The 144,179-nt window shown below is 37.9% G+C and overlaps 2 protein-coding genes across 2 annotated transcripts; one reads left to right on the plus strand and one right to left on the minus strand.

Moving 5' to 3' along the window:
* Positions 1-247: 247 nt before the first annotated feature.
* Positions 248-25,539, minus strand: FBXO33 (F-box protein 33). Its single transcript, XM_065906548.1, has 4 exons — positions 24,736-25,539; positions 5,404-5,514; positions 4,099-4,784; positions 248-2,307 (listed from the first exon to the last, which is right to left on the minus strand). The coding sequence occupies exons 1-4, from the start codon at positions 25,335-25,337 to the stop codon at positions 2,036-2,038; spliced, it is 1,671 nt and encodes a 556-aa protein (XP_065762620.1). The 5' UTR covers positions 25,338-25,539; the 3' UTR covers positions 248-2,035.
* Positions 25,340-49,941, plus strand: LOC136146974 (uncharacterized). The gene is made up of 6 exons (XM_065906067.1): positions 25,340-25,526; positions 25,738-25,826; positions 36,368-36,451; positions 41,690-41,753; positions 42,009-42,090; positions 46,991-49,941. The coding sequence occupies exons 1-6, from the start codon at positions 25,340-25,342 to the stop codon at positions 47,181-47,183; spliced, it is 699 nt and encodes a 232-aa protein (XP_065762139.1). The 3' UTR covers positions 47,184-49,941.
* The last annotated feature ends 94,238 nt before the right edge of the window (positions 49,942-144,179 follow it).

A 144,179-nucleotide genomic window follows, 5' to 3' on the forward strand; every position in this document is an offset into this window, starting at 1 on the left:
TAAATAATGTATTCTAAATACACATTACACTTGGATTTGGTGGTAACCAGTCTGTTTGCTTTTATGTTTATATTTTGCCACAGTGAGTTAAAAAAAAAATAAAAACTCTCCAAATTGTTCAAATTTAAGCCTTGCTATACCAGACTACCAATAGGAGCTAACGTGATTATATACATTGTTAGGATTACTGTAGTTTATTTAACGCTAAAGGTTTTCATGCTTCATGAACAAGAAAATGTTACAATGATCACATTTTAATGCTTTATTCATTGATTAAAAGAATATACATTTAACATAAACCATACAACATCAGTCATCAGGTCAAACATTCAGCTGGTTTCCTTACAGTTTCTGTCAGGAGTTATTTTATCTGATCACATTTATAAGATAAAATCTCACCACATCTGGCATTTACACACCCTGTGCCAGTGGATTCACACTACTGATGTACATAAAAAATCCGCATGGTATGTGCTCACTGGAGACAAAACAGTGCACACCTGTCAAAAGGTCATTTTAATATAAGATGGTAAAACCATTTGTAAAATACATATAAACTTTTTCCATAAATAGAATCATATCTGGACATCTGTTGCATAAATTGTGTTTCCAAAGCTTACAATAGAGCAGCCAGGTCTCAGCACTGCTGGGCACCCACGTTGGCTACTTACTTTATTATTGCAGACTGTCCTTTAACATTAAATGCACAACATTCGTACCACTTAAAACTGGGGTCAGGTGGAAGTCTCACAGAGACCACGTCTGTACCGCGGTTGCCCTGAAACAGTTAAGTCGGCTTTTAAAGCCTCTCAGATATAACAAGGTTTTAAAACATACTTCATGGAATGTTCTTCATTTATCATAGCAGCTCATACCTGTGATAGAACAAGCTTTCAGTTTTTCCTTTTTTCCTTTACATTCACTATTCACAGTGAAACAGGTGCATGGTTTTTTTTTTCTTTTTTTTTGTTTTGTGTTTTTTTTTTTTCAGAGATCTGAGGTTGCTGACTGAGCCACAGCACAGCTGTGTACCACAGGTCGAAATTCGACCTTAAATATTACAATCTAGCAGTATCTGGCTGGCCAGAGTGGGCCAGCCCCTGCCAGCATGTGGGCACTTCTTCAGTTAAGTCTATTCTTTGGCAGCTGACACGCGCGCTGACAGAGAAAAATCCAGTGACTTGTTGCTAGGGATTTCACGACTAATGTTTGTTTGCAAGCATGTGTGTTTACAACTCTGTGATTTGATGATATTTTTTTAGGAGGTTTTACCCTGGAATATTATTTCTTTCTTCCTCCACTATTTGAAATCTGGGCTAAAAAGCTAACTTGAATGTGTAATGTAATTGATGAATTAAATTATGTCAGATATAGTTAGGAAAAATCCAATAATTTGAGTATTCATGTTTATGTAAATGCATTTTAAAAAGGATTAAGCAATGTTCTAACCTACTATACAAAATTCAGAGTGGTAATTGATGATAATCGACTATTATATATGTAATGAAAGTTAAAAGTCTTGGCTTTTCTGTTAAAGATGACTCACTTGGGATCGTAGTATCCTCCCTTCTTCCATTTCAAATAAAAATCAATGAAATGCTATCAGAATGAATGAATGCAGTGCATTGCATACAAATCCATCAGGCTATGGATATATATCTATATACGTATAAAAATATTTTGGCTCCTGAGCTCTGACACACAAAGAATAAAAACATCAAAAGGCAGAGTAACTCAGTGAAAAATAGTTAGCCAGCAACCTCAGACAACCTTCGGTTGTATATTCTTAAGGTCTGGTCTGGTAACAAGTCCATTAACCGTGAAAGCCCTATACATTGTCACTTTGAACTTCTAAACCAATACCCGACTATGTTCTTTGATCAAGAAATAGAATATACACATATAATTCTATAAAGCTAATACTGATTAAACACAGCACAAAGGGGTTAATTCACACTACTGAAGAAAAAAAAAAAAAAACATAATAGGACCCTACTTGCAAATGTAACCACAGGAATCGTACATTAAAAAAAAGCTAAATGTCTTCGCTGAAGCTCTGCATCTCTCTGTAAAAATGACGATTTGGTTCAGTGAAGACACTGAGTGATTCGATGTCCATGACTGCATGCCAAGGCTGACCGAGGCCCAGGGATACCTGCTCAATAAGATTATGCACTGGATCCACATCCTGGTCGGCCAGTTCGCCTTGGTCAAAATCAATGCTTTCTTCGGTGACTTCAAGTACTTTTAGATCAGAGCCACGAAGACGAGCAATGGCTATGAGGTTGTGTGCCCACACTGTGTAACCTTAAAAATAAGCAAAAGACAAGCACTGTCATTTCCTTGTATTTTATTTTGTCTATTTTATACATCTGTCTTTTCCACAAATTTGTATCTCACCACTTTGGGGTCCTTTTCCTTTAAAAATATGCTGAGATTTGTGGAGTCTTTACCACTGCCAGGGAAGCCCCAGTAATTGTTTAGCTCAGAGGAAAAAAAAAAAAAGACTAGAAGTCTGATATTATCTCCAAGACCATCACTGCAGCCGGTGAACAGATAGGTGCTGTAACTGTATTCTGATATCAGCACATTTAGTAAAATTGAAGACATTTAAAGTATAATTTTACAGCTTTTGATTAACAATACATAGTAAGCTGGTATTTTTCATTAGTAAAAGTCATCTCCTATGGTGCTTCCCAGGTGGTGCAGTGGTAAAGAACTTGGCGTGTCAATGCAGGAGAGGCAGGTTCGATCCCTGGGTTGGGAAGATCCCCTGGAGTAGGAAATGGCAACACATTTCAGTATTCCTGCCTAGAAAATTCCATGGACAGAGAAGCCTGACAGCGTACAGTCCATGGGGTCCCAAAGAGTTGAGATGTGACGAGCACCCTGCACGTGTGTGTGTACGCGCGCGCACACACACACACACACACGCAGAGGTATCCACAGTCCAAAGTTATAAAGTGACACTTTAATAAGAGAAAAAAACTTTAGCAAATTCTCTGATGACCCAGTGGTTAGGATTCAGCTCTTTCACTGCTGGGGCCTGGGTTTGCCATCTGGTTGGGTAACTAAGATCCCAGAAGCCTCTCAGCAGAGTCAAAAAAATAAAAAGTTTTAAAAAGACTGACTTAATTTTAAATATCTTGCTATTTCTTCATCCTATTAAAAAATCCTAATTTATTAACTTCAATATTGATCTATTCTTTGCTATTACTTCCAATGACTGGCCAAATTATAAAGCAAAACTTGAAAAGTAAGATACACTCCCACACTCAAATGAAGCTAAGATGAATTTCAGAAATAATGAAACATAATAAATTTAAGTTGTTCATGCAGACTTTCTAATTTTATATTCTCTAAATGTCTTACAAGTTTCAGAAAAGAAGTAATATGTTCTTCTAAGAGGAACTCTGTCCAAATGAAAAATAGTTCACATTCAGATGAAAGGCCTGCCAGTAAGAAAAGAGCACTTCCCAAACAACAACCATCATTTTAAAAATGTTGTACAAATTAACATGTTGGTACCAAGAATCTAGAAGATGAGGCAGTGAGCATGAAAGAAATCATACTTTCTTCTTCCTTCTGTGTTATGTTTTTAAGAGGAAGAAATATATCTATTGCAGGTGAATATGTATGTTTTCTTGGATAATTTCAGTGCCATTTTTGTGAAGTACTATTAATCACATGGCAAAAGCAAAATAGTAATACGGGAGTTGGAACAAAATAGGGTAGAAATGTGTCTTTCCACTTGTAAGTGGTCTGTGTTATACATGTTATACACATGTTGATGCTTCTGCTGCTGCTAAGTCGCTCAGTCGTGTCTGACTCTGTGCGACCCCATAGACAGCAGCCCACCAGGCTCCTCCATCCCTGGGATTCTCCAGGCAAGAACACTGGAGTGGGTTGCCATTTCCTTCTCCAATGCATGCATGCATGCTAAGTTGCTTCAGTCATGTTAGAAAGTATAAAAAAATCTGCATATCAACTTGTTATAAGAGTTTTTGACAGTATACATGTCAGTGCTATCTTTTTATTGGTATAAAATGTTTTAGCTGTAATAACAAATTCAAACTATAACAAACAAAAGTCACCTACCATGAATTGCCAGAAGAGAGAGCTTTGTGCACCTCCATGCTAATAAAACCAACGGATCTTCATTTCGGTTGTCACTAAGATCTGGAAAACCAGACGTGTCAATCACATCATTCATTAATATAAAATGAGTGAGGAACTTGTCGTACTGCCTAGATATAAGATCAACAATAGCTCCTGAAACACAAGTGATATAGCTGTCAAAATGAATCCTCTCTAGTGGTATACTGGGTTTCAGAATCTTTAACATATCTTCACTCTTGATATCAAAAGCCATAATATAGACCCGAAGGCTGGTGCTCTTTCTTGACAAGGCTTTCCAATGCTCATCATTTGGCATGTTGTCCAGAGACTTGTGCATCACGGAAACATTGTGAACCAGGAGAGAAAGTCGCTGCAAAGGCACATGGTTGTTATCGGTTAAGACTCTAGCCATCTCAGCTGTAAAGTCACAGAAATCCAGGGCAAGTGAGCGCAGATTCACAAATCGCTCCAGTTCTGTTGCGGTGATAAGGGTGCTGTTACCAGAAATGTTGTTGTCCAGTAAACTCAGGTGCTCCATGGTGTTGGCAATAGAGTTTGAGAGAGATGACAGTGATGTTGGGGTTACTATTTCCAGCATAAACCCACAAGACAGCCATTTCAGTTGCCTACTATTACTCAGTATTTCTTCAAACAGTTGCTGAATTCTGTAAGGAAAACACATGCCACACAATCCTGTTAAGACTTAGCTCTAGGTGGCTCAGATGGTAAAGAATCCACCTGCAATGCAGGAGACATGGGTTTGATCCCTGGGTTGGGAAGATGTGGAGAAGGGAATGGTAACACACTCCAGTATTCTTGCCTGGGAAATCCCACGGACAGAGGAACCTGGCGGGCTACATTCCATGCAGTTGCGAAGAGTTGGACACGACTGAGCAACTGAGCACACTCATTTAACCCACAAGTAATATTATCATTAAAATTCACATGAAAATATAATACATATTACACATACATGATATGTGTACTTGAAATCCTTCGAGTGAAGGAGCATTTTATATCAGTAGAAAAGACTGATGATTTACAATTCATGTTATAGCAAAGTAAAGTAGAGAAGTTAAGTTTTAAATAGCAATAATTACACAGCAAATTCTTGTCTTAAAGATTGGAATGGTATGTATTGATCACTATTTTATTGTTAAGGCATTTCAGAGTACATGTTCTTTTCAGAAAAAAATATCATTACTCTTTGGACAGTATCTTAACATTGTTCAGAAAAATATTTTTATTATTATAGAGTCCCTTTCCATTAACTATATAACTTACTGTTTAATTTTTTTGCCATCAGGGTCCACCTTGCTGAGGTATGTATTTGACAAACTTCCTTGCTGTTGTAGAACGCTTATGTCTCCAAAAAGGCTGAACTTCTGGAGGTTCCTATAAGAAAAGTAATTTAAAATGATTGTCTAAATAATTAACATAAAAGTATAAATATTAAAAGTAAACATATGCAGAAGGGATATTCTACAGACGTTTCTACCTTAGTAACTCATTTAGAATCCAACTAAGTACTTTCAGATTGCCTTTAACAAAGTGAAAAACTTGTGATAGCATAACAAGTGAAGCATACTTGTGAAGCACAAGTAGTTCAGAACTCAAGGTTTTATTTATTAATTTTTTCCATTTATTTTTATTAGTTAGAACTCAAGGTTTTAGTAACCATGGAAAAGTCTTCTTAAAAGTTGCTGGAATTCAACTCTTTATCAGTAATACCTACCTTAAAGGTTTAGGGATGAATAAATAACAAAATGACATATGGAAGAACATTCAAGCTCTAAGTTTCATATATATATATTTTTCATATACATTTTAACTATAATATAAGATTCTCCCAAACCAGTTAGTGCATTAAATGTTCTAAGGTGGGGCACTGCTTTGGAGATATCTCTATCTCCAGGGTAAGAAATACTCTAATTAAAATCTAGAGAACCTTCTGTGGTTTTGTGATCAAACACAGAGCTTACCACTAAGATGTTAATTAAAAAAAAAAACTATGTAAAAATCTGTAAATAACTTTAGCTACAAAACACACTTTTCTAAATAGTAAAATTCTAAACACAGTAGGAGAAAGGATAAAGATTAAAAATTCCTAAATGCTAATAATAATGGTTAAACAACAAAAATTCAACTGAGTAAACTGCTTTTAAAATAGAAAGGAAGTAGAAAAATAAATTATTAGTAAATAATGCACTGTTCCAGGCAATAGTCACCCTCCTACAGGGAATTGAAGGGACTATATGGCAGATTGCCTCACTAATGCTGACCTGGTAATTCCAGGCTAACTGATTAAAGGTTACAATCCTGAGGCTGATTAAAACCACAGCTGTGCTAGGTATTAAGTCTTAGTTTGGTGACATGGGGTTTAGCATAACTGACTCCATTTTGAGTCTGCTGTTTTGTTTTTAACATAACCACTAGAGAATTACGTCTGTAACTAGAAGTTTGGGATAACTTTAATAAGAAATGTATAATCCACAAAAGTGATAGAAAGATTTAAGTAAATGAAAGATAACTTCTTAATATTATGTCATATTTTCCCAAATTAGTAACCTTAGCTTCACTAAAAAGTCTGATGATTCTAAAACTTAGCTTGAAGAATGATCATTAATTGCCAAACAATCTTGAGAAAGAAGACCAGAGCTGGAAGAATCAGGTTGCCTAACTTCAGACTATACTGCAAAGTTGTAATAATCAAAACAGCATGGTACTGGCACAAAAATGGAAATACAGATCAATTAAATAGAACAGACAGTCCAGAGATAAACACAGGCACCTATGGTGACCTAACTGATGACAAAGGAGGCAAGAATATATAATGAAGAAATGGACAGCCTCTTCAATAAGTGATGCTGGGAAAAGATGGAAATAGATAGCTACATGTAAAAGAATGAAATCAGAACATTCTCTAACACCATATACAAAAATAAACTCAAAACAGATTAAAGACCTAAACATAAGACCAAATAATATAAAACTCAAGAGGAAAACACAGGCAGAACATTCTTGGACATAAACTGCAGCAATATTTTTTGGATTCAGTTCCTAGAGTAATGGAAATAAAAATAAATGGGACTTAATTAAACTTAAAAGCTTTTTCACAGCAAAGGAAATCATAAACAAAATGAAAAGACAATTCCCAGAATGGGAGAAAATATTTGCTAATGATGTAATCCACAAGGGGTCACTTTCCAAAATATGCAAATAGCTCATACAGCTCAACATTTTCCTGAGAAGACATATAGATGGCCAAGAACACATGAAAAGATGCTCAACATTGCTAATTATTAGAAACACGCAAATCAAAACTACAACGATGTATCACCTCACACCAGTCAGAAGAGCCATCATCAAAAAATCTACAAATAATAAATGCTGGAGAAGCTCTGCAGAAAAGGGAACCCTCCTATACCTGTTGGTGGGGATGTAAATTGGTGCAACCACTATGGAGAACAGGATCGAGGTTAATTAAAAAACTAGAAAATAGAGCTACCATATGATCCAGCAATCCCACTCCTGGGCATAATGTGGAGAAAACCATACTTCCAAAATATACATGAACCCCAGTGTTCTTTGCAGTGCCATTTATAAGAGCCAAAACATGGAAGCAACCTAAATGTCTATCAACAGATGAATGGATAAAGAAGATATAGAATACATATACAATGAAATACTACTCAGCCATAAAAAAGAATACCATTTGCAGCAACATGGATGGATGTAGAGATTATCATACTAAATGAAGACAGAAAAACAAATATCATATGCTATTACTATATGTGGAATCTAATTAAAAATGATACAAATGAACTTATTTACAAAACAGAAACAGAAAAAGATTTCGAAAACAAACTTATGGTTACCAAATGGGAAATGTCAGGAGTAAGGATAAATTATCAACTTGAGATTAATAAACATACATTATTATATATAAAATAACCAATAAGGACCTATTGTATAGCACAGGGAACTCTACTCAATATTCTGCAATAACCTATGTGGGTAAAATATCTGAAAAAAAAAATAAATGTATAACTGAATCATTTTGCTGTACATCTAAAATTAACACAATATGGTAAATCAATTACACTCCAAATTTTTATTAAAAAAAACATTCCACACCCATATTACAAAAATAAATACACCCAGATCATACAAAAGTAAGGATTTATAGGCTCTTAACCTATAGAAACTGTTGGCAAAATATTTTGTTTATGTGCACTTTCTGGAGAAAGATCACTAGCTTTATCAGACAGTTCACTGTCTGTGCTGTACCTTCTATAAGCTTGGACAAATGCAAAATGATATGTGTATAGTATGATACAGGAAAGCTTCATGACCCTAGAAGTCCTCTGAGCTCCACCTAGTCATCTGTCCATTCCCTCTAGCCCTTGGCAACTACTGATATTTTAACTGTCTCTGTAGTTTTGTCTTTCCCAGAATATTATATATTGATAATAGTTGGAGTCATTCAGTATATAGCTTTTTCAGGTTGGTTTCTTTGACTTAGTTCTATGCATTTATGTTTCCTCCATGTCTTTTTCATGGCTTAATAGTCTCTTTTTCTTTCCTAGTGCTGAATATCATTTTATTGTACTCTGAATATCATTCAGATTACATCAGAAGTAATCTCCTACTTAAGGGCATCTTGGTTGTATCCAACCGTTGGCAATTATAAATGAAGCTGTTGTGATGGGTTTTGTGTGGCCAAAAAGCTTTTAACTCTTTTGGGTAGGAGCATGATTTTTAGATGATATGGTAGAAGGAAATTTAGTGTTGTAAGAAACTGCCAAACTGTCTTTCAAAGAGGCTATACCATCTTGCATTTCCACAAAGAATGAATGAGAGTTCCTGTTACTCCACATCCTCATCAGTATTTGATGTTGTCAGTATTCTGGACTTTGGTCATTCTAATAGGTGTATAGTGGTGTCCTGTTGCTTTAATTTGACATATAATGTGGAACACCTTTTCACATGCTTGTTTGCCATTTGCATATTTTCTTTGAGGAGGTTTCTATTAAAGTCTTTGGCCTACTTTTTAATAGGGTTTTTGCTTTCTTGAGTTTTAAGCACTCTTTATATATGTTGGACAAGAGCCCTTTCTTAGATGTCATTTATGAATATTTTTTCCTAGTCTGTGGCTTTCACTCCATCAACAGGGTCTTTCATAGATTGAAAATTATAATTTTAATGTAGTTCAGCTTGTCAGTGCTTCTTTTCATGGACCATCCCTTCGATGTTGTACTGAAAGAGTCAAGATCAAACCCTAGACTACGTAAATTTTCTCCCATTTTCTTGTAGACACTTTACAGCTTTGTGTTTTACACCTAAGGTCTGTGATCCTAAGTTGAGCTAATTATTGCGAAAGGAATAAAGTCTGTGTCTAGATTTTTTCCCCATGTGGATGTCCAGTTGTTCCAACACTTATTTGTTGAAAAGACTATCATTTCTCTATTATATTACCTTTGCTCCTTTTGCATTTCCCTGATGATTAGTGACGCTGAACATCTTTTCATGTGCCTGTTGGTTAACTATATTTCTTCTCTGGAAAAATATCTGTTCAGGTCCTCTGCCCACTTTATAACTGGGTTGTTTGTTTTTCTGATGTTAAGTTTTATGAATTCTTTGTATAGTTTGGATATTATCCCCCATATGGGATATCTTACTTGTGACTACCTTCTCCTACTTGGTTGGCAGCCTTTTTGTTTTGTTGGTAGTTTCCTTGACTGTGCAAAAGCTTTTTAGTTTGGTGTGGTCCCATTTGTTTAATTTAGCTTTTGTTTTCCATTTCTGAGGAAACATATCTAAAAAAAATACTGCTAAGACTGATGTCAAAGAGAATATTGCCCATGTTTTCTTCTAAAAGTTTTATGGTTTCAGGTCTTTACCAACTGAGCCACCGGGGCAGCCTGGTTTTAGGTCTTACAGTTAAATCTCTAAACTATTTTCAGCTTACTTTTGTATACATTGTGAAAAATATAGTCCTGTTTGATTCTTTTGCATGTAGCTGTCCAGTTTTCCCAATACTGAAGAGGCTGTCTTTATATAATGTCTTCCCACTGTATATTCTAGCTCCTTTGTTGTAGGTTGGTTGATCATCTAAGTGTGGGCTCATTTCTGAGTTTTCTATTTTGTTCCACTGATCTATGTATCTGTTTTTGCAATAGTACCATACTGTTTTGATTACTGTAGCTTTGTAGTGTAGTTTTAAATCAGAGTGTGTGATACTTGAAGCTTTGTTCTTTCTTAAGAAAGTCTTGGCTTTTCAGTGTCTTTTGTGTTTCCATGAAAATAACAATTATTTATTTTACTTCTGAGAAAAATATAATTGGTATTTTGATAGTAATTGCACTGAATCTGTAAATTACTTTGGATATTTTAACAACACTGGTTCTTCTTATCTATAAGCATGATATGTTTTTCTGTTTGTGTCATTTTTAATGTCTTTCATCAAAGTTTTTATAGTTTTTGGAGTACAGGTCTTTCACCTCCTGAGATTTATTCTTAGTTATTTCACTCTTTTTGATGTGGTTATGAATGGGATTGTTCTCTTAATTTCACTTATAGTTCACTGTTGGTACATAAAAAAGCAACATATTTCTACACACGAATTCTGTATTTTGCAACTTCACTGAATTCATTGATAAGTTTTAATAGGTTTTAGTGGAGTTTTAGTGTTTTTGGTATATAGTATCATGTCATCTGCAAACAGTGACAATTTTCCTTCTTTTCCAACTTGGATTTCATTTCTTTTTCTTGTCTGACTGCTATTGCTAGGACTTTGATTACACTGAACAAAAGAATTGAGAGTGGACATCCTTGTCCACTGAAATGCTTTCAGTTTTTCACCACTGAGTATGATAAGCTGAGGGCTTGTTTATATGACCTTTGTTATGCTGAGGGATGTTACTTTTATACTCACTTTGTAGGGAGTTTTTAATCATAAATGGATGTTAAATTTTGTCAAAAAGCATTTTCTGCTCTATTTAGATGATCATATGATTCAGTCTTGTTGTATCACATTGATTGATATGTGGATAGTGAACTATCTTTGCATCCGTAGGATAAATCCCAGTTTATCATGGTATATGATCCTTTTAATGTATTGCTGAATTCAGGGTGCTAATATTTTGCTGAGAATTTTGCATTTATGTTCATCAGTGATATTATTTCAGTGTAACTTTCTCTCTTTCTTTTTTGTGGTGTCATTTTCTGTTTTGGTATCAGAGTGATGCTATCCTCAGAGAATGGGTTCAGAAGTGTTCCTTTCTCTGCAACAATCTCTTTGGAATAGTTTTAGATCATAGGTGCTAACTCTTCTCTAAATGTTTGGTAGAATTCACCTATGAAGCTCTCTGGTCCTGGAATTTTGTTTATTGGCAGATTTTTAAAAAAATTACTGATTGAGTTTCATTACTAGTAATTGGTCTGTTCATATTTTGTGTTCTCTTCCTGGTTCAGTTTTGGGAGATTGCACATTTCTATGTATTTGTCCATTTCTTCTAGGTCATCTATGTTATTGATGAATCATTGTTAGTAATCTCTTATGATCCTTTCCATATCTGTGGTGTCAGCTGTAATTTCTCCTTTTTCATTTCTAATTTTGTTGATTTGGGTCCTCTCTTTTTCTTGATGAGTCTGATAAAGGTTTGTCAATTTTGTATCTCTTTCCAAAGAACTAGCTCTTAGTTTCATTGATCTTTTATATATTTATATATATATATTTTACTCTATTTATTTCTGCTCTTTTATTCTTTTTTTTTTAAACTTAAGGTTTTGTTTTTTCTTCCTTTCCTAGTTTCTTTGGGTATAAGTTTAGGTTGTTTTGAGATTTTTCTTCATGAGTCTGGTTAAAGGTTTATTCAAAACCACACATATATTATTATTCCAATTTTGTAAAAGAATGTTTCACATTTTACTAGAATTATCTCTGATGAATTTTTCCTTTAAATCAGTTTTACATAGCTTTCACCTATATAAGAGCTTAATTCACATCAAGATCATTAAAAGAATTAACAACCTGCATGTTAGTAAAATTTAACAAGTTTAAACAAGGAAACTGTCTGGATGACCCCTATTTTAGTTCCAGGTATATAATCCAGAATTCTTTCCTGCACAATATCCACAACACAATTTTGATCAAAAGGCATGAACAAAAACATACTGGGAAAACAGTTCTGTTGGTTAGAAATATTTTCTTTCATCTTAGTTCTTGAAATTAACTTAGTTCTGTTCCTATGGTAATACTAATAGGATACAACCTACTTAATAGTCCCTTTGCAAATCCTAAAATGTGTTGTAAACAAGCATAAAATCATAAGTGTTGATAATCAAGAACACATTTCTTCAACTAATTGCATTCTTTTTCAATCCTATTTTACAAAGTCATCATCCAGATCCAGACCAGTGTCAGACTGTTAAGTACTTATAATTAGAAACTGAGGCTACAGACTGCTCTCCTACTCCCTGCTCATTCAATTATCAGGTATGTTCTGTGTGTTAGTTACATGAAAAGTTATTGTGGTTAAGTTACAAAGGTACAAGTTTAGATTCTTGGCGTGGAAATAAAGGTTTTATTTTAAAAAGGCTAATTAAAAAATCAGGAGATACTAAAGAATTATTGACAATTTTGCTAAATGTATTAATGTTATTTTGGTTATATGTATATGCGTGCTCAGTCACTTCAGTCATGTCCGACTCTGTGCGACACTATGGACTGCAGCCTGCCAGGCTCCTCTGTACATGGGGATTTTCCAGGCAAGAATACTGGAGTGGGTTGCTGTGCCCGCCTTCACGGTATCTTCCCAACTCAGGATTGAACCTGCATCTCACACTTACCTGCATTGGCAGGTGGATTCTTTACCACTAGCACCACCTGGGAAGTCCTATATGTATATATATGTCCATAATTTTCAAAATTTTATGTTGAAGTGTGTAGTATAAAATGAATGACATCTATATATTGGATTTCCTTTCAAATACTTCAGTAAAGAGAAATGGTTGCTGAATACTGCTGTTTCTCTAGGACAATTAGTTTACGATTTCAAGACTATCAAGAACACAAACACTCCTTAGCTCTCAGCAGTACCGGCAACATGACTGGGGCTCACCCAGCCCCATGACCACGGTGGTAACGCTACTAGGACTTTGGTATGGAGAAGTTATGTGGCTTGGGAAGGTGGATCTAAGCTATAGGTCAAAGTCTTTTGCCTCAGGTGAGTGCCTTACTCCTTTGCCTTGAACCAAAGTTGATTTTTTGAGGTTTCTAAGAATGAGATTCTTTTTGGAAGTTATCAGCAACATCTGATGAGCAAACTGGGTTAAAGACGGCTCAAGTGTGGCCTCAGTTTCCTTCTTTTTCCTTGCTCATTTCAGAGATGTAACAGAAGAGTACACAAGACAAGTTTCTGGACAGAAAAATCGATTTAACTGACTTAGTGTTAACAGTGATAAGACCAGTGATTTGGAGCAAACGAAAGGAAGCAGCCTGTTCTACTCAAAGCAATCTATAGATTCAATGCAATCCCTATCAAGCTACCAATGGTATTTTTCAGAGAACTAGAACAAATAATTTCACAATTTGTATGGAAATACAAAAAACCTCGAATAGCCAAAGTAATCTTGAGAAAGAAGAATGGAACTGGAGGAATCAACCTGCTTGACTTCAGGCTCTACTACAAAGCCACAGTCATCAAGACAGTATGGTACTGGCACAAAGACAGAAATATAGATCAATGGAACAGAATAGAAAGCCCAGAGAGAAATCCACGAACCTATGGACACCTTATCTTCAACAAAGGAGGCAAGGATATACAATGGAAAAAAGACAACCTCTTTAACAAGTGGTGCTGGGAAAACTGGTCAACCACTTGTAAAAGAATGAAACTAGAACACTTTCTAACACCATACACAAAAATAAACTCAAAATGGATTAAAGATCTAAATGTAAGACCAGAAACTATAAAACTCCTAGAGGAGAACATAGGCAAAACACTCTCCAACATAAATCTTAGCAAGATCCTCTATGACCCACCTCCCAGAATATTGGAAATAAAAGCAAAACTAAACAAATGGGACTAATTAATGAAACTTAAAAGCTTCTGCACTATAAAGGAAACTATAAGCAAGGTGAAAAGACAGCCTTCAGAATGGGAGAAAATAATAGCAAATGAAGAAACAGACAAAGGATTAATCTCAAAAATATACAAGCAACTCCTGAAGCTCAATTCCAGAAAAATAAACGACCCAATCAAAAAATGGGCCAAAGAACTAAACAGACATTTCTCCAAAGAAGACATACAGATGGCTAACAAACACATGAAAAGACGCTCAACATCACTCATTATCAGAGAAATGCAAATCAAAACCACAATGAGGTACCATTACACGCCAGCCAGGATGGCTGCTATCCAAAAGTCTACAAGCAATAAATGCTGGAGAGGGTGTGGAGAAAAGGGAACCCTCTTACACTGTTGGTGGGAATGCAAACTAGTACAGCCACTATGGAAAACAGTGTGGAGATTTCTTAAAAAACTGGAAATAGAACTGCCATATGACCCAGCAATCCCACTTCTGGGCATACACACTGAGGAAACCAGATCTGAAAGAGACACGTGCACCCCAATGTTCATTGCAGCACTGTTTATAATAGCCAGGACATGGAAGCAACCTAGATGCCCATCAGCAGATGAATGGATAAGGAAGCTATGGTACATATACACCAGGGAATATTACTCAGCCGTTAAAAAGAATTCATTTGAATCAGTTCTAATGAGATGGATGAAACTGGAGCCCATTATACACAGTGAAGTAAGCCAGAAAGATAAAGAACATTACAGCATACTAACACATATATATGGAATTTAGAAAGATGGTAACGATAACCCTATATGCAAAACAGAAAAAGAGACACAGAAGTACAGAACAGACTTTTGAACTCTGTGGGAGAAGGTGAGGGTGGGATGTTTCGAAAGAACAGCATGTATATTATCTATGGTGAAACAGATCACCAGCCCAGGTGGGATGCATGAGACAAGTACTCGGGCCTGGTGCACTGGGAGGACCCAGAGGAGTCGGGTGGAGAGGGAGGTGGGAGGGGGGATCGGGATGGGGAATACGTGTAACTCTATGGCTGATTCATGTCAATGTATGACAAAACCCACTGAAATGTTTTGAAGTAACTAGCCTCCAACTAATAAAATTAAATTAAAAATAAATAAATAAATAAAAAGAAAGGAAGCAGCCTTATGCAGAGTACTGTGAGATTGGTGCAAAAGTAATAGCAGTTTTGCACTGTTGAACTTTGCCATTTCATAGTCCAATACATTCTTAAATAAATGTGGTTATGTTATACATTAGTTTAATGTGCATTTCTCACTTTATGTTTTTTGCTTATGACTATTTGTTGTGTATTTTATATTTATTTTAGACTAGGGACATGATATTAGACAAAAAGCATATTAGAGTAATTTTCTTATTTGAGTTTAAAATGGATCATAAAGTAGTGGAGACAATTCATGATATCAACAATGCATTTGACCCACGAACTGATAATCAACATACAGTGCAGTGGTGGTTCAAGAAGTTTTGCAAAGGAGACCAGAGCCCTGAAGATGAGGAGCATAGTGGCTGGCCATTGGAATGATGATGACCAATTGAGAGCAATCATTAAAGCTGATCCTCTTACAACTATATGAGAAGTTGTTGAAGAACTCAATGTCGACCATTCTACAGTTGTTTGGCATTTGAAGCAAACTGGTAAGGTGAAAAAGTTACATAAGCTGACTGAGTTGACTGAAAATAAAAAGAATATTGTTTTTGAAATGTCATCTTCTCTCTTTTTTTTTTACACAACAACAAGGAACCATTTCTTGATTGGATTGTGACATGTGACGAAAAGTGGATTTTGTACGACAACTGGCCAATGACCAGCTCAGTAGCTGGATGGAGAAGTTACAAAGTACTTCCCAAAGCCAAATATGTACCAAAAAAAGGTCATGGTTACTGTTTGGTGGTCGGCTGCCAGTCTGATCCCAATTGTTTTCCATGACAATGCCTGACCACATGTTGTACAACCAATGCTTTAAAAGTTGAATGAATTGGGTTATGAAGTTTTGCCTCATCTGCCAATTCACCTGACCTCTAGACAAGTGACTACCACTTCTTCCAAGTATCTCAACAACTTTTTGTAGGAAAAATGCTTCCACAACCAGCAGAAGGCAGAAAATGCTTTCCAAGAGTTCACTGAATCCCAGAAGCATGGATTTTTATGCTACAGGAATAAACAAATTTATTTCTCATTGTCAAAGACATGTTGATTTTAATGGTTCCTATTTTGATTAATAACGATGTGTTTGAGTCTAGTTATAATGATTTAAAATTCATGGCCCAAAACCACAATTATGTTTGCACCAACATAATACTTGCTGCTTCTTTTCACTTAGTCTTAGCATTCTATAGCTTATATGTGGGTCAAACTTTAGCAAATTTCAAGGAATAATGGGTTTACATGAAACAGGAAAGCGAAGGAGGAGAAAAAAATCCAAGTGATTGCAGTGAGGAAGGCCAGGAAGTTTCTGGGGAAATTTGACAAATTGATTCTGATTTATGTAAGGCCTATAGGAGCAGAGCACTGCTTAAAGAAAATCCATGCTTTCAATTTCTCAAATAAATATGGTTATGTTATACATTAGTTCCACTTGACAAAATTAAACACCAACAAAAACAACAACTATCAAAACACTCATGACACTTCACAAAACTAGAACAAATTATCCTAAAATTTTTATGGATATTAACCTAAGACAAAGGAGAGAAAAATATATTGATACAATGAAGAAAAGACAGTCTCTTCAATAAGTGGTCCTGAGCAAAATGGACAGTTACATGTAAAGTGAAGTCAGAACACTGCCTCACACCATATATAAAAACAAATCACAAATGATTTCAAAACCGAAGTATAAGACATGACACCATAAAACTTTTAGAAGGGAACATAAGCAAAACATTCTCAGACATAAACTGTAGTAATACTTTCTTAGCTATGTGTCCTAAGGCAAAAGAAATATGGCCATCATCAAAAAATCTACAAACAATAAATGCTGGAGAGGATTTGGAGAAAAGGGAATGTTCTAGCACTGTTGGAATGTAAATGGATACAGCTACTATGGAGAACAACATGGAGACTCCTTTAAAAACTAGGAATAAAACTACCATATGACTCCGCAATTCCACTACTGGGTGTATACCCTGAGAAAGCCATAACTTAAAAAAATCCATGTACCCAAATGTCCATAGAAGCACTACTTACAATAGCTAGGATATGGAAGCAGCCTAGATGTCCAGTGACAGATGGATGCATAAAGAAGATGCAGTACATATATACAATGCAGTATTACTCAGGCATAAAAAAGAACAGATTTCAATCAGTTCTAGTGAAGTGGATGAACCTAGAGCCTGTTATACAGAGTGATGACTTCCCTGGGGGCTCAGCGGCAAAAGTCTGCCTGCGATGCAGGAGATGTGGGGCCACGGGTTCAACCACTCGCTTGGGAAGATCCCCTGGAGAAGGAAATGGCAGCCTGCTCCAGCACTCTTCCCTGGGAAATCCCATGGACAGAGGAGCCTGGCGGGCTGCAGTCTATAGGATGGCAAGCGTTGGACACAACTTAGCCAGTAAACTGCTACCACCAGCATCATACAGAGTAAGTCAGACAGAGGAAAAGAAGTGTCGTATATTAATGCATATACACAGGATCTAGAAAAGTGAACTGATGAACCTATTTGCAGGGAAGGAATGGAGACCCAGGAAATGGACTTGTGCACACAGTGGGGGAAGGGCAGGGGGACGAATTAAGAAAGCAGCACCAGCATATATGAGCTACCACGTATAACACAGAGCTGTGACAAGCTGCTACATAACAGGGAGCCAGTCCGGCCTCTGCGATGACCAAGAGCGGTGGGACAGGGGACGGGAGGGAGGGGATATATGTATAATAATGGCTCATTTGCATTGCTGTATGGCAGAAACCAACACAACTTTCTAAAGCAATTTCCCCCCTATTAAAATGAAATAAAAATTACAAAGATAATCTCTGGAATGGGAGAAAATATTCATAAACGATGTGACTGACAAAGGGGATACTCTCCAAAATATACAAATAGTTCACATAACTCAACATCAGAAAAACCAATCAGGGGAAAAAATGGCCACTTATTTGTGGAATCTAAAAAATAATACAAATATACCTATATAGAAAACAGAAACAAACTCACATAGAACACAAATTTATGGCTACAAAAGCGGAAAAGGAGGATGGAGAGGGATAAATTAGGGGCATGAAATTAACAGATATAAATTATTACACATAAAATAGATAGGCAACAAAGATTTACTGTATAACACAGGCAACTATATTCAATATCTTGTAAAAACCTACAGTGGAAAATAATCTGAAAAAAAATATGTAAGTGAATCACTTTGCTGCATACCTGAAAATAATAATAATATTCTAAATAAACTATACTTCAATAAAAATTTTTTAAAAAGAAATTAAACCACCACACAACTTTTCACTGAAAAGAGTGATCTTATTTTCTTCTTAGGGTAAAAATTTCCCTATGAATCAAACAATCAACACAATTTTTGATAGCCTTATTATAAAAACCTGTACATACAGATTCAGTGCGTTAGTTTGGGCAATTCTTTGAAAACAATATTAACCACCTATGAGCTTAAGAAATACTCCCCAAGGTCTAACTGCAGAGTGCTAAAAACTCTTCATTCTTCTCTGAGATTTCTTTGGATTATTTAGTATAACCTTAAATTAGAGTTAATACAGCTAAGTCTAATTAACTATGAAAAAGGAGACTACATACAAACTTGATTATTTAAAAAGAAGCAATTATTAACGAGGTTAAGTCTTTCTCAATGATGTATAGGAGGTCACAAAATGCAATTTTTTCCTTTTCTAACCTAATAAGCTAATTTAAATCATTGCATGAAATTTTTTCAGACCAATTCTAATCTTCTTAGTCCATGTTTGATATCAAATGTGTTTGAATTTACATAATGCTTAATGGTAGCCACTAGCCACATATGGAGCACTTGAAATGTGTCTAGTACAGTAAACTAAATCTTCAATTTTATCCAAGTAATTTAAAATTTGATTAGCTATATGTGGTTATTGGTACAGCTTTAGAGATTCCACAACTAAGTCACAGGCCTATAGTTGTATTCCTTATCAACTTTCTTAGGAACCATTAACTAAAAGCAATTTTCCAGAATTTGCTTTATGAATTCACTTACTGAATTGTTGTGGCTTAGTGGCTAAGTTGTGTCTGACTCTTTGTGACCCCATGGACTGTAGCCTGCCAGGCTCTCTATGTCCATGGGATTTTCCAAGCAAGAGTATTACAGTGGGCTGCCATTTTCTTTTCCAGGAGATATTCCCGACCCAGGGACCAAACCTGCATCTCCTGCACTGGCAGGAGGATTCTTTACCACTGAGCCACCAGGGAAGCCCTCACTTATTGAATTACCATCATTCTCAAATCCCAGGGGTTATGAAATATAAAAAGATTTAAATAAGACTGACACTTAAAACTGTCATTTAACATATTATTAAAAGATAATTTTAACAGTACTAAGGAAGAAAGAAAGAAAACTGAGTGAGTTTTAAAGACAAATGGTAAAAATGGTAAAAAATGGTAAAAAAAAAAAAAAAAAAAGGTAAAAATGGTAAAAAAATTTGATTCTTCCTTTCCTCTATATCCTAGCAGCATGTCGTTTTGGCTCTACTTCCACACATATATATTCCATATCTATCCACCTTTAAAAATATCTTCTTTTCTTCCATCATACTCTAGGTTATCATCGTTTACGAGGATTATTCATTCATTATACAGTAACCAGAATGACTGCCTTAAAATGCAAATTAGATCACCTTATGCTTGTCCTTAACATTTTTTCAATAACTTTATTCTTAGAATATAGTCTAAACTTTATTTCACAAGTCCTCATAAAAAAACACCATTCCTTCCTCCTTCTACACTTAAGAGCTCACTGTGACAGTCCTCTCACCCTTCACATGGTCCTGCCTTACTTTCTTTCCTACTGTTGCAAGCAGCCAAAAATTTGGTTGGCCTAAAGCCTTGGTGCTTACTCTTTTTTCTGCTTGGAATGCTGTTTGCTCAAATCTTCGGATGGGTGACTTGTCATTCATGTAGCAGCTTAAATGTCCTTTATGGAAAAAGTTTTTCCCTCACCAATCTATCTCACGTTGCCACCTAGTCACTGTTACATAGTCCTCTTTTACTTTCACAATCGAAATAATCTTGCTTTTCCTTGTTTACTTGCTTCTGCCTATCTTTTCCTTCTGGAATGTCCAATCCATGGGAACAAGGAGTTTGTCTTCACTGCTTGGCACATAGTATACTCTCAATATTTGGAGGGGGGAAAAACACATTTTAATAATTATCATCTAAAATCAGCTATAAATTTAACAACTTGGGTGAACTCTTCCGAGGCTGCCTCTGAACTAAAATATTAAAATGGACATAACTTAATCCTTTCACTCAAAAGCTGCTCAGTCACTTCTTTTAACACAGGAAAAGTATTTTACTTTGATTACCTTTTTGTTGAGTTTTATCTCCTATCCTCTATCTTCAGTTCTCAGTCACTCGAAGAAGTTACCTATGGACTAAACAGAGCCCTAATTCCTCTCAGCAGCCCTCCAAGGAGATTAGTTTCTTCATCAGGTTAGTCTCCTTTCTGCTCAATGACCTTGAAGTTATCCCCATGGAGTCACTTTACTCAGTCCGTTTTAAAGTGAGGAGTCTGTTGGGTAAGGTATCTCTTCTCTAAAAGCAACCATCTCTTGGGCAGCAAGGACTGGTCAGAGTCCCAATATATTTTAATATACATGTTCTGCAAATGGGCTTTTGAAAACAAATAAGAAAAGTCAGCTCTCAAAAGTGAAATATTATTATTGCACGTATTTATTGCCCCGTGATGGGAAAATACTTCAAGAAAAATAAGGCTCAGGGTTGTTGATGATACCTTGAAGAATTTCCTACGTTCTTGGATAGTAATAGGAAACGTCCAAAGATTTTTTAATCTATTTTAAGATGTATTTTTAGATTGCTTTATCAGTTGCTGGGTCTTGGCATACTGATGTTGAAAAAAATACTAAGGTAAGATTCTCTGTGACTGCATGTGCCAAATCAGCAGACCACATCTAAGAATTATTGATAGTTGTTCTACTACTAGGAGGGTATATAAGCAGGCACAGTCAAAAAACTGGTCAATCTAGATAGTTAGATTTTCTTAAAACTGGAGGAAAATTGCTTTACAATGTTGTGTTAGTTTCTGCCATAAATCAATGTGAATCAGCCGTAAATATACATATGTCCCCTCCCTCTTGAACCTCACCCCCACCTCATGTAGTTAGAATTTTAACAAGAAAATCACTCTATACAAAGTCTCTCTGGCTTGCATCTTTTAGAAAAGCACTGCCCTCAATTTAGTATTTCATCCAAAAAGGCTCATGCAAAATATTTATATAGTCCAGGAAAGTATAAATCAGATGTTGACAATGTACCTATGCTTACTGATTAAGAATAAGTATTTTTAGTGACTGAGTCTATTAGCTATTATCATAAATCTTATTGTCCCTGAAGCTTCCTTTTTCCTAAGGAGTATGGAATACAGTATTTTAATAGGTAGTACTCAACTTGACAACCAGGTTAAATTCTAAAAATGCATATTTATATTTGTTGTTTTGAACTTCTAAGGACAATTTCCTATAGAAGAAATTCAGCCGATTTAACCTACAATACAGTTGAAAGTGTGATTTTTTTCTTTTTTAGTATTTTGAGTACTAATTTTTTATTTACATTCTTACTGTTGATCAAGAAGGCAGGTATCCTAGCACCCTCTGGAGAAGTGAACTCTGAAGACAGAAGACTGTCTTTTACCCTCCGAGAGGCATTTCCGTACCTCTTTGATTCTCATCAGTTGTCCCTAACACCTAAGAAATTGGTAAGGTGGCTACAGTCACTGAGAGCACATGTGCATACCCAGGAATTAAGCAAAACAAAATGTCAATTATTCTTTCAGAACAGTACCCTTGAAAAGTTCCCACAATTCAAGCTTACAGTTTTAGTTCTTTAACTCAGAGACAAGAAAATAACTGAAACACAGCAAAATGAAAGTTTGAATTGTATGAAATTCAACATAAAGGCAGGAAGCATAAAGCTTGTGACTTGGTAGGTTCATATCCTCCTCTTCTACCTATAAAATGGTAGAAATTATAAGGCAAAAGCACTGTAAAATTTACCTTGGAAATGTAAAGAACAATGTCAAATATTGATTTTTCTCATTAGTTATTAAATTTTATGGTTTTAGAAAACCAAAGAACACTAAAGCATTTGAGTCATTCTTCATTGAGCCTGAGTCTGATGTTTAAGTGATTACGAAGGAAATAAGAATAGGCTTTATCAGAGTTATCAAATAAACATCTTGGTTTAAAACATTTCCAATTTCTCTAAAGAAAACTAGTTTCACTTAAATTTTTAACATTCATATTAGTACTTCCAATATTAGTAGAGTATCTCAAAATATTTTCAAAAATAAAGCTGAGACATTTTTTCCAAATATATAAAGATTATTTAGAGGGTGGTCTTATAGACAAGTAGATTGAGATGCTAAAGAAGAGGTAGGTTCACTTTTATTTGTCAACTTTACCTCAACACACACAGCAAAAAAAATAAAAATTAATGAAAAATTAAACAACAAAGAAAAGATGTGATATATCACTATTTTGCCTATATAACCTTTACCTGTCCAACCAACCAACCAGTTAAAAGGAACTAGATAGAAACTTTGTAAAGTGGGTTCTTACTTGGACAAAAGACATGCATTTTTAAATGACTGCTCAGAACTCCTATCTAACCTCAAGAAAAATCTAACTGATACTGGCAAATTACTTAACCCTGTTATGTTTCAGTTTCCTTTCTTTAAAGAATCCATCCCACTTCTACCCTCCAATGAATCATCAGCAGTAAGTGGTCACTGACTGAATGTAACCTCTGGGTCAGGTGGGCCTCCAGCCACACATCCAACTCTGACAGAAAGTCTCCAACATGATCAAGACCAATTTATAGTCTTAAACAGCCTCTTTTGCCACATAAAATCAAAGTGAGGAAATAAAATGGCTTGGTGTGAGAAGCTAGGAAAATACACAGTACACTGGGATGATGCAGCCATGCTCTAGATACAGCTTGCAGCTAACGCTTACTTTCCACCCTTGTGATTCAAACAGAGAATTAAGAATACACATGTATCTATCTCACTTAGCATAACCAGGACCTTCACTCCATTCTGTTCAACATAATGTATTTACTGCAAAAGGAAGTACACTGCTGTCAGAGAAAAACAGTACTGTATGATAATGTGCAAATTATTTGACCCTGTTACGTTTCAGTTTCCTTTCTATAAAGCAGGGATAATAACAGCTGTCCTAACTCACAGGCTCAGCTGAAAGGATCAAATAAGATCCTGAATGTGAAACTACTTGCAAACTGCTGAACTATTACTGCTATCTAAGTTGCTCCTTTTTTGAACTTATGAACTTTCCTCTACCTCCCAGTTTAATTTTAGGCTTAGTTAGAATATCCAGATAGAGAAAATCTACGTTAATAGGATTCTGGAGAGGGCGGTAGATAAAGAATGGAAAACACTGATTAGGACGACGGGCCAGAACACAGGAAGTTAGCCCCAGAATGAAAGTCTTGATTCAAAATCAGGACAGTTTGGGCTTACCCTTTGCAGACACTGGCCAGTTCCCCCAACACACGCTAACACCAAGCTGTACTGTGCTACTTTTAGGGGAATCACTGGGGACAAGTTGAGTCTGGAGGTTCGCAAAAGGGAGGGACCTTCTAATCCTGATTATCAGCCAGTTCCCCGATCCCTTAAAAAAAAAAAAAAAAAAAAAATTCCTCCTACTCTTTGTGCCTGGCCTAGTTAAAACCATTCCCGGTAAGAAAATGGCTGTCAAAGATTTCTTTTTATGCCGGGAGAGTCTCGAACCTATGCGAAACCTGTGGCATACCTACTCCCTCCGCCACCACGAACTATTTTGATCGGAAAGGTTCAGAATAAAACAACAACAACAACAAAAAAAAAACAGATTAGTTTAGTTTCTCCCAAGACTCATTCACAGGCCTCACCCTCCAAGCTTCAGCTCTCTCATCTGTAAAATGAAGAATGACCGCGCCTGTCAACTCCATCCCACTGCTGCCGAAAGGATGAATGAGACAGTGCCTGAAGGCGCCAGGAGGGCTGTCTGATAAACACCAAGTCCATCACTGTTTATAAAGTATTAGGATGAGTCCTGTTATGCCCTCCCGCCTCAAGGAAATCGCCGGATTAGAACTGACACCCCCAGTCACTGAAAAAAGCAACGCTGAAGCGGGCGGGGCGTTTCCACACTAAATCTATTTCGAGGTGAGAGGAAGGAGGCGACCCTGCGCCCCGAGAAGTGGAGGCGGGGCGGGGGGGGGGGGGGAGGATGAATGGAGGGGCTGCCAAGTGCCTACCTGTTGTTCCGGATGCTGACTAGCACGCACAGGACCAGCTCTAAGTAGGTGCGCAGCACTTCCAGCCAACGGGTTGAGAGCTGCAGGGCTTCGACTTCTTCCCCGCCAGTCCCGGCGTCGGCGCTGCCTCCATCGCCCGGGCCGCCGCCGCCGCTCAGGTAGTTCTCCGCGGCGAATTCAACACGCAGCTCTCGCACGAACCAGCCGCACTTGCGCATGAGGAATTCGAGCCGTGGCTGCTCCGCGGGCGAGACGCGGAGGCAGATGCGGAGCTGGGGCCAGAGAGCCGGATAGAAGAGGCACTCGCGCCAGTGCGAGCAGGAGGCCGAGGCCCGGAGCCGGTCGGACGCGGACAGGAAGGAGAAGATGTGCACGATCAGCTCGCTGGGCAGCGACGCGGCGCCTGCCGCCTGCCCGCACAGAGCCATCCGGCCCCGCCGCCGGCTGCCGATCCCCGGTCGCCCCCGCAGTCCCCGGAGCAGCCCCCGCAGCCGTCGCAGCTGCTGCAGCCGCAGCCGCCGCCACCGCGCCACCCGGGCGGCCCCGGCTCGGGTTCGGGCTCCCGGTGGTCGGGGCTGCGGCACTGACAAGAACAACAACATCAATGACAAGGAAGAAGGGGGCGGAACCGTCGTGGGTCTCGGCGGAACCAAGTGCGGCACCAGTTGCGGAGAGGGGGAAAGGCCTCTGCGGGGGTGGCCTCCAGATAGCCAGCCTCTGGCCTCTCAAACTTTACTCACGCGCGTCCGAGGCCTGCGCTCTCCGCAACTTCAAAACCCTCGCTTGTACTGGTTAGGAGCCCGGAAGCGGCAGGATTTATTTTAAGGAACCGGGAGCCCTCCCCGCGCCTGGAGGCGGAGGCAGACCAGTGGTAGGAGCTGAGTTTGACGTCACCGGTGGTGGGAGGAGCCTGGGCGTGACTGGGCGCGACTTCCGGAAGAAGGGAGCGCCCGCTTGCCGGTAGGGAAGAGAGACGAGGCACGTGATTCCTGACGCACTTAGGCCGATGGGGCGGGGCGGGAAGCGCTGGTGGTGCCGGCAAATGGGCGCCCTCTCCCGTCCCTCAGAGACCACTCAGTTCAGTCAAGTCTGTACGTCGGTTAACTTGGACGCTCAGGAGGTCGAAGTAGCGTTAACTCGCGTTGGTGCGAGAGGTCCTGACGCTTTTCGTTACACGCTTCTCTGTTTCTGGGCTGAGGGCTCAGAGCCAGAGTGCTGGCTTGTGTCTTTCCTAGCCGTCCCGCCTGCCCCGAGTGTTGTGGAGAGTTTCTGAGAGAGAGCCCCTGAGAAGGGGAGCGGGCGCTTTCGCGGGCTCACTCGGAGGGGCTGGGTTAGGGAGAGGAGCCGCGCGGGCCGGGGCGGCGGAGAGGCCGGACCGAGGTGGTCAGTGGACGGCGCCACCCCTCGGTCGGACCTCGAAGTGGACCTGCGCGCACACCTGGTGTGTGGGGAAGGAATGAGGACAGCGCCACCCTTCGGATTTAGAGGGAGAGGAGAAAACAAGGCAAATGAGTTAGATCTGCGGGTTGATAATCGGCGTCTTCCCTGGCGTTCCCTGTTTTGAGGCCCTAGAAGTAAAGAAGCTGGTGGTTACGGTAAAGGTTTTCTTTAGCTTGTCTCCCCTCGCTTTGAGAGAGGGATTTTCGAAAGAGTTTCCGTTAACTTCACCACATCTTGGAAAGTAGTAAACTGGTTGTACCGGGCAGTGAAGTCAGAAGGGAATAGTTAATTTTATGTAACAATTGAGGATTGCATTAGTGAGGCTGCCGCTTCAGAGCCTTAGCTGTGATCTCGAAACAGCGTGGTTTTCTTGTAATTAACTTCACGAAACTGTTCTACAGGATATTTTTAGCTCTTTGAGGGCAAAATTCCCCATTCGTGATGCTTTGATGCCTTTTGGTGTCTTGTCTGTGATACTGAGTTGTTACCTCTGAGTTATCTGTCTTCCTTTCCGTCGCTGTAAAAACAACGACAAAACAACAACAACAAAAAATGCTTTCCTTCGTGGTAGATCACATCTCTGAACCTCTTGTCTGCAAGAGATTTTTCTATGTAATTCTTCTTATAATAATTTTATGAATGAATTAATGGGCAGTAATGGAAACAGCAATGAATTAGGAAGTTGAGACTTGGATTTAAATTTTTTATTTTTTAAATTCATTGAAATATTTTGAAGTGGACCATGGGTATATGAATCTTCCACTTGTAAGTAGTACAATATGTGTTTCTGAAAACATAATCGTATATAACAAAAATAGTGTTATCACACTTAAGGTAACTTTTGTTATCTTCAAATTTGTCTAGTTATCTCTCAAATATTCTTTATAGCCATCTTGTCCAAACCAGGATCCAATTGAAGACCACACTTGTTTTTGTTTATATTTCAAAATCTCAATCTAGATTAGTCACCCCTACTTTTTTTTTGGTTTCTCTGATTAGCTAAAGAGGAGGCATATTGACCAAGAGAATATCTTCCCTTCTGTGATTGTTTGACTACTTTGTCTTGGTGTTTAGTTTATTACTCTAGTACCTGAAGTTCTAGTAAACCTGGACATTTAATGCTAACGGCTTGATTAGGTTGGTGACATCTCCGTAAAACAAAGTGATCTGTGAGGTGTGATGTTTTCTGTCCTGCTTTCCTTCAGCCATTCACTTAATGGCCTTAATAATAATTGATAATTCTTGCCTGAATCATAATTTTATTATGGACTTCAAAATGATAATTTGTAATTTTTTCATTCCATCTACATTCATTAATTTGCATTCTTCTGTATTGGAGAAGCTTTCTGTCATAAACTGGCAGCATTTCATTACCCTGAAATATAGCTTTTATTGGAAAGTCAGAAAAAATGCTTAGTTCTTTTTCTTTTATTACCAATTTTGAAAGTTATATGGCCTCAAAGAGTGACAAATGAGTTTTTCTAGCTTTTATTTTATTTTTCTGAACATCACGTTCTTAGGATTTTTATGTTTTAAACATTCTTTTAGGTTCTCAAATTTTGATACTTCTAGAACTCCTCACAAAGAAAACTATGTAACTATTATTGTAATTTTAAACAATTCCGTGGCATTTTATTTTTAGTAGGAGGCTGAGACTGGATTTTGGTCTTTTCTACTTTTGTCAGGATCTAGCTGAGTAACATTTAAACAAGTTGTTTAACCCTTTGGGGCCTCCCTTTCTTCATTTGTCTAAGTTCTGGCAAGGCTCCCTGCAGCTCTAATGTTTTCTGACTTTAAAAAAGAAAACACCCTATTTTATTGAGATATGTTTTTCATATATAATTCATTTATTTCAAGTATGCACATTAATAATTTATATTATCAAGTGTTACAACCAACACTATAAATAGATTTTAGAACATTTTCATCTCTTTAATAAGATTCCACATGCCCATTTACCTCCACTTCTACCTCCCCACTTCTACCTCCGGGCAACCATGAATGTACTTTCCTTTTGTGTAAATTTGACTTTTCTGAACATTTGATATGAATGGATTTATACAGTGTATGATCTCTTATGTCTGTCTTCTTTGACTTAGCATAATGTTTTTGATCTTGGGTCCTTAATTAATTCTTTTTATTATTGCTGAATAGAATTTCATTTATTTATGGTTTACTCATTTACCAGTTGATTAACATTATTTGTTTGTTTATTTGTGGTCACTGTTAGTTCTGTGATTAGGGATTGAATCCCAGCACTGGTAGTGAAAGCACCAAATCCTAACCATTGGACCACCAGGGGATTCTCTGATGAACATTTAGGTTTCTAGTTTTTGGCTATTTTGAATACCATTTCTATAACTCTTCATTGGCACGTCTTTTGTGGACATATGGTCTTGTTTCTCTTGAGTAGATACCTAGAAGTGAAAATGATAGGTTGTATGATAGTTCTCTGTATAACTTTTGGAGAAACTTACAAGCTGTTTTTATAGTGACTCTGTCATTTTCCAGTCCTAACAGCAATGTATGAGGGTTGCCAGTCTCTGACTCTTTGATGGTCTGGAGATATTCTCTGATTGATTTGAGAATGATATTTTTCCTTATTCTTAGTGTTGTACTAGCAACAAACTACCCTCTCCTTGTTGTTGTTGTTTAGTCGCTAAGTTTTGTTTGACTGTTTTGCTTCTCCATGGCCTATAGCCCAGCAGACTCCTCTATCTATGAGATTCCTCAGGCAAGAATACTGGAATGGGTTTTCCTCCAAGGTATCTTCCTGACCCAGGATTAAACCTGCATCTTTGGCATTGGCAGGCGGATACCTGCCTTAGATACCACTAATAATTAGTCTTTAATTATTAGGACTCGTTTCTAAAGGAAATAAAAATACAGATAGTCTCCAAAGTAGGTGGTTCTGCTTATGATTTTTTAATTTCACAATGGTGTGAAACCGTGATGTGCATTCAGTGGAAACCTAAGTTTGATTTTTCCCAGGCTAGTAATACATGGTATGATACTCTCTCATGATGCTAGACAGTGGCAGTGAGCCACATATCCCAGTTGCATCACAATATTGAGGGTAAACAACCCAATACACTAAAAAATTTATGTTTTTCATTTTTAGAACAATGTACAATAAGTCACATGAGATAGTAAACACTTCGTTATAAAATAGGCTTGTGTTAGATGATTAGCCAACTAAATTTAAGTGTTCTAAGCATGTTTAAGGTAGCCTAGGCTAAGCTGTGATATTTGGTAGGTTAGATATATTAAATTGCTCTTGACTTATGGTATTTTCGATTTATGATGGATTTATTGGAACATAACCCCATTATAAGTCAAGAAGGACCTCTTTATCAGTCTGCTATAAAATAAAATGCTGCTTCTTAGTGTTGCTTTTGAATTTTTAGTTTCATTTAATATGAGAATCATTTAATTTTCGTATTAAATGAAGGATGGTAGGAATACTGTTATTAATAACATTAAGCTAAGACATGAATTAATAAGATATAATCATGCTCAGTTACGATTTAAAAACAGTATATTTCAGGGACTTCCCTGGTAGTCCAGTGCAAGGGGTGCTGGTTGGATAGCACCACATGCCTTGTGGCCAAAAAACCAAAACATTAAATAAAAAGAGACAATATTATAACATGTTCAATAAAGACTGGTCCACATCTTTAAAAAATTCTTTAAAAAACTACATTTCAATAATGGCATACAATTTATTTTATTAAGCCAGAATCTTTAATATTAATCCATTAAGCATGTATTGAGTATGTATATTCTTAACATGTTAAATGACTTAGGTTGTTTCTCTTGACATTTACTATACTACATAAACTATAAATTATTTTAGGGGAAACTATTTTTGAGAAAGTAACAAAATTGACTTCTTTAAAGGACAGAATGAAATCACATTTTGTGAAGTTTTAATGTTGGAATGTGTAATGTTGGATGTATAATTCAAAGTGTGGGAGGAAGTACTGACGTTATGAAGACCATAAGTACTCAGTAGTACTAAGCTTCTGGTTCCAAAAGTGGCATATTGTCACTATAGCAACTACCCATGCTCATTTGGATTTGAAACCCAGGCAACGAATAATGGATAAGAGTATAACATCAAGATGGATATGTACCCTGGTGGGGTGATATGTGTGCCTGCTGATGGTCAGGTGTTTGTCCTGTTTCTCTTGTTATGTTTATTATGATTGATTCTTCTGTAGAGTTACCTTAATTCTTGTTAATGTGATTTTTTTGGAGAAAAACATTCAATATTCTTATGTTCTTCCTTTTCTAACATGCTAAAGTTAATGCTTTTTCCAATTTGGTTATTAGGATATTAAATCTATTTTTCCTCTAACTTTCTCTGCATTGCCAAACAGTAGTTATAAAAATATAACTTTAGTGAATCATTTGAAATTTGAATACAGAAAAAAACCTGTGACACAAATTTTATTTTAATTACATTATGAAAAGATGTTCAAGGCTACCAGTAAATATGCAAGTTGGTTAAATTCAAAAATTTTTTGAAATAATTTTTTTTTTCCTGAGCAAGGTATGAGTTTCAGACACTGCTGGCTGGTAGAGATGATGTAATTTCCTTCCAGTTATCTATTAGCTACATCCATAAGTATGTAGAGGCACAGGAGCCGCCTGGGAGATTAGAACTGAGAATTTGATTCTTCCTCTCCACCCTTGTCTGAGGGATTGGAATGGTTCCTAGAGAGGTCATATTACAGGAAAAAGAAACGAAGAACTGAAGGACACTTGTCTTTAGGGTAGGAAAAGTCTGCCCTGGTATGCTGGATGCAGGACAAAAGACCAAGTCTTTTTTTTTTCCTCTGTTAATAGTTGCACCATGTTGTTGATGTCAGAACTGATCTTAACCAAGCCACTCACAAATTGGTTATGCAAGTTTGTGAACTGGAAGATCTGTATCAATGGAGAGATTGATAGCTCATATCCTAAAGGCTCATATCCTCCTGCAGTTCGGGAAACCCCAGTTCTATTCATGGGTCAGGAAGATTCCCCTGGGGAAGGGATAGGCTACCCATGCCAGTGTTTTGGGGCTTCCCTGGTGGCTCAGATGGTAAAGAATCCACCTGCAATTCGGGAGACCTGGGTTTGATCCCTGGGTTGGGAAGATTCCCTGAAGGAGGGCATGGCGACCCACTCCAGTATTCTTGCCCGGGGAATCCCCATGAACAGAGGAGCCTGGTGGGCTCCTCTGTAGCAAAGAGTCTGACATGACTGAATGACTTAAGTACAGCCCTTCCTAAAGGAGTCAGGAGCAACAAGGGAAGAATTGGGTTCTCAGCAACATAATAGGTAGTGGGGAGGACTGTGGCTTCCCAGAGGATACTTTTCCCAATGGGAAACTGGGCTCTGTGTTTCCAGGTTTACTCATTTTTCAGGAGAAACTAAAATTCTAACTTTTTAAAAGATGAAATGTCTTGATTTTCAGCTTTCAGATTAAAAATATTCTGTAGGGCAAACATAACCAGATTCAAACAAAACCAGAAATCCAGCATGATGCTGGATTACAACTTTTTAATCAAAGAACTTTCATATGTGTGGCTGGAGCCACTTTGTGTTCCAAGAGCAGGGCCTGCTAGCTAGTTCCTGTGTTTTCAGTTCCACTTCTAGAACTATTATATATATACGTGTGTGTTCATTCATTCCTTTCAGAGTTTAAAGAAAAAAGAAAAAGAGGTTTAACTTGAATGTCTTATTTTTATAGCATTACTATTTTCTTGCTTTTAATTCAAGAGATTGAATGTTTCTATAGGTACCTTTTGTAATTAAAAACCGCATGTTGCTATCTTTAATGCAAGTTTATAGAACCAATAGGTTCCTTGACTTCTAGTCAAGATCAGTAATTGACTGATTTTAGTTATCTTGGTTCCAGTTGTACAGCTTATATTGTGTATGGGCAGTATCTCACAGTTACTCCAAGGGTGCTGTCTCTAAGTAGGCATTTTAATTGGGTTCCTTTAGTTTCTTAACTAGTTTATGTAATGAGGGGATTTTTTTTTTTTTTTTTCATTTTCTTTTTTTAGAGGTACTTTAGGGAGTTTTGAGGACATCCATATGCATACATTAGAACACACCTGAGCCTTACCGGAACTAGATGTGGAACTAAAAACAGTAATTAATTGTTCCATGGAAGTGGAAGTGAAAATTGCTCAGTCATGACTCTTTGCTACCCCATGGAGACTGTACAGTCCATGCAATTCTCCCGGCCAGAATACTGGAGTGGACAGCCTTTCCCTTCTCTAGGGGATCTTCCCAACCCGGGGAATCGAATTCAGGTCTCCCACATTGTGGGTGGATTCTTTACCAGCTGAGCTACAAGGGAAGCTTAGTTGTTCCATTGAAAAGGAGAGACCTTTTCAGCAGGCTTCCTTTGCTGTTACCTTTTGCATAGGGCCCAGCTGCTAGCCCTCACTAGTTTACATGGTCTTCTAGTTCAAGTATCTGCTTTCATTTGCAAGTTTGTTCTTTGTCTCCAGTTGAAATTCATGTGAAGATCTCATTGGGTTATTTTGGAAGATATGCCACAAAAAAGTTGATCGTATTCCTCTTGATTGGCTTGCTTTAAGGTGAAGTGTCCTGCCCTAGTCCAATTAGCTGAATTTAGGAGGATGGAATAATGTGCGGAGTGCTTTAGACAGATGGATGTGGGGATTTGGGTGAAGAGAGGAAAGAACTTTGTTCAGAACAGGATGTGGGCCAGCATCTATCCGCTCATCTGCTCGATACCATGGCTCAGTAATAACCTTTGATCCAGAGATTCCTGGAACTCTATATTGAACAAAATTGGTCTAAGCTGTCAACAGATCTTTTAAATAGTTGTTGAAAAGTGTTTGGACAGTCTTTCTGCCTTTCCTTACTGCTTGAATATCCATCAGACTTCCAGGTTATATTAGTTGAGTAGCTACGAGACTCCACCATGAAGAAGTACATTCTTAATGTTCAATTATGGCAAGATTCTCATCACAGAATGTAATATGTAACTTCTGGAAAAATCTGTTAAGCCTTTTAAGTGCTGAAAAGGCGAAATGAAGTAAATATTTTCATGTCGTAAACTTTAATTGGAGTGTTGCTTTGTTCTAGGGTAAAGAAGTTTCACTTGATTTGCCAACTCTGATCAGTTTTGGAGGGTGAGGAATACTGTATTGAGATGGATTTTGGAATTTGAGATTGTTCCCTTGTGTTACTGGGCAGAGTGCCATGTTTGATTTGTGATGTCTGCCATGGTTGGAAAGAATTGTTGACCTGAATGACCTGTGTTTTATTTGTAGTTTGGGTTAATTATTGTTTAAATAATCTATTAGTGTTTGTTTTCTCTCTTCCTTTTGTTGTACATATATTTTTTGGTGGCTAGTATTCATATCAATTCTCTATATTGTGAGTAACAGCAGATCACTTAAGTCTTAAGTTTTATAAATAAATTTTTCCATATTAAGAATTTTTTATGGTGAAAGTGATGTTAAGTTAATTTCTAAATATTAAAATTTGTTAGTTCCTAACTGCATTCTCTAGGAATGTGAATTACTTCTGCACTTATACTGAATACAAAGGGGAGACTCATACTTTTGTACCACAATGAAAGTATAAGTTTCCTTTCATGTACACAGTTTTTTCCATGGTATTCAGTTTATATATAGGAATATTCTGTCATCTCTAAAATCTAGGCTTTAAGTAAGAAATTTCTAGTAGAAATTTATTACTTTTTTTCTTAGAGTAATACGTGAACATGTCAACAAAAAAATGTAGTACAACAATACTTTTGATGTAAAGCAACAGTTTCTATTCTTTGCCACTAGTTGTTAGGCCTACCCCCAGAAACAGACATTTGAACTAATTTATTGTTTGTTCGTTAGGAAACTTTATATGCTCTTACCTACACTCCTTGGTTGATTAAACACCATCTATTTCCTCCACTTTATGAAAGATGAAGATTTAGTTCAGGTACTTCCTTTTCCCTCCCCTAATTTCTACCAGTGTTTGGTAGTTAATTATAATTTTAAGTTTTTTTTGCTTGTGTGTGTATGTTGTATACACACATATAGTTACATATATATTTATTGAGGTAACATTGACTTATAACATTATAATATGTTTTAATATTGGTTTATAATATGTGTACAACATAATAATTTGGCAACTTTATGCACAGCAAAGTGCTCACCACCAAAGAAGTCTAGTTTCCATCCATCACCATACACCCTCTTTATCCATTTTGTTTTCTCCCCACTCCCTTTCCCCTCTGGTAACCACCAGTCTGTTCTCTGTATCCGTGTGTGTGTGTGTGTGTGTGTGTGTATTTTGTTTATTTTTAAAAATATTCCACATGTGAGTGAAATCATACAGTATTTGTCTTTTTCTGTCTGACTTGTTCATTTGGCATAATACCTTCAGATTCCCTCCATGTTGTACCAGATGGCAAAACTGAATCTTTGTTTAATGTCTTGGTTCTTATTAATCACCTTTTACTGCATAGCAGTCACAATCTTTTGTGTGCAAGAGAGTGAATTGTGACAGATCAGGTAACTGTTCAGCAGATATTTACTTCTTGACCAGAAGAACTTGTGAAGAAGTGACAATGCACCAGTTCTGAGCCTAGGCCTTATAAGCTATTAAATGTTTCCACTTGCCCCTCTGGGAGTTTCCAATCTTTGCCTAATAAAACAGGTCCCAGGCATCTGCTGGCCACTGTAGAGCCCTAGATAGAAACACATGGAAAAGATGTCAACTTGATCTACAGCCTGAAACAGAACTGCCCTATTTGACTTAAATAATTTATTTCTCTAAGTGAGAAATATATGCTTATTTTTGTATGTTATCGAGATTTTGTGTTTGCTTGTTTTGCCTGATAAGGATGGCAAAATTAATTTAAAAATGGGTACCTTGGAGTGGGGTGCAGCTATAACAGAAACTTCAATTACATACCATTGGCTTTGAAACTGGTTGGTGGTTAGCAAGGAAACCACTATAGGAGGCTGGGAAAATGGTGAATTGTGTTATGTAGTAGCAAAACTTTTGATAAAACTGTTGTCTGTGGTATCATGGAAGGCAGTTTAACTAATGAAGTTGCAATTTTGGACAAAGAAATTTGTTGAAAGTTGAAAGCATGTGCTAGTTGCTATTGGCCGCATAGGATAAGGTACTACAAGAATAATCCAGTCTACCACATCTGACCTCTTGGTCATAATCATTCATGTCCCTCCCATTCCAGTGACCTAGTTCTTCGTCTTAATATGCATGTGTGATGGAACATGCCAGCTGCCAGGCTTTCCTTTAGTGTGGGTGGATAGAAAGCTGACTGTCAGGCTGCTGATATTCCAAATGCCACAAAGAGGAAGGCCTGCCTCTGGGTCGCTAAAACCGAAGCTTAATTTTTCTGTTGATGTTTTTCCCTTCCTCCTTTTTTTATTTCCTTTTTTAAAAAGTGACTATTGTTAGTAAGGATGCTGTTTGCTGAAATCAGTAAACCTGAAAATTCAATGGCTTAACAAAAAAGCATTTTATTTTTTTGCTTCTTTAGTCGTCCAGTGAGGGTCTTCTCAGCAGGCAACTTTCCTTCCTGTGATTTAGTGTACTGAATTTCTTTTGTGATTCTGTTATCCTTAAAATTCTTTGTGGTTCTCTGTCTCCTAGAGGAAGGGAAGGAGAGAAAAGAGAAGACCCTTCATTGCCTGGCAGGGAAATGACCCATTATTTCTGTTTCATTCCATTGGCTAAAACTAGTCATATGGTAGTACCTAGATACAAGAGGGGTCTGAGAAGGGGTGGATTGTTTGGCTAAGCAGTTCCGTCTTAGAGATAACTCCATCTTTTAGGTTGATGGTTGACCATCTTTGCCACAAAGGACAGTTACCCCTTGTCATTTTTGGTTAGGGATAAATATTAGGCTTCCACGTATGCTTTGTGGTTAGAGGTGGAAGAAGAAGGTAGATGTGGAGTATTTGACTGGGTACAGTTTTTCTATATTCAGATCTTCTTGTCTCTGTCCTTAGCTAGTCCCTTCTTTAATAACCCTTTGAGATAGCTCCTCGGGTATCCCTGAGCCTAGACTCCGTCTGGGGTTCCAGGGGGCAGGTCGGCTTTCATCTTAGTTGCAGCTTCCTCCTATTGTCGTCGTTCTGTTTAATTTGTTAATACACTCCTGTCTGTTATTGTTTTTCAGAAATTTGTTGAAATCTCTTGCTGGCCAATGATCAAGGATCTTTCCAAGCTGAGTTTTCTTTACTGTTATACAGATGAAGTATCTGTAAGTTGTTTTTTATTTTAAATTTTAGATGTCATATGTAGTAAATATAGAATTTTCAACTAGTACATCTAACAGAATTTAAAGTATTTTTTTAACACCTGCTACTTAATGAAGATGCTTTACATCCATCATCTGAGCGCTTTTCCAGGCTCTGGAGGACATGGAAAAAGGTATAATATATAACACTGTAAGTGTAAAGTCCCTCCTCAGCCTGTCCACTCCCAGAATACTTTTTCAAAGACACTGATTGTGTCATGGTACTCCTTTAGAAGTATTTGGGGCTTTTTCTTCGCTTATCTTTCCCTCTGTAAACCCTACCTGGCTTTTAGTTCCCTCTCTCACAGTACATGCCCCTCAAGTAAGAACTATACTGTTCATTGTGTCAGCAACATGCCATGTCATTTCTTGCATCTGTGTCTTTGTACATACATGTAGTGTCTACTTTCCAGAGTTACTGTCCCTTTCATATCTGAGTTCAGCTTAAACAAATGCTGAATTCAAGTTTCAGGTTTTTTCAAATAAGTGAATATTCATTAATTTAAACCCTGGGTTCTTTTTTTTCCATTTATTTTTATTAGTTGGAGGCTAATTACTTTACAATATTGTAGTGGTTTTTATCATACGTTGACATGAATCAACCATGGATTTACATGTATTCCCCATCCCGATCCCCCCTCCTACCTCCCTCTCAACCCAAACCCTCTGGGTCTTCCCAGTGCACCAGGCCTGAGCACTTGTCTCATGCAGCCAACCTTGGCTGGTGATCTGTTTCACCCTAGATAATATACATGTTTCGATGCTGTTCTCTCGAAACATCCCACCCTACCTTCTCCCACAGAGTCCAAAAGTCTGTTCTGTACTTCTGTGTCTCTTTTTCTGTTTTGCATATAGGATTATCGTTACCATCTTTCTAAATTCCATATATATGTGTTAGTATACTGTATTGGTCTTTATCTTCCTGGCTTATTTCACGCTGTATAATGGGCTCCAGTTTCATCCATCTCATTAGAACTGATTCAAACGAATTCTTTTTAATGGCTGAGTAATATTCCATGGTGTATATGTACCACAGCTTCCTTATCCATTCGTCTGCTGATGGGCATCTAGGTTGCGTCCATGTCCTGGCTATCAAAAACAGTGCTGCGATGAACATTGGGGTGCACGTGTCTCTTTCAGATCTGGTTTCCTCGGTGTGTATGCCCAGAAGTGGGATTGCTGGGTTACATATGGCAGTTCTATTTCCAGTTTTTTAAGAAATCTCCATACTGTTCTCCATAGCGGCTGTACTAGTTTGCATTCCCACCAACAGTGTAAGAGGGTTTCCTTTTCTCCACACCCTCTCCAGCATTTATTGCTTGTAGACTTTTGGATAGCAGCCATCCTGACTGGCGTGTAACGGTACCTCGTTGTAGTTTTGATTTGCATTTCTCTGATAATGAGTGATGTTGAGCGTCTTTTCATGTGTTTGTTAGCCATCTGTATGTCTTCTTTGGAGAAATGTCTGTTTAGTTCTTTGGCCCATTTTTTGATTGGGTCATTTACTTTTCTGGAATTGAGCTGCAGGAGTTGCTTGTATATTTTTGAGATTAAACCTTTGTCTGTTTCTTCATTTGCTATTATTTTCTCCCAATCTGAGGGCTGTCTTTTCACCTTGCTTATAGTTTCCTTTGTTGTGCAAAAGCTTTTAAGCTTCATTAGGTCCCATTTGTTTTTTTTTTTGCTTTTATTTCCAATATTCTGGGAGGTGGGTCATAGAGGATCTTGCTAAGATTTATGTTGGAGAGTGTTTTGCCTATGTTCTCCTCTAGGAGTTTTATAGTTTCTGGTCTTACATTTAGATCTTTAATCCATTTTGAGTTTATTTTTGGGTATGGTGTTAGAAGGTATTCTAGTTTCATTCTTTCACAAGTGGTTGACCAGTTTTCCCAGCACCACTTGTTAAAGAGGTTGTCTTTTTTCCATTGTATATCCTTGCCTCCTTTGTCGAAGATAAGGTGTCCATAGGTTCGTGGATTTATCTCTGGGCTTTCTATTCTGTTCCATTGATCTATATTTCTGTCTTTGTGCCAGTACCATACTGTCTTGATGACTGTGGCTTTGTAGTAGAGCCTGAAGTCAGGCAGGTTGATTTCTCCAGTTCCGTTCTTCTTTCTCAAGATTACTTTGTCTATTCGAGGTTTTTTGTATTTCCATACAAATTGTGAAATTATTTGTTCTAGTTCTCTGAAAAATACCATTGGTAGCTTGATAGGGATTGCATTGAATCTATAGATTGCTTTGGGTAGTATAGTCATTTTGACAGTATTGATTCTTCCAATCCATGAACACGGTATATTTCTCCATCTGTTTGTGTCCTCTTTGATTTCTTTCATTAGTGTTTTATAGTTTTCTGTGTATAGGTCTTTTGTTTCTTTAGGTAGATGTACTCCTAAGTATTTTATTCTTTTTGTTGCAATGGTGAATGGTATTGTTTCCTTAATTTCTCTTTCTGTTTTCTCATTGTTAGTATATAGGAATGCAAGGGATTTCTGTGTGTTAATTTTATATCCTGCAACTTTGCTATATTTGTTGATTTGCTGTAGTAATTTTCTGGTAGAGTCTTTAGGGTTTTCTATGTAGAGGATCATGTCATCTGCAAACAGTGAGAGTTTCACTTCTTCTTTTCCTATCTGGATTCCTTTTACTTCTTATTCTGCTCTGATTGCTGTGGCCAAAACTTCCAAAACTATGTTGAATAGTAGTGGTGAGAGTGGGCACCCTTGTCTTGTTCCTGATTTTAGGGGAAATGCTTTCAATTTTTCACCATTGAGGATAATGTTTGCTGTGGATTTGTCATATATAGCTTTTATTATGTTGAGGTATGTTCCTTCTGTTCCTGCTTTCTGGAGAGTTTTAATCATAAATGGATGTTGAATTTTGTCAAAGGCTTTTTCTGCATCTATTGAGATAATCATATGGTTTTTATCTTTCAATTTGTTAATGTGGTGTATTACATTGATTGATTTGCGGATATTAAAAAATCCTTGCATTCCTGGGATGAAGCCCACTTGGTCATGATGTATGATTTTTTTAATATGTTGTTGGATTCTGTTTGCTAGAATTTTGTTAAGGATTTTTGCATCTATGTTCATCAGTGATATTGGCCTGTAGTTTTCTTTTTTTGTGACATCTTTGTCTGGTTTTGGAATTAGGGTGATGGTGGCCTCATAGAATGAGTTTGGAAGTTTACCTTCTTCTGCAATTTTCTGGAAGAGTTTGAGTAAGATAGGTGTTAGCTCTTCTCTAAATTTTTGGTAGAATTCAGCTGTGAAGCTATCTGGTCCTGGGCTTTTGTTTGCTGGAAGATTTCTGATTACAGTTTCGATTTCCGTGCTTGTGATGGGTCTGTTAAGATCTTCTATTTTCTTTCTGGTTCAGTTTTGGAAAGGTATACTTTTCTAAGAATTTGTCTGTTTCTTCCAAGTTGTCCATTTTATTGGCATAGAGCTGCTGGTAGTAGTCTCTTATGATCCTTTGTATTTCAGTGTTGTCTGTTGTGATCTCTCCATTTTCGTTTCTAATTTTGTTAATTTGGTTCTTCTCCCTTTGTTTCTTAATGAGTCTTGCTAACGGTTTGTCAATTTTGTTTATTTTTTTGAAAAAACCAGCTTTTAGCCTTGTTGATTTTTGCTATGGTCTCTTTAGTTTCTTTTGCATTTATTTCTGCCCTAATTTTTAAGATTTCTTTCCTTCTACTTACCCTGGGGTTCTTCATTTCTTCCTTCTCTAGTTGCTTTAGGTGTAGAGTTAGGTTATTTATTTGGCATTTTTCTTGTTTATTGAGGTAAGCCTGTAATGCTATGAACCTTCCCCTTAGCACTGCTTTTACAGTGTCACATAGGTTTTGGGTTGTTGTGTTCTCATTTTCATTCGTTTCTATGCATATTTTGATTTCTTCTATGATTTGTTGGTTATTCAGAAGCGTGTTATTTAGCCTCCATATGTTTGAATTTTTAATAGTTTTTTTCCTGTACTTGAGATCTAATCTTACTGCACTGTGGTCAGAAAAGATGACTGGAATGATTTCAATTTTTAAACCCTGAGTTCTTTAGACACATGCTGTTCAAAGTGCATTCTATAAATTCATTTCCCATTTAGGTTATTGCAGAATGTTGAGCAGAATAACTGAATCACCTTGCTAAACACCTGCAACTAACACAACATTGTTAATCAACTATGCTCCAATATAAAATAAAAATTTAAAAACAAAATGAAAAAACCCAAAGTGCAGACTGATACCAGTGTGTGAACTATTACCACTGTGCTGAAATATAAGTGTAGAAATTAAGAGTAATCTTTAGAAACTTTTCTAGGAATTTGACAGAGAAATTATATGCCTGTCAAATTTATAATAAAATTTGTTTTTTATTTTACATGTTTAAAAAATTCTGGTAATCATTTAAATTTCATTTTATAAAAGGCTTGGTCCACAAAGTAGAAAAATTTTTTAAATGGCATTTTACCATAGATTGTTCAAGAAGTATTTCTTGGGACTTCCTTAGTGGCTCGGTGGTAAAGAATCCATCTGCCAATGTAGGAGACTGTTTCAGTCCCTGGTCCTGGAAGGTCACACATGCGGCAGAGCAGCTAAGCCCATGAGTCACAACTATTGAGTCATATGCTGCCACTGCTGAAGCCTGTGCCTAGAGCCTATGCTAGTGTACTGCAACTAGAGAGTAGCCCCTAGAGAAAAAGAAAAGAAGCACTTATTTATTTTAGGCATCTTCTGGGATCTTAGTTTCCCCACCAGGGACTGAACCCAGGTCATGGCAGTGAAAGTGCTGTGGACTGCCAGGAATTTACAAGAAGCACTAATTTAGACTGCAAAGATTATGAATATTTAGCAGTGAAGAGATTAGAAGAGGATTTCACAAAGGAAATGAGATCTCTTTTTGAACGGTGACTGGGATTCGGATGTTTGTAAAGCACTGTGGCATTTCCAGCAGGAGTAATGGGATTTTGGATTACAAATCAAGGAGAGTTGTGCTATGAATAATATGATCTGCGGTGACGAGGGAGATAAGAGTCCTAGCAGAATATGTGAGACTAGTTTATAGTTTTAATCACACAAAATCCTTAAGGTGGTAAGTTTGGAACTCACAGCTGTAGTAAGGGAATTTGTACTTATTTTGGTGGAAATTGCTGCATCTGAAGAGAAGCCTTAGCATCTTACTTGAATCTGCTCTGATTATATTTCAGGATTATCATGAAGATGGCTTGAAGGTTACACAGCACTGGAGGAGTGTGATAGCCCTTTCAGTTGGTAATCTTCCTGTCATGAAAGTTGCTTGCCACCTTTACTTTTGAGTGAACACAGTAAACATCAAGGTGAAAATATCATTGAAAAAAATCTACTCTCCATACTATGTATATTTCCCTATATGTTCTGAACCTGCTTATAGCCACCTACCACAGTAGTCTGTAGTTTCTGTTTGCCAAACTATTAAAAGTCTTAGTTAAAATCATCTATTTTTTCTCCTGTTCTACCTTGACTTTCCCTTCAGCTCTTGCTTCTCAGGATTGAGATATGGAAAGATCCTTCTGTCCTTTACCACACAGTTCCTTTGTCAGGAATTCCAGGATTTCCTCCAAATTTGCAAGTATGTATTTGATTTACTCCTTAATTTCAACACTGACTGTTTCATTTTATCTTTTCCTACTTTTGTAATTAGGGTTGACTCTTTTAAAGTTTTTATTTTATTTTTTACTTGAAGTATAGTTGACATGCAATATTATCTTAGTTTTAAGTGAAAACAATGCTTTGACATTTATATACATTATGGGCTTCCCCAGTAGCTCAGACAGTAAAGAATCTGCCTGCAATGCAGGAGACCCAGGTTTGATCCCTGGGTGGGGAAGATCCCTTGGAGAAGGGAATATCAACCCATTCCAGCATTCTTGCCTGGAAAATTCCAAGGACAGAGTAACCTGGCAGGCTGCAGTCCTTGGGATCGCAAAGAGTCACACATGACTGCGTGACTAACACACATGGATTATGAATTGATTACAACTGTAAGTTTTTTAACCAAATATCACCACACATATTTATTGCAGTTATTATCAGCTGTGTTGCTTGTGTTGAACATTACATCTTGATTACTCATTTGTTTTATACCTGGAGGTTTTTTACTTCTGAATCCCCTTTACCTATTTTACCCAGCCCCCACCCAGCTCCCCTCTGGTGTCCACCAGTTTGTTACCTGTTTCTCTGACTCTGTTTCTCTCTTGTTTTCCTTTGTCTTGTTTTGTAGAGTCCATATATAAATTAAATTACTTGGTATTTGTGATTTCTCTGACTTATTTCACTTAGCATAATACTCTGTAAGTCCATCTTTGTGAAGGTTTGTCTTCCCAGTTCTAGTGCCCCAGACTAGGGAGCGTGACAAGGGGTTCAGTTGCCTTACTCTCCAGGGTTAATGTCTGCAGTTGTGATACCAGTCCTGGTTGTCGGTTGCTGCACTAGGATGTGGGTTCTGTGCCCCTCCTACCCATTTTCTTTTATATCTTTAGTTGTAGAAAATGTATTCTGCTAGTCTTTAAGTCATTTTCAGAGATAGTTATTCTATATGTAGTTCTATGTGTGTGTACGTTGGAGAAGATGAGCTTGGGATCTTCCTACTCTGTCCACCATCGTGATCTTCTAGGTCCAATCTGATAAAAATTATTTTCAATTTAAAAAACTTGTTTTAATCTTGTTCTCTATTTTCCTTTGTCAATTTTATCTTGGATCACAGCTTTTCTTCCTTGTTACTGAATTACAGTGATAGGAATTCAGAGACATGGGATTAAAAAGAATACTGATATAATCATTCCTTCTGGAGAATTAGCATTTAGCTTATAGTACATATATGAGCTGAATTAGTTTTTTTTTTTTTTTCTCGTAGTAAAATATACATAACAGATTCAGACTTAAATTGAAGAAAGTGGGGACAACCACTAGACCATTCAGGTATGACCTAAGTCAAATCCCTTATAACTATACAGTGGAAGTGAGAAATAGATATAAGGGACTAGATCTGATAGAGTGTCTGATGAACTATGGACGGAGGTTCGTGACATTGTACAGAAGACAGGGATTAAGACCATCCACAAGAAAAAGAAATGCAGAAAAGCAAAATGGCTGTCTGAGGAGGCCTTACAAATAGCTGTGAAAAGAAGAGAAGCAAAAAGCAAAGGAGAAAAGGAAAGATAGACCCATTTGAATGCAGAGTTCCAAAGAATAGCAAGGAGAGATAAGAAAGCCTTCCTCAGTGATCAATGCAAAGAAATAGAGGAAAACAATAGAATGGGAAAGGCTAGAGATCTCCTCAAGAAAATTAGAGATACCAAGGGAACATTTCATGCAAAGATGGGTTCAATAAAGGACAGAAATGGTATGACCTAACAGAAGCAGGGCTTCCCTGGAAGCTCAGAGGTTAAAGCATCTGTCTGCAATGCGGGAGACCGGCGTTCAATCCATGGGTCGGGAAGATCCCCTGGAGAAGGAAATGGCAGTCCACTCCAGCATTCTTGCCAGGAGAATCCCATGAATGGAGGAGCCTGGTGGGCTACAGTCCATGGGGTCGCAAAGAGTCGGACACGACTGAGCAACTTAACTAACAGAAGCAGAAGATGTTAAGAAGAGGTGGCAAAATACACAGAAGACCTGTACAAAAAAGATCTTCACGACCCAGATAATCACGATGGTGTGATCACTCACCTAGAGCCAGACATCCTGGAATGTGAAGTCAAGTGGGCTTTAGGAAAGATCACTACGAACAAAGCTAGTGGAGGTGATGGAATTCCAGTTGAGCTATTTCAATTCTTAAAAGATGATGCGGTGAAAGTGCTGCACTCAATATGCCAGCAAATTTGGAAAACTCAGCAGTGGCCACAGGACTGGAAAAGGTCAGTTTTCATTCCAATCCCAAAGAAAGGCAATGCCAAAGAATGCTCACGCTACTGCACAATTGCACTCATCTCACACGCTAGTAAAGTAATGCTCAAAATTCTCCAAGTCAGGCTTCAGCAATAAGTGAACCGTGAACTTCCAATGTTCAAACTGGTTTTTTTTTTTTTTCAAACTGGTTTTGGAAAGGCAGAGGAACCAGAGATCAATTTGCCAACATCTGCTGGATCATCCAAAAAGCAAGAGAGTTCCAGAAAAACATCTACTTCTGCTTTATTGACTATGCCAAAGCCTTTGACTGTGTGGATCACAATAAACTGTGGAAAATTCTTGAAGAGTTGGGAATACCAGACCACCTGACCTGCCTCCTGAGAAACCTGTATGCCGATCAGGAAGCAACAGTTAGAACTGGACATGGAATAACAGTTCAGTTCAGTTGCTCAGTTGTGTCAATCTGTGTGACCCCATGAACTGCAGTATGCCAGCCCCCCTGGTGCACCAACTCCCAGAGTTTACCCCAAATCATGTCCACTGAGTCGGTGATGCCATCCAACCATCTCATCCTCTGTTGTCCCCTTCTCCTCCAGCCCTCAGTCTTTCCCAGCATCAGGGTCTTTTCAAATGAGTCAGCTCTTCGCATCAGGTGGCCAAAGTATTGGAGTTTCAGCTTCAACATCAGTTCTACCAGAGAACACCTAGGTCTGATCTCCTTTAGGATGGACTGGTTTGATCTCCTTGCAGTCCAAGGGACTCTCAAGAATCTTCTCCAACACCCCAGTTCAAAAGCATCAGTTCTTTGGCACTCAGTTTTCTTTATAGTCCAACTCTCACATCCATACATGACCAATGGAAAAACCATAACCTTGATTAGACAGACCTTTGTTGACAAAGTAATGTCTCTGCTTTTCAATATGCTGTCTATGTTGGTCATAATTTTCTTGCAAGGAGTAAGCGTCTTTTAATTTCATGGCTGCAGTCACCACATGCAGTGATTTTGGAGCTCAGAAAAATAAAGTCAGCCACTGTTTCCACTGTTTCTCCATCTATTTGCCTCGAAGTGATGGGACCAGATGTCATGGTCTTGGTTTTCTGAATGTTGAGCTTTAAGCCAACTTTTTCACTCTCCTCTTTCACTTTCATCAAGAGGCTCTTTAGTTCTTCACTTTCTGCCATAAGGGTGGTGTCATCTGCATATCTGAGGTTATTGATATTTCTCCAGGCAATCTTGATTCTAGCTTGTGCTTCCTCCAGCCCAGTGTTTCTTATGATGTGCTCTACGTATAAATTAAGTAATGTACCTCTTTTCCTATTTGGAACCATCTGTTGTTCCATGTCCAGTTCTAACTGTTGCTTCCTGACTTGCATACAGGTTTCTCAAGAGGCGGATCAGGTGGTCTCTATTCCCATCTCTTTAAGAATTTTCCACAGTTTATTGTGATCCACACAGTCAAAGGCTTTGGCATAGTCAGTAAAGCAGAAGTAGATGTTTTTCTGGAACTCTCTTGCTTTTTGGATGATCCAGCAGATGTTAGCAATTTGATCTCTGGTTCCTCTGCCTTTTCTAAAACCAGCTTGAACATCTAGAAGTTCATGGTTCACTTATTGCTGAAGCCTGACTTGGAGAATTTTGAGCATTACTTTACTAGCGTGTGAGATGAGTGCAATTGTGCAGTAGCGTGAGCATTCTTTGGCATTGCCTTTCTTTGGGATTGGAATGAAAACTGACCTTTTCCAGTCCTGTGGCCACTGCTGAGTTTTCCAAATTTGCTGGCATGTTGAGTGCAGCACTTTCACTGCATCATCTTTAGGAATTGAAATAGGTCAACTGGAATTCGGTCACCTCCACTAGCTTTGTTTATAGTGATGCTTCCTAAGGCCCACTTGACTTCACATTCCAGGATGTCTGGCTCTAGGTGAGTGATCACACCATCGTGATTATCTGGGTCGTGAAGATCTTTTTTTTCTTTTTTTTTGTGTGTGAAAATCTTTTTTTGTACAGGTCTTCTGTGTATTCTTGCCACCTCTTCTTAACATCTTCTGCTTCTCTTTGGTCATACCATTTCTGTCCTTTATTGAACCCATCTTTGCATGAAATGTTCCCTTGGTATCTCTAATTTTCTTGAGGAGATCTCTAGCCTTTCCCATTCTATTGTTTTCCTCTATTTCTTTGCATTGATCACTGAGGAAGGCTTTCTTATCTCTCCTTGCTATTCTTTGGAACTCTGCATTCAAATGGGTCTATCTTTCCTTTTCTCCTTTGCTTTTTGCTTCTCTTCTTTTCACAGCTATTTGTAAGGCCTCCTCAGACAGCCATTTTGCTTTTCTGCATTTCTTTTTCTTGTGGATGGTCTTAATCCCTGTCTCCTGTACAGTGTCACGACCCTCTATCCATAGTTCATCAGGTACTCTGTCTATCATATCTAGTCCCTTAAATCTCTTTCTCACTTCCACTGTATAGTCATAGGGGATTTGATTTAGATCATAGGTTTGATTAGGTTTTCTCCACTTTCTTCAATTTCAGTCTGAATTTGGAACAACAGACTGGTTCCAAATAGGAAATGGAGTACGTCAAGGCTGTAAATTGTCACCCTGCTTATTTTACTTATATGCAGAGTACATCATGGAAATACTGGGCTGGATGAAGCACAAGCTGGAAGCAAGATTGCTGGGAGAAATATCAATAACCTCAGATATGCAGATGACACCACTCTTATGGCAGAATGTGAAGAACTAAAGAGCCTCTTGATGAAAGTGAAAGAGGAGAGTGAAAACGTTGGCTTAAAGCTCAACATTCAGAAAAGTTAAGATCATGGCATCTGGTTCCATCACTTCGAGGCAAATAGATGGGGAAACAGTGGAAACAGTGGCTGACTTTATTTTTTGGGCTCCACAGTCACTGCAGATGGTGACTGCCGCCATGAAATTAAAAGATGCTTACTCCTTGGAAGTAAAGTTATGACCAACCTGCTGCTGCTGCTAAGTCGCCTCAGTCATATCCGACACTGTGCGACCCCATAGACGGCAACCCACCAGGCTCCCCCGTCCCTAGGATTCTCCAGTCAAGCACACTGGAGTGGGTTGCCATTTCCTTCTCCAATGCATGAAAGTTAAAAGTGAAAGTGAAGTCGCTCAGTTGTGTCTGACTCCTAGTGACCCCATGGACTGCAGCCTACCAGGTTCCTCTGTCCATGGGATTTTCCATGCAAGAGTACTAGAGTGGGTTGCCATTGCCTTTTCCATATGATCAACCTAGACAACATTAAAAAGCAGAGACATTACTTTGTCAACAAAGTCCGTCTAGTCAAGGCTGTGGTTTTTCCAGCAGTCATGTAAGGGTATAAGAATTGGACTATAAAGAAAGCTCAGCACCAAAGAATTGATGCTTTTGATCTGTGGTGTTGGAGAAGACTCTTGAGAGTTGCTTGGACTGTAAGGATATCCAACCAGTCCATCCTGAAGGAGATCGATCCTAGGTGTTCATTGGAAGGACTGATATTGAAGCTGAAACTCCAATACTTTGGCCACCTGATGCGAAGAGCTGACTCATTTGAAAAGACCTGATGCTGGGAAAGATTGAGGGCAGGAGTAGAAGAGGACAACAGAGGATGAGATGGTTGGATGGCATCACTGACTCAATGCATATGAGTTTGTGTAAACTCTGGGAGTTGATGGACAGGGAGGCCTGGTGTGCTGCAGTTCATGGGTTGGCAGAGTCAGACATGACTGAAGTGAACTGATACATAACAAAAGTTTGTCATTAAGCTTAGAGTTCAGTGGCCTTAAGTATATCTACATTGTTGTGTGACTGTTAACCACCATCCATCTGCAGAACTTTTTTATTTTTCGAAACTAAAACTCTATACCGATTAAAAAAATTCCTTATTTCCTGTCCCTACCCTGAACTAATTATTTTAAGTTTACCTATTTTTGTATCTGTTTACCTGTTTTGCTTACTATTATTATAAATGAATATATATTGAATACTACATATATGTATGGAGCTGGGCCAGATCAGGGTGAAGTTACATTTATAAGGGAGGCTGAGCAGTTTGCCATTAGGTGGTGTCCTGGGTGACAGACTTGTATCATATTCTTGATCTTACACCTGCACTCCAGTCCGTGAAATGTGCAGAAGTACATAAGCTGTTTTTTGTTTCAGAGTTTACCAGGAAAATGCCTAATTTTACCAGTCTGACAATTCTAAGTCGATTCAACTGAAATATTGCTTTGATTTCATCTGATATCTTGAGTACTTGAATGAACATATTTACAAAATTGCTAAATGTAAAGTGAATGGTAGCTTGATTATTTTTTTAAAGCCTGGAAAAATTTATATATATATATATATATATTTTTTTTTTTTTGAGGTGTCCTTGTTTTCATTCTTTTTTTTCTTTGTTATGTTCAGGTGCACCTCTTCCTTCTCCTGCCCTGTAGGTACCTATTTCTCATGGTTTTTCCCTTTAGTCTTTTGCTTAGAAATCTCACTTTTTTCAGTTCACCGATGTCTTTGTGAGAAAGTAACTCCTAAGTCTTTATAGTTGCCACTTGAACAATATGTGTTTGAACTGTGTGGATTCACACTTATGTTGAGTTTTTTAATAATAATACACAATTTGTGACTGGTTGAATCTGCAGGTACAAAACTACAGATACCGAGGGCTGACTATAAAGTAGATGGGTTTTTGACTGGATAGAGGATTGGTACCCGTAACTCCGTGTTGTTTAAGGGTCAACTGCATTCTTAACCTGAAGTCATAGTTCTGAATCTAGAACTGTCCTGAAATTTTCTCTTATGTGATCTGGTATCACCTCAAACATATCTAATATTGGACTTAACATTTTTCCTGCCACTTTAATCCTCCTCTTTTCTCTTAAAAAAAAAAAATAGCACTGCTCTTTTTGTCAATACCTAAGTTTGACATTTAGCAGTGATTTGCTGTTTCTTTCTGAATTCAACTAGTCACCAAATCCTACCAACTGTTTCTTTTATTATGATCATTGTCACATATGACCCATTCCATTTTTATTGTACTCTAACCAATATAGGGCCTAATCAGCTGATACCTAGGTTACTGCACTTGTCCCCTACTGATAGAGTTTTTCTCTTGAGTCCCTTGTACCACTTTTTTTCCCCTATAATTCTCACATAAAAGTTTTGAATGTCTATTTTGGATTATAGTTAATTATGTCCCACTGCTGTCTTTTTAGTCTTTGTACTCCCCAGAAGCCTTGCAACAACTGAGCAACTGAACTGGAATGTTTTTAAGAATATGGTATTCTTATGAATATGGTATAATTATGTATTTTGTACAGCATTGCCATGTTCTTTCATTCATTTGCCAAATATTTATTGAGTGCTTATTATGTACCAAGGAAGTGTAGCTGCGAAGGGTATAATAATCTTACAGCAGTCAATAACCAAACAAAAACTTATGACTCTGGTGGCTTATATTCCAGTGAGGTCGTGCAATGACAAAGGAGCAAAATGCATAATGTCTTAGATGGTGATCACTGAAAAGGAGAAAAAAATAAATGAAGTGGGGAAATAGGGAGTATTGAGGGTGAAAGGTTGACATTTTGGATAAGGTCCTAGGAAGGCCCTTCTGTAAAGGTGGCATTTCAGTAAAGATTTGAAGAAAATGAGTGGAAAAAGCAGCAAATATCTGAGGAAAAGAGGTTTCCAAGCAAAGGGAGCAGCAAGTGCAAAGATCTTCAGATGCAAGCATGTCTGGCATGTTTGAATATTAGGGAAGAGTAGAGTGAGCTGGAAGATGGGTAATATTAATAGAAATCAAAGGTATATATTAGGAAGATAGGTATAAAGTGGAAAAATACAGGTTGAGTGGGGCCTTGTAGGACACAATTAGGAGTGTGTTTTTTTTTTCTCTGAATGAAATGTTTAGCCTTGGGAAGATTTTGAAGTTAACAAGTGACATGATCCTTTTTGTTAATAGAATCATTCTGGCAGCTATAATTGAAAAGAAAGAGGAAGCAGGGAGATCAGATAGGAGCTTTGACACACATCTCAGTGAGAGATCGTAGAGGCTCAGACATCAGTGATAGCAGTGGGAGTTGTGAGAGGTATTCTGGTTTGGGATGTAGTTGAAGTAGAACCAATAGAATTTTCTGGTGGGTTGGATGTGAAACATGAGGGGAAATGGTCAGTCAAGGATTATTTGAAGTTCTTTTGGCCTGAGCAGCTGAAGAATGGAGTTACTATTAACTGAGATACAGGTGCCTCTGAGAGGAGCAGGTTTGGTAGTGGGTTGGGCTTCCCTTGTGGCTCAGAGGATAAAGCGTCTGCCTGCAATGGAGGAGACCCAGGTTCGATCCCTGGGTTGGGAAGATCCCCTGGAGAAGGAAATAGCAACCCATTCCAGTATCCTTGGCTGGAGAATCCCATGACAGAGGAGCCTGGCGGGCTACAGTCCATGGGGTCACAAAGAGTTGGACACAACTGAGTGACTTCACTTTGTTAGGCGTTAAGCTCTGTACATGCTAAGTTTGTGATCCCAGCTTGACATCCAAGCAGAGCAAAACTGTCCAGGTTCAGGTGACTATGAAAGTCAAAGTCACTCAGTCATGTCCAGATATTTGCGACCCCATGGACTCTATAGTCTATGGAATTCTGCAGGCCAGAATACTGGAGTCGGTAGCCTTTCTCTTCTCCAAGGGATCTTCCCAACCCAGGGATTGAACCCAGGTCTCCCGCATTGTAGGCAGATTCTTTACCAGACCCAGGTCTCCCACACTGCAGGTGGATTCTTTACAGTTGAGCCACAAGGGAAGCCCAGGAATACTTGAGTGGGTAGCCTATCTCTTCTCCAGCAGATCTTCTTGACCCAGGAATCGAACCTGAGTCTCCTGAATTGCAGGCAGATTCTTTACCAACTGTGCTATCAGGGAAGCCCTATTAGACTGAAATTTAGGAAGCAGGTCTGGGAGTCATCAGAATTGAGATAAGGTTTAAAACTATGAGACTGAGTCATCTGGAAATGAATGTAGTAGCAAAGATTAAACTTTTTGAAATAAACTGTTTGAAATACCCTATATCTCTGCTTAGTACATACCTTGAAAGGCTCCAGGTTCTCACGCCTTTCATAGTTAGTCTTGTATAAATCTCTTCAGTCAGTCACACTGGATACTTGCTTAAGATCTCCTTTATCCTGTCACCACAGAATGATCTATTTCTTTTCCAAAAATCAGTTACTCTTTCATTTTGTGAAAGTCTGCATCTTTATTCCATTCCCCCTTTATCTTGTCTGTGTTGTGAAGTTCATTATATTTTTATACGTGTCCTTTTTTCCCCTAATAAGCTAATGAAATCTGTAGCAGGAGCCATGATTTTTTATATTTTCTACAATGATCAGAAGCCCAGATCTCCTCCTCAGGGGATATCTTTGGAGAAAGCCTTTACAAACATTAGAAGCCCGGGGGAAGCAAGGCTGTTTAGAAGCATCTGGACATTAATTTTGGTTCCTCCCATTACATAAAAAGTTGTGATTGTGATCGCCAGATATACGCTGTTGACACTATGTATAAAATAGATAACTAATGGGAACCTACTGAGAGAGTCAATTCCTAGGCAGGTTGATAAGTCTGGGGTCCCCGAGGAGGAGAGAGGGTCCTGGGGTTCTCAAGGAGGAGATAGGGGTCTGGAATTCTCAAGAAGGAAGAAGGAACAACTGTTTTTTCCCCTCTACATTCCTTAGCCTTAGTCACATAAAATGTTTTTTTCTTTAAGCCTGGAATTGATGATTACACAACAAACAACTCAGTTTAAACTGAGGATAATATAACAACAGTGTATTCTGCTTGAGGACAGTCTCTCCTTCCTGAAAACCTTCTGACTAATCTTGTTATTGTAAAGTGTTTATTATGAGACTGGGTCAGGTAGGATATTTCTTTTTTTAAGTTCTAATCCTGTTATCCCAAAATATAAATTGTGGGAGTAGGTCTGGTAAAATTTTTACACCCTTGAGACATTCTTTTGATTTATTGTAATAAGTGATTAAAAGTATATGATTCCCTTGCTAAAGACTAGCGAGTGGGGCACTCTCCACCTCCTTCCCCTGTCTAACGTCAGAAGGTTTCTCTGTCTCTTTTCACTGTAATAAAACTTCTGCCACACAAGAGCCCTGAGTGGTCAAGCCTGGTCTCTGGTCCTGAAGCTAAATCTTTGGAGATCGCGAATCTGACATCATTCACTGTAAGCTGTCACTACTCCATAGCACAGGGAGCTCTGCTCAGTGTTCTGTGCTGACTTAAATGGGAAGGAAATCCAAAAAAGAGGAGATACATGTATGTATAAAGCTGATTCACTTTGCTGTATGACAGAAGCTAACACAACATTGTAAAGCAATTATACTCCAGTAAAGATTGTTTAAAAAGTGGCCTCATTAGCAGTGAGTTTGGCTCAGGAACCAGCAGGAACCCAGATGTTTGTAATATCTTCCCATTAAAGGGCATAACTTGTTAGAGATTGTATTGCACAAAGTGCGGGTGTAAGCCCTAAGCATAAAAGAGAGTGGAACCAAGAGAACTGAGCTGGCCAGATACTGCAAGACCCCACCTTGTCCTCTCACTGCAGGCCGATGGAAGCTCTGCTGACATATGCTACATCTGTCCCTGCTTTTAGTAGCACTCTCACTGCTGAGATTTGAATCTTTGACTAAGTAAGTCAGGAGGTAAATATAAACTTAATTTGTGTGTGTTCCCTCTAATTCATAGCTGATAGCTAACGTTTAGGGTTTACTGCTCTGAACCACTCACAGTTCTAATGCTCTATTTGTATTAACTCTCTTAATCTTCAGAACATCATATGAATTAGCTATTTTCAGCCTATAGCCGTTTTTAGATAAGAAAATTGAAGAAGAAAAGACCAAGTAACTTTACTTAATAGCACTATTGACACTAAATGGAGGAATGGAGCTTGATCCCAGAAGTTTTGATCCAGAACTTTAACTGCTGAAATACTAAAAGCCAATTTTGATTATTTCTTTTTGTTTTCTATTAGATGCCTCTATAATTTATAATATGCCACTATTTTTCTTGATCCGTCAGCTAAGGCAGTAAGTGTTGATGACCTGTCATTAAAGATTAGGCTCTAGGGAATTCCCTGGTGATCCAGTCATTAGGATTCTCTTGCTTCCACTGTAGGGGAACTCTGTTTGATCCCTGGTCAGGGAACTAGATCCCACAAGCTGTGTGATGTGGCTTTAAAAAAAAAAAAATGATGAGGCTTTAGTTTATTTATACTACTCTTGTGCTACCCTACTTTCCTTCAGATTTTATATGCTTAATTGATGTTATTCCTTTGATTCTGCAGCTCCAGTATACATAAACCTCTATTTTGTGTTCCATTAATTGTTAGCAGTATCTCTTATTTTTCTTTTTATAAAGTGAGACTATTATCAGTCATATCCTTTAACCTTTTTTCTGTCTTTTAACTTCTGTTAAATATCTGTTTACTTTAAAATGATCAAAGTTGATAATATTTATATTGTATTTAAAGGAGGCTAGAATATAAATATTGTCAACTTTGATCATTTTAAAGTAGATATTTAACAGAACATTTATAATATTTAGATAAATGTAGATAATATTTATATTCTGTTTAAAGATGGTGGACTTCCCTGATAGCTTAGTTGGTGGAGAATCTGCCTGCAATGCAGGAGTCCCCAGTTCAATTCCTGGGCCAGGAAGATCTACTGGAAAAGGGATAGGCTACCCACTCCAGTATTCTTGGGCTTCACTTGTGGCTCAGCTGGTAAAGAATCACCTGCAATGTGGGAGACCTTGGTCTGGTAAAGAATCCACCTGCGGAGCAGGAGACCCTGGTTCAGTCCCTGGGTTGGGAAGATCTGGGAAGGGAAAGGCTACCCATTCCAGTATTCTGGCCTGCAGAATTCCATGGACTGTATAGTCCATGGAGTCACAAAGAGTTGGACACGACTGAGTGACTTTCACTAAAGAAGGTAGTATACACGCCAGTCAGGATGGCTGCTATCCAAAAGTCTACAAGCAATAAATGCTGGAGAGGGTGTGGAGAAAAGGAAACCCTCTTACACTGTTGGTGGGAATGCAAACTAGTACAGCCGCTATGGAGAACAGTATGGAGATTTCTTAAAAAACTGGAAATAGAACTGCCATATGTAACCCAGCAATCCCACTTCTGGGCATACACACCGAGGAAACCAGATCTGAAAGAGACACGTGCACCCCAATGTTCATCGCAGCACTGTTTTTGATAGCCAGGACATGGACGCAACCTAGATGCCCATCAGCAGATGAATGGATAAGGAAGCTGTGGTACATATACACCATGGAATATTACTCAGCCATTAAAAAGAATTCGTTTGAATCAGTTCTAATGAGATGGACGAAACTGGAGCCTATTATACAGCATGAAATAAGCCAGGAAGATAAAGACCAATACAGTATACTAACACATATATATGGAATTTAGAAAGATGGTAACGATAACCCTGTATGCAAAACAGAAAAAGAGACACAGATGTACAGAACAGACTTTTGGACTCTGTGGAAGGCGAGGGTGGGATGTTTCGAGAGAACAGCATTGAAACATGTATATTATCTAGGGTGAAACAGATCACCAGCCAAGGTTGGCTGCATGAGACAAGTGCTCAGGCCTGGTGCACTGGGAAGACCCAGAGGGTTTGGGTTGAGAGGGAGGTAGGAGGGGGGATCAGGATGGGGAATACATGTAAATCCATGGCCGATTCATGTCAATGTATGACAAAAACTACTACAATATTGTAAAGTAATTAGCCTCCAACTAGTAAAAATAAATGAAAATAAATAAATAAATAATTCTTTTTTAAAAAAAGGCAGTATAACATTATGGTTAAGAATGTAGATTTTGGAGCCAGGCCTCCTGGGTTGAAATCCAAGCTCTACCACACCTTGACTTTGTGATGTTGGCAAGTTATTTCATCTCTCTGTGCCTCACTTTCCTCAACTGTGAAAAGGGGATAATAATGATATTATTTCACAGGATTAGTGTCACGACTAACTGACTTATTATATGTAAAGTATTTAAAACAGGGCCTGGTACCTACTAAGTACTATATGAATGATTGCAATCAGTGTTATCATTATTCTGAAATCATAATTAACTGTTGCATGCTTTTAATTTATTCTAAAAGTTACAAATAGTATATCATGATTATATTTCTTTGTTTCTGGTTCTAAAATCATAATCTTAGCAATAAGGTTTTTAAGATCAAAGACAAATGGGTTATATTTTCTTGTATACCATATATTTAAAAAATTATGTGTATTTTAGTTTTATTTATAATTGGATAATGACTTTACTTTAGAGCCCTTCCCAACCCCACCAGTGTTTTGAATTATTTTTTTCCTTCTTATTGACAAAAAGAATATTTCATCATATTCTCAAAATTACCTTTTGTGTTATACTTAATTATAAAAGCTCACTTCCTTCTTGGAGATGATCCTTTCACTGTCTGTGAAAGATAAAATTGATAAATTGGACTTTATCAAAATTAACAACTTTTGCTCTATAGAAGATACTGTTAAGACAATGAAAAGTCTATTTATACCTAGGAGAAAAAGTTTGCCAATCACATATTTTTTAAAAATGTATGTCTTGAATTTATAACAAATTTTTAAAGCTCACCAGTGAAACAGTCAATCATTATAAAAATGGACAGAAGATCTGAGTAGACACTTTAAAACAAGATTTATGGATGCCAAAAACCATATGAAAAGATAGTCAACATTATTTTTCACTAGGGAAGTGAAGAGTGAAACAGTGAGGAGCTACTACACATTGATTAGAATGGTTAAAATCCAAAATTTGGGAGTACCAAATCCTGGTGCTCTCATGTGGGCTGGTAGAATGCACAAGGGTGTAGCCACTTTGGAAGACAGTTCAGCAATTTCTTATAAAATTAAACAGACTTGTCATATGACCTAGCATTGCACTCCTAGGTTTTTAGCGGGTTGATTTGAAAATGTATTTACACACAAAAACCCATGTGTGCTTTATTCACAACTGATGTCTTTTTTTCATAATCATCAAAAAAGTGGAAGCAACCAAGAAGTTCTTCAATAATAGGTGAACAGATAATCAACGGATGGTACAGCTATACAATGGGTATGAAAAGCAGGGATAACTGTAGATTAATGCAACTTCTTTTGTATATTCAACAAGTATGTAATATGAATATGAATACTCATTCAACGAGTATGTAAAACTCCAATACTTTGGCCACCTGATGTGAAGACTGACTCATTGGAAAAGACCCTGATGCTGGGGAAGATTGAAGGCAGGAGGAGAAGGGGACGGCAGAGGAGGAGATTGTTGAATGGCATTACCGACTCAATGGACAGGAGTTTGAGCGAGCTGTAAGAGTTGGTGATGGACAGTGAAGCCTGGCCTTCTGCAGTCCATGGGGTCACAAGAAGTCGGACATGACTGAGCAACTGAACTGGACTGAACTGAGTGCTACAATATGAATGCATCTTAAATGCATTTTGCTGAGTTAAAGAAGCCAAGGACTGAAAAGGCTACATACGAAATGAAACCATTCATATGGCCTTCTAGAAAGGGCAAAACTGTAGGGATGGAAATCAGATCAGTGGTTGTCAGAGGTTTGAGGAAGGGGGAGTGTTTGACTTGGGGGAGCACAGGGGGAGTTTTTAGGGTGATGAACTAAACTGTTGTGGTGGACATATGATGCTACACATTCTTTAAAATCCATAGAACTCTATAGCATAAAAAGTTAATGTATGCAAATTTAAAAAATCAACCAGGATTTTGAGGGATCCCAAAATGGAATGCAGAGTAATAAAAGAATCTAACCAGCGTTTTAAAATGTATATGACATAGTCTCATTGAAGGGGAATGGGTAAGAAAATGCTTGACGTTAATAACTTTGGAAAGGAATATTTTGACTCAGAAACTGTAAAATTAAAGACAAAAGTATACATAAACACTGTACTGTGATTGATAAAGTTGTTTTTCACAGGGGTGCAGATGACAATTCTGAAACTACAAGTGTACTGGGAATGAACGAGTGTGTAAAAGTATGGTGACTGATAGCCAGTTTTCTCACTATTGGAAAGGGAGATTGGAGATAAGCATGGGGAGATGCTACAGTGAACATAGTAGCTGACCAGTACTCCTTAGAACTGTGAAGATCATCAAAAGTAAGGTCTTTAGAAACTGTCACCAGAAAAAGGTGGGAAAACATGATCACTAAATATGATATCCTGAATGGGATCTGGAACAGAAAGGACATTAGGGAGAAATTAGTGAAATCCACGTTAAATGTGTAGTGTGAAGAAGTGAAAGTGTTGCTCAGTTATGTATAACTCTTTGCAACCCGATGGACTGTCGCCTACCAGGCTTCTCTGTCCATGGAATTCTCCAGGCAAGAATACTGGAGTGGGTTGCCATGCCCTCCTCCAGGGGATCTTCCCAACCCAGTGATCAAACCTGAGTCTTCTAAAATGTGTAGTGTAGTTAATACTGAAGTATCAGTGTTTATTCCCTAGCTGTGTCAACCATGCTCATGCTATACATAAAGTAAGATGTTAATAATATGGGAAACTGACATATAGGAACTCTCTCTACTATCTTGATAACTTTTCTATAAATCAAGCTTTAAAAGCTTGTTTAAATTAAACAAAAGTTTGTTTAAATTAAAAAACCTCAGTAAACATTTAACTTACTATGATTACATAATGCAGAACCAAATAGTTATACTGTGATTACATTTTTTTGTCTCTGTGTCCAAAATCATGACCCTAAAGAGAATATTTCTAGGATCATGGTCAAATAGAGTATTTTTTTCTACTACTACTTACATTTCTAAAAATTATATAATAGTTCAGTTTTCTTTATAGCTGAATCTTGACTTTCCTATATAGCTTTTTTCCTCTCTAGAATTTAGAATTACTGTTTTTTTCTTCTAAATGACATAAGAATAAAATACCTTCATTATATTCTCAAAATGATCTGGTTTCTCTGTCATACTCAGTTTTAAGACTCCACTTTCTTCTTGGAGACCGTTGTTTCAGAGACTTTTGTCTTAGTGTGAGATTTGTTATTCTCCAGGTCTGCCATGTGGTTGTCATTCTGGATCTTTCCTTTCTGTGTCATTGGACTAGATATTCTATTTCTTAGATCCTATGTTTTGTCTCTCACTTCATTTCACTGAACTACGTCCTTATGTCTTCAGAACATTGCTTAATAACAAATTTTAGGGTTGATTGTGTGTGAGAGTGTTTTTGCCTGATCTTTATAATTGATGGAGCTGTGGGTATAGAATTTTAAGTTCAAAGTTACAAACATTTTTTCTTCAGAACTTTGAAGGCAAAGCACATTGCCTTCAAGCATTTTGTGTTGTTACCAAGAAGCCTGATAGCTGCTTATTTCTTACCTTCCAGAAGCTTTTAAAATATTTTTCATATATTCCTTATACTAAAGAATAAGTTTCAAGAATGTATTTAAATAAGGATCTTATTTTTATTCATTTGATTGGTGTTTGGTATATAGCTTTTCAATATAAAGACTTGCATTTTAAGTTCTCTGAAAATTTCTTCTGTCATTTATTTAATTATTTCCTCCATCTGGAACTTCTGTTTGTTTATCTGACATTGAATCTTTTAGATTTATGTTCCAATTTTTATATCATTTGTTCCATATTTTCCTCTTTCCTTTTGCTGTATGTTCTAGGAAATACCTTTGCCTTTATTTTCTAGTCCTTTCAGAATGTTTTCAGCATTCTTTATAAGGATGATGAACTCTTGACTGAGGTCATGGGGGCAGTGAGCCTTGTGTGTCTTTCATCCTAGCATCAGGATAACCTAGACTTGTTCACATGACAGATGCAAGGATCTAAGTGAGGTAAGCAGAATTGGAAACACTTTTGAAGTATAGACTTTGAACTGGCTGAGAAATTAGCATTGTCACTCTCTTGGACCCTTTTGACCAAAATAAGTCATTAAACCAGCCCAGATTCAAGAAATATTTGTTAAATATTTTGTTTATATTTTTTCTTTCACTATGAAAGAGCTTTTTAGTTTGATGTAATCCCATTCTTGCTTTTGTTGCTTATGCTTTTGGTATCCTATCCATAAAATCATGGTCACATCCAATATCAAGGAGCTTTTACCCTATGTTTTCTTCTAGGACTTGGATAGTTTCAGGTTTTAAGTTTAGCATCCTTTTTTGTCATTAGACCACTTGCCTCTAAAATGAATGTTGCAGTTCTGTAAGGTGTCTTATAGACGTTTTGCAGAAAATTTGGAGAATCTAATATGTATAATGGAGAGTGGCCTTTATAGCTGGTCACCAGTGTCATATTTTGCAGTGTTCTCTTCTTTCCCCCTAACTCCTATCTAGATCACTACCCAGACACAATTGCCTTTATTTATTTATTTATTTTTTGCATGTGTCTCCTTTTGGCAATAGCCAAATACATTTGCTCAAATATTGAGCAATTTTGAGAATATTACACAAGTTTCTAATCTACTTGTCCAAATGGTACCTGTTGTAGATACAAGACCTTCCAGTGTTTTCTGAACAAAGGAAAATTACCTTGACTTATTTTCTTTTCAATAGAAAAGAAAATTTTTTTTTTTTTGTGAAGTCATTTGGGTGCATTGAGGTTTCTCTGGGAACAATTTTGGGATAAAGAAACTACTGCATAATCAAAAGAACATAAATATTTCTGCTGCCAAACTGTCTATAAGATTTTACCTTAAGATTTTTCTTTGCAAAGGGCTATTAAGTAGAGCTACTAAAATAAATAATTAAAAGATAATGTATGTTTCAAGGTAGGCCACAGTAACAAGTTGATAAATAGGACTTTGGACTGAGTTCTCAAAGCTGAGAACAGAGCACATTAGTACCTGTAGGTTTTAGAGCAGGTTACTACCTAATCTGTGTAGAGCTTGTTATGGCCACAGTTCTTGCTGGGGAGGCAATTATAGGCAGTCCTTGCAGATGGTGGCTCAGTACACTGCCACGGGACTTGTCCAGCTCATCAGCAGCTGACTGGTGATGGTTGGACTCAGTGCTCCATCCCTCCAGCTGTAGCCAGCCAGGGCCTACGAGATGCTGCCTTGAAGGCATTGCCGGCATAAGGGAAATGGTCATTTGAGGGTCAGTGAAACTTGTTTTTTTAAAAAAAAAAAAAACCCAAAACTTTGGTTTTTAAAAAACAAAAAACTTTGTTTTTTTTTTAAAGAAAATTTAAGCAGAAGTTACAGTGATATAAGCAGTTAGTTATAAGAGCAAGGAAATGCAAGTAAATAACTGAATCGTATCAGTGTTGAAATAATAAAAAAGAGATCCACCAACTCCTGCTAGAGCTGCCTGAATCTAAATCTTAAAAAAATGTTTTTTTCATCTGATCAGGTTCTCTTTAAGTTTCATATAAGCTTGTTTTCAAGCATAAGTGAGATTTAGGCTACTAGAAGTAATGCTCATGTTTTGGCAGTTTATAGGAGACATTATTTTCTCCCTCCTTCTCCATATATACCTACTTATCTGAGTGGCCCCAGTTGTTGCACTAGAGATTCTATTTGAAATTTCCACTGTAATTCTTGTCCACTTGAGCTATAAGAACTGACAGCATCTCCAGTTGTCATCATGACTCCTTTAGGCATAGAAAGCACAGTTAAGATTTTGTATCTGTTAGGAAAGGAAGGCTTGGTAAGATAGTGTTTATTTTACAGAGTAATAATCTTTTATCTGAATGTTGTTCTCAATTCTGTTCCAGAAAGTGTCACTGGCGAATAAAAACTTCACTTCTTTTAAAAACGAAAAAACTTCTTCTAAAGAGAAAACATATAATAGGGAGTCAGGATCCCATAGAGAGTTCATGCTATTGGTTTCTAGTGGTCTTGAAATAAGAGATTTGCCTGTGGTTATATAGAAATGTAGTAGGTGAAACTGGAGAGAGAGAAGAGAGGGGAGGGAAAGGGAAAGAGACGGAGAGGGAGGGAGAGCAGAAGAGAGGAGAGAGGATCTGAGAGAATACAGTCTTCTTTTCCAGGTTTATGCTTTTCCTACCATGAAGCTGAGAGAATAATCTGACCTGTATTAACAACCGCAGGCCCTCCCTGAGTTTCTGAAGATTTTTCTGGAGAGAAATTGTGCTGAAATTTTCATGATCGCTACCACCTCTGAGTGTCAAGTAGATACTGGGGAAAACTTCCTCTATCCCCAAGGTAAAGGTGGGGTGTGTAAATTAGAAATAACAGAATGTGCAGGGAACCCCAGCCTGACCTTTTCTTGATTTTCTTCCTGGTAGATTTTCCCTCAGATACCACTGAAGTGACACCTTCTGACAACCTCTCTGTGACAGTACCTCTTGGACTTCTTTCTTACTATTGGCTCTCATCATAGGGGCCTGCCTTTAGCGGTTGTAGTTCTTTAGAGTCCCCAATAATTCCCAGCTGCAGCTGTTCCCCGTGGTAGTGTCACACCTGATTTGACCCTAGGCCTCTTGCTTACTCCTATAGCAACATCATATGTTCTCAGCCTTGCTTTTAGCCTCAACTCTAATTCCTTCCTTCCTGCTCTCCTACCTAAATGGATTTATTCATACTAATACAGTGGTTTCCCAAATATAACCCACTGTTTGATACCTGCTCCTCTTCATGTCAGCCCCCATGTGCCTCCTTTGTGCTCCTCATCTGTCCTTTACAGCATCTATCATAGCATCTGTAGTTCTTTGTTGTTTATGTCTCCTTTGGATGGAGCAGAAATGAATTATCCCCACCAAGCCCTGCATAAAGTGCAAATATTGTTCTTTTAAGCCACTAAATTTGGGGGTAATTTGTTTTGCAGTCATAGAAACTGAGTTAGATTTTGGTATTTGGAAGTGGGGTGCCATGTGACAGAAACCTCAAAATTTAGTGGTGACTGAAGCTAAACTAGACAGGACTAGACAATGGGCAGGAGGTGGGAGGACATTGAAGAGATTGTTCAGTTCAGTTCAGTCGCTCAGTCATGTCCGACTCTTTGCGACCCCATAAACGGCAGCATGCCAGGCCTCCCTGTCCATCACCAACTCCCAGAGTTTACTCAAACTCATGTCCGTCGAGTCGGTGATGCCATCCAGACATCTCATCCTCTGTCATCCCTTTCTCCTCCCGCCCCCAATCCCTCTCAGCATCAGGGTCTTTTCCAATGAGTCAGCTCTTTGCATGAGGTGGCCAAAGTATTGGAGTTTCGCTTCAGCGTCAGTCCTTCCAGTGAACACCCAGGACTGATCTCCTTTAGGATGGACTGGTTGGATCTCCTTGCTGTCCAAGGGACTCTCAAGAGTCTTCTCCAACACCACAGTTCAAAAGCATCAATTTTTCGGTGCTTGACTTTCTTCACAGTCCAACTCTCACATCCATACATGACCACTGGAAAACCATAGCCTCGACTAGATGGACCTTTGTTGGCAAAGTAATGTCTCTGCTTTTTAATACACTGTCTAAGTTGGTCATGGCTTTCCTTCCAAGGAGTAAGCGTCTTTTAATTTCATGGCTGCAATCACCATCTGCAGTGATTTTGGAGCCCCAAAAAATAAAGTCTGATGCTGTTTCCACTGTCTCCCCGTCTATTTTCCATGAGGTGATGGGACCAGATGCCATGATCTTAGTTTTCTGAATGTTGAGCTTTAAGCCAACTTTTTCACTCTCCTCTTTCACTTTCATCAAGAGGCTTTTTAGTTCCTCTTCACTTTCTGCCATAAGGGTGGTATCATCTGCATATCTGAGGTTATTGATATTTCTCCCAGCAGTCTTGATTCCAGCTTGTGCTTCTTCCAGCCCAGCGTTTCTCATGATGCACTTTACATATTTAAATAAGAAGAGATTGTTAGTGAAATCCTAATGGTCAAGGAGGATTTCAGTGAAGGTTTAAAGGAAAGTGAGAAAGTATCATTGGGAGCAGGAGAAAAGATCCTTGTTAAGCAATAGCAGAAAGTTTAGCAACGTTGTCACTTATGGTAATGTGGAAAAGAGAAAATGGTTATAATGAATCGCACAAATTCAAAGGTATTGTCTGGCTGTTTCTTGCTACTTATAGTAAACTTGACAGGAGGAAGTGCTGTGGTGTGACGGCTTGTATCCCTCAAAATTCATATGCTGATGCCCAGTGTGATGGTATTAGGAAATGGGGAGGTGCTTAGGGAAGTACTTAAGTTCGAATGGTGGAGCCCTCATGAATAGGATTAGTGCTTTTATAAAAGGGACCATGCAGAGCTCCCTAGCCCTTTCCACCATGAGATAACACAGTGAGAAGGTGACAATCTGCCACTCGGAATGCTCTGGCCTTCACCAGAACCTAACCTTTCTGGCACACTGATCTTGGACTTCCAGCCTCCACAACTGTGAGAAATTAATTTTTGTGATTTATAAGCCACCAAGCCTCTGTCATTTCATTAATAGTAGTCCAGTTAGGCTAAGAGAGAGAATTTAAGGAAAGAATTGTTAAATATAAAGGAACCAGAACTTACTGAGTCTGAAAATAAAACTCTCTTTTCTAGTTTCTCCAGGTGGCAGAAAATTTTCAAATTAAGAAAAATCTTATGGAAAGAGGTTAAATATAGAGTATTGTGATTTACTCTAGATTCACATGGTTTAACTATGAAACCAAGGGAGTGATTGTGACATTTTTTGATAAGGTCTCAGGAGATTTAATGTTATGCCTCACCAAGGCAAGTAGTTCATCTTGAGGATATACCATGCCTCACACATCTTTACTAAATGAAAATGTCCTCTAAGAATTTTAAGAGAATTGCTTCTCAGGATACCTAGAGGAAGCTCAAGGACATATACTGAAATTTATGAGTGTGATTTTTGTCTGATGGAGTGGATTATAAATTGATTCACAAGAAATCTACACAGTTAAAAGAATTTATTTTTTAGAGCAGTTTTAGGTTCACAACAAAGTTCAGCAGAGAGCACCGAGAATTCCCACATGTCCCTTGTCCTTCTTGTACACCTGAGTAGCACCTTTGGTAAAATCAATGAACCTGAACATGGATGCATCATCACCCCTGGTGTATAGTTTGCAGAAGGTTTCACTCTTGGTGTATATTCTATGTTGTTATTCAGTTGCAAATTGTGTCCTACTCTCTGCAATCCCATGAACTGACATATATCCACTATTAGAGCCCTTAAAAATCCTCTGTGCTTTGTCTTTTCACCTACCCTACCCCAATCCCTTGTTGTTCAGTCACCAAGTCATGTCTGACACTTGACCCCATGAATTGCAGCCTCCTAGGCTTCTCTGTCCATCTCTATTGCCCTCAGTTTACCCAGACTCATGTCCACTGAGACAGTGATGCCATCCAACCATCTCATCCCCTGTCACCCTCTTCTCATCTTACCCTCAGTTTTTCCCAGCATCAGGGTCTTTTCCAATGAGTCAGCTCTTTGCATCAGGTGGCCAAAGTATTGAAGCTTCAGTTTCAGCATCAGTCCTTCCAATGAGTATTTAGGGTTGATGTCCTTTAGGATTGACTAGTTTGATCTCCCTGCTGTTCAAGGAACTCTCAAAGGTCTTCTCTAGCACCACAGTTTGAAACTGTCAATTCTTCAGCATTCAGCCTTCTGTATGGTCCAACTCTCACATCCATCCATACATGACTACTGGAAAATAGCTTTGACTCTAGCTTTGACTATATGGACCTTTGTCGGCAAAGTGATGTCTCTGCTTTTTAATACACTGCCTAGGTTTGTCATAGCTATTCTTTCAAGGAGTAGGCATCTTTTAATTTCATGGCTGCAGTCATCATCCGCATTGATTTTGGAGCCCAAGAAATTAAGATCTGTCACTGTTTTCACATTTTCCCCATCTTATTTGCCGTGAAGTGCTATCATCTGCATATGTGAGGTTGTTGATATTTCTCCGAGCAGTTTTGATTCCAGCTTGTGATTCATCCAGCCCAACATTTCACGTGATGTACTCTGCATATAAGTTAAATAAGCAGGGTGACAATATACAGCCTTGATGTACTCCTTTCCCAATTTTGAAGCTGAAGCTGAATGATTCTATGAAGATCTATAAGACCTCTTAGAACTAAAATCAAAAAAAGATTTCTTTTCATGATAGGGGACTGGAATGCAAAAGTAGGAAGTCAAGAGATACCTTACATCAAGGTAAGTTTGACCTTGGAGTACAAAATGAAGCAGGGCATAGGCTAACAGAGTTTTGCCAAGAGAACACACTGATCATAGCAAATACCCTCTTCCAGTAACACAAGAGACTATGCACATGAACATCACCAGATGGTCAGTACTGAAATCAAATTGATTAAATTCATTTCAGTTGCTCAGTCATGTACGACTCTTTGCGACCCCATGGACTGCAGCACACCAGGCCTCCCTGTCCATCACCAGTTATCAGAGTTTACTCAAACTCATGTCCATTGAGTCAGTGATGCCATCCAACCATCTCATCCTCTGTCGTCCCCTTCTCCTCTGCCTTCAATCTTTCCCAGCATCAGGGTCTTTTCAAATGAGTCAGTTCTTCTCATCAGGTGGCCAAAGTATTGGAGTTTCAGCTTCAACATCAGTCCTACCAATGAATATTCAGGACTGATTTCCTTTAGGATGGACTGGTTGGATCTCTTTGAAGTTCAAAGGACTCTCAAGAGTCTTGTCCAACACCACAGTTCAAAAGCATCAATTCCTCAGCACTCAGCTTGCTTTATAGTCCAGCTGTCACACCCTTACATGACTATTGGAAAAACCATAGCTTTGACTAGACGGGCTTTGTTGGCAAAGTAATGTCTCTGCTTTTTAATATGCTGTCTAAGTTGGTCATAACTTTTCTTCCAAGGAGCAAGTGTCTTTTAATTTCATGGCTCCAGTCACCATCTGCATTGATTTTGGAGCCCCCCAAAATAAAGTCTGTCACTGTTTCCACTGTTTCCCCATCTATTTGCCATGAGGTGATGGGACCGGATGCCATGATCTTAGTTTTCTGAATGTTGAGCTGTAAGCCAACTTTTTGACTCTCCTCTTTCACTTTCATCAAGAGGCTCTTTAGTTCTTTGCTTTCTGCCATAAAGGCGGTGTCATCTGCATATCTGAGGTTATTGATATTTCTCCCTGCAATCTTGATGCCAGCTTGTGCTTCCTCCAGCCCAGTGTTTCTCATGATGTACTCTGCATAGGAGTTAAATAAGCAGGGTGACAATATACAGCCTTGACGTACTCCTTTTCCTGTTTGGAACCAGTCCGTTGTTCCATGTCCAGTTTTAACTGTTGCTTCTGACCTGCATACAGATTTCTCAAGAGGCAGATCAGTGGTCTGGGATTCCCAGACCACTTTCAGAATTTTCCACAGTTTGTTGTGATCCACACAGTCAAAGGCTTTGACCTAATCAATAAGACAGAAGTAGATGTTTTTCTGGAACCCTCTTGCTTTTTCAATGATCCAACAGATGTTGGCAATTGGATCTCTGGCTTCTCTGCCTTTTCTAAAGCCAGCTTGAACATCTGGAAGTTCATGGTTCACATGAACTTGCTGAAGCCTGACTTGGAGAATTTTGAGTATTAGTTTACTAGCGTGTGAGATGAGTGCAGTTGTGCGGTAGTTTGAACATTCTTTGGCATTGCCTTTCTTTGGGATTGGAATGAAAACTGACCTTTTCCAGTCCTGTGGTCACTGCTGAGTTTTCCAAATTTGCTGGCATATTGAGTGCAGCACTTTCACAGCATCATCTTTTAGGATTTGAAATAGCTCAACTGGAATTCCATCACTTCCACTAGCTTTGTTCGTAGTGATGCTTCCTAAGGCCCACTTGACTTCACATTCCAGGATGTCTAGCTCTAGGTGAGTGATCATGCCATCGTGAATATCTGGGTCGTGAAGATCTTTTTTGTATAGTTCTGTGTATTCTTGCCACCTCTTCTTAATATCTTCTTCTGTTAGGTTCATACCATTCCTGTCCTTTATTGAGCCCATCTTTGCATGAAATGTTCCCTTGGTATCTCTAATTTTCTTAAAGAGATTTCTCATCTTTCCCATTCAATTGTTTTCCTCTGTTTCTTTGCACTTAGGTCAATAAGTACTAGGGTAGTTTTTTTAATATAGTCTTAGTAGCTGAGATAATTAGAATGGTTTATCATTTTGGGTTTATTTTTTATTATTTTTTTCCCATTTATTTTTATTAGTTGGGGGCTAATTACTTTACAATATTGTAGTCGTTTTTGCCATACATTGACATGAATCAGCCATGGATTTACATGTGTTCCCCATCCTGAATCCCCCTCCCACCTCCCTCCCCGTCCCATCCCTTTGGGTCATCCCAGTGCATCAGCCCCGAGCATTTGTCTCATGCATCCAACCTGGACTGGCGATCTGTTTCACACTTGATAATATACATGTTTCGATGCTGTTCTCTCAGATCATCCCACCCTCGCCTCCCATAGAGTCCAAAAGCCTCTTCTATACCTCTGTGTCTCTTTTTCTGTCTTGCATATAGGGTTATCGTTACCATCTTTCTAAATTCCATATATATGCGTTAGTATACTGTATTGGTGTTTATCTTTCTGGCTTACTTCACTCTGTATAATGGGCTCCAGTTTTATCCATCTCATTAGAACTGATTCAGATGTATTCTTTTTAATGAGTGGGTAATATTCCATTGTGTATATTTACCACAGCTTTCTTATCCATTCGTCAGATGTATTCTTTTTAATGGCTGGGTAATATTCCATTGTGTATATTTACCACAACTTTCTTATCCATTCGTTTGCTGATGGTGGGTTTTTTTTTTAAAATTAAGTTCTTGTAATAAAGTTATTCTGGCTTCATGAAATGAATTGAATCACATTTCATCTTTCTGTTTGATATGAAATAATTTAAATAATATTGTAATTATTTGTTACTAAAAGTTAGGTAGACTAAGGTTTAAAGATTTTTTGGATATATTATTATTATCTAAAATAATAGTCACCTTTCCAATCCCTTCTTTGGTAATTAGTCCAGTTGGTTTTCTACTTGGTTTTCTCTGGTTTATTTGTATTTTCTAGGAAATCACACATTTCTTCTATGTCTTGTCTTGCTAATATTTGTTTTGTCTTAACATTTTTAAGCAGGATCATAAATGGTGTGTGGGTTTGTATGTGTGCGTATGTATCTTGTTTGTTAGTCTTTAAAACAGCATCTTTTGGAATTATTAACTCTTCTACTATTTTGCTGTATCATAGATTATATCTGGTATCTTTCTCTATTCACTCCTCAAATTTTCTTTTAGTTAACTTTGTGCTTTTTAAAAAAATACTTAGGATAAACATGTTTCTGAACTTGTGCTCATTTGTCTTCATAATGAAAGGATTTAGGGACATCAATTTTTATCTAATTATGGCTTTTTCTGTGGTCTGTAAATTTTTATGTAGTTACTTTTTCATTAATTTCTAAAGTGTTTGTGGGCTTCCCAAGTGGCGCTAGTGGATAAAGAACCTGCTTGCCAATGCAGAAGACGCAAGAGACACAAATTCTATCCCTAAGTCAGGAAGATCCTCTGGAGGAAGAAATAGCAATCTACTCCAGTATTCTTACCTGGAGAATACCATGGACATAGGAACCTAATGGGCTACACTCCCTGGGATCGCAGAGAGTTGGACAGACTGAAGTGACTTAGCATGCATGCAATCATGAGTGTTTATGATTTTTCTCCTTGATCAGGAGTTAATTTTCAAGTCGTTAAGGTATTTCAAACATTTAAAAATTATTTCATATATTATTAAATTATGATCAGTGACTGTGACTTGTAATATATTTACTTTTAAGTATTTCTTATGATTTGCTTTGTGGACTTTATTGCACCTTTAGTATTTCTTCAAGGAATGCTTTCTTAGTTTGCCAAATAGGTAGGCTGAGAATTTTCTAAATCTTTCAGTTCTAGTTCCTTTTTGCTTAAGAATTCCATCTTCAAATCATTTCTTTCTTTTCACATCTTGCCATAAGTAGTCAGGAGGAGCCAGGCCACTCCTTCAGTATTTTGCATAGAGATATCCTCAGCTAAATATCCAATTTAATTACTTGCAAGTTCTACCTTCCATAGAACACTAGAACATGAAGTCAGTTCAGTCAAGTTCCTTGCCACTTTATAATAAGGATCACTTTTTCTCCAGTTTCCAATGACATGTTGCTCATTTCCATCTGAGACCTCATCATAATGACCTTTGTAAGTCCATACTTCTACCAACATTCTCCTCAGGGTTACTTAAATATTCTCTAAGAAGACTGAGGTTTTCTCTCCTCTCTTTTCTTTCTGAACCCTTAGCATAAATATCCTTAATGCTCATATTTCTAGTGTGTACCTCTAAACTCTTCCAGCTGCTACCAGTAAACCAGTTGCAAAGTCACTTCCACTTTTTAAGTTATTTGTTATGGCAACATCCCACTCTCAGTACCAAAATCTGTAGCAGCAGGTTCTCCAGAGAAACAGAACTTCCAGGACCTGAGGAATCTCGTGATCTGCTCTCTGTAAACTGGAGACCTGAGATTTGCAGTGGTGTAATCCAATCTGAGCCTAAAGGCCTGAGAACCAGAGGAGCCAGTGAGATAAATTCTGCTTCAAGGGCAGAAGATGAGATGAGATGTCTCAGCTCAGTTAAGCTGGGAAAAAGAAGCAAATATGTCCTTCCTCCACCTTTTGTTCCATATAAGCCCTCAACAGGTTGGATGGTGCCCATCCACAACTGGACAAGGCATTCCAGTGTGTCTATCAATTCAAATGCTAATCTCATCTAGAAACACCCTCATAGACCCCAGAAATAGTGTTTAATGTGAGTACCTCTTGGCCAATCAAGTTTATGCATAAAATTAACCACCACACATATAAACATAGGGAAAAAAAAATCACTGAAATTAAACTTTAGAAGATGAATTTAAGGAGAGTCACTCTGGAGATCAACCCAAATTAGTGGATTGGAAAAATCAAGAGGAAGAATATCTAAAAACTAAGAACAAATTCATACAGAGAAATAAATTACAACAAAAGCATTCAGAGGTTGATTTTCCACATACCATTTCTGTGGACATTATTGGAGCCTGTGCATCATCAAAATACTGGTGTAAATCAAGACAGAAGAAAACAAAATTGAGGGAACAGGATCCAACATAAAAGAGAGACAAAGGAATTTACTTGAGTGGGTAAAGAGACACATCAAATGATAGCTTTTCAGCAGGCCTGAGAATGAATCTATCTAGATTGTAACAGGTTAGGAAGCTCAAGGAGAGACTTCTTCAAGAAGATGAAATTAATAGAATACCCAGTGGGTTTGACTATTGGGAAGAGATTTACACAAGCTTTGGAGAATATGGGAGGAAAAATTAATGTTATAGAAAAGTAAAAAAAAAAATCTTAATTAGAGATGATAATCATAGTAAACATGATTGAGCTATCATAGTATTTGCATGGTCAACATAAACAATATTAATCTAAACAACAGATATGGGTCCTGTAGTGTTATCCTGTGGTATTGGTACCACAGACCTTTAGAAGGGCTGGCTAGGGGAGTTGTGTGAGGGAGAGACTCGGAGAAAATGGATATTGATTTATCATAACTTTATAAGATTTTGGAAGAATGTGGGAACCCAAGTGTGTGTGTGGGAGCGGGGTGAGAATGGTGGTTATATGTGAAAGAGCTAAATTCTCATCTTCTGTATTAATAATAGATATTATCAGTAGATAGTAATGCTAGTAACTGATAGTAAGAACATAAGACTGTAAACATATTATTTAGAGATTGGGGATAAATACTGGAAACCAACAGGAAGAATTGAAAGCAGTTGCTTTCCAGGATGAGAAATGTGAAATGTGTGGAATTGTGAAGTGAACTCAGAGTCGCTCAATTGTGTCTGACTCTTTGCAACCTGATAGACAGTAGCCTGCCAGGCTCCTCTGTCCATGGAATTCTCATGGGTTGTCATTCCCTTCTCCAGGGGATCTTCTCAACCCAGTGATTGAACCCAGGTCTCCTGCATTGCAGGCAGATTCTTTACCGTCTGAGCCATCAGGAAAGCCCCTGAAATGTGTGGGGCCTAATGATTTTCATAACAAGTCTTATAAAATTTTAAATGATGCACATGTGTGACTTTGCCAAAAATACCTCCCTGCCAACCCTAGATTAAAAACAAAATGGAAAAACAAAAGAAGACATAAACTTAAGATTCAGGAGATATAAGGAGGAGTTCTACAAGGTTAAAAAAAAAAGAGAAAATTGTAAGAACTCATATTAGAAAGAAGATCTGCATTTTGAGGAATACCCTATTCCTTCCACTCAGTCCAAATTTCAGTTAGCATTGATGAGGAAAACTAATAGATGTATTCCTATACATTTTTTAAGTTTCAGGGATAACAAAATCTTGCTGGGTTCCAGAAAGAAAAAAAAAAGTTACTTGTGAAGGAAAAAAAAATGATAGACTGAATTTCCTGCATCGAACTTTGGAGACTAGAAGATGGTAGGATAATGTCACTGAACTAGTGATAGAATTACATCTGGTAAATCCTATACTGGGCTAAGTTATCAGTCACCTGGCAGGGAGGGAGAGATGTGCAGATGTTTGAGGAGTCAAATATTAGAGAAGTCTTGAGAAAATACACTAACCAACAAAAGGATTTGAACAGTGACTATGGGAAATGAAAAATAAGAGAGGAAATGGTGCTAAGTAATGAAGTCAATATACCCATGGTCCAGTTTTAGTGGTTAGAGGCCAACTTAGAAAATGTTTACTATAAGCTCTAAAGAAGTATTCTTTTTTCTCAACCTTTCAGCTCGAAAATTTTCAAAATAAAATCTGAAAGACTTTTACCTAGATTAACCAGTTTCTCTTGTAGTAGAGTGCTTCTGATTCTTTAGAAATGGCTGATTCTAGGGCAGGAAAAATAAGTGAGCCTGCATTTTTTTTTTTAACACAACAAAGAAATGTGTCACGATAAAAGGGCAGAGAGTGCATACAAAAGATTTATTGGTGAGTGCCTTTTGAAAAACCACCTGTCAGAGAGTGAACAAAGTGGGATTGGAAGAGGAGGGAGTTCAGTTGTGGTGCATTTCATCTTCTGCACTGTGAGCTCCAGACCTGATATGGTCCAGCTCTGACTGTCGTATTTGTCCATTTGTTGTCAAAATTAGACAAAGGAGTATGAAGAGATAGATCCCTTTCATATATGCCTATCATATGACAAACGTATTGTCATCTGGCGATAAAAAATACCCTGCACTTTTGTGACAGAAGCCCTACCTCTTTCTGATGACCAAGATCAATTACTCCTGCCAGATTTGTTTCTTGGCTCAAGGTACTTGGAGTGACCAGGCGACAGTTGTAACTTAAAGTTTACTGGGCTCTGTCCCTTGGTGAGAACAGGACTTCCAGATTCATAGAACCTAGTGTTGCAGGGAAAGGAAATAAAATTTCTAAATAGGCCCTGGGACTGAGGCGGCCATTCCTGCTTCCTCCAAGAAACAAGGAAGAACCCTTGTTTCTTGCCTATGTGTATGTTACTTCTTACAGATGCTGTAGCATAATGTTTACTGATTTAGGAAGGCATAACTACAAGCCAGAGGAGGGTGTCCTGTCTTCACATGGTATCATCACCTCAACCATGCCTTCAGAATGCTCCTCAAGCATTTCAGATCACTGTCTCAGATTGGCAGCTTCTGAAGGTTATGGTATGTAATAGGACTAGTGGACCGAGCAGTCTGTATTGACATCTCCTTTGCTTTAGTACATCTGTTTGGTCAGTAGCAAAGTTCTGTAGGATATAAAGTGAACCAGAAACATTGTTAAATCTCAGGTACTGGTGTTAAGTCTCTGTCTTCCTTCCTTGTTCCATTTTATTTTTAATTTAAGTGTGGGAGTTTATTTTTGGCAAAGTCATAAATGTGAGCCATTTAGAACTTTGTAATTCACAAGCTCACATTTATACTTGTGGTCAGGAAAGGTAAATCCATACCTGTAATAAGTGTTGATTCTGGTCAAGGTGAATCACTGCCCCTTTCAGAGTGTAAAAGGGTCCAATGTAATCAGTTTACTCTGATGGTCTCCTGGGGGAAATGTTCTATACTGGGGGTTCAGCTTTGGTCTCTTTCAGATTAGATAATCTGTTTTAGCACTTAGCTAGATCAGCCTTGCTGAGAGGGAGCCCAGCCTATTGGGCCCATGCATAATCTCTGTTTCTGCCACCCTGGCAGCTTAGCCCATTATGCTAGCACTGAGGTGGTCAGTGACATGCTGGATGATGTCAACTGGTTAGTATTCTGTCTACTTGGTTGTCTAGTGCCTCTTCCTTGGTGGAGTCCTTTCTGACGGGTGTTAATATGTGATACAAAGATTCTCACATTTTATGTCCATTCCCACAGGACTATCCTCATGCCCTTTTCCAGGAAAACCAGTCAAGAGACTTCAATCTTTTAGATGAAACTAAAGATTTCCTGAGCTAGCAGAGTGGCAGAGACTATAAATAAACATTATATCTGAACAGTATTTCAGGTTAGGCTTGTGATACTTTAGAGACTCCCAAAATTTTCAATCTGATTAATTAGGAGGATCAGAAATTCATCTTAACTGAGGCAAGGGATTTAGGAAAAAGTTGGTCTGTAGGTGAGACAGATCCATTATATTTATTTATTTATTGGAGGATACTTGCTTTACAGTGTTTTTAGTTTCTGCTGTACAGCAGCAGGAATCGGCTGTAAGCGTCCATGTACCCCCTCCCTCAGGAGCCTCCCTCCCACCCCTGTCCTGCCCCTCTAGGTCATTATGGAGCACCAAGCTGTGTTATATGTGGCAGTGTGTTTATGTCAGTGCCACTCTCTTAATTCATTCTACCTTCCCCTTCCCCTGCTGTGTCCACAAGTCTGTTCTCTACATCTGTGTCTCTGTTCCTGGTCTGGAACTCAAGAGAGAGGTCAGAATTAGAGACACACACATAGCCATGTCATAAGGCTACCCATTTCAAAACTCAGAACTGCAGGAAAAAGTTTATTTGCTATCACTTCTCTTATTTGTCCTCTACAAATCTCATTTGCTGGTTATTGGGGGATTGGTAGTATGAGGGAACAAGTAACAGTAACAAAAAATACAAGGAGATTACCAGGTTTTAAACTTAGGCGCGTGTAAGCATTTCTTTTTTTTCTTTTTTTTTTGCATGTAAGCATTTAAACATTTCCTTTCAGTTTTCAGTAGTGTTTAATGTCTTAGTATAACTGCTCTCTTAAGCGTTTGTCTCTAAGATGTTATCTGAGTATGTGATAGAGGGGTGGCTTCTGTGATCTTATGGCTTGAAGAAGGCAGGTTTCTCAGATTTCTATATTGTCTCAAGGTTCCTCTGGTCACCATGGTGATGTCCTTCGTCAGTTGCTGCTCTTCTGTTTGGACTCCTCTCCTTTAGTTTGGTCAGAGCCTAGTGATGCTTCTTGGCTCTCAAGACCTCTGGTGTTTGAGACCCCTCTGAAATCTGGCAGTGACTTGGGTCAGTTCAGCTTGGGTGGCTCACTTTGAGCCATGGACCCTCACCCTCACACAGAAACCTCAACTGGCAGTCTCCCTAGCTGGATATTCTGGGGTTAACCTATGCCAGCCTTGGGGAAGCTAAGCTCAGAGTGCCTCTCTAACAAGACTCAATTGCAAAGTTTTTGTTACCATATTTTGATACTTTCCTATTTATTTGTGGTTTAATTTGTTTAGTATTTGTCACTACCCACCCTTCCCTTACAATATCAACTCATGATAATCAAGACTATCAGCTCATGATAATGGGGACCTTGTCAGTCTTGTTCATCACTGAATCACAAACTCCAAGGATAAGTACCTGTCACATGGTTGGCCCTTAATAGATTTTTGTTAAAGAAGGACAGAAATAATAGATGAAATCCCTAAGTAAGAGTATATCAAGTGAGAACAAGATGAGGACTAAACTGTTTAGTACATCTTCTGCCTTCTCTTTTAGAGGTAGGAAGCAGAAGAGGTTCCAGGGAAGAAAACTGAGAACTGATCAAGAGAAGTATGAAGAGGATGGAGTGCAGAAGATGGGGAGAAGCATGTTCAGTCGAGTGTGATAATCCCTGTTGCCCAAAGCGTCAGGAGTTGAGTCGGAGTAACTGAAGCTGACAAGTCTGTTGATGATTGGTAATCTGGGGTAGGAAAGCAGTATCAAGATATGAGTTTGAGAAAACTCAGGTCTCAAGAAATTGTGCCTTCAAACGGAGAAGATAACTGTGGCAGCACATAAAGTCTTTTATGAAGATTGTTGATGAAGGTAGGAAGGAGTTAGGATTTGTCACTGGCCTCTTCAGAAACAGGACTCAATGGAGGGCTCTTTTCCCCCCCAAGACAGAAGAAGCTTGGTGTTTCGACATGTAGGGAGGAAGGAACTGGTGAGGAAAAGAGGAAGACTGAAGAAAGAGATAATTTATGAGTTAAGGTCTCAGAACTTAACTGGAAAAGGATGAGATCAACCTTGGAATGGAAGGCAAGAAGGAAAGAGGAATGAATGGAAAATAGAAGGTGTGAGGCAAATGGGAAGAACATACAGGAATTTCCATCAGCTTTTGTTTAATGAAATAGGGGTATCCAGATTATCTGCTAAGAGTACATGTATATAGACCCCTGTAAGAATTGGTCTCCTACCTCCCACACTTCATTTGCATGTTCTTTGACTCTTTCCTGACTGAGGGTTAACAGCCAGGTTCCCTGGAAGTGCCTTTCCAAAGAGTTCTGAAGAAGAGAACTCTTTAGTTCTTGTTCAAACTCAGGGGACTTGGGTGCCCTGGAGTTCCACAGAATTCGTATGCAGATCTCAGTAGATCTCACACTCAGCTCTGTCTGTGATCCTGGGTTATGTAACTAACATGAAAATTTCAAACATCACGACTTTCAGTTTGTTTTGTACCTCAGCAATGCTGACTCATTATCAAATAAATAAAATTTATTTACTCCGAATGTTTCGTCTTAGTTGGTGCTCTTAACTGATGAGAGAGTCCATCAATATCTTCTTTTAGATTATCTTATGAAAATGAAGAGTTTATGGATTATATGCTGATGGGAAAATTACCTACTGAGTTAGCTTCATATTCTTTATTCTACTGAAAATTCATATGTATATGAATTTTGCAAAATGTAAGTTTTTTGAATGAGCACACATACACACATATATATGTGTGTGTATATATATATATATATATATATAAGGAAGTGCATAATGTGCATGTCTGAAGCCAAAATATTTAAAGTTATTTTGAATTAATAAAAGTTTATATGTAATAATATTTACTTTGTGCTTTTTTGACTGTCACTCATTTATTCATTTACCATATACTTACTGGCTACAATGTGTAGGTTCTGTTCCAGGTGCCAGGAGTATAAATGCTCAAAAGATACAGTCCCTGAGTTTCAAGGAATTTATGGTCTGGTTATAGGAGACAGATGTTGTAATAAAACAAGTACTCTGCTATATTGTATGTGCTAAGAAAGAAATATGTACAGGATGAACTAGGGCCTGAGGGAGGGAGCAGCCAATTTCTGTTTCAGAAGGGTGAGAACTTGCTGTCAAAAGGTTTTGAGGTAGAAGGCAGATTGCCCTGCACCCAAGGTAAAGCAATTGGAGATTCATTCCCTATGGACTGAAACTCCAAGAAGAGAAAAGCAGAACAATTAAGGGAGGAGGCTGGACCCTGCCCAAACTCCCTGACCACACACGCACAGAAAAGTCTCCTTGGATGTTAAAGGAGGAGTTCTGTCAAAGGATGTTCTGTACCCATATGCCTTTTCGGTAAAATCCATCTTGGCTAAGAGATGCGTGTGCACACATGGGAGATCAGATATACCAAATATGGACTGAGCCAGCTAATCAAAATGACTGGCCAGAGGAAACCTGTAAGAAATACCCCGTAAAATTAATTCCAACTGCCACGACAGTGCAACTCAGGGACTGTCGCTCTGAGTCTGCTCGTGTCTATCCACACGTACTGTACTCTTTTTCCTCTTAATAAATACTTCACGTGCTTCACTATTTTCTGTATCTTGGTGGAAATTCTTTTCTGCAAAGCCGAAAGGCTGGGGCCCATGTCATGGACCAATGGTCTAGTGGGTAGGCTCTGATGCTTTCACTGCCATGACCCCGCCTCAATATCTCCTTGGGAACCCACTCCCCCTCCCCCACCCCCAAGCCACTGCAGCCCGAGGCCACCTTAGTTAAGTTTTACTGATGAAATGGTGCCTGAATCTTGAAAGGTAACAAAGTGTTTTTGTTAAGTTTGCCATCAGATAATACGAAGTCTTTGGGGACAAAGAACTTCCTTTTATACAAGTTTATATTCTAGCACAAAGGAAGAATTTGCCAATAAATGAAAGTCTCTTAAGGTTTCAAATTTAAAACTATTGACTATTATAAAGGTATTTCTGTTTTCAAATACCAGCAGGTGGCAATATTACCCCATGAAAAACTGATCACCAAAAGCTGAAAATGTCTTTCTTGAATTTCCATATCTGGTAATGAGGGTGTTCTGGATTAAAAATGGATGAGAAAAACTAAGTTTGAATTTTTTTATTTTTCTCAACAGGCCAATTGAAATTGCCAATGTCGGAACCCCACTCCCCTCCTCCTTCCCATTCATCCTGAGCCCAAGAGATCTCCATAAAATTGAGCTGGATACCTTTCATTCAAGGCTTGTGAGAGTCTGAAGCCGGTCTCAAGATTTCTCCACTACACTGACCCAGAAGAAAAACTGAGCTCCCTGTCTGATGTCCAGTAAAAGCCAATTCACAGAAAATATTCATGAATCTAAGAGATGTTAGTGACAATTTGGGGAAAGGATAATAGAGTTTACACAGCAGCAGTGCAAACAAGCACAAGTGAGTTGGCCTCCCAGGTCTCAAAATGTCCGTTAGCCATGTACCATCTTGGAGTTTCACGGGATTCTTTTGTTTCAGCCCTTCATCTGGTTGGCTCCTCTTTTACCCTTCTTGGCCTTGAAACTTCAATTTCTTTTCCTTTTCTCCTTCTCCCCCTGTCTCTATCTCCTTCCTATTTTCCTGTTTCCTCTCTCTGCCTCTGCCTCTCCTCCTCCCTTTTTCTTTCTCCTGGTCTGGCACCCCCAAAACCCACTAAGATTGCCTACAGTAAAGGGCCTACCCTCTGTGTGGCCCCCACTTAAAGGCATTAGTAGCAATTTTTTACCTTGAAACAAAGCAGACCAATTTTTCAGTTTTAAGTGTAATAAAAATACTTGAAAAAACATGCCCTGCAGATATTAAAAAAAAATTCCCAAACCTGTGATTTTGGTTTTCAGCTGGTGTTTGCAGGTTTTTCTTTAGTAGGGTAATGTTAGGTGAGCTTGTTAGGATCCTCTGCACCTCTTTGCATTTTCCATGTGCCTACAAAATAAACTGCCCTTGTAGCTCAGCTGGTAAAAAATCCTCCTGCAATGTGGGAGACCTGGGTTCTTTCCTGGGTTGGGAAGATCTGCTGGAGAAGGGAAAGGTTACCCACTTTAGTATTCTGGTCTAGAGAACTGTATAGTCCATGGGGTCACAAACAGTTGGACACAACTGAGCAACTTTCACTTCCACTTTTTTCCATGATCTTCCATATTTGCATTATTTGTCATTGATTTTTTTTTTTTTTTTTTTTTAATTGAGTTTCTCATCTCTGGTCCCAGATAAGGATCAGTTAGGAGACTCTGGTCTGCTGTGGTGGACCATTTTTCCTCTAAACTTTTTGTTATGGAAATGTTCAGTACAAAGAATATTTGAATCTGTCACCTAGAATCTATAATTGTTAACATTTTGTTATGTTTGCCTTCTGTGCATCTGAGTTTTTGATGCATTTCAGACTAACTTGCAGACATAGGTACTTTCACTCCTAGACATTTTAGCATTCATGTAATTAATTCTTTTCAGGTTTTTTTTTTTTCCTAGGTAAAATTTATATAACTGTGATATTCAGATTTTAAGTGTACTATTAGATAAGTTTTGAGCAATGCAAAAGCCTGGGTTTTCTAAATCCCTATTGAAATATAGAAAATTTCCATAAAGGATTTATTTGTTTGTTAGTTTTTCCATACGCAAGGAGTGTAAAATGGTTAAGTTCTAGACATTTCCAGGTCTGAGTACACTATTGGTAAGAAATTACTTATAGTATAATGGATTTTAAGTGAGTTTTATAGGTATAGAAACACAGTTCAAATTAAGCTCTGCATCTGTGCTTTTTTGCCGTGTTTCAGTTTGAGCTCAGTGACTTTACAAGCAAGCAGAAACACTCAAGCAAAATGGGCACTGCCTGTCAGTTTTTTGATACGTATCTCAACTACCCAGGATGCTTTATACCTTTGACACTCAAATATTTCCTGTCGCCACACTATCTGTTACAAAAATTTATTGTCTATTCTATGGCTGTTGTTTGTGCACGTAGGAAATAATCGTGGGACTATAGAAGTCAAAACCATTGAGAGTGTCACATATCCTTCTTAGGTGGTCATCAGTCAGTACTTGAAATAGGGTTAAAAGAATAGGATATGGTAGAGCTTCTCCACAGCCCAGAGGTAAAGAAAGATGGATAACTAAATTCAGACAGAACAGCCTTGAGCCTCCAGGAGAAATAGACCTGGATTCTGAGTTCTCTTATGCTTCCTATTGGAGTTCAAATCAATGCTTGACTTTCCCAGGGCCTGTAGGTTCATGCAGATGAGTAGTTACTGCTTCTTGAAGGTGTTTATATGGAAAAGTCCTGATGCATGTTTATAGAAAGAAATATACAGGAAAACAGTGCATGTTACTTTCTTAAGTAAAGAAATTTGGAATCTTTTTAAATGCTACATCCAAATTTCAACATGTCAAATGCCCACTGAGAACCATAACAAGCCATTACTTGCCATTCTTTTTTTAAAACTGAAGAATAGTTGATTTACAATGTTGTGTTAAATTCTGTTTACAGCCAAGTGATTCAGTTCAATATATATGTAAATATGTATATTATTTTTCAGATTATTTTCCATTATGGGTATTGAATATTGATACAAGATATTGAATATCACTTATATGTAGAATCTAAAAAAATGATACAAATGAACTTATTTACAAAACAGAAGCAGACTGACAGACATAGAACACAAATTTATGGTTACCAAAGGGAAAAGCAGGGTGTGGGATAAATTAGGAATCTGGGATTAACAGATACACATTATTATATATAAAGTAGATAACAAGGACCTACTATAGCACAGGGTAATTGTCATTCTTTGTATTTTAGGTAGTTTCTGCTTTACTGACTTAAAGTCGAATGTGCAGAGTGAAATCTGTGTCTGAATTACTGACTTGGTCACAAATCTCTTTCTTCACAGATGGAAATTTTCTCTAGAATAAATAAGTAGTATTTTGGTCAGTGTTCAGTTTTGGAGATTAAAACTCACTATAGTCAGTTTGAGCACAAAGAGATTCTTCAGAGTATTAAATGGCTCACAGATTGTAGGTTGAGCTTCCAGGAATGGTTCCCAACTTACACTGGCTGTCAGGAGATTATTGCTTTTAACCCAAGCAGGATGCTGTAGTATCAGAAAGAAACAACTACAAGTTATTAGCTCCTGAACCTCTGCTATGAGCAGAAAATAGCCTGCCAATTTAGGAAGCTGCTGTTACAGCTGCTGCCCCAGCCAGTGCTACTGCTGTCCCAAACCACACCAACAAATGAGTGCCAAAGTCCAGTTTAACATCTGACGGTAGGAACTTAAATAAAACCTAGAACCCTAGGTACAAGGGGTTGTGAAATAGTTTTTAACTGGTTAGCCTCAGTATGTTAGAAGAAGTTAAGACATAGTGAGTGAGCCATTTCAGTGTCTTCCAGTGTCTTCTAGGAATAGCGAAAGTTTGGAGAGTTTATCAGGATGTTAAACAGGAGGCTCCTGAATATTCTTCCTCTCATGGAAGCATCATGTATATAGGTACATTCTAAGAAATTCCCTCTGAAAAAAAAATTGAGAAACTAGCTAAGCAATTTCTATATTGCAGACATGTGAAGAAACACAAAACGGGTAGGAAAGGCTGAGGCACACGCTCACCATAAACTCTGCGCCCAGCTGTGAAATACTATTGAGAGAGAACGCCTATTCCGAGCTTCTCCCTGAGAAGCGGAATTTGGATGGCGCATCTAGCGCCTCAGCTTTTGACTCCCACATGAAGGATGGGTTTCCAAGACACCAAACCCACAGCTAACATCATACTTAGTGGTGAAAAGCTGAAAACTACCTTTAACATTAGGAACAAGGAAAAGAATGTCACTTTTATTCAACATAATACTGTAAGTTGTAGCCAGAACAATCAGACAAAAAAAATAAAACAATCCAAATAAACGAGGAACAGAAGTCTCTTTTTGCAGATGATATGATATTAGATAAAGAAAACCATAGGACTTCTCTATAAAACTGTTAGGACTAATAAAAATTCAGTAAATTTGCAGGATACAAAATCAAGATACAAGATTGTTGCTTTTCTATACAGTAACAATGAACTATCAGAAAGAAATTAATAATCTCATTTATAATTGCATCAAAACAATAAAATATTAATACTTAGAAGCAAATATAACCAAGGAGGCAAGAGATCTGTACACTGAAAAGTGTAAGACATTGATGATCAAAATGAAGAAAAAAATGGAAAGATATTCCATATTCATAGATTAAAAATATTGCTGAAATGTCCAGTATAATCTCTATAAAAGTTCCAATGACATTTTTCATAGAAATAGAATAAACAATTCTAAAATTTGTTTTATCCATAAAAGACCCCCAAATTTGAAATCAATCTTGAGTAGGAACAGCAAAGCTGGAGGCATCACACTGCCTAACTTCAAACCAAATTACAAATCTGTAGTAATCAAAACAGTATGATCCTGGTATAAAAACACCCTCAGAGATCAGTGTAACAGAGCAGAGAGTCTTGAAACAAACCATATAAGGTCAGTTATTTTTGACAGAAGAGGCAAGAATATGCAATGGAGAAATGAAAGTCTCTTCGATAAATGTTGGGAGTACTGGATATCCGCCTGCAAAAAATGAACTGTACTCTACCATACATTAAAATTAACTCAAAATAGATTAGGGAATAGGCCTTAATTGAAGGTGTTGGTGAAATTGTGTTCCTTTATGAAGGCTCCAGGGGAGAATCCATTTCCTTGCCTTTTCCATTTTCTAGAGGCTTCTTACATTCCTTGCCTTGTGATCTCTTTCCTCTATACTCAAAACCAACAAGGGAGACCTGAGTGAATAATCCTTATTTAAAATTGTTTCTTCAGTTACAAGCATATTTTGAACAAATATTTTTCATTTGTTTTTCTCATATCACATTTATTTAATTCATTTAGTAATAGTTTTTCACAGGCTCTGTATTCAAGTTTTTCTGTGATTCTTTCTGTTCAGCAGTTATTTGCCATATACTTCATTCTTAAGATATTGCTTCCTACCCCTCAAGGATATCCTTTTTAAGTAATTTAACGATGAAGAGAAGAGACAAAAGTTGCAGCCGACAACTTTTTTTGGAGATGCATAAGTGGGTATATAAGGTGAATTTGATTCTTTAAAGAAGATCTAAGGTGCATAACCCAATAGATAGGCTAAAATGTAAGGGCAAGGATCTTTGTTTTGTCCACTTATGTATCCAGTTTCCCTCGAACAGGTTCTGACACCTAGCAGATGCTCATGAATATTTGTTGAATGAAGGATTGAAGATAGAAGAGAGACAGATAAAATGAGATCATGAGGTAAGAAAGAAGGGGTTGAGTCAAGGCAGTCTCCTTCCTTTGAGACTAGCGACAAGAAATAAGCACCCTTCAATAAAACTGGAGTTCAAGGAGAGGGAAATTATGCTTTAGTATGTCTGTATTCTTCTAAAGTTGAAGTTCAGGCCACAGGTTGAGAGTGAAGATGAGAATAGAATAGAGTTGAGTAGAGTAGCAGAAGAGAATATAAAATGCAGCTTGAACAGAGGGTTAAAACTTTGGAACTCTTTCATAAAAGTGGCAAAGGAATTTAACTTGGGGTGCATATGGGGCTACTGAGTAATGCTGGAGGCCTAGCTTAGGAACCTGAACCAATCAATTTAATGATGCTGTTTTTTCTATAATTATGTGATTTCTTTTTTGGAAGTCTGAAAAAAAAAAAGAGGATAAAATATGCCCACAGTTGGGTAGGCAAGTGTTGTGCACTGTCAAAGGAAATTGAAGGCATGGCTAGAAAATGGTAGAAATAACTGTTTACACGACTGTAGCAACTTCTTCTTTGTAAGGTTGCTGTGAGAATGGAAAGAGGTGATATCCATACAGCACTTAGAGTAGTGCCTGGCAGAGTAATTTCTCAATAAACATTAATTATAACTCTTGATTAAGTTGGAAAGACAAAATTAAAGAAAGGGGCTGATAGTTTGGGAAAGTGGTTAGAGAGATAAGCTTTAAGGTAAGCCTTAAGATGAGTGAAAGGACTAGAGAATTTAGGTGGATTTAGTTTCAGAGTTCAGTAGTCCAGAAATTAGTGATTCTAATTAAGGTTGATGTTTTGGTTATTTCCTGAGACAGGATTGCTGAAGTGCTGTAGAAGCCAAGTGTGTTGTAGGGGTCTGGGTCAGACAACTGTGCAGTTACTACTATTTAAGGTTTCCTTCACGTCTGATTAAATCAGGCCGAACGTGGCAGGATTCAGGGTGTGAAGGAGTATCTTGAGCCAGATGCTTCAGATCTTAATGAACATGGTGAAGTGATTTGGAGGCTGGTAACGAAAGTGATAAGCATGGGAAAAGAGTGGTTCTATATAGTGGTGGGAGCTTCCAAGGAGAGGGTATAGTTGAAGAGCATGAAAAGAGAAAAGTTCTGAAGTTGGTAGCACAAAGTCTGGAGAGCAACTCGACTTTGAAAGTACCCGCAGTGTTCGCCTCTCCAATACAAGGCTACAGAGGTGAGAGATGGCATGTTTGCTTCCTCCCAGGGCCTCAAAACAACGCGCATCAGCAGTAAGTATGCCTGTATTTCCCTCCGTCTTGAGCCTCCCTCGCCCCATCCCACCCCTCTAGGGCCACAGAGCCCCAGGCTGAGCTCCCTGTGCTAAACAGCAACTCCCCACTATCTGTCTCTTTTCCACATGGTAGTGTATATATTTCAGTGCTAGTCTCTCAGTTCCTCCCATCTTCTCCTTTTCCTGATGAGTCCACCCCATGCCCATTTTCTACATCTGCATCTCTGTTCCTGCCCTGCAAATAGGTTCATCAGTACCGTTTTTTTCTAGATCCCATATATATGCATTAATATATGATATTTGTTTTTCTCTTTCTGACTTACTTCACTCTGCCTAACAGGCTCTTGGTTTGTCTACCTCAGTTCAACTGACTTAACTCATAAAGTTTCTATTGATAAAATTATGTCACTAAGTAGTATTTTATATCTAAGTAAAAATTTATAAGTAAAAACCAGCAGTATTGTATCAGTTAACTTCTTAAGCCCTTTTGTACCCCGCTTTGTGATGCTTGGACTCTGTAAACTCCATTTTTACTCTGTTAAGCTGGCTCCCTGTCAGGCTCTTCCACTAGGGAGTGTTGGAGGAGACTGGGAGGTGGAAGGAGAAAGGAGGGACTTGCTCCAGACTGTCAGCTTCCAGTTTTCTTTCTGCTTTCTTTCTGTTCCTGTGAGCATTAGCTCAGCAACCCTTTACCAGGCGGCTGCAGTTCCCTCCCTCCTACAGCATTAACTGGGACTGGTTTGCCAGTTTTCCTGATACTTGCAGAAAGAAATTCCTCGTGCACAACTCCCTTCACCCCAACCCCCAACATAAGCATCAGACATGCAGCGTCACCTCAGATGTTTGAGTCCATATGGGCTCCCTCCTCTACCTTTCGTTTCTAAGTTTTAACAACCTCTTTCCTTTTTCCTCCAATGCTACAGGTGGAGATAGCTACTTTCTGCAGTTGCTATTTCTGATATCTTAAGAACTTTTTTATTTCTCCAGTTTCCAATTTTTAAAATTCTCTTCATTCAAATAACTGTGTGATTGCTACCTCCTCACTGTAACCCTACTGATATAATTGTTTACTTTAGTTTTTAATTCATGGACAATTTAGGATTATATCTTAATCGCATGCAATGTGCATTTGTTATATAGTGTTATTTAATGTACAACAAATTTTTCCAAGAATTAATTATAAAATAAATATTATAGATAGAAATAAAAAATTAGTTTTGTGAAACTCTTTCTGCATTGCTCTTATTTTTCTCAATTTCACTGTAAATAATGAAACCTTAATCAGAGCCTCATTTGCCTGTGGACAGCCATTTGGGTACTCCCTATTTAGTACAAATGACTGGATTTTAAATTAAAATATTTCACTTTGGTCAAGACTCACAAGTTTAGGTAATACAATTAACATTTCTGAGCTCTGAATCAAACCAGATGGAGTTCTAAATTTACTTTTGAAAGAGGATGTAAATGCCAATCATAAAAATTTGGTTTGAGGTGGTTAATTGGAAAATCTTTGAGAGCTGATAAAGATCTTCAGTTTGGTCTCAGTAAAGTACTTTCTTCCTTTATCATTTACAAGCCCATTAAGTTACAGATGAATGGGTTATTACAAGCAAAAACCTTGTGGGGTGGATATTCTGAATTGTTACTCTTTCCTGGGGGTTCTGCTTTTAGCTGTAAAATCAAAGTGGATCAGGTTTCATTGTCAAGGAAGTCATTTGTTAGTCTGTCTATCTACCTACCTACCTATCCATCTATCATCCATTTACCTATCCATCCATCCATTTATCCATCCATCCTATCATCTATCTGTCAGAAAAGTATAGGACTGAATAAAATAATAAAAAGCACTTCTACACCAGTCTTTTCATTCTATTTGCTTAACTATTTGGAGCATAACCTAGTTTCCCTTGTGGCTCAGACAGTAAAGAATCCACCTGCAGTGTGGGAGACACAGGTTTGATCCCTGGGTTGGGAAGATTCCTTGGAGAAGGAAATGGTTACCTACTCCAGTATTCTTGCCAGGGAAATTGCATGGATGGAGAAACCTGGCGGGCTATAATCCATGGGGTGGCAAATAGTCAGACACAACTGAGAAAGTTTCATTCATTCATTCATGCACATATGTTCTTTTCCTCTTTTACCTCACCACACATCTTAGTGACCCAGAGCTTATATAATAGTCTATATCCATAATTTTTCAGGTTTCCCTCCTAGCTCAGTTGGTAAAGAATCTGCCTGCAATGCAAGAGACCCAGGTTTATTCCTGGGTCAGGAAGATCCCCTGGAGAAGGAAATAGCAACCCACTCCAGTATTCTTGCCTGGAGAATCCCATGGACAGAGGAGCCTAGCAGGCTTCTCCAAGGGGTTGCGAGAGTCAGACATGACTTAAGAGACGAAGCCACTACACTACCATAATTTTGTGTTTGCCTTTGAACTTCCAAAATAATAAACCTTAACTATTAAAGCATATATTACGTGACCTTGAGAGTCCATCTCATCTAGGTGTGGTCTCACAATAACCTAATTTACTGGACAGGGGTTATTGGTTTTAATATCAATATTTAAATTTACATGGATGTGGTAATGGTGAGAGAACCACTAATGACTTTATTTTGTCCTCTCTGTTGGAAATCTGTTTTTTGACTAGATATGAATACATAAAAAATGAATTCAGTGATCATAAAATTGTTTTGGTGATCACAGATTTAGGTATAGGGGGATGATATGATCCTAAAGCATGTTTAGGCTAAACTGTTCAAATGGTCTGATTCATCCTTCTAATTTTGGGAACATGTTATTTTATTAAATATTATATTGACATTATTTAGACATGAGTAATGTTTAAAGTTTTTAAATTACCATTTCTTTGCTGGAACTTGTCATTTCGAATTATGTTTTGGGAGCTGGGTCAGATCAATGGCAATGCTCTTAAATAGAGTCCGTGAACTTCTATGTTTGAGATATCTAGTTGCTCTTGCCCTTTCTGGAGTGTGTATATATGCTTGGGCTTTCCAAGGGGTGTAGTTGGTAAAGAATCCATATGCCAATGCAGGAGGTTCGGGTTTGATCCCTGGATTGGGAAGATCCCCTGGAGTAGGAAATGCAACCCATTCCAGTATTCTTGCCATATGTTTTCCAATTCTTGAATTCTGTGAGTTATCCTAGTATCCTATTAATAAGTTTATATTTTGTCATAGACTAACCAGAATTGACTTCAGCATCTCCCAAAAGTAAACCAGAAGAAAAAGGGACAAACACTGAATGAAGAAAGGATGTTTTAATATTACCAAAAATTGAAAAGTTGAAATATACTGATTAAAACAAGGTTGATAATAAAATGTTAGGTTGTTTAGACTTTAGGGAGTTTATTCTTTATATATTGTCTTTAACAAACTCTTTTAAATAGTAAATGCTATTCTGCTTTGATTTAAACATTTCATTCCTGCAATGACAGCATATAATTAACCTACAAAGTGTCTTGTAAGCCAGTTTGTGATTATTACAACTGTTGAATAACAGGGGAAACATTTTATTTTTCAAATATATTACAGATAAATAATTTTATATTCTCCCAATGAAGAGAGGAATAACTTTAGTAACTCTGTGTTTCAGAGTAATATCAATCCAGGTTTAGGGAAATTGCTTTTATTTGTAATAAACAGTTTGCTATGTTTGACCCACATAACACCTAACTTTTCAAGTTGTCAAACCTGAGTACTATTGCCTCAATAAGAGAATGTGGAAAATAACTCACACTGGTAAATTTTGGTTGTATGTGTCACAAAGATAGTTCCTTACCTTTATTTATACATTCATTTATTCTACAACTATCTCTTGCCTTTTATATATTAGGTTTTTACTAATGCCTAGGAATCACCAGTTAAGAAATGGACAGAGATTTTTGTTCTTGAGATGCTTACTTTCTAGTTTTCAAATGGGTTTGCTTTCTGTATTTGTTAATTCAGGAATCTTTCTATTACCTTCCTTTTTTTGGCAATACAATATGTGTTTTTATTTTTTAAAATTTATTTTATTGAAATATAGTTGATTTACAATGTTGATTTCTGATGTATAGCCAAGTGAGCCATATATATATATATATATATATATATATAATATATCTCCAAGTGATTTATATATATATATATATATATATATATATATATATTCTTTTTCATATTCTTTTCCATTATAGTTTATCACAGGATATTGAATATAGTTCCCTGGGTTACACAGTAGAACCATGTTCTTTATTCAGTCTACATATAAAGGTTTGCATCTACTAACCTGTAAATCCAATCCATCTCTCCCCCAACCCCCTCCCCATTGGCAACTACAAGTCTGTCCTTTATGTCTATGATTCTGCTTTATAGATAAGTTCATTTATGTCCTATTTTAGATTCCATAGACAAGGGCTGTCATACTGCATTTCTCTTTCTCTTTCTCATTTACTTCACTTAGTATGATCATTTCTAGGTCCATCCAAGTTGCTGCAGATGCATTATCTCCTTCTTTGTCATGACTGAGTAGTATTCCATTGCATGTGGGTACCACATCTTTGTCCATTCGTCTGTTATTGGACGTTTAGGTTGTTTCCATGCATTGGCAAAGGGCCAGACCGGACGGAGGGATTACGCGCACGTGTCTTGGCTATTGTGAATTGTGCACCTGTGAATATAGGGGTGCATATATCTTTTTGAATTATAGTTTTGTCTTGATATATTCCCAGGAGTGGGACTGCTGGATCATAAAGAAACCATTTTTAGTTTTTTGAGGAATTTCCATACCATTTTCCATAGTGATTGCATCAGTTTACATTTCCACCAATAGTGTAGGAGGGTTCCCTTTTCTCTACACCCTCTCCAGCATTTGTTATTTGTATATTTTCTAATGAAGGCCATTCTGACCAGTGTGAGGTGGTACCTCATTGTCACTGTGATTTACATTTCTCTAATAATTAGCAATTTGAGCATCTTTTCATTTGCCTGTTGGCCATCTGTATGTTTTCTTTGGAGAACTGTCTTTTTAGTTCTTCTTGTCCATGTTTTGATTGGTGCTTTGTTTTTTTGAGTGGGGTTGTATGAGCTACTTGTGTATTTTGGATATTAGGCCCTTGTTGGTTGCATCATTTGCAAATATTTTCTTCTAGTCCACAGGTTGCCTTTTCATTTTGTTTATGGTTTCCTTGGGCTTCCACCTTTGCTGTAAAAAGCTTGTAAGTTTAATTAGGTCCCATGTGTTCATTTTTGCTTTTTTATCTATTGCCTTGGAAGACTGACCTAAGAAAACTTTGGTATAATTTGTGTCAGAGAATATTTTGCCTACATTCTTTTCTAGGAGTTTTATGGAGTCCTGTTTTAATTTGTCTTTAAGCCATTTTAAGTTTATCTTTGTGTATGATGTGAGGGTGTGTTCTAACCTCATTGATTTGTATGTAGCTATCCAACTTTCAGCAAACCACTTCAGAATTCTTTCGTTGAGAACCCCATGAACAGTAGGAAAAGGCAAATTGATAGGATACTGAAAGAGGAACTCCCCAGGTTGGTAGGTACCCAATATGCTAATGGAGATCAGTGGAGAAATAACTCCAGAAAGAATGAAGGGATGGAGCCAAAGCAAAAACAATACCCAGTTGTGGATGGGACTGGTGATAGAAGCAAGGTCCGATGCTGTAAAGAGCAATATTGCATAGGAACCTGGAATGTTAGGTCCATGAATCAAGGCAAATTAGAAGTGGTCAAACAGGAGATGGCAAGAGTGAATGTTGACATTCTAGGAATCAGTGAACTAAAATGGACTGGAATGGGTGAATTTAACTCAGATGACCATTATATCTACTACTGTGGGCAGGAATCCCTTAGAAGATATGGAGTAGCCATCATGGTCAACAAGAGTCTGAAATGCAGTACTTGGATGCAATCTCAAAAATGACAGCATGATCTCTGTTCATTTCCAAGGCAAACCATTCAATATCACGGTAATCCAAGCCTATACCCCAACCAGTAATGCTGAAGAAGCTGAAGTTGAACAGTTCTGTGAAGACCTACAAGACCTTTTAGAACTAACACCCAAAAAAGATGTCTTTCTCATTATAGGGGTCTGGAATGCAGAAGTAGGAAGTCAAGAAGCACCTGGAGTAACAGGCAAATTTAGCCTGGGAGTATGAAATGAGGCAGGGCAAAGGCTAATAGAGTTTTGCCAAGAGAATGCACTGGTCATAGCAAACACCCTGTTCCAACAACACAAGAGAAGACTCTACACATGGACATCACCAGATGGTCAACACCAAAATCAGATTGATTATATTCTTTGCAGCCAAAGATGGAGAAGGTCTATACAGTCAGCAAAAACAAGACCAGGAGCTGACTGTGGCTCAGATCATGAATTCCTTATTGCCAAATTCAGACTTAAACAAAAAAGAAAGTAGGGAAACCCACTAGACCATTCAGGTATGACCTAAATTAAATCCCTTATGACTATACAGTAGAAGTGAGAAATAGATTTAAGGGACTAGATCTGATAGACAGAGAGCCTGATGAACTATGGATGGAGGTTTGTGACATTATATAGGAGACAGGGATCAAGACCATCCCCATGGAAAAGAAATGCAAAAAGGCAAAATGGTTGTCTGAGATGGCCTTAAAAGTAGCTGTGAAAAGAGAAGCGCAAAGCAAAGGAGAAAAGGAAAGATATTCCCATTTGAATGCAGAGTTCCAAAGAATAGCAAGGAGAGATAAGAAAGCCTTCCTTAGCGATCAATGCAAAGAAATAGAGGAAAACAACAGAATGGGAAAGACTAGAGATCTTTTCAAAAAAATTAGAGATACCAAGGGAACATTTCATGCAAAGATGGGTTCAATAAAGGACAGAAATGGTATGGACCTAACAGAAGCAGAAGATATTAAGAAGAGGTGGCAAGAATTAACAGAAGAACTGTACAAAAAACATCTTCATGACCCAGATAACCACAATGGTGTGATCACTCACCTAGAGCCAGACATCCTGGAATGTGAAGTCAGGTGGGCCTTAGAAAGCATCACTACGAACAAAGCTAGTGGATGTGATGGAATTCCAGTTGAGCTATTTCAAATCCCGAAAGATGATGTGGTGGAAGTGCTGCACTCAATATGCCAGCAAATTTGGAAAACTCAACAGTGGCCACAGGACTGGAAAAGGTCAGTTTTCATTCCAATCCCTAAGAAAGGCAATGCCAAAGAATGCTCACACTACCACACAATTGCACTCATCTCACACACTAGTAAAGTAATGCTCAAAATTCTCCAAGCCAGGCTTCAGCAATACGTGAACCAGGAACTTCCAGATGTTCAAGCTGGTTTTAGAAAAGGCAGAGGAACCAGAGATCAAATTGCCAATATCTGCTGGCTCATCAAAAAGCAAGAGAGTTCCAGAAAAACATCTGCTTCTGTCTTATTGACTATGGCAAAGCCTTCGACTGTGTGGATCATAATAAACTGTGGAAAATTCTGAAAGAGATGGGAATATCAGACCACCTGACATGCCTCTTGGGAAACTCGTATGCAGGTCAGGAAGCAACAATTAGAACTGGACATGGACCAACAGACTGATTCCAAATAGGAAAAGGAGTACGTCAAGGCTGTATATTGTCACCCTGCTTATTTAACTTATATGCAGAGTACATCATGAGAAACGCTGGGCTGGAAGAAACACAAGCTGGAATCAAGATTGACGGGAGAAATATCAATAACCTCAGATATGCAGATGACACCACCCTTATGGCAGAAAGTGAAGAGGAACTAAAAAGCCTCTTGATGAAAGTGAAAGAGGAGAGTGAAAAAGTTGGCTTGAAGCTTAACTTTCAGAAGACTAAGATCATTGGCATCTGGTCCCATCACCTCATGGAAAATAGATGGGGAGACAGTGGAAACAGTGTCAGACTTTATTTTTTTGGGCTCCAAAATCACTGCAGATGGTGATTGCAGCCATGAAATTAAAAGATGCTTACTCCTTGGAAGGAAAGTTATGACCAACCTGGATAGCATATTAAAAAGCAGAGACATTACTTTACCAGCAAAGGTCCATCTGGTCAAGGCTATGGTTTTTCCAGTGGTCATGTATGGATGTGAGAGTTGGACTGTGAGGAAAGCTGAGCACCGAAAAATTGATGCTTTTGAACTATGGTGTTGGAGAAGACTCTTGAGAGTCCCCTGGGCTGCAATGAGATCCAACCAGTCCATCCTGAAGGAGGTCAGTCCTGGGTGTTCATTGGAAGGACTGATGTTGAAGCTGAGACTCCAATACTTTGGCCGGCCACCTCATGCGAAGAGTTGACTCATTGGAAAAGACCCTGATGCTGGAAGGGATTGGGGGCAGGAGGAGAAGGGGACGACAGAGGATGAGAAGGCTGGATGGCATCACTGAGTCGATGGACATGGGTTTGAGTAAGCTCCGGGTGTTGCTGATGGATAGGGAGGCCTGGCATGCTGCGATTCATGGGGTCGCAAAGAGTTGGACACGACTGAGCGACTGAACTGAACTGAACTAATCCGACTTTCCCACTTTCTGAAGAGATCATCTTCCCCCCCCCCCCCCATTGTGTATTCTGTTGGTTCTTAATCAGTTTGAAGCCCACTCAGATTGTAATAATTAGGGTCATTTAGGGTACAGTTAGTGTGTTGGGGAAGAGAATAATTGTGGACAAACAAAATGTCTACTATATAGACACCAAAAAATTATTTTAAAATCTTTGTAATATTGTCTTGAAATTCATTGAGTTGTAGAAAAATGTTCATAGTTTGGTTTTGCTTAAAAAAGGAAATTAATGTGGCAAATTTCCTGAATGCTTAGTTGGTAAAGAATCCGCTTGCAATACAGGAGATTCCGGTTCTATTCCTGGGTCGGGAAGATCCCCTGGAGAAGGGCTAGGTTCCCCACTGCAGTGTTCTTGGACTTCTCTTGTGGCTCAGCTGGTAAAGAATCTGCCTGCAATGTGGGAGACCTGAGTTTGATCCCTGAGTTGGGAAGATCCCCTGGAGAAGGGAAAGGCTACCCACTCCAGTACTCCAGCCTGGAGAATTCCATGGACTGTCGCAAAGAGTCAGAGACGGCTGAGCAACTTTCACTTCACTGTCACTTTTCCCATGCATGTTTATGTATGCAAAATAAGTATAAACATTTGCTACTCACACACACTGATTGTACAGATGTTCTTCATTAGCTCTTTTGTCAGCTCCAGCTCAAAGACTTATTTATCTATCCTTAGGAGTTTTAGCACACACAAGATGTTTTAGACAACACAAGAGAAACAGAAGCACAGTTTATCACTTTTATAAGTTAACTGCAGTATTGATATGTAATTAACTCTAATGAATTAAACAGTCGTAAAGAAATCGTTAAGTTAATTTTTAGACTAAGAGCATTGTCACCGTTAACTCACTGCTGATCACCATGTGCATTTCAAAGCATTGCTGCTGTCTAGGAGTATATCCAGGCTCTGCTGTTATTGGCTAAGGCTGAGAACTTGAACTTTACGTAAAGCTAGAAGTTAAAGTTCTTATCTTAGTCACTGGACTTGGGCTGTTTCTTAAGACTCTAAGAACTGGCTTGGTTACTATTAGTTCTCTCTTCTGAAAACAGCATTTTCATGTGACCTAGAAGACAAATTCAGCTTTTCCTACTGATAAACTGAAGATTTAGAGCAGCAGTTCTCAAAACAGTTCTCTTCTTTGGGGAGTCTGCAAGGTCAAAACTGTTTCCTTAATAATACATTTTGTATTTTTTTTTTTTTAATTTAAAAAACTCAGACTTTTCTTTCTTCATTTCATGTCCAGAGGTTACAGAACAAGATAGCATAGTTGTTCTGATATTAACATGGGGTGTTTATTATGATTTTTAAAAAATTTCCTAAATAAGTAAATACCTATTTAAATATTTTCTCTGTTTTAAATTCTTATAAGGTAATAAACCATTGATTGAACTCACATAAAAACTTTCTGGGGCTCTCTATAATCTTTAAAGGTAAAGGGATCCTGAGACCAAAAAGTTGAGCACTGTTATTGGTTTAGCATAAAGTAAGCAGTTGTTTGAGGATACTAGTGTTCAAGTTCTAAATGTTCTTCTTGTGTATTTAGACATTATATTCTGAATTCTATATAGTTGCCAGAAGGCTCTACTGTATTAGCATGGTAATGAAATGCTGTTTAGGGTTTCTTTCAGTGTTTCTACTAAAACATGATCCTTGTGACACATATTTACAACTGACAAAACTTGCCATTCATTATGGGATAATTGATTTGTCACCTTGAAGCTTTAAATAATTTTGGATTCTCCATTGCAGATTCAAATGCATCTTATAACAAATAACTATGGGTCATTATAGACAATTGATAATAAATACCCTTTCAACTCTTAAAATTACTACAGATCTTTTCTGAAGACATTTATCTTGGTTGTTTGGATTATGATACTTTGTATCTATATATTATCTATCTTTTGAAGTTAAAGTTGCATTTCCCTTACTTAGGGAATCTGCAACTAAGATTCTTCAAAACATACTGGTGAAAGTAATTTTAGTTAGGTTTAGGTAACAAAAATAGCAACATGTAAAACTTCTTTAATGTGTATAGCCTCAAGGTTTAAAAAATTTTTTAATTTCCAATGTTTCCCATAGTTATGCCCATATGAAGTTTTTCAATAATGCTATTGTTTATCTTAAAAAGCAATTAGAATAATTGTATAAATGTGGAGATTCATGTATAGGTTTATTTTTATTATAAAATATTAACAACATATTAGTAATATTTATTGAACTAGGTTGTGTGCTTGAAAAATATGAAATATTATATGAATTCTATATTTTATTTATTTATTATTTTTTATACTTTTTATTTATTTTTATTATGAATCCTTCTTTATTTGACTGCATCAGGATTTCTCTGTTTCTTTATTTAGTTGCTGGTCATGGGATCTTCATTGCATCATGCAGGATCTTTTGCTGTGACACACGGACCCTCTAGTTGTGGCACATGTGCTCAGTAGTTGCTGCACTTGGGCTCTCTAATTTGGCACACGGGCTCCAGAGAGTGCGGGTGCATGGACTTAATTGTTCTAGTGCATGTGGGATCTTAGTTCCCTGGGATCAAACCCGTGTCCCCTGTGTTGCCAGGCAGATTCTTAATCACTGGACTACCAGAGAAGTCCCATGAATCCTCTTTTTAGATAAGCAGTATAGATGAGAGAAAAGGGATACTTTGGGGAAGATTATTGCAAGTTTTCAAGAGTTAAATTATTCATTTGCATTATCATGGGAAAAAATATAGTGAAGCTTATATTTAAGAATTACTTCCAAGTATAATACCATTTTGGCATGTTGGAGGATGTGACAAAAGCCATTTAGTACTCTAAAAATTAATCTAATTATATGAAGTAAAACTTTAGCTAACTGCCGTGATAAGGTATTCTTTTGGCTGATGATAGAAAATGATTGCCATTGAAAAAATAGTTTTTTATAGTTTTCAGAATGAGGTATGCCATGCCATGCAGAACCAGATGGAGAAGCAGAGGGGTAGGTCAGGATGTAGGAGTGAGGGGACGGCATGGACCAGAGCCTTTATTGTGGTTTTTGTGGGAAGGATTGAGAAAGGCAGAGTAAGTAGTAGAACAAATTTAGAATTGGATAGTTCGAGTAACTTCTGCAGCCTCTGAAATATAAGGGTGTTTCCTAGTTGTCTGGTACCCTACCCTGGGGTGATTTAGGCCCTGGGAGATAGTGTATCAGACTTCAGGAGACTCATAAAAGGAGATGTCAAAAAATCATAAAATACAGATAGTAAAAAAACATGATTAATATTCTGACATGCCTTGTGCTTATCTTTAATTGCCTGTGTCCCTCCACAGAGTACAAGTTCCATGAGACAAATCTTCGTCTACTTTATTCTCTGTAGCAGTCCCAGAACTTAAAATGATGCCTGCAAATGACAATTATTTGTTGAGTGAAGGAGAAGTCCAGTGAACGATAAACCTACTTTTCTTTTTATGCTCCCATTCTTTTTGTCATCTAAGGTTAAGGTCTCTCGGTCCTTGTTCCCTGCATCTCCGTCCCCACTATATCAGTTGCTAAGTCTGTCAGGTCTACTGCTGTAGTATCTCTGGTATCTCTTCTTTGATTCAGATTACCAATGGATACTTCAGGCCCTCACTGACTCTTGCCCGGATTATGAATGTAAGTGCATACTCTGTATTTTATACCTTTTACTTAGCCTGTTTTAAAGTCTATACAATACTGTTAAATTCCTTATTTATTTTTGACCCTCACAGCAATCTTATGAGGTCATTTCAGTTAATTCCATTTATAGAAATAAAGCCTGAGATCCAGGAAGACAAGTAATTTGCCCGAGATTAGCATAAGTGGCTGAGCCAGAACCGGATTCACTTTCACCAGTCTTCTTTTCCTAGCCCCTTTCCCTATTATTCCTTGCTCAATTAATTTCTCAATCTTATCACTCCTTTGCTTTACACTTCTTGTGGGTTTTCATGGCCTATAGACAAGTCCAGCCTTCTTAGCCTGACTTTTACTATTTTGTTTCCAATCGATTATAAACTGCAGCCAAAGTCATCTCTGTACAATAAATTGGACACATGATACTTTATCAATTGAACTGTTCATCTTGGTACATTAGATCATTCAAGGCCTGCCTTCTCCATGAGCTATTTTCATTACTTTCACCCTCTTCCCACCCTAGCTGTATAGAAATTTCTCCCTTTTCTGAACTCTAATGTTTTACCTATAACTCTCTCATTATATATATAACTTAGAGAAGCAATCTTATAATATAGCTATCTATGTTCATTTTATCTTTCTGTAGGTCTTTACTTTATTGCTTGTAGGTCCTAAACAGCAGAAATCAGCACTGAAAAGTTTTTGTTTTCTATGGCTCACTCCTCCACCTTCCAGCATCAGCAACTAGCACATTGCTTTGTATGTTTGCACCTGACAAGTATGCACTGAGGAAACTATTAATCTTTTGGGTGAATTGGGACATATTCACTGAGAATACAATATGCTAAAATTAGCTCAAGCATTCACTGACGATAAGTGGATTAATGAATTACCATAAAGCACTTAGGTTTTATTTGAGAACCCTCTGAAATCTCAATATATCCCTATATATTTGCATTTTAAACAATCCTTAATGAATTAAATAAATGCTTTTTATAGTCTTGAGTTTTTGAATAAGTAGGCTTACATTCCACGTTTGACACCACTTGAAATGGTGAATAACTAGTGAATATTAAAGCCCAGCCCTTAGCAGACAAAAGATAACTTGAGAGTAAAAAAATCACAACAGACTTGTATGTTTTAAGGTCTCCATGATGAGCCACATAAATTATGTTCTAGTATCTGTTTTACCTTTTCACTTTCTGTGAATATTTCTGTGTTCTATAAAATGCCACAATCCATATCAATTTGGAAAATAGCTTACTATACAAGTTTAAAAAGGGGTATTATTTTGAGAGATATTATACAATTTTCAGTGTTAGACAAGTTCTGTAATTAAATGGAGACAGGGTTGACATTTATTACCTGTCTCCTGTCAGTTCAGTTTAGTCACTCAGTTGTGTCCCACTCTTTGCAACCTCATGGACTGCAGCACGCCAGGCTTCCCTGTTCATCACCAACTCCCAGAGTTTACTCAAACTCATATCATTGAGTCAGTGATGCCATCCAACCATCTCATCCTCTGTTGTCCCCTTCTCCTCCCACCTTCAGTCTTTCCCAGCATTAGGGTCTTTTCCAATGAGTCACTTCTTCGCATCAGGTGGCCAAAGTATTGGAGTTTTCAGCTTCAGCATCAGTCCTTCCAATGACTATTCAGGACTGATTTCCTTTAGGATTGACTGGTTGGATCTCCTCACAGTTCAAGGTACTCTCAAGAGTCTTCTCCAACACCACAGTTCAAATGCATCAATTCTTCGGCACTCAGCTTTCTTTATAGTCCAACTCTCACATCCATACATGACTACTGGAAAAACCATAGCCTTGACTAGATGGACCTTTGTTGGCAAAGTAGTGTCTCCTGTAGCTGCTGTAACAAATAATCACAAACTTTGTGGCTTAAAACATCAGAAATGTTAACTCTGTTACAGTTCTGGAGGCTGGAAGTACAGGCTTTTTATCACTGCACGGAAATCAAGGTATTGGGAGGGTGACATGCCCTCTGGACACTTTAGGGGAAAATGCATTTCTTGTCTCTCTAGCTTCTGGTGGTTTATCAACATTCCTTGGCTTCTGGCCACTTCATTCCATTCTTTAAGGTCAGCATCTTTGTATCTCTGCTCTGTCGTTATATTGCTTTTCCTTCTGTGTGTCCTTAAGTCTTTTTATAAGGATACATATAATTACATTTAAAGCCCACCTAGATAATCGATGATGATCTTTCCATCTCAAGGTCCTTAACTTTATCACATCTGTGAAGACCTTTTTCTCTTGTAAGGTAGGCAACATTTACAAGTTCCTGGGATTACAACCTGATATATTTGGGGGACCATTATCAGCCAATCATAGTAACTGAACACAGCTTTCTAAAGGAAGATACAGAGAAGACTGATTTGTTTTTGACAATGACAATCAGCACTTTCATTTGGAAACTTCCTAGTGAAGCTCAAACTTTTGTCCTTTGAAAGATTAACAAGTTAAGGGGATATTCAAGTGTAATAGGCTTCTAAAATGCTTTCAAATGATTTAACATGCTGGGATAATGTTCTTAGTTCAGAAACTGGTTCTAGGAAATAATAACATGGTAACATGCTATTCACTTTCTTATTGGTTGTAGAAATTATAGTCCAACCGGCAGATCATTAGGACTGCAGAACATAGGAGCAGTGCAAGTTAATTTTTAAGTAAACTTTGTATTGAAGTATAACATACATAGAGGAAACTGAAAATCATAAATGTACATACAGCTTGATGAATTTTCACAAAATGAGCAAGCCCTTGTTAACAGCACCCAGAAAGGGATGCAGTGTTACCAGCACCCCGAGAGGAGTGCCTTGTGCCCCGTTCTGGCCATTACACCCAGCTCTGACTTCTATTGCTATAGAGAAGTTTCACCTGTTTCTTGAAGCTTATATAAGAAGAATCATGTAGTATGTACTCTTTTGTGTCCAGCTTCTTTTGTTCATCATTTTGTGAATTTACCAATGTTTTTGCAAGTAGCAGTAGTTCTTTCATTTTTGTTAGTGTATAATTTATATTTTATAAATATACCACAATTTATCTATTTAATAGTGGATGACATTTGTGTTGTTTCCATTTTGGGGCTATTACAAATAGTGCTTTTGTGAACATTCTTGTTAATTTTTTTTCCTAAAACATTTACTGAGCATGTAGTTTGTGCTAGGAATTGTGTTTGGTACTAATGATATAGATACAAATAATAGAGATTCTCTCCTGAAAATGTCCTTGAGTGGGGAAAATAATAAGTGAGATGAAAATGAGAAATGCAGTTATCATATTAAGAACTATATGTTGTAAGGTAAAGAAATGAACTCTTTGTGAGAGGGATGAGGAAGTCTCTGCTAAAGGAGGCAACATTTGAACTGGATCTTCAAAAATGAGTAGGAATTTGATGAATGTATTCTATATAGAGAGAAAAATGTGTGAAAAGACAGAGTGTTGAAGAGCAGATGTATTCATAAAATGACTAGAGGTTTATTATAGGAATGAGCAGTGTGCAAGAAGGTGAGAGGGAGAAGGATGGATATAAAGCTAGAACATTTTAGGAAGAGAGGACTGCATGTGTAAAATTCAGTGATTATAAAGAGACGGCATATTTATCAAACTGTGAGAAATTCAGCATGGCTAGAAGATAGACTGTGTTTGTGTGGGAGAAGTAAGAACAGAAGAGTGATGAGCAAATGGAGATAAGGATGAGATTTGGGTTGGGCTTATCCCTAAGGAAACTGGGGAGAGGGAGAGTTTAACAGGGAGTGGCATAATCACATTTGATTTTTAGGAAAATGATCCCTAGGAGCCTGGAGGATAGATTAGTAGGTGGAAGGTTGGTATTTGGAAATCAGTTAAAAGAAATGAGGCTTGGCTATGGTGTGGCAGTGGTGATGGTAGAGAGTCGGATGTGGAACTAGTCTGATTATACACAAGAAGACTTGCTGACCAGGAATGATAGGCAGATGTGACAGACAACACCAAAATTTAGAGTTTGAGAGACTGAGTGAATAGTTATGTATCAGCCGATATAGGAAATATAAGAAGGAGAAGGTATGGTGGCAGCAAATAATAAAATTTGGGCTTATTAGGTTTGAGATGCTGTTAGTTAAGTAGTTGGAGGTATGTAGGAAGAATTAAAACTGTGTGTAGAATTCAAAAGAGAGGTCAGGGATATAAATATATATCTGATACTGATCAGTGTGTAGAATATCGTTGAAGCCACAGGAATGGGTGAAATCATCCAGGGAGAGTATAAAGAAAGAAGAGAGTAAGTCCACAGAATCAACACTAAGTAACTTGAACACTTAGGAGAAGAACAGGAAAGTGAGTCTGTGAATGTGAGATTTTTCCATCCCCTGTCTGTGACTGCTAATTTTTTTACTGTAACATTATTCTTGTGTAATATAAAACAATAACACTGAAATAGTACATAAAAGCGTATGAAGAGAAGTCTGTCTCCCTGCTCAGTCCATTCCTCAAAACCAATATATGTTTCATTGTATATTTTAGTTGTTAAAAGTCTATATCTAAGTTTGAATAGTATGCTTGTTCCTCTGATGTTTGATCTACCTACTTTAGAACATGATGTGTGCTAATCAGAAGTCTAAGATGACCACCAAGACTCCCTCACTGGGGGCTTCCCTGGCAGTCAAGTGGCTGGGATTCTGCGTTTTGACTTCAGGGGGCCTGGGTTTGATCTCTGGGTCAGGAAACTAAGACCCTGCCTGCTGCGTGGCCAAAAAAAGCAAACAAAAAGGAAAGAAAATTAAAAAGTATTTCTTCAACTGAATAAAAATGAAAATGCAAAATATCAACTTAGAAAATTAAAAAAATTTCCTCCTCATGGTATGCATGCCCTGTATAATCTTCTCCCTTTGAGGGCTGTTGAAGACCTGTGAATATTATCAGCTGTAACTAACAATTGGACTTCCCTGGTGGCTCAGACGGTAAAAATCTGTCTGCAATGTGGGAGACCTGGGTTCGATACCTGGTTTGGGAAGATCCTGTGGAGAAGGGAATGGCTACTCACTCCAATATTCTTGCCTGGAGAATCCCCATGGATAGAGGAGCCTGGCAGATTACAGTCCATGGGGTCGCAAAGAGTCGGACACGACTGAATGACTAAGCACAGCACATAACTCTAACAATTAGGTTATTAATCAGTTGACTTTTAGTTAATACATTGGGTATTATCTTGGGTGGACCTGACATGTTCAGATGAGCCCTTAATAGAGGGGCTGGGTCTTTTCAAAACTGGGTCTTTCCTCCAGGTTTGAGGAAGGAAGCTGCTGTATTTTGAGAAAAGAGAATCACATGGCTAAGACCTGAGGGTGACCTCGAGGAGTAGAAAGTGATTGCTTGCTGACAGCAGCAGGAAATCAAGGGCGTCAGTCATACAATTGCAAGGTGATGACTTCCGCCAGCAATTAGAGTTCTGAAGAGAACTACAAACCTCATATGTGACTACAGCTGTGACTTACACCTATATTCCTCTATTTCTTTTTTTTTATTCCTATTTTTCAACTTGGTGAGATCCTGAACAGAGCATCTGGCTAACCCAGATTCTGACCCACAGAAAACTGAGAGATAATAAATGTGTTTTGTTTTAAGCTGATGAACTTATAATAACTTATCATGCAGAATTAGAAAACTAATCCAACTTTTAACTGCAAATAGATAGATAGAGATATAATTTATTTACTTTATCTCTACCTCTTATTATTCAAATGTTAGATTAATTTTTAATTTTTCAACTGCTTAATTTTGTTTAATTCCTTTTGCTCCCATTTTTGTTCTGTTTAAACTTTAGCTGGTATCTTGATTTCTATTAATGTGAAAGTAAGGAACCTGGCTTTAGTCTGGGGCAGTTCAAAATGATGAAAATATTATGTAATAAAAACACACCACACCTGTTCAGGGTGAATTATTATTAGATAAAAGTCCCTAAGCAATGTGAGTTACTTGAAATAGGCTGGATGCACTTGCAAGTTGACAAAACCCAGCTGGACCTTTCAGGAAGGCTCTGCCCTGCTTCTGAAACCATCCCCTGAGATGCCCAGGAAAGACAAGTAAGAGCTGCCAGGAAAAGGCTAAGGGACATTAAGTATATGTGCTCCATCTTGGCAGCTAAAGGATAATTTAAGTTTATCTGATAGAGACTTAGTGAAGTGTAATTTAATGCTGGGAAGATAAGCAACAATGCCATCTAATTGGGAACCCCCAGCATCATTGGATTTTCTGATGTTCTTCAATCTGCTTGAATTCTTTGCTGTTAAAGAAGTCACATTTTATAGAGTTCTTTGTAAGTGTGGTAATAATGTCCTACAACGCCACCTGCTATGTATTTCAAGTCATGACCATGAAAAGTCTCTTCTATAACCAAAATTGTGTTCTCAGGGCTTGGTTTAGATTGATTCTCAAAGTTAAAAAACCCATAAATAGTGTTTACGATGACATCAAAGTGCCACTGTTTTTGAATTACATATAGAAGAAACCTTTAGTTCACTTAAGCAAAAGTTTTTTTTTTTTTTTTTTTTTTTGGTGGGAGGATCTCAAGAAGTCTCTGGGACTGATGGAAAGTATAGAGGAGGAGGTTCAGAAACGTGCTATCACTACCGTAAATGTATGGTAGATTTAAATCCTAGGATAAGGAATCTGATAGTTTCCACTTCCAGAATCTGAACTCTCAGAGGGACTCTTAAGGGACTTCTTTGACTTTCATCAAGAATTGAGTGCAGGGAACTTGGATTGTAATTGCACCAATACTGTACCCTATGATAGAGCCAAATGGAGTAATTGTTCAGAAGGATACCTGGATGCCAGGCAGGGAGAAAAAAGGTACTGAGGATTATAGGTTGTCTAGCATTTACAGCCTGAGGGCAATCTATGTCCTTTTCAGGGGCTCCAACAGGCTAAACTGAAAAGGTTATGGGGGGAAAGCAGGGATGTCAAACACTAAACTAGGCTGAAAAAAAACAATGTTCCCATTCACTAAGCTAGAACAAAAAAGTATCTCTAAATCTGGAGATTGATACCTTTCTGCTTTAAATTATCACCAAAGAGTAAAGGGAAATGAGAGATTTCCAAGTGTTTTTGCTTGCCTGCAAAGCTTTCCTCCAACTTGTCTGATTAATTTCAGATTCAGTGTCTACAATATTATTAAAATATGATTTCTTCCAACTTGTCTCTAGTGTAATAAATGTTTCTATGTTATCTTCTATTCCCAATTAAATAGAGTATGGGAAACATTCTGTTTTATTCCTGATTGTTCTCTGACCAGCAACCAGGCAGAGGGCAGTTCGCCCTCTTTATTTACTATTGTATTGTTCTCCCTAAATTTCTTGTGCTTCTCTGCTTTAGAGTTTGCAGAAAGTGCTACTTAGATTGCAAAGTCCTTTTCTTCAAGTTACAGCATGTTCAGGAAACTTATTTTCTGAATTTCTTAGAGCATGCTTTTTTCAGACCAGTTCTTCTGGGACAATTAAAGCTGAGAATTGGTAATTATCTTGATACTTCAGTAGGAAAATCCTCTTGCCTCAATTACATGAAAGTGGATTACTTGGCTGTAATTTGAATAGCTGTATTTGTTCTTCTCTTCACTTAGCCTTTCAGGTCTTTTATAGCGAATTCTTTTTTTAAAAGTTTTTTTTTTTTTTTTTGATGTGGACCATTTTTTAAAAGTCTTTATTGAATTTGTTACAATATTGCTTCTATTATTTATGCTCTTTTTTTTTTCCTTCTTGGCCACCAGCATGTGGAATCTTAACTCCCTGACCAGGGACCAAACCCATACCCCTGCATTACAAGGGGAGTCTTAACCATTGGATTGCCGGGGAATTCCCTACATAAGGTTCTTTTGAAGGGAGGTAGATGCTGAAGGAGGCAGCTTCTTTTCAGAGATTGTGAACATCTAGTCATGATATAGTTGTGCTGTACGATCTGAAAAATGATTACTATAAGGATAATATGATCGACTTTTCTACCATCACTTTAAAATGTAATTATGTAGTCAACTGCCATTGGAGAAAAGAAAATATTGTCAAATTAGATTTTTCTTCCCATTACAAAATGAAAACATCTTCTAATTGCTCAAGAAAAATAAAGCCTGTATGATTCCTTTAGGCACATGTAAGCCTAAAGTTGGAAACCTAAGGAGTTTCATCTTACTGTGCTCAGTTAAAAATAAGTAAAAGCTTAGTAAAGTTATATCTAACTACATATTAACATTCTAGGTCTTTCTGCTTTATAAGTCAATTTGAGGTGCCCGTATAGAAATTGTTTCAGTGAGTTAAAAGAGAAAGTTCTCTTAGGGGTAAGACAAGAGAATCCATTCCTTCTTTAGTGTATCTCTTTCTGTTAAGCAAGACTGAGGCCGGCAAGATAAAAACTAGTTCCTTGAGCAGTCTTTATGCAAGCCAGAAAATTGGATGCTAAGTCCACTTTGTATTTCCATGCTGAGGGAAGAGCCCTGGCATGGAGTTTGATCCTGTATACTCTGCTGTGCACGACAGGGTGAGGGACATGAACAGGTGTGCCAGACACTATACTTTTTCTATCCCTTTCACTGGGATCTCTTCTTAGCTTTACAATGGCCTGGGTGCTATAGCTCCTCAGCTGGTCTCTAGAGTTTTCACAAAGGTTTTCTGATTCACATATTGCTATTTATTCAGTGTCTCTGTGAAGGAAAGAACATCTGTAGCTACATAGTCCACCATCTTTCTAGAAATATTTTAAAGGAAGAGCATTTTTAGGGTATAGTATCTGTTGTCAGTAAATAATGATCTCTTATTCTAGTCTAGGCTTCCCTTATAGCTCAGCTGGTAAAGAATCTGCCTGCAATGTGGGAGACCTGGGTTCGATCCCTGGATTGGGAAGACCCCTTGGAGAAGGGAAGGGCTACCCACGTTAGTATTCTGGCCTGGAGAATTCCATGGACTTTACAGTCCATGGGGTCGCAAAGAGTTGGACACGACTGGGCAACTTTCACTTTCACTCTAGTTTATTACGAAATGAAACATTCTGAAATTATTTTCATGTTCAGTTTATCCTGAACTACTCTTTGCTATATTAATTTATCTAGGGAAAGACAGACTCATTTGTGATTTTTTTTAAAGTTCAAGTTAACTATTGGTTTGCATAATCCCAACCTCAGATTTTTTGTACACTTAAAAAAATAAAATAGATTATTTTTGTTAAGGATAGTATGCTATTGACTAGGTTTACTCTGTGTGTGTGTGTGTGTGTGTGTGCATGAGTGGTGTGTGTGTGTATCAAGGAAACCAAGAGAAGAGCTTGGGTATTTCCTCCAGACTTATAAGAAGTAGGATGCCTGCCTTTCAGAATAGTGGGAAATAGAGTGTCTGTGTTAGCTGGAATTCATTATGGATGCATTAAAATCAGGAAAGAGGTCAATTTATATGGAATGACCCTTTGGCATTAGTAAACTACAAAGAGTTATTGATTGCTACTGATTCCCACTGTCGAAGGTAGTTGTGTGATTATGCTAATAAATTTGTATCTACTGCTTACCTTAAGGTAATTTACTGTTTGAATTGTGTCACTTTCAAAAAGATACATTGGAGTCCTAACCTCTAGTACCTCTGACTGTGACCTTATTTGGAAATAGGGTGTTTACAGAGGTAATCAAATTAAAACAAAGTCATTAGGGTGGCTCCTAACCCAACGTGACTGGTATCTTCATATAAAGTGGAAATTTGGACACAGAGATAGACACATACACAGGGAGAATACCATAGGAAAATTAAAGCAGAGATTGGGATGATATCTCTTCAAGCAAAGAAACACCAAAGATTGTCAACAAACCACCAGAAACAAGGAGAGAGGCATGAAACAGATTCTTTAAAGTTTTCAGAAGGAACCAGCTATGCCAACACCTAATCTTAGACTTCTGGCTTCCATAATCATGAGACAATAAATTGCCATTGTTTGAAACCATTTTTGTGGTATTTGCTAAAGCAACCCCAAGAAACAATACAATAACCTCTTATATTATGTTGCAGAATTTTTTCTAAACTCTTTACAAATGATTATCAAAGATATTCAATATCTATTACTGTAAATGCATCCTGGGGTATATAGGTTTGTGTTATAGCCTGTCAACGTGTGGTTGAACCACATAGTCCATTTTGAAGGCTTCATGCAAGGCCTGTCCCCTGCCCTTCCTGTGTGACTCAGCTTTAGCCTCCTCACAAGAAATGTGCCCAAGCCAGATAAATTCCTAACACCTTTTATCCTTGTCTTCATCTGATACAAAAACTGGAAGAATGCCTTTGCTGACACAGATGGTTGATGGTCTTCAGAACCCTGGGTTTCACTGGTTCTCAGCTCTCATAGGTGTGGAGGTGCTTCTCACTATGTAGTCAGATTCTGGTTTTAGCCTTGGCCCCTGAAAGGCTTCTTGTGCCCCTTTAGGCATCACAGAGTACATCTTCAAATGCCTCTCCATCATCATCTGCCCAATCCTGCCTGTACGTAAGTTACCTGCAGTAAACTTCCTAATTGCACTTTATAGAGCTTCCTGCTTGGTTTTTTCATTTCAAAGCTTCTCAGTTTGGAGGATGGTAATCAGATATCTCCACCTTCCAACACAATGCTGGAGAATCATCTTTTCAACCTAAAATTTCTCTGTTCTTACCTCATTCAGATGTTCATTGTGTTGACATGCATTATACAAGGTTATTTTGTGATTTTGGTGACAGTATTTGGCAGAATAAATTGATGATTGTATGAAATCTTTTAGAGTCACCATCATCTTTGCTTTTCCCTAAAGACGTGTTTGGGTAGGATTCACCTTTTAATTGTGTCAATGACAATTTTGGAAGGTAAATGATTATGGTCAAATAAGAAATACTAGCAAAAAAAAAAAAATACTAGCAATTTCAACGTGTCTATTTCTATTGAAAGATGTTTTTTTCTCTCTTAAATGGGTTTTACTGGTCAAATCAGACTTTTTCCTTAAGTTATTATTTTGTCATGTGAATCATTATCACTTTAACTCACTCAACTTTGGGTTAAATCAAATTTGCTGATCAAGATAATACAGTTATTTGTGTGCACAACAAGAGAAAGAACAATGAATGACTTGTAACAGATGCTGTGCTTACAAATGTCAAAGTTTTCAATGAGCCCCTGACTTTAAAAGGTCATACCATCTTACAGTTACACTTTTTAAACGCAGTAATAAATACACGATACGTACTATACTTCCTACTCTATTTTTTTTTTTTAATTTTTTTAAATTTTTCAGTGGGTTTTGTCATACATTGATATGAATCAGCCATAGAGTTACACGTATTCCCCATCCCGGTCCCCCATCCCACCTCCCTCTCCACCCGATTCCTCTGGGTCTTCCCAGCCCACCAGGCCCGAGCACTTGACTCATGCATCCCACTACTTCCTACTCTAAATGCACTGATTTTCCAGTTTTCTGTGTCAAAGAATGGCTTTACCATCTGCCGCTGTTTGGTAGCATTCCTTCGAACCCAGGCTTTTCTTCTTTTCTGATATGTTTGTTTACTTTTAGTCAGTGTTATTGCTGAGTCCTCATACTGGGGAGTGGTTTTATAGTATCAGGCCAACAGTGATATGAGTGATTGGTTTGGAACAAATTTCAATGTCAGAAATAAACTTGGAGAAGAATTATGCAAACTCTAAGATCATTGGTGAAATTCAGGTCAGCATTATTTAATAAGCAAATTATGCTATATTCCTTCTCTGCATGTCAATTATAGCAAACCTTGGTTGTTTTGTTTTAAAATTTCTATACCCCTATTTATATTTGTGTACTTGAGTTTTCCTGAACTGAGAGAATATTATAATCTCCTACTGTGATTGTAGATTTATTTTCACATTTCTATCAGATTTTATGTATTTTAAGCCTATGGTTAAAATTCCATATTTCATATCTCAAATTAATATTTCATATTTACCATATAGTTTACCATATGAAACACCTAACTACATGTGCATGTGTGCTAAGTCATTTCACTCATGTCAGACTCTTTGTGACCCTATGGACTGTAGCCCGCCAGGCTCCTCTGTACATGGGATCTTGTAGGCAAGAATACTGGACTGGGTTGCCATTTCCTCCTCCAGGGGATCTTCCCAAGGTCCAGGGATCAAATCTGCATCTCTTATGTCTCCTGCATTGGCAGGCAGGTTGTTTACCTCTAGAGCCACCTATATTTTTACGCTTAATTATACTTTAACTTACTATACTTTAAAATTTTAATTTAAATTAAATTTTACTTAGTATTAAATATTATTTAATTTACTTTTTTATTTGCTTTATCGTCCTCTTTCTCTTTGTATGTATACAATTTTTTTTAAGAACTATTTGAGAGTAAATCACAGAGTTAGTTTCCTGTTTCCCTTAGACACTTTAGTGTGTAATTCGTAAGAGCACAAGGGTATTCTCTTTTATAACCATATTACAATGAATTAAAATCAGGAAAATTTAGCAATGACATATTAATACTCATACTAGCTAGTTAAAATGTTTTACTATATTATATCTTTTTGCTATATTTGTGGTACAGTCTGAGTATCTTTAATTTTTACCTGTGTTCACTCTTTTTTTTTTCCAGCCTGAATTTTGAGTTTTTATTTTGATGACTGCATTTTTCTTTTTTCTTTTTTTTTTTTTTAAATTTTATTTTATTAGTTGGAGGCCAATTACTTCACAACATTTCAGTGGGTTTTGTCACACATTGACACGAATCAGCCATAGAGTTACACGTATTCCCCATCCCGATCCCCCCTCCCACCTCCCTCTCCACCTGACTCCTCTGGGTCCTCCCAGTGCACCAGGCCCGAGCACTCGTCTCATGCATCTCACCTGGGCTAGTGATCTGTTTCACCATAGATAATATACATGCTGTTCTTTTGAAACATCCCACCCTCACCTTCTCCCACAGAGTTCAAAAGTCTGTTCTGTACTTCTGTGTCTCTTTTTCTGTTTTGCATATAGGGTTATCATTACCATCTTTCTAAATTCCATATATATGTGTTAGTATGCTGTAATGTTCTTTATCTTTCTGGCTTACTTCACTCTGTATAATGGGCTCCAGTTTCGTCCATCTCATTAGAACTGATTCAAACAAATTCTTTTTAACGGCTGAGTAATATTCCATGGTGTATATGTACCACAGCTTCCTTATCCATTCATCTGCTGATGGGCATCTAGGCTGCGTCCATGTCCTGGCTATTATAAACAGTGCTGCGATGAACATTGGGGTGCACGTGTCTCTTTCAGATCTGGTTTCCTCGGTGTGTATGCCCAGAAGTGGGATTGCTGGGTCATATGGCAGTTCTATTTCCAGTTTTTTAAGAAATCTCCACACTGTTTTCCATAGTGGCTGTACTAGTTTGCATTCCCACCAACAGTGTAAGAGGGTTCCCTTTTCTCCACACCCTCTCCAGCATTTATTGCTTGTAGACTTTTGGATAGCAGCCATCCTGACTGGCGTGTAATGGTACCTCATTGTGGTTTTGATTTGCATTTCTCTAATAATGAGTGATGTTGAGCATCTTTTCATGTGTTTGTTAGCCATCTGTATGTCTTCTTTGGAGAAATGTCTATTTAGTTCTTTGGCCCATTTTTTGATTGGGTCATTTATTTTTCTGGAATTGAGCTTCAGGAGTTGCTTGTATATTTTTGAGATTAATCCTTTGTCTGTTTCCTCATTTGTTATTATTTTCTCCCAATCTGAGGGCTGTCTTTTCACCTTACTTATAGTTTCCTTTGTAGTGCAGAAGCTTTTAAGTTTCATTAGGTCCCATTTGTTTAGTTTTGCTTTTATTTCCAATATTCTGGGAGGTGGGTCATAGAGGACCCTGCTGAGATTTATGTCGGAGAGTGTTTTGCCTATGTTCTCCTCTAGGAGTTTTATAGTTTCTGGTCTTACATTTAGATCTTTAATCCATTTTGAGTTTATTTTTGTGTATGGTGTTAGGAAGTGTTCTAGTTTCATTCTTTTACAAGTGGTTGACCAGTTTTCCCAGCACCACTTGTTAAAGAGGTTGTCTTTTTTCCATTGTATATCCTTGCCTCCTTTGTCAAAGATAAGGTGTCCATAGGTTCGTGGATTTATCTCTGGGCTTTCTATTCTGTTCCATTGATCTATATTTCTGTCTTTGTGCCAGTACCATACTGTCTTGATGACTGTGGCTTTGTAGTAGAGTCTGAAGTCAGGCAGGTTGATTCCTCCAGTTCCATTCTTCTTTCTCAAGATTACTTTGGCTATTCGAGGTTTTTTGTTTTTCCATACAAATTGTGAAATTATTTGTTCTAGTTCTGTGAAAAATACCGTTGGTAGCGTGATAGGGATTGCATTGAATCTATAGATTGCTTTGGGTAGAATAGCCATTTTGACAATATTGATTCTTCCAATCCATGAACACGGTATGTTTCTCCATCTGTTTGTGTCCTCTTTGATTTCTTTCATCAGTGTTTTATAGTTTTCTGTGTACAGGTCTTTTGTTTCTTTAGGTAGATGTACTCCTAAGTATTTTATTCTTTTTGTTGCAATGGTGAATGGTATTGTTTCCTTAATTTCTCTTTCTGTTTTCTCATTGTTAGTATATAGGAATGCAAGGGATTTCTGTGTGTTAATTTTATATCCTGCAACTTTACTATATTCATTGATGAGCTCTAGTAATTTTCTGGAAGAGTCTTTAGGGTTTTCTATGTAGAGGATCATGTCATCTGCAAACAGCGAGAGTTTCACTTCTTCTTTTCCTATCTGGATTCCTTTTACTTCTTTTTCTGCTCTGATTGCTGGGGCCAAAACTTCCAAGACTATGTTGAATAGTAGTGGTGAGAGTGGGCACCCTTGTCTTGTTCCTGATTTCAGGGGAAATGCTTTCAATTTTTCACCATTGAGGGTGATGCTTGCTGTGGGTTTGTCATATATAGCTTTTATTATGTTGAGGTATGTTCCCTCTATTCCTGCTTTCTGGAGAGTTTTAATCATAAATGAGTGCTGAATTTTGTCAAAGGCTTTCTCTGCATCTATTGAGATAATCATATGGTTTTTATCTTTCAATTTGTTAATGTGGTGTATTACATTGATTGATTTGCGGATATTAAAGAATCCTTGCATTCCTGGGATAAAGCCCACTTGGTCATGGTGTATGATTTTTTTAATATGTTGTTGGATTCTGTTTGCTAGAATTTTGTTAAGGATTTTTGCATCTATGTTCATCAGTGATATTGGCCTGTAGTTTTCTTTTTTTGTGGCATCTTTGTCTGGTTTTGGAATTAGGGTGATGGTGGCCTCATAGAATGAGTTTGGAAGTTTACCTTCTTCTGCAATTTTCTGGAAGAGTTTGAGTAAGATAGGTGTTAGCTCTTCTCTAAATTTTTGGTAGAATTCAGCTGTGAAGCCATCTGGTCCTGGGCTTTTGTTTGCTGGAAGATTTTTGATTACAGTTTCGATTTCCTTGCTTGTGATGGGTCTGTTAAGATCTTCTATTTCTTCCTGGTTCAGTTTTGGAAAGTTATACTTTTCTAAGAATTTGTCCATTTCATCCAAGTTGTCCATTTTATTGGCATAGAGCTGCTGGTAGTAGTCTCTTATGATCCTTTGTATTTCAGTGTTGTCTGTTGTGATCTCACCCTTTTCATTTCTTATTTTGTTAATTTGGTTCTTCTCCGTTTGTTTCTTAATGAGTCTTGCTAGTGGTTTGTCAATTTTGTTTATTTTTTCAAAAAACCAGCTTTTAGCTTTGTTGATTTTTGCTATGGTCTCTTTAGTTTCTTTTGCATTTAGTTCTGCCCTAATTTTTAAGATTTCTTTCCTTCTGCTAACCCTGGGGTTCTTCATTTCTTCCTTCTCTAATTGCTTTAGGTGTAGAGTTAGGTTATTTATTTGGCTTTTTTCTTGTTTCTTGAGGTAAGCCTGTAATGCTATGAACCTTCCCCGTAGCACTGCTTTTACAGTGTCCCATAGGTTTTGGGTTGTTGTGTTTTCATTTTCATTCATTTCTATACATATTTTGATTTCTTTTTTGATTTCTTCTATGATTTGTTGGTTATTCCGAAGCGTGTTATTTAGCCTCCATATGTTTGAATTTTTAACAATTTTTTTCCTGTAATTGAGATCTAATCTTACTGCACTGTGGTCAGAAAAGATGACTGGAATGATTTCAATTTTTCTGAATTTTCCCAGACCAGATTTATGGCCCAGGATGTGATCTATTCTGGAGAAGGTTCCGTGTGCACTTGAGAAAAAGGTGAAATTGATTGTTTTGGGGTGAAATGTCCTATAGATATCAATTAGGTCTAGCTGGTCCATTGTATCATTTAAGGTTTGTGTTTCCTTGTTGATTTTCTGTTTAGTTGATCTATCCATAGTTGTGAGTGGGGTATTAAAGTCTCCCACTATTATTGTGTTACTATTAATTTCCTCTTTCATACTCATTAGCGTTTGCCGTACATATTGTGGTGCTCCTATGTTGGGTGCATATATATTTATAATTGTTATATCTTCTTCTTGGATTGATCCTTTGATCATTATGTAGTGTCCTTCTTTGTCTCTTTTCACATCCTTTATTTGAAAGTCTATTTTATCTGATATGAGTATTGCGACTCCTGCTTTCTTTTGGTCTCCGTTTGTGTGAAATATTTTTTTTTCCAGCCCTTCACTTTCAGTCTGTATGTGTCCCTTGTTTTGAGGTGGGTCTCTTGTAGACAGCATATATAGGGGTCTTGTTTTTGTATCCATGCAGCCAATCTTTGTCTTTTGGTTGGGGCATTCAACCCATTTACATTTAAGGTAATTATTGATAGGTGTGGTCCCGTTGCCATTTACTTTGTTGTTTTGGGTTCACGTTTATACAACCTTTCTGCATTTCCTGTCTAGAGAAGATCCTTTAGCATTTCTTGAAGAGCTGGTTTGGTGGTGCTGAATTCTCTCAGCTTTTGCTTGTCTGTAAAGCTTTTGAATTCTCCTTCATATCTGAATGAGATCCTTGCTGGGTACAGTAATCTAGGTTGTAGATTATTCTCTTTCATTACTTTCATTATGTCCTGCCATTCCCTTCTGGCCTGGAGGGTTTCTGTTGGTAGATCGGCTGTTATCCTTATGGGAATCCCTTTGTGTGTTATTTGTTGTTTCTCCCTTGCTGCTTTTAGTATTTGTTCTTTGTGTTTGATCTTTGTTAATTTGATTAATATGTGTCTTGGCGTGTTTCGCCTTGGGTTTATCCTGTTTGTGACTCTCTGGGTTTCTTGGACTTGGGTGGCTATTTCCTTCCCCATTTTAGGGAAGTTTTCAGCTATTATCTCCTCGAGTATTTTCTCATGGCCTTTCTTTTTGTCTTCTTCTTCTGGGACTCCTATGATTCGAATGTTGGGGTGTTTCACATTGTCCCAGAGGTTCCTGAGGTTGTCCTCATTTCTTTAGATCCTTTTTTCTTTTTTCCTCTCTGCTTCATTTATTTCCACCATTCTATCTTCTACCTCACTTATCCTATCTTCTGTCTCAGTTATTCTACTCTTGGTTCCCTCCAAAGTGTTTTTGATCTCATTCATTGCATTATTCATTTTTAATTGACTCTCTTTTATTTCTTCTAGTTCTTTATTAAACATTTCTTGCATCTTTTCAATCTTTGTCTCCAGGCTATTTATCTGTAACTCCATTTTGCTTTCAAGATTTTGGATCATTTTTATTATCATTATTCTAAATTCTTTTTCAGATAGATTCCCTATCTCCTCCTCTTTTGTTTGACTTGGTGGGCACTTGTCATGTTCCTTTACCTGTTGGGTATTTCTCTGCCTTTTCATCTTGTTTAGATTGCTGTGTCTGGAATGGGCTTTCTGTATTCTGGAGGTCTGTGGTTCCTTTTTATTGTGGAGTTTTTACCCGGTGGGTGGGGTTGGACGGTTGGCTTGTCAAGGTTTCCTGGTTAGGGAAGCTTGTGTCCGTGTTCTGGAACGTGGAACTTGATTCTCTTTGAAGAGCAATGGAGTGCCCAGTAATGAGTCTTGAGATGGATCTATGTGTTAGGTGTGACTTTGGACAGGATGACTGCATTTTTCATAGGCAAGATCTCAAACTGTTTCTTTTTTGTAGCCTGATTGGCAGTAGTGGTAAAGAATCCACCTGCCAAAAAAAAAAAAAAAAAAAGAATCCACCTGCCAATACAGAAGACATAAGATACGCGGGTTTGACACTTGGTTTGGGACGATCCCCTGGAGGATTGCATGGCAACCCACTCCAGTATTCTTGCCTGGAAAATCCCATGGACGGAGGAGACTGGTGGGCTATAGTCCATAGAGTTGCAAAGAGTCAGACATGACTGAATCTACTAGCACATGCTTGTTTCATCATAGTTTGTCCTTTCTTATTTCATTAAAGTTATTCAAATTTCTTTTAATATTTATTCTTACTTAGTTTATGTGTTCCCGTTTCTTCTGTTGTTTAATTCTTCTCTTTTATTGTGTTATTTTCCTTAAATGATTTTTAATTCTGTGTTCACCCTTGTATTTGAGAATCTCTGTGATAAGACAGTGAATGTTATAATGTTATTTCTGTTTACCACAGCTTGGTTCAGTTATTGTGGGGAAAGGTGAGCCCATTGCCAGTATTCTGATTCTGGATATTTCCTATTTCTCCTAGATGTTGCCAGGTACCAGATATCAGCAAGGTATGCATTCAGACTAACTGCTGTTGCCAGAGATGACTGACTTTCATGCATTGATTGGTTCAATAGTAGAAGGGGAAGTTGTGTCAATTATCTATGGTTGTAACAACATCAACAACAAAAAAAAACAAAACTAAGTGACTTAATAAAACAGCACAGTTATTAAACTGACGCTTTTGTGGGTCTGACGGCGCCTCATCTGGTCTTGGCTGCCCTGCCTTTCTGCTGATCTCCACAATCTGCGGCTGGCAGGTGGTCCTGTGACTGTTCTGTTCTGCTGTTGGTTGGTAGGTTGGCTTTGAAACTGGTCTCAGACATTTGGTTTCATTCTGGTGGTAGGCTGAACACCTGGATTCTGCTCCATGAGGCCTCTTATCCTTTCGGTCAGTTGGGGCTTGTTCAAATGGTTGTCTCAGAACCCTAAGCACAAGAAAACAAGATTTTCAGTCATATTTGCTTGTATGATATTTGCTAATATCTGCTGACTGAAGCAATCAAATGCATGGGGAAGTAGATTCTACTTCTAGTAGGGAGGAGCTGCAACAGCACGTTGCAAGAATATGAATGAAGTGAAGGGAAAGATAAGTGACCATCTTAACAGTCTGTCCCATCCTGGGAGACCCACCTGGATGCACGAAATCTGGTTCTCCTGACAATAACCTGAGCAGTTTTCTAGGTTCTCTTCTCCCACCAGTTTTTGCCACTATAGTGCTTGGAGTACTCCTGGCATTAGCGACTCCATCTTTTCTGTGTTGGGGCCATGCTTTTCTTCATACTTCTGAATCCACCTGCCCTCTGTTTTTTAGGGTTCTTTGTTATTTCTAACATACTGAGGTCGTTTGTTCTTATTCTCTAGAGTTCATATGGAGTTTTTCTTTTTCAAAAATAAAATATTAAAAAGTAATTCTAGTTATGTTTTAGGCAGGATTAGGAATCAGGGGCATATTCTTTGTTTGCCTTCTTATGTATTACTTTCAAAAACAGAATCATAAATTTAAAGTATTACACTTAAGTGCTTTCACTTTAATATCACTTATTTCTGTATACTACTTCCTCTGGGACAATCACCTATTGAGCTCACCTAAGAGGACTGTGTTACACTATGAAAATTTTATCTCAGTTAAGAAACTTTATTGGGATAAGTTGAGTTTCCTTTGTAAGAATATAAGGGCAAAAGCGAACCACTTAAAAATGATCCTATTTTATGGTATTGATGAAAGACTTGAAAATAATGACCATAGAAAGACTTTCACCTTTAACTGTTACCTAAAGTAGGTATTTTACAAAAGGAAACAATTATTATTTCTTTTTATTCATCAAATTAGTCATTGTAGTCTTCTCAGTCCCAAGGTGTAATATTAAAAGTCTCTTCCTTAGCTAATGCCTAGTCTTCTAAAACTCTTTCCAAAAAATTGCAGAGGAAGGAACACTTCCAAACTCATTCTATGAGGCCACCATCCCCTTGATACCAAAATCAGACAAAGACAACACAAAAAAAGAGAACTACAGTTTTCTACAATATCACTGATGAACATAGATGCAAAAATCCTCAACAAAATTTTAGCAAACAGAATTCAACAGCACATCATAAAGCTCATACACCATGATCAAGTTGGGTTTATTCTAGGAATGCAAGGATTCTTCAATATATGCAAATCAATCAATGTGATACACCATATTAACAAATTGAAAGGTAAAAACCTATGATAATCTCAATAGATGAAGAAAAAACCTTTGACAAAACTCAGCACCCATTTGTGATTAAAACTCTTCCAAAAAATGGTCATAGAAGGAACCTACCTCAACATAGTAAAGGCCATATATGATAAGCCTACAGCAAACATTATTCTCAATGGTGAAAATGTGAAAGCATTCCCCATAAGATCAGGAAGAAGACAGGGGTGTCTACTTTAACCACTATTATTCAACATAGTTCTGGAAGTCCTAGCTACAGCAATCAGAGAAGAAAAAGAAATAAAGGAATCCAGGTCAGAAAAGAAGAAGTAAAGCTCTCACTATTTGCAGATGACATGATACTGTACAGAGAAAACTCTAAAGACAATATCAGAAAATTACTAGAGCTAATCAGTGAATTTAGCAAAGTTGCAGGACATGAAATCAATACATAGAAATCACTTGAATTTCTATATACCAACAATGAAAAATCAGAAAGAGAAATTAAGGACTCAATCCCATTCACCATTGCAACAAAAAGAATTAAATATCTAGGAATAAACTTACCTAAGGAGACAAAAGAACTATACACAGAAAATTATAAGACACTGATGAAAGAAATCAAGGATGACATAAACAGATGGAGAGATAGTCCATGTTCCTGCATAGGAAGAATCAATGTTGTGAAAATGACTATACTACCAAATGCAATCTACAGATTCAGTGTGATCCCTATCAAATTACCAATGGCATTTTTTCATAGAACTAGAACAAAAAATTTCACAATTCATATGGAAACACAAAAGACCCTGAATAGCCAAAGCAGTCTTGAGAAAGAAGAATGGAGCTGGAGGAATTCACCTTCCTGACTTCAGATTATACTACAAAGCTACAGTCATCAAGACAGTATGCTACTGGCACAAAAACAGAAATACAGACCAATGGAACAAGATAGAAAGTCCAGAAATAAACCCATGCACCTATGGGTACTTTATTTTTGACAAAGAAGGCAAAAATATACAATAGGACAAAGATAGACTCTTCAATAAATGGTGCTGGGAAAACTGGACAGCTACATGTAAAAGAATGAAGTTAGAACACTTCCTAACACCGTACACAAAGATAAACTCAAAATGGATTAAAGACCTAAATGTAAGACCAGAAACTATAAAACTCCTAGAGAAAAACATAGGCAAACACTTGATGACAGAAATCAAAGCAAGATCCTCTATGACCCACCTCTTAGAGTAATGGAAATAAAAACAAAAGTAAACAAGTGGGACCTGATTAAACTTAAAAACTTTTGCACAGCAAAGGAAATTATAAGCAAGGTGAAAAGACAACCCTCAGAGGGGGAGAAAGTAATAGCAAATGAAATAACTGACAAAGGATTAATTTCCAAAATATACAAGCAGCTCATACAACTCAATGCCAGAGAAACAAAAAACCCAATCAAAAAGTGGGAAAAAGACCTAAGCAGATATTTCTCCAAAGGAGACATACAGATGGCTAACAAACACATGAAAAGATGCTCAACATCCCTCATTATTAGAGAAATGCAAATCAAAACTACAATGAGATATCACCTCACACTGATCAGAATGGCCATCATCAAAAAGTCTGTAAACAATAAATGCTGGAGAGGGTGTGGAGAATAGGGAACACTCTTGCACTGTTGGTGGGAATGTAAATTGATACAGCCACTATGGAAGATGGTATGGGGATTCCTTTAAAAACTAGGAATAAAACCACCATATCACCCAGAAAACTCACTCCTAGGCATATATCCTGAGGAAACCAAAATTGAAAAAGACACATATATCCCATTGTTCATTGCAGCACTATTTACAATAGCTAAAACATGGAAGCAACCTTGATGTCCATCGACAGAAGAATGGATAAAGAATTTGTGGTACATATACACAATGAAATATTAGCCATAAAAAGGAACACATTTGAGTCAGTTCTGATGAGGTGGATGAACCTAGAACCTATCATACAGAGTGAAGTGAGTCAGAAAGAAAAAGATAAATATCATATTCTAATGCACATATACGGAACCTAGAAAAATGGTACTAAAGAATTTATTTATAGGGTAGCAATGGAGAAACAGATATAGAGAATAGACTTATGGACATGGGGAGAGGGGAGGAGAGGTTAGATGTATGGAAAGAGTAACATAGAAACTTACATCACCATATGTAAAATAGATAGCCAATGGGACTTTCCTGTATGTCTCAGGAAACTCAAACAGGGGCACTGTATCAACCTAGAGGGGTAGGATGGGGAGGGATATGGGAAGGAGGTTCAAAAGGGAAGGGATATATATATATATATACCTATGGCTGATTCATGTTGAGGTTTGACAGAAAACAACAAAATTCTGTAAAGCAATTATCCCTCAATAAAAAAATAAAAAGGAAAAGAAAGTCTCTTCCTTGAACATAGAGTTTTCAACATAAAATTGTTCTTTCAGAGTCAGAAAAGATTGAATTTGTCTGGAAAACTGCTATCCTGTTGAAAGCTAATGACAACAAGTTCAGCTTGTTTATTCACTTCACTGCATTCATAAATGGCACTGTCACACAAATATGTTGGTTATTGAAACTATTTCTCACAGCATGTGCTTTTTCTGAAGAGTGCATGCTAGTCATTTTATTAGTCTCTCTTGGTTTCCTAAACCCAGGAGAATGAGTGAGTGAATGGATGAGATTAGAATAACAGCAGTGAATCTTGACTTCTTTCCCTCCCATTAGCATTTAAATATCCTCATCTGCTCATCATTAAAAACCCTCCCTATATCTACCTCACCCTTGCAGCAATCCCGCATCCACAGTTAAACTTCTCTGAAGAACTATACTCTCTCTGTTGATTTTTCTCACTTCCCATTCTCTCCAATTATACTTCTCCATCTGAACTCTATTGAAATAGTAAAGAGCACTCATCATCTCTTTGCCAGTAAACCAAATAGGAAAATTTCAATTTTCATTCATTCACAAAACTTAGTAGATCTCCTGTTACATCCTGGAGCTTTCCTGGTGACTCTGATGGTAAAGAATCTGCTTGCAATGCAGGAGACACGGGTTTGATTCCTGTGTCAGGAAAGTCCCCTGGAGAAGGAAAAGGGTACCCACTTGCCTGGAGAATTCCATGAACAGAGGACCCTGCAGTCCCTGGGTTTGCAAAGAGTCGGACACAGCTGAATGACTAACACTTTCACGTTCACTATTGTATCCTGAGCACTGTTCTTGATATTGGGATACAGTGTTGAGCAAGACAGATGATAAAATACCTGGTGTCATGGAGATCACATGAACAAGAATAATCAATTACTGGCAAGTGTTATGATGAAAATAGAGGAGAGAAAGAAAGAGAGGAAATGAATGAATGTTTTGACACTTGGATGGCTAGGAGCCAACCTAGCTTCACCTGAATCTAGAAGTAGTGAGAGGAGCCACTGTGGCCAGGGTTGTGGTGTCGCTGAGGAGAGCCATGCTAAAGCTTGCCCGGGTGAGCTGGGCAGTGGTGTTAGGAGATGAGGAGACAGGGGGCTGGTGGGGTGATTGGGTTCTCCTTGAATAAGAATCCTACGCCCAGGAGATGGTGGACTGGGGCAAATCTGGAAAGGTTTAGTAGCCCAATTGAGTGACCATGAGACTAGTGGCCTATTATGGGTCTCAGACACCAAAATGACTTTCTTTTCAGTTAACACCCCCTCACCCCCACCAATGTATGTAGTAATAGTCCAAGTACTATTTTAAGTACTTGAATGGCCTTATCAATAGTGTATAGGCTGCACTTGATCTATGGTTTTCACTGTCACACCAACAATACCCTTTACTGGAGGTTTTAAAAGTCTGCCATAAATTTTCTAAGGGATTGTGGCTGTTTATCAAGCATTTAGTTTGTCACGGTGTTAGATTGACCAGGCAATTGCTCATGTTGGAATTTGTAGGTTATGATTTGATAAATTAGATGACTGCTGCTACATAGGGAGTAGTTTGTGTTTGCCTTTTCTATGATAATCCACTGGAAAACTGTGAATAATAATATTGCATATAAAAGAGACAAGGATGGATAAAGGTGTAAGGGAATAAATTTTCTCTATAAGTAGCAAACAGCCATGAATCTCTTATTAAATTTTCCAGGCAGGGAGCCTGTCACTCTAAGCATGAGTTCTTATTGTAAGCAGAATTTAAACTGGTCATGGACTTACTGTTCCAAAGCAATCAGAATTGAAATGTTTTACATCTTGACCATATATATATATATATATATATATATATATATATATATATATATATATTTTTTGGGTGGGGAGGACAGGGTCAAGGGTAAAATAAAGCATTATTGAAAAATGTAAGCATAATACTTCTTAGTCATAAGCAGTGGAAACCAGTTTTGGCTGATTTAGGAAGAATGTTATTTATTCAGAGGACACTAAGCTAGAGGACCAGTCTTGGGACTATGCAGATGAGAACAGCAGTCCAAATCCTGCTGTAGAACTAGCTCAGTGGGGACCTTGCTGTCACTGCTGCTAAGAACCACAGCTCACACTGTTGGTACACCTAGCAACGGACTCTGGAAGCTGCCATTGACTCTGCTATCTGTGCTACCCAAAGAACCTGATTTTTGTGACAGCCCCTCCACTTTCATAGGTAATTTATTCCTCCTGTGCCTCTCTTGCTAAGGAGAGTGAGATTGTCTTCACCAGCAAGGGCTTGTCCTGGGATTTGGTGAGTTTGGGGAATTTATGACATTCAAATCCATCCATTCCCCACCTTACCCCCCCTCCATATCTCAGTTTTGTTCTATTTTGATCAATGCTTTTACTTTCACATAAGTGATCCCAGTGGGGTGTGAATTCAGCTGACATTATAATTTAGAAACCTGCAGGATCAAAGTTTGAGTTTGATTTTCAGTTATCTCAGCCCTGCGGCTGAAAGCGATAAGAGATTCTTTTAGCAGTCAGATAAACTTGGGATTTCACTTCATGCCTCTAGACAAGAATTTGTGATTTCAGCTTGTCATTCTTTTCCTTTAAGCACTGTAGCACTGTTAGAAGCAAACTCCATTCCTATAGTTCTTGAATTCCTCACACCTGTCATATACTTTTGTGGCAGTGGGTTATGTGGTCCTTGTTCAGTGAGGACTTCTTCCAGATTCCCAACTCTTAGTATGGGCTGTCTTTTCATTGTTTTTATTTTCAACCAGGCCAGATATCCAATTCCTTTTTTGAGGGACTATTGGCTACAACTGTAACTGATATCAATTGATGTTACTGTTCTTAGTTAAAGCAACTGTGTATAATGTAAGCAGAAAACGAACTAGTTTTTAGGACATTTAACTGCACAGAGTCTCCAGGGCTACAGAGCTAGGAACATTGCTCTAAATCATGTCCTCTAAGGATACCATTGCTGCTGCTGCTGAGACTTGGTGCTGTATTTTGCAATACAGACAACAGTAATAGTGAACTTTGGATTAGAGCCTCTAGCACTGCTACAATTGCCATATAATCATGCTCTAGCTGTTGTCATTGCAAGAGTAAATTGCTCATGTTCTCCTCTTCTTTGTGTCATTGTTCACAGTTAAAATTAGAGTGGATACATCTAAGACTGATAGAACTGAGGTCATGAGCCAATGTGCCAGCTGTGAAGTCCACTAAGAAAGTGAGTATCTGGCATTTTTTTCCCGTAGTGCATAGCAGGCTCTGCCACCTACAATACTCATCAGGTGGGGAATCCTTATAACTCATAAGGTAGTAGCAAATATTATAGGTCAGCTCACCCAACAGCCATTCGACCCTTCCTCTAGACAGTCTTTGGAAAACGGTGGATTACATTCCCGATTCCATTGCCACATAGACAGGGCTGGGATATAAAGCCAAGTCATATGAGATGTTGGTTTTATGCAGGGAGACTGGACCTTCTACAAGCATGGTTGTGAAGGTGATGAATTTTTTTTTTTCATTTATTTTTATTAGTTGGAGGCTAATTACTTTACAATATTGTAGTGAGTTTTGTCATACATTGACATGAATCAGCCATGGATTTACATGTATTCCCCATCCCGATCCCCCCTCCCAACTCCCTCTCTACCCAATCCCTCTGAGTCTTCCCAGTGCACCAGGCCGGAGCACTTGTCTCATGCATCCAACCTGGGCTGGTGATCTGTTTCACTAAGGGTGATGAATTTTTTCAGAGTACCTATGAGGACTTTGGGCACTCAGAACCAAGCAGACTAACTTGTAAGGATGTCAGTGGAGTTTCTTAGGACAGACCCACAGTGTAGCCATGCTTTTCTTCTCACTGTGTTCTTGGCTCATTGATTCTGTGAGCCTCTAAGCCTTGCTCTTTAGCCCTTTCAGGGATCCTATGAGTTAGCTAATATTCTCCTACAAATTCCTTTATGCTAAAACTAGCTCATTCAATTCTGTTGTTTGCAAGTAAAAGCCTTGACTAATAGAGTTTCAGACAGTAGGTTAATAAAATTGTGCTATATATTTGAAAGCTGCAGTGATAAATACAAAATTTTAAATACTCCATATGCCTGGAATATACATGTAAAGACTGCAGGTGTTGATCTTCACTTAGTGTTTGGAAGGAAAATTTGATTAATGTATCTAGAGGATGGGCGTTGCTGGTGGTTGTGGGAGTAACATATTCTACTAGGCTAAATCAACTTGTGAATTTCAAGTCTCAAATGCTATCAATAGAGATGTGAGTACAAATTACAGCGTTGTAGATGCTGTGACATTGTGTTAGTCAATATTAACAACTAGCACTTGTTGAGTTCTCACCAGGTAATACTACAAGGATTAGCCTGTGTAAACTTCAGAGTAAACTTTGGAAGGACTATTGTCATCTCTGTGTTTTACAGATGAGGAAACTGAGGTTTAGATTGGTTACACTGCTTTCCCCAAGTCACTTGGCTAGGTAGGCAGGAGAAAGATTTGGACCTATAGCTGTCTGACTGTAGATTCTTCATTTTCCTGCTATAGTCCAAAGGGCTGCAAAGAGTTGGACACGACTGAGCAACTGAGCGCACAGCACACCACCTCTTATCGTTGAATGTAGATTTAATTGATCTGCACAAAATTGCGTAGAATTTGATGATGAAGTTAAGATGCAGGATGAATATTTACCAAAGAAAGCCAGAGAAACAATATTAGCACCCCATAGAGGAACCACAGGCTGAGTTAGTGAGTCTTCTGGGTGGATTCCTTCTGTACAGGAATTAGGAAAATATTTCTTAGACAGGTGAGTTAGGTTCATTACACCTGAAAGCCTTGATACTCCAAGTATGTTCCTTGGACCAGCATCATTGGCATCACCTGGGAGCTTGTTAGAAATGGCTTTGTTTATGAAAGACTGAAATAGGAAAAGCAAATGAAGGAAACTGAGGGGCCTTCTGCATGAAGTCTTACATGTGAATCTATAGGAGAGGTTTTTGTGTCTAATGGAAATATTTGTTTTCCTATGTGAGAGTAAAATGTAGAAGAGATATTCAGTAAAGTTTTTGGAATATATTTTCCTTCTGTTATCTCCTTTTATTATAATTAGATTATAAAGAATCAGAATCATATATGTATACTTATATAAGTGAAAGACACTAATGTATACTAAGGACCTAGCTATGAGTCCATCTCCTCACACTATTTCCTTGGTATTTACTGTGCTCTTTGTTGTTCCAAGTTTTGATATTCCAAATGGTATTATAGAATTTGTAAGACATGTTGTCCCCAAAAGATAATTCTATCATAGCAGTTGCTGACTTGGATCAATGTCTTACTTTCTTTGCTCTTGTCACAACTCCAGGTATGGGCTTTCATTGGAGAGATCGTTTAAATTCTCATTTCAGAAAGCACCTTCCTTTCACAGACACAGATGTGGGGGGAAAAAAAAACCAATAAGATTTCTGTGCTGGAACCAAAAAGCTTTCTGCAGTTCAGGTGGCTCTCGTATCTCCAAGCAGATGTCTGTCTAGACTCGTTAAGTCCTAGTTCGTATGCTTTTGGGAAAGGCCTAATACTGTCTCATGCTCAGTGCTCAGTTGCTAAGTCGTGTCTGATTGTTTGCAACCCTGTGGACTGTAGCCAACCAGGCTTCTCTGCCCATGGGTTTCTCCAGGCAAGAATACTAGAGTGGGTTGCCATGCCCTCCTCCAAGGGATCTTCCTGACCCAGGGATTGAACTCATGTGTCCTGCATCTTTAGCATTGCAGGTGACTTCTTTACCCACTGAGCCACCTGGGAAGACGATCTCACCCATAAACAAATGCTGAATGAATGGAAAGTTTCTAGCTATGTGCCCAGAAAGAATGTTTAATGAAGACAACTGGTATCACTGAGTAGTTTTTTATTCCATCTGTTCTTAAGGCTATAATTGACTGATAAACACTTCTGAGGCAATAAGTAAGTAAAAAAGGCATTTAAGATGATAAAACTTTACCATTTATCAGGTCATTGTCCTCATTTTCAAGTTCTCATTTATTTTTATGTTAAATTTTTGGGAAAAATTTATAAAGATTCATTTTTTTAATTTAAAAAACTTTAAAATTTAATTTATTTTTTAAAACTGAAGGATAATTGACATTTAACATATTAGTTTCAGATTTACAAATACATTTTGAATGTTTGTATGCATTATGAAATGATCACCACAATGTCTAGTTATCATGTCACCATATAAAGTTACAAGATTTTTTTCTTGTGATGAGAACTTATAGGATATACTTTATCTATTTTCAAATATGCAATGCAATTTTATTAACTACAGTCATCATTCTGTGCATTATATCCCTATAACTTCTTTGTTTTATAACAAGAAGTTTGTACTTCTTCACCCCCTTCACCACTTCTCTCTGCCCCCAACGCCTCCCCTCTGGCAACCACCAATCTGTTCTCTGTATTTGTTTTGCTTTGTTTATTTTTTTTTTTAATTGCACATAAATTGAATCATGCAGTATTTTTCTTTTGTTGTTTGACTCATTTTCATTAGTGTGATACCCTCAAGGTCCATCACATTGTCTCAAATGGAAAATTTCATTTCTTTTTTATTGCTGAGTATATTCAATGAGCTTCCCTAATGGCTCAGTTGGTGAAGAATCTGCCTGCAATGCAAGAGACCCATAGTCAATCCCTGGGTCCGATGATCCCTTGGAGAAGGAAATGTCCAACCCACTCTAGTATTCTTGCCTAGAGAATTCTATGGAGAGAGGAGCCTGGCGGGCTACAGTCCACAGGGTCACAAACAGTCAGACATGACTGAGCAACTAACACTCCATGTATATGTATTCATACACACACACACACACACACACACACACACACACACATATCACATCTTTATCTTTTTATCCATTGATGAACACTTGATTCAGTGAGTGAAGTTGCTCAGTTGTTTCTGGCTCTTTGTGACCCCATGGACAGTGGCTACCAGGCTCCTCCGTCCATGGGATTTTCCAGGCAACAGTACCTGAGTGGATCGTCATTTCCTTCTCCAGGGGATCTTCCCGACCCAGGGATCGAATCCAGGTCTTCCTTATTGCAGGCAGATGCTTTACTCTCTGAGCCACCAGGGAACAGCTCAAACACTTAGGTTGTTTCTATATGTTGTCTATTGCACATAATGTTGTAATGAACATAATGGTGCATGTATCTTTTCCCATTTCTGTTTTCATTTTCTTTGGATATATGCTCAGAAGTGGAATTGCTTTGTCATATGTTAGTTCTATTTTTAATTTTTTGAGGAACCTCCATACTATTTTCCATAATGATTGCACCAATTAACATCCTCACCAATGGTACACGAGGGTTCCCTGTTCTTCACATTCTTGCCAGCACTTGTTGTCTGTTGCCTTTTTTGATAATAGCCATGTGTGAAGTAATATCTCATTGTGGTTTGATTTGCATTTGCCTGATGATTAGTGATGTTGAGCATCTTTTCATGTGTCTTTTAGCCACCTGAATGTCTTCTTTGGGAAAATGCTTGGTTAGATCCTCTGTTAATTTATGAAATCAGATTTTTTGTTGTTGTTGAATTGTGTGAGCTCTTTTTTGTAGTATTTTTTTACCTCCTTATCACATAGATGTTTCGCACATATTTTCTCCCACTCAGTAGGTTGCCTTTTGATTTTGTTGATGATTTCCTTAGCTGTGCAGAAGGTTTTATGTTTGATGTAGTCCCACCTTCTTATTTTTGCTTTTATTACCTCTGTTTTTAAATTCAGACGCAGAAAATCATTGCTAAGACTGATGTCAAGGAGTTTACTGCCTAGGTTTTTTTCTAGGAGACTTACGGTTTTGGGTCTTATGTTCAAACCTTTAATTCATTTTGAGTTAATTTCTGCATGTAGTGTATGTTAATAGTCTATTTTTTTTTTTTTTGCATGTGGCTGTACAGTGTTCTCAACATATTTATCAAAGAGACTATCCTTTTGCCATTATATGTTCTTGAGCCTTTTGTCATAAATTAATTTACCATAGCGCATGGATTTACTTCTGGACTCTATTCTGTTCTGTTGATTTATGTGTCTGTTTTTGTGCCATTACCATACTGTTTTGATTGGTATAACTTTGTAATTTAGCTTGAAATCAGGAAGTGTGATGTCTCCAGCTTTGTCATTCTTTCTCAAGAAAGACTGTTTGGCTGTTTGGCATCTTTTCAATGAACCAGCTTTTAATTTCATTACACTTTTCTATTGTCCTTTTAGTCTTATTTATTAAGATTCACTCGAATCTTAATTTGTTTTCTTTTACTTACTGTGAGCTTCATTTGTTCTTCTTTTACTAGTTAATTTAGGTGTAAAGTTAGATTACTTTGAACTCTTTATCAGCAAATTATAGAATGCCCACAAAGCAAGTTTTACATGAACATTGAGTATGGTGACAAAGAATGAGCCAACGAAAAGGAAAGAGTCAAGAAGATTCCTTAAACCAGTGATGCAGGACCGGAAAATCACAGACAAGAATAACTTTTTTCTTTTGCATATGTTTATGTATTATTTGTCTATTGAAAACTCTGTGGAGCAGAATGCATGACTCAATCATCTTTGTATTAATATATCCAGTGTATTCTCCAGTGATAATTTTGTTCATCTGCTTGATGATGCTGTTTTTAGACATTAAATGACCAAATAATGATTTCATTAAGAAACATTTCTTCTTTGGCTTGGGATATTCATCATGACCTTAGATTCCTTAGGACTTCTTGGTGGCTCAGATGGTAAAGTGTCTTCCTACAATGCAGGAGACCCAGGTTCAATCCCTGGGTTGGGAAGATCTCCTGGAGAAGGAAATGGCAACCCACTCCAGTATTCTTGCCTGAAAAATCCCATGGACAGAGGAACCTGGTAGGCTACAGTCCATGGGGTTGCAAAGAGTCGGACACAACTGAGCAGCTTCACTTTCACTTTCACTTAGATTCCTGAGCTATACTGCCTTTATTGAATATCTGAGATTTATTTTATGTTAAGGTCTTTATAAATTTTCTTCAAATGTCAGGATTAAGAGAATAGAAATGTTTGCTTCTGAATGTTTATCCTATTTAATGTTTATCCTAATTGATGAGCATTTTAGAATGTGTCTGTTCAAACAAATGATCTGTCTCCCCCATGTGAGCCTTTGACTTTCTCTTTTCCCTAGAATGAAAACTACTTCTTTTCCAATAGAGAATTTTTATATTGTCATCTGAAAAAGAATGTTCTTTTTTTAGACCAGTAACCTTTACATATACATTGTTTTCTCTTATATGGAACTGTGAGATCAGTTTCCACAGATTCTGTTTTGTGGTGAGTGCTGTCAGTAGAAGGATGTCATTTGTCATACCTTAGATGAATAGCATCTCTTCCTTGTTACACCAAATAAGAAAAAACGAGTGCCTCTCTGCTCAGGTAAGATAAATGGACTTGGTACACATATTCTTTCCTGTGTTTTTTAAGTCTTGGATCACTGGTTTAAGAATTGAGGAATATTTTTGGTGCTTAATTTTTTATTGTTTCTCAGATCTTTGTTACTGCTTACTCAATATTCATGTAAAGATTGTTTTATGGGTATTTTGGGGATTGAACAAAATTGCAATGCAGTTCAGGTCTGTCTGTGGTGTTATTCTACTTCTCTTTTCTGTCAGGTTTTCCTTCCTTCTTTCCCTCGGCCAGGTACTTAGTGTCCTTAGACTTTGACTGGTCAGTTTTCCTCAGAACTTGCCTACTCTCTTGGGCCAGTGTACCAACAACAAAACCATTCTTTTTGCTCCTTCAACTAAAACATTCCTTTGTTGGTTGTCAAACAGAAAATCAATTTCATTAACTCCCTCTGGGGAGCTAGGTAAACATTTATGGCCCAATTTCCTATTCTTCTAGGGTGAAAATGAATGTTATGGAATACTATGCCATGAATAACTTCATAAATTCATTAACCAAGGAGGTGACTCTATGATTGTGGTGTTCAGCAGTCATGAGGTGGGATGCTGGGATGCTGCACATCTGGGAGAGATGTGTGGGCTTCTGCATACCCCTCCTGTTTGTAAGACTTGTCCTGCTGGTGGCACAAGCAACCTGGATTTTCAGTCCTAGAGTCGTGCATCTCTGTTCTTCTGCGGAGGAATCTAATGTCATAGTAAGTGCATTGCGCTTCATATAATATCATAGAAATTAGAGGCAAAGTCATTTTATTTTTTATAAAAACATTACTGATGGAATGTAAAGAATAGCAGCAGAAAGACTATTAGCTTCTCGGTAGTTTGTGTATAACATTATAACATGCTCAGTTACTCAGTCGTGTCTGACTCTTTGTGCCTCTTTGAACAGTAGCCCTCCAGGCTTCTTTGTCCACAGGATTTCCCAGGCAAGAATACTGGAGCGGATTGCCATTTCCTCCTCCAGGAGATCTCCCCAACCCAGGGACTGCACCCATGTCTCTTGTGTCTCCTGAACTGGCAGGCAGATTCTTTACCACTGTGTCACCTGGGAAGCCCAACATTATTATATGTTCTAAATTTACTGATTTATAGATATCTCTGATTTCAGTAAAGGTGTGTTTATTTAAAGGTCCATGAGACATACCATATATTTAAAAATAGTTTGCTTCAGATTATTTTATGGGAACAAGTCAGTGGAGTAGACAGGATATGCCTAGTCAGCATAGCATTTCTTATGTTATAGATATAACACTGATAAATATAGAAGAAAATCAAAGGAAAAGATTTGAAATGTAAGATAATTCTAAGGAAACTATAAAAACAGACAGCAGATGTCACTGTTGCTTTTCCATTTCCCTTAACCTTATTTTTGGGGGTTTTGTTCCTAGTTAATGACATTTTCTCTCTTATGTGAGAACTCTAATAGGTTAAACAAGTTTACCTATGCTAAACTTCTGTTTTGAATTTTAGATTTATTAAGATAATTACTATAAATCTTGTGCATATAATTTATAAAGATATTTATTATAGTTTATATGTCTAAGTTTAACTCAATATTGTAAATGGATAGAATAATACTTTTTTACAATTATCATCTGATTCAGAATGGATTAGTATTAAAATGAGATGTTATTCACCTCAGATATAAACTTGTCCTAATCTTATTTTAAATGGTCAATCATATTTTTTATTCTTTTTATGTAAGTACTCAAACACGTGAGTGCTTATATGAAGTACTCAGTTCAGTTCAGTCACTCAATTGTTTCTGACTCTTTGTGACCCCATGGACAGCAGCATGCCAGGCTTCCTTATCCATCACCAACTCCTAGAACTTGCTTAAACTCATGTCCATCAAGTTGATGATGCCATGTATAGTCCTACCTGATGATAATTTAAGAAAATTTTGCCATGTCAATACATCCACCCAGTTGTATTCAGAAAATATCCAGGGAAAATGTTCCACATCAACTTTCAAAATACCCATATTTTCCCCATCCCGTATTCTCTCCATCAATTCAACTCTAATTTCCTATTACAGTGTTTCCTCTTCAAGCTGCTGTCTAGGATGTATAAACCTCATTTTCTCATCTCTCCCATCTTATAAATTATCAAATCTTGTTGATTCTGCCCTCTGTATGTTTCTAAAATCAACTCCCTTCTTTATATTACAAACTTTAAGCTTCATAGTGCATAGCTGATGTGTCACATATATATTTTTGTAAGAACTTGGATAATTTTTCAGTTTTAATGGAGTCCCATTATTCCATGAGAAAGAAATTGTGCAACCCTGGTTTTTATGTGAGAGGAATGAAGCAAGAAGTAGTAGTAGTACAATGAAAACTTAGGGAGATTTTTTCCTTACAAAATCTAATCTTATTGTCATCTTTTATGCAGAGGTTGAAGCTTTATCATTATGTTCTTAGACTTATTGAAGCTGTTGATTTTTTTTTAACCTGTAAAAAGAAACTCGGATAAACTATTTCTAATGTGCTTTCTATAAATAAAATTCAGTGATTCAGTAGGAAACACTGAAGAATGATACTTAAGAGACCTTTACTTGGCTTCCCAGGTGGTGGTAGTGGCAGAGGACCCACCTGCCGATGCAGAAGGCAGAAGACATGTGGGTTTGTTCCCTGGGTCAGGAAGATCTCCTGGAGAAGGGCATGGCAGCCCACTACAGTATTCTTGTCTGGAGAATCCCATGGACAGAGGAGCCTGGCAGGCTACAGTCCATAGCATCGCACAGAGTTGGACATGACTGAAGTGACTTAGTACCCACAGACCATCAGTTTTTTTTTCTCTTGAAAAAATCTTATCAGTTGGTAATTTTGGTAGCATTTATGGTTTGCATATATGTTTCATCACAGATAACCATTTTCTAGAACTAAAATGAAAGTATATACTGGAGCACTCATTGAAAAATTAAGATTTTTATAGTCAGTACAGTAATGAACCCAGGCTTCCCAGGTGGAACTAGTGGTAAAGAATCCAACTGCCGAAGTAGGTGACTCAAGAGACCTGGGTTTGATGCCTGGACTGGATCCCATGGAGGAGGAAATGAAAACCAACTCCACTATTCTTGCCCGGAGAACCCCCTGGGCAGAGAAGCTTGGTGGGCTACTGTTCATGGGGTCGCAAAGAATCCAACATGACTGTACATCTGAGCACAGTAATGAAATGTGGTTCATCCTTCACTTAGAATCTGCTAGAAGTGAGTAACAATTCAAAAAATTTAGTGATCCTAATTGAGGATAAGCCTGTGAATGTGTACATGATGGGACTGTTATAATAAATGATAAAAAGCAACTAATATTTTTGGATTTGTTATCTTAATTCTTTATTGAGAATATGATTAATGGTAATATTGACTTGGGTTGGAAAAGGAGGGAGTTCTGAGTTCTAATGAGTTAGCACGGCAAACTGATGCCATGTGCAAATTAACTATAAGGAATATATTTAAAGTTGCTAGGGCAAATATTCTTTATCACCAGTGAATTGGAATATGGTTCTCTGTGTCTGGTTTATGTACTATTTAACTCAGCAAGTGTTCTGTAAAGGACACTTTACAGAATAATAGAGCATTTTATTCACCAGTAGGAACTTTGGTGCTTAGAGAAACATTACTGTTGCATGTTCCAGGATATTATGGTTTGAACACATTGTATTTTCAATCTATACCTTGGTTTGAAACTTGGCCCTGCTACTTTTAATGTTTCATTTTGGTCAAGAAACTTACCCTCTCATAAATGCAGTTTCCTTAGATAGAATAATGCAACCTATATTTTTCAGGGTTGTTGTGAAGATCAGAGTTGATGCATTTGAAGTACTCAAATATCAATACATGTGTAAGGTGTATTCATAAATTATTCACACATATACAGTCATAATCACTAATGACAAATGTTTCTCAGTGGTCTTTGAGTACAAGACTTTCTGTTAGTTCTGGCAATATAAAAGGGTAAGATTTATGATTCTCAAACTCAGAAGCAATACCAAAGTAATGTACTAATTGGTATAATAGTTCTTTACTGGATATCTTAATTAAAAAATATTTTTTTATTATATTTGAATTTCAAAGCCTTAATAAATTTTTCTTAATAGCAACTCCTTAATTATCCCTGTTCTTTTACCAACCAGTCTAGTAAAGTTGAACCACCAGGTTTATTACCCTACTTACTTTCTGTCTTTAGACCTTGATACACAAATGATGGGGATTTGATGGAATTTCAGAGTTTAACTTCCTCTCTATCGCATATCTGGCTGGGGTGTGAAGTAGCCCAGGTGAGTAGGTGGTAGGTGCACCTCATGAAACACTAAGGTGGAAAGTTGACTGTACCCTTGGTAAATCTTGGGATGACTGGCTTGCAACTTTTATTCATGTAAAAAGGTAGAATTGTGACATGGAGATCATTAGTCATAAATTTAGAATATGGATCCCAGCTGTCAGACTGTTCCATGAGACTGGAGAGGCTGCTCGTGGGTCCTGCAGCCTCGTCCCCCTTGTCTGTTCCCTGGGCCCCCAGTGCTTTTGACGACTACAGACGACTTATCTTTAGTTCCATTTCTGCCTCCCAACTCCTTCACAGTTTTAGCTAATACACTCTGTGCTATCATCTTTGAATTCAGAAATGAAGTTATCATGTATGTCCAGGTATGTATACACTGTTGTCTATAATATATTTTCATTGGTATGAATAACTTCTTGAATAATAGTCTGTACTCTTCAATGTTTTCTTAGCAGTCCTGAACTGAAGGTAAAGCCATTATCAAGTATTGTGTATTGTGTGTTTCACCCAATGGCTGAAATGTGGAAATATTCCCCCAAATCACTCCCAACCACAATATTGATGCTTCCAGCAAATTTGCTGAGTATTTACAATGTGCTAAATACTGATTTAAGTGATTTACATATAACAACATACATATATTTTATGACAGTCTAGGTGAGTAATATTGTTATTTTAAGGATGAGAAAACTAAGGCACAGAGCGTCCTAAAGTTAGTCCTACCTGTGGCCCAAGTTCTCACTGCTAGGCAGAGTTGGAACTACTCCCAAGTTTTCTAGGGGTAGAGTCTACACACTTGGCACTTACACTGCCAGTCTTCTGGGAAGGCTTGTTTTTCTTATTTAGAATGGCTGGAAGAGAGGGGGATGGAAAAGATAACTTTTACAGGAACATGCCAGGCTTTCAGAGCCAGAAAATTTTTTCCCAGGGCATAGTTGTGAAAAGGGCTCTGGATCAAGAAGTGATGATTTCATTAATGTGGGTGGTTGTGATGTAATTCCTCAAAGAATGTCAATAACTATGTAAGAATGTAGAGAATATTTTTGCTTACCTTGCTATGCACCTATCTTCCATAATGCCAAGTGTGAATAGATAACACTATAAAAATTGAAGAGAAAGACACGGCTGAAAAGTTGAATGGGCTGGGTGAGGACACTGGTGCAGATAGCAGAGGGAAAGACTGATTTTTCCAACAACAATTTTCTGGGCTGTTGGGCATATTCTTGGGGGGCAGCAGGGGGAGAGAGAGGTTGCAGTATGAGGACAGGCAAAGGAAGACAGAGTTTCCTCTTTAGAATCAGCAGCATCTGCAATGAAAGAGCCGTCCCAGCGTTTCAAAGCAGCAGCATGATGTCTTCTGGTACAGCAACTCGGGACAATTGGAGAAGGGCTTTTGCTATGCAATTAAAAGAAAAGAAACAGAAAGATGCCGCCTTTTAGAAGAACTAACTCATCTTCATGGAGGCAGCCATGTAGCTGTGGGGCAGAAGGGCGTTTGGAGTTGTCCTGGAAGCAGTGAGCATCAAACTGCAGCATCCAGGCTGGCCTCCCAGACTAACTGGGTATGATTGGCATTGCTAGAGGGCCCATTTCAAGTGCACGAGAAAGTGACAGCAGTTTGAGAGGCTCTTGGATTAGTGTTTTAATCCAAGTGACCATTAAGCCAAGGATCATACCATTTCTACCTCTTAGAACAGGAGGAAGGCAATGGCACGGGTGTGTATGGGTTTCAGTGAATTATACCGTGGCCTGAGCGTCGTACCGTGATCGCTCTTCCCATCCCATGATTTCACTGATACAGTTCAGAGACACACCTGTTACCCTACGGCGATGGCTAACGCTGTGACATCTTACCAGCTGGTGCATTGGTAGTTTGAATAGTTTAGTAATTCAAGCTAAGGTGGTTCAGACAGTATAAATAAAAGCTGTAATACTTTGAGGCTTTAAAATGTGAGTATTTTTGGCATATATGATGGAAAGAACAAATGCTTAGTGTGTGACAAGGAACCAGAGTCTCCCTTGATACTAATTATCAAGGTATTTTTTTAAATCCACAAAATTGTGGAGTGCTATTAGGTAATCCTTCAGGTTTCTTCCATACCTAGAGTTTTGGAGTACACCACACACTATGGGCTTTTTTTCCTATGTACTCTACAATTACCACTTCTTTTTACCCCTAGACATAAACTTTTATTGGTGCCTTTTGTAGTCTTTTTTGATATTGATAATTTAGATTTAAATTTTGGCTTCTGGCACTTGGCTCACATACTAGTTTTGCTTTTTTTTTTTTTATCTTGTGCCTTGAGAGCCTTCTTAAAATAAAATTCAGTTTCCCTTTTGTTTTCAGGATGATTGCATCTGATTATGTAATTAGGATAAATACATGCAATCAGAAGCAAGTAAAAAATATTAAATTTTAACTTTGTAAATTTTATTTTTGATAGTAAATGCCTTGTGGGCAGAGCTTTCTTATTTATACATGCTAATACCTTGCACAGCATTATGCATGTATCAGGAGCTCAATAGTTATTTGTTGAATGAATGAAGTATTTTTTAAGATGGTGTGTGAGTCTCATCAAAAATATGCAAATTCTCCTGGAGACTAGAAACATGTTCGAGGTTATTTAAACCATATTATGTCTGGACCAGGTATCAGCTTGGAATAAACAGATTGATCACATTGCTTGCTTTGGTGCAGTGGTGACTATGAGTGCATTGACTGTCTTTGGAAGAACAATGATTTTTATAGGTCATAAGTAAGGTCAGTCAGTCATCATAGATTTACTGTGTTTCTTAGGCTGCTTCTTTAGATTTGATCTGGCTTCTCTCTTGTACATTTGAAGCTTATTTAGGAATGTGTCAGAACAAACTGTCTCTTCAACCTGAATTGTTAGCCTTGAGGGCAGGAACCACGTTGTTATATTATGTTCAAAGCAGAGCACAGGAGAGAACTGCCCAGATCATCAGGGACAGTGATGAGCTCAAGTGGGTGACCTGGTTCCTAGGCCCGGACACCATGGGCTGGAGAACCCACATGCCATCTCTCCCAGGGTTTTTTCCTTTACAATCCTTGAAGTCTGATTTTATTTTACTTTAAAAAAAGTTCATGTCTGTAACAGCTTGCCTAGGCATTTCAGTTTTATAAGCACTTAGAAGTCATACTTTGTCTTATTTGTGTTTTTATACTTAATGCTTACCGGAATTCCTGGCACACACAGGCATTTGATAAATGTGTGCTAAATCAAATTGAGTTGGTACCTTTGAGAGTGGATAATCCAGCACTATATACACTGAGAGCTGTTTAAGATCTAGATCCCGATTTCCTGTCTCCTTTCAGAGAACAGTGAATTCTGCTGGCTCTTTGATCCTTACCCAGAGTCCAGCCTGCTTTAGGGTTGCCATTAATCTCAAGGCCATGGAGTTGAGAGAAACAACAGACTTGAAACAGGTAGTTAGGTTTATAATTGAGTTTGATGTCACCTTAGGATTGTAATGTAAGCAGTCTGGGGCAATGCCTGGTTCTCCTCCCCTTGGAGACGTTTGTGCTGCTAAAAGGGGTCCAGAGAAGCTGGGGAGCTAGGAGGAGGAAGACTTAAACTGCTTATTAAAACTGGACTTTCCTCAATGGCATGTTGAAGTCTTATAAAACACCTATTTTGGTGCTTTTACTGGACGTGTTTAAACACGTATTGCTCAATGCCAAAATAACAGAAGGAGAAAACTGTGTTCTGACAGTAAAATGTTCATTTAAGACTGATGGTAAATTTATTGGGAACATTTCAGGGCTGAGGCATATTTGTAACTGTGAGATATGGCCTCAATTATTAATCAACATGAGAAACTGAATAGAACTGAGTCTGGTATACTAGATTAATGGCCCTTGATTTTGCTCCCCCAAACTGAAATTATCATCCTGAGAGGTTGTCAGTCTTTTCAGTGAATCAGCCCTGGCTCTGTGATAGCCCCAGAACTGTGACTTTTAATTACTCTGGCTTCATTTTACTTTCTCCTAGGGATGTCTTTGTGAAGTGTGGTGAGAGGATTCGAGTCATCCCAAATTTGACACTTTGAACTAAAATTAATCCAGAGCTGTGGTGTATTTCTTTTTTTTCTTTTTTTTTTTGTATCTGTAGGAAATGAAGGGGGGAAGGTCTTTTTTGATCACTTACTATATTTTAGGAATATTAGCCAAATGTAGGTATTATTCCCATTTTACAGTTGAGAAACCTGAGACCTAGCATAGTTAAATGTTTTGCCCATGATTACACTATTTATAAGAAGTCAGCCAGGATCCAAACAGCCTTAATGACTTCTAAGTCCATATGCTTCTCACTCCTCTAGAGATTTCCCCTTGAGTTTTACACTTGTTTAAATGCTTCCAACAATTTGTTCCTCATATGGCGCTTACACTGGTGTAGCAGTTATGACAAATTTAGTTTTATCTCATTAGTCTACATTCTTCTTAACGAATAGAGTTGTATCTTTGCATAATCTAAGCACTGGCATGGAGCTTCTTGCATGTAAATATTTTTTGAATAAAATTGTTTAATAATCTGAGACATCATTTACTACTTGGTGTAAATCTAGGCTTCAAAATTATTCTTTCTCCAAATTATGATAGTGGCTAGTAATTAAAAAGAGAAATCTCAGTTGAAAATTTTCACTTTTGTCAATTTTTTTTAACAGAGTAAATAACAACTTACAAATAGTAATTTATTTTTCCTAAAGGATAGGAGAAAATATTTAGAGGGGATACAAATAAATACACTGAGGTCTCTATCTTCTGGGAATTCATAGCCAAGTGGCAGTAATGAGAGCTATTTATGTTATTTATAATATAGGGTAGGATGCTCTAGTGCCTAAGAAAAGATTCAAACACGGTTGTAAAAGTTTAGAGGATAGATGACTTTTCATTTGCAAGGATCACGGAAGGATTAATGAAAGAGGGGACATTTGACCTAGAACTTAGAAGGATGAGTACATTTTGACCCATAGATTTCAGAGGAAGGGACTCCAGGCAGAGGAAGCAGTTTCAGAATAGCCATTGAGGCATAAATGTCAAATAAGTGATAATAAGTTTAATCTGACTAGAGTATAGGGCATGTTAAAGGTAATGAAAAAGATAAGACAGGAAAGGCTACTTGGAGATAGAACTTGGGGCCCTTGTGCAAGATAATATTTAAGTTCCTTTTTTAACAATTTCATGATCCTGTAATTCTCCAAATGCTGTGACAAGGCACTTGAGTTTTATTCAGTAAGCAATTTTGAGTTTCAAAAATATTTTGAATTGTGCCATCTTATCTTCATCTGATATTCTTACAAGTGTCACAAAGTGACACAATCAGAACTCTGCTTTGTAGGAACAGATTTAAGAAGATTATTTTGGCAGCAATGTGTAGCATTGGATAAAGTGGAAAAGGATTGAAGATTAGAAGTTAGAAGGCTGTTGCAATAGTATAGGCTAAAAATGATATAGATTATACTATTAGACAATAATATAGATTAGGAAAAAGCATTGTGTAGATTAGAAAAAAAATTATATGGGTTAGAAATAAGGACATAAATTGTGTTGGCATCAATGAGAATAAAGAATTAGAGATAATTTAAGATGAGCTTTAGAATTATATTTGATAGGACTTGGTAATTGACTGAACAAGTATGTATGTATTAAGAGTGTTGGAGAGGGAGAGGTTAAAGATAATTTGAGCTTGGAACATAGGGAATTATAAGAAGGCTAAGAACATAATGGCTTCCCTGGAGGCTCAGGCAGTGAAGAGTCTGCCTGCAGTGTAGAAGACCCGGGTTCGATTCCTGGGTGGGGAAGATCCCGTGGAGAAGGACATGGCAACCCATTCCAGTATTCTTGCCTGGAGAATTCCATGGACAGAGGAGCCTGGCGGGCTACAGTCCTTGGGATTGCAAAGAGTTGGACACGACTGAGAGACTTCACCTAAGAACATAATAGAGGTTTCAGTTGGTGAAGTCTATCTAAGGAAGACAAGAAAGATGAGTTTATTTTTAGTTGTGTTGAGTTAATGGCATAGAAGTCAAGGTAATCTATTAGGTTGGAAACTGGGACTACAATCAAAAGGCTGATATTATTTCTGTATGTGCAGACCCTTAGTAAGGAAGGTTTAGGACAAAGTACAAGAGGGAACATTACTAAATTTTCAACACATCTGTCAATCATAGATCTTGAATAACTAATAAATAGACATATTCTAATAATAAAAAGACACAAAGACACAGAGATATATACACTCAGACAAATATTCTTGTGTGACTATCTCCTAATAATTACCACAATGAATGTAAAGTGGCTGTCTCTGGAATTAGAAAAGAATGAGACAGCTTTAACTTCTGAACTGATTTGGATAAAATGACTCCAAGAAGTTCCACTGTAGTGCTTCTTCTTTTTCTTTTAATTCCAAGACCCTTCCTGAGGTCCTTTTGGTTGATTCATCTTCTTATTGTTAACAATAACAATAAGATGTTATTGTCCAGCCAATGAGATGTGGCTGGAACAGACTTTGTGCTATCTTGGGGCTATTTTCATCAATTGGTGCTTGAAGGAGGCAGATGATTCTTCTAGAAGTTAGATTTCATTTTATTAATTGATGTCTACAAGATTCAGAATTTACTTAATTTAGGTGGGGCATAGTTAGGCCATTAACTCTCCAGCTACATTTGTCTTCCAATAATCAACCTGAAATTTAATTTCTAAGAGAGGTTTTTCAAATCTACCTTCCTCTCCTCCCTTTCTTTCCTTTTCCCCTTTACTTTAAAAAATATGTTTGTGAAATGCCTGTTGAATGCTAGGAATGGATTGATGGATAATTTTCTGTTTTTAGGGACCTCATAGTCCATCAGGGTGGAATTATAAATGCACTGCTAGAGGAACACAAAATGAAAGTGAAATTAGACCTGGAAGTAAAGGGGTGAATTAAAAGTGGTTTTTTGGAAGTGGTGACATCTGAACAGAGTTTTGAAGATAAATAGAAAATAGCTAGACAAAAAATGGAGTTTTGGAATGGGAGAGCCCATTTTAGGGAGGTTTGAAGACATTCACAGATTTATTATAGTCTATATAACTGGAAAAAAAAGGGGTGTATTTGGGGAATTCTAGGAGATGGAGTTAAAGAAGTTTGCAGTAGGTAGATAATTATGAGTCTTGTTTTTTTTTTTTTTCTGAAGTATAGTTGACCTACAACAGTATATTCGTTCCTGGTGCATAACACAGTGATTTAGTATTTCTATATATTACAAAGTGATTACTACAATAAATCTAGTTACCATCTGTCAACATACAGAGATATTGCATTATTATTAACTATATTCCCCATGCTATACATACCACCCCCGCGACTCATTTATTTTGTAACTGGAAGTTTGCATCTCTTAATCTCTCTCACCTATTTCACTCATCCCCCTACCACCCTTATTACAGAGAAAAAAACAGGTTTTATTCTCTGTATCTAGGACACTGTTTCTATTTTGTTATACTTATTCATTTGTTTTGTTTTTTTTTTTTAGATTCCACATCTAAGTGAAATAATGTGTTTTGAACAAGAAGTAAAGACCATAAAGGTATCCGGTGAACTGATGTTATAGGCATTGATGTCATACCTTTATGGTGATGGGATGAAGACTCTTAGGGTTCTGAGGAAGACACTTAACTAGTAATCAGAGGATAACATAGAGGAGAGAGATCAACAGGAGGAGTAAGAGGTAGGAGAAAAACTAGAAAGGAGCAATGTAATGGGAACAGAGAGTTTAAAGAAACAGGAAGTGTCATAAGTGTCAAACCGGCAAAGAGGTATACTAAGAACTACAGAAAAAATTTAATTGTATTTTCATTACAATGAAATTTTCATTTCATATGACTTGAGCAGTTTCAGTAGAGCAATATGGGCGTGGCTGAGTTTGGGGCAGAATCATGTCCAATTATAAGGGGGATAGCTGAGTTAGGAACAAAATATGAAATAGTAAGATGAGAACAGATCAAAAGTCCTAGGAGCAAAGCTGGGGTGGGGGCCAAAATGAATAGCAAGTAATCCCAGACAGGAGCATGGAGGGAACAAAGATGAGGCTCAGAAAGATTCAATTGCAACCTGATAGTAGTTTAACTGGCATGACTTTAGTTAGGATGCCTTATAGCTACTATGCAACTTCTCATATCACATTTCTGAGACATGTTTTCTACTAACCAACCACTTCACATCCAGGCTGCATATCAGAAATCCTAACCGATGACATGCAACTGCTCATCTGGCATTAAACAGAACTATTCCAACACAATAAGGCAATGCGTCTGTGGGAAGAAGAAGTATCATTTACCACACAGACGTAGGCATCAATAAGTGCATGAGAGTCTGGAAAGCATCAATTTGGTCATGGATCCAGTGCCGCTGGAAGTGGTTGCATGCCTCAGCAATGTTTGTCTTTCGTGAAAGAAAAACCTGGTTGTAAACTGCTTGCTCAGAGAAGGCTTGCCACTCTTGCTTTGTTTTCAGAGTGTGTTGGCCAAGGACATAAAGCACATTTTGAGGGATACGAATCCAGCAGCATTGCTGAAGTAGTAGGCAAGGCTACCATCCAGCTGGGTAGGATGTTCTCTGACTAGGGTCTTGTTTAACCAAGGAAAAGGAGGTCTGGAGCAATAGCAAAAAGACTGACTCTGTACTTGGTTCACATTTGAGTCTGATTCTTACCTGCTTGCTTCCTTTAGGTGTTCTGCCCGTAGTCCGAGTCCCCAGTCGGGAAAGAAGACTCCTCGAAACAATGCAACTCGCAATAGGGGAATTTATTACTGACTCGAGCCAGGGCCTCCCGCCCTCACCAGGTGTGTGAGGACGAAAGGCCCCGAGCCCCAGTTCTCTCGGGTATTTTTTAGGTCAAAATAAGCAGCAGGTAGTTGGGGCAATCAGATTGGTTAAACAGTGGGTAGTTGGCGTAAGCGGATTGGTTACACAGTTGCAAGGTAATTTTTGTTGGCCCAACGTGGGGCTTTCAGCTTTCCCCTGATAGGTTCCCTTTTTTCTGGCTAGGCATATGTTGATTGGGTGGCTCCAGGAGGCCTGATGATTATGTTGCCCCGGGAAACCAGGCCTACTCCTAATCTAGGCTGCCTGCCATGATGTTAGCCGTGACAGCCTCACATTTCTCCCCTGTCTTTATACTTTTGTAGAGGAATCTTTCTTGTCACCCTGTGAAATTGACTGATATTGTTGTCTCAATACCATAATTTGGATGGTATTTAGGCGCTCCCTAATAAATGAGACCAGATGGTTTAAAATGCATGGACCAAAGGTCAGTAACAATATTAATACCATCTATCTTTGTCATCCTTCTGGAGGGTGGTATCCTCGTTGATCTGGTGGCTGCTTTAGAACCCCTTTGATGGCGTGGGGGGTGTAAACCCAGAGTTGCTGTCCATACGTCAACTTGTCGGCGTCGCGGACGAGGAGGGCGGTGGCTGCAATGATGCGGAGGCAGGGGGGCCACCCAGAGGCCACCGGGTCCAATCACTTTGAAAGGTATGCCACCGGCTGCTTCCATGGTCTCTATTGTTGCGTCAAGACCCCCTTTCTTATTTCTTGCTTTTCATTTACAAACAGCTGGAATGGCTTATTTGGGTTAGGCAGGGCAAGGGCTGGGGCTTCTAGTAGGGCCCAGTAATAAATTCCCCTATTGCAAGTTGCATTGTTTTGAGGAGTCTTCTTTCCTGACTGGGGACTCAGACTACGGGCAGAACAAGTTACCCACTTTCTCTGGTTACTGATCTTCAGGTTTGGTCTTGGCTGCATTCTTAGATCTTCTGCCATCTGGGCTTGTTGTGTTTTCCTGTGAAATACTGAGAGCTGATTCTGGTTCACCTTCTTGGATCATACCATGCATGTCTTATAAAATAAACTTACCTGGGCAGAAACAGACCTTGTTACTATAGGCTCGAATAAAAGGTTTTGCCTACTCTGATCATGAGAATGTTGACTAATAATCTTGAAAGTAAAAGCGTGAAAGTGTTAGTTGCTCAGTTGTGTCTGACTCTTTGCGACCCCATGGACTGCATGCCATCAGGTTCCTCTGTCCATGGAATTTTCCAGGCAAGAATATTCGAGTGGGTAGCCATTCCCCTCTCCAGGGCATCTTTCTGACCTAGGGATTGAACTTGGGTCTCCTGCATTGCAGTTATATTCTTTACCATTTGAGCCACCTCAATCCAGTTGTTCATCTAGAAAAATATGAGGATCTAATTTAGAACTTTATTAAGGAACAAAGGAATTTCTGGACAATGTCTGATTCCCCAGTCTGGAAGGAGAATTTCAGGTCATACAGTTTAATACCACAAAGTATGAAACTGGACAATGGTTTTTGATATACATTTCCAGTTTCTTAGTGACAACTCTTTACCAGAGAAATAGTTTTTGCTTTTGTTTGGTTTGAATGTTCTTATAGTGGCCAAGTTCAGCTGACCTTCCTCTGATCCTTGTCTGTATGCTGCATATTATTTTTGCCCACTGTCTTCTGCCCAAGGGTATAACTTCTTTACTTAAAGGTAATTTTTAGAATATTTTTTCCACTGATATTATGAAAAATGTGTAACTTATGTTCTGCAAAATGTTGCCGCCTGCTTTCTTCTTACCTCAAAGTGGCTGGTTGTTTTTGCCTTAAGTCTGTCTGTATCTCTATCCTTTTGGTCTTTAATCACCTTTCCCACCTAGCACTCTCTGTCTTGATCCTCATTATCCTCACTGAGGGGCTTCCCTGGTGGTGCTAGAGGTAAAGAACCTGCCTGCCAATGCAATGAGACGTAAGAGACTCAGGTTTGATCCCTGGGTTGGAAAGATCCCCTGGAGAAGGAAATGGCGACTCACCCAAGTATTCTTGCCTGGAGAATCCCATGGACAAAGGAGCCTGGTGGGCTACAGTCCTAGGGGTCGCAAAGAGCTGGACATGACTGAAGCTACTTAGCATGCACACATCCTCACTGTGGTGTTGGTTAATAGCTAAGAGTCAGGAAGAGACAGACTGGAG

Source organism: Muntiacus reevesi, chromosome 15 (assembly GCF_963930625.1).
Source record: "Muntiacus reevesi chromosome 15, mMunRee1.1, whole genome shotgun sequence".
Classification (NCBI taxonomy): domain Eukaryota; kingdom Metazoa; phylum Chordata; class Mammalia; order Artiodactyla; family Cervidae; genus Muntiacus; species Muntiacus reevesi.

What these genes read in the sequence shown, in the direction of transcription:
- FBXO33 (XM_065906548.1), bottom strand. Translation starts at nt 25,337, where the DNA reads ATGTTGTTGTTCTTGTCAGTGCCGCAGCCCCGACCACCGGGAGCCCGA. An exon ending in GTCAGCATCCGGAACAACAG is followed by an intron (nt 5,515 to 24,735) that starts GTAGGCACTTGG and finishes CTTTTCTTATAG; the next exon opens with GAACCTCCAGAAGTTCAGCC. An exon ending in CTCTCTTCTGGCAATTCATG is followed by an intron (nt 2,308 to 4,098) that starts GTAGGTGACTTT and finishes CTTATTTTTAAG; the next exon opens with GTTACACAGTGTGGGCACAC.
- LOC136146974 (XM_065906067.1), top strand. Translation starts at nt 25,340, where the DNA reads ATGACAAGGAAGAAGGGGGCGGAACCGTCGTGGGTCTCGGCGGAACCA. An exon ending in CAAAACCCTCGCTTGTACTG is followed by an intron (nt 25,527 to 25,737) that starts GTTAGGAGCCCG and finishes TGACGCACTTAG; the next exon opens with GCCGATGGGGCGGGGCGGGA. An exon ending in TGTGATAGCCCTTTCAGTTG is followed by an intron (nt 41,754 to 42,008) that starts GTAATCTTCCTG and finishes CTTGCTTCTCAG; the next exon opens with GATTGAGATATGGAAAGATC.